At 42.0% G+C, this 130,868-nt stretch overlaps 2 protein-coding genes and 2 long non-coding RNA genes across 8 annotated transcripts; 2 read left to right on the top strand and 2 right to left on the bottom strand.

The window, feature by feature from the left end:
- The first annotated feature begins 1,461 nt into the window (after positions 1 to 1,461).
- LOC149321759 (uncharacterized) lies at positions 1,462 to 9,126 on the top strand. Its single transcript, XR_016278617.1, has 3 exons — positions 1,462 to 1,530; positions 7,157 to 7,298; positions 9,019 to 9,126. It is a non-coding gene; the product is annotated as an uncharacterized LOC149321759 (long non-coding RNA).
- Positions 9,127 to 36,129: 27,003 nt separating this feature from the next.
- On the bottom strand, positions 36,130 to 53,077 carry LOC149321758 (uncharacterized). Of its 2 annotated transcripts, XR_016278612.1 has the most exons (6): positions 52,870 to 53,077; positions 52,416 to 52,524; positions 51,341 to 51,445; positions 47,425 to 47,537; positions 40,768 to 40,824; positions 36,130 to 36,222 (listed from the first exon to the last, which is right to left on the bottom strand). It is a non-coding gene; the product is annotated as an uncharacterized LOC149321758 (long non-coding RNA). The 2 variants fall into 2 exon arrangements; XR_016278606.1 differs by lacking the exon at positions 52,416 to 52,524.
- Positions 53,078 to 60,934: 7,857 nt separating this feature from the next.
- Positions 60,935 to 89,445, bottom strand: FAM114A2 (family with sequence similarity 114 member A2). 2 transcript variants are annotated; one of them, XM_089528068.1, is made up of 14 exons: positions 89,184 to 89,445; positions 81,717 to 81,925; positions 76,426 to 76,525; positions 74,387 to 74,482; positions 72,627 to 72,736; positions 71,233 to 71,367; positions 70,874 to 71,032; positions 70,278 to 70,401; positions 68,079 to 68,158; positions 66,455 to 66,583; positions 66,115 to 66,254; positions 63,944 to 64,016; positions 62,507 to 62,560; positions 60,935 to 61,898 (listed from the first exon to the last, which is right to left on the bottom strand). In XM_089528068.1, the coding sequence occupies exons 2-14, from the start codon at positions 81,909 to 81,911 to the stop codon at positions 61,797 to 61,799; spliced, it is 1,497 nt and encodes a 498-aa protein (XP_089384194.1). In that variant the 5' UTR covers positions 81,912 to 81,925; positions 89,184 to 89,445; the 3' UTR covers positions 60,935 to 61,796. The 2 variants fall into 2 exon arrangements, with proteins under 2 accessions (XP_089384194.1, XP_089384185.1); XM_089528059.1 differs by lacking the exons at positions 74,387 to 74,482; positions 89,184 to 89,445.
- On the top strand, positions 89,361 to 125,784 carry MFAP3 (microfibril associated protein 3). 3 transcript variants are annotated; one of them, XM_089528092.1, is made up of 6 exons: positions 89,361 to 89,449; positions 95,678 to 96,090; positions 100,364 to 101,016; positions 101,450 to 101,521; positions 102,040 to 102,106; positions 125,357 to 125,784. In XM_089528092.1, exons 2-5 carry the CDS (start codon positions 95,808 to 95,810, stop codon positions 102,073 to 102,075), a joined length of 1,044 nt encoding a protein of 347 aa, XP_089384218.1. In that variant the 5' UTR covers positions 89,361 to 89,449; positions 95,678 to 95,807; the 3' UTR covers positions 102,076 to 102,106; positions 125,357 to 125,784. The 3 variants fall into 3 exon arrangements, with proteins under 3 accessions (XP_089384218.1, XP_089384208.1, XP_089384227.1); XM_089528082.1 differs by lacking the exon at positions 125,357 to 125,784 and having other exon boundaries at positions 101,450 to 106,585; XM_089528101.1 differs by lacking the exon at positions 125,357 to 125,784 and having other exon boundaries at positions 100,364 to 106,585.
- The last annotated feature ends 5,084 nt before the right edge of the window (positions 125,785 to 130,868 follow it).

Here is a 130,868-nt window from a genome sequence, read left to right as displayed (position 1 = left end):
TTGTAATTATTATTGTGTGCCTTCAAGTTGCTTCCGACTTATGGCGACCCAAAGGCGAACCTGTCATGAGGTTTTCTGGACAAGTTTTGTTCGGAGGGGGGAGGTTTGCCCTTGCCATCCTGAGGCTGAGAGAGTGTGACTTGCCCAAGGCCACCCAGTGGGTTTCTAGGGCTGAGCAGGAAGCCTGGTCTCCAGAATCCAGCACTCAAACCACTCCCCCAAGTAATGGTTAATGAGAATTTGTATCAGTATTATTATTATTATTATTATAGTTGGTCTTTTCATGCCGACTACTTGCTCCCAGGGGGGTGGCCAGGCGTCCTCCTTTTTCAGGACCTGTCCTCCACTCCCACCTCCTGCCAAGGAGGAATTCCCAAACATGTGGGTCAGGACTAAGAAGCACGGACTTGCATTTATATTCAGCACTGTTTTGAGCTTTCCTTGGGTCATGTCCTCCAACACGTTTCTGGCGTGTCCTCTTGTCCTCCTTTTGTGGTGAGGACACCCTGGTCACCCTGAGGGGCCGGCTTGATCCTCGTTTCTTACCAAAATCCCCACAGGCTCGGTGCTAGTTTCACCCCTCGCGCCCAGTTTACGCGGATACTTGGGTTCCCAGGTTACTAGGCAGCTACCTGTGGGGCTGCTTTGGGTTTTCAGAGCCTTCCTCCCTCCCTCTTTCTCTCTCTCTCTCTCTCTCTCTCTCTCTCTCTCTCTCTTCCTCCTTTTTCTTAAGCCTGTCCCTTGGCTCAGTTTCCCTTCAGAGGCTGGAAAGCAGGAAGAAAAGCCGGGTTTCCCTTGCCCGCTTCTGGAGTTTGCCAGTACTCTGGCGTTCTTTCCCGCCTTTTGTGTCCCTGCTGCTGGGAGACTCCCGACCGAGGCCCTAGTCCTAACCCTAAAAGGAGGGCGACGGAGAGCCCGCCAAGGAGAAAGAAACGAAGGGAGTTCTCCAAAAAATGAAAAGCTGGAAGCACTTTCCTAGAAATGGAAGCCCACGCTTCTCAGCCCTGTGCCATTATGGCACTCCTCCTCTGGGTCAGAAATGGAGGACGCCTGGTCCCCCTGACTAAGCCAAGTCGGGGAGGACATGCCAGGGGAAAGGGAGAACAGCGGTCCCTTTGCTCGCGCGGAGCCCAGGAGGCGGCCCTGTCTCGCCTCCCTTGCCAGCCCCCACTGCTGCTGGACAAGTGGCCCTCGACTGGGCCGGGCTTTTCCTGAGAGAGAGAGAGAGAGAGGCTGTGGAGACTGTCCCTGGGAAACACACCCAAAGCCAGCCCCTCCGCATCCGCAGTTACATAAAAGCCGGGAGCCTCGCCATTGGCCGCCGCCTCGGGTCCGCCTCTGTTGCGAAACCCATGTTTCGTAACTGCCCAGCGAGCGAGGCTGCCCTACGGAACCACAGGGGAGGGCTTGTGTCCACACTGGGGGCGTCATTCGCTCTGGTGCCACAACAAAAGACAGCCCCCAGAATTCCATAGCACGGAGCCATGGCAGCCAAAGCGGGATCCCCTATATTTGGGGGAAATACTCAGAGTAACTGTTTTCAAACGCATTTGATATTTTGGGGAAATATTTAGAGTAACGTTTTTCAAATGTATTTTATTTGATATTTTGGGGAAATATTCAGAGTAACTTTTTTTTCAAATGTATTTATTTGATATTTTTTGGACATAGTACAGAATCTGCCGGATGGGCAGCCCTTGCCCGTCCATCCTCATGGTAGTAGTAATGGTGCTGAGGGCAACACTGCTAACGTGTGAGTTGGGGACAAAGCCATTCTTGCAGCTGGTCAGGGGTTCTAAGGCATCACATAAGCCACATTTGAGCAAACTTGGTGGTGCTCTTGTGCCTTTGTGGAAGCCGCATATCCCTAATGTCCTGGATGACCCAGCATTGGCCCCACTTTATAACCCTCCAGTTTTCCCCATGTGAAAAAGTCCAGTTGGTGGAGGTCACAGGCTGAGGTGATAGTGTGAAATGCCCTCTTCCACACCAGCCTCACCATCTGGAATCTGCCCGAGAGGTAGAAACGGAGCCACTGGAACACAGTGTCCCCAATACCTAACTCCTTCAAGTGACCCAGGATACCGTGGTCTATGGTATCGAAGGCCGCTGAGATGCCCAAGAGCACAAACAGAGTCGCATGTCCCCTGTCGATGCCCAGATGGAGATCATCGACCAAGGCGACCATGGCAGTCTCAGCTCCATATCCCACCCTGAAGCTGGTTTGAAATGGGTCTAGATAATAGGCTTCATCCAAGACAACCTGGAGTTGGAAGGCAACTGCCCTCTCGATCACTTTGCCCAAGAATGGTAACAGGAAGAACAGTCAATAGTTATTCCTTACCAGGGGGTCTAGGGAGGGGTTTTTCAGAAGTGGCTTAAGCACTGCTTGTTTCAACTCTGAAGGAAATCCCCCCCCCCCCGAATGATGCATTAATTATGAGTTGCAGTAATATTTTCACTGCATCCCCACCCTGAACAGTCAACCAGGATGGGCAAGGATCGAGAGGGCACATTGTCTTTCTCACACTTCCAAGAAGCTTGTCCATCGGTATTTACAAACTCAAAATGATCCAGTTTAACACTGTGAACACTGGACACCTCTCTTACAATTTCTGTTGTAATGCCCACATCTAGATCAACTCTAATCTGAGAGATTTTATCTGCAAAAAAGTCGTTAGAAGCATCACAACAGGCTTTGGTTGGTTCCAATTAAAGGGTTCAGGATGGGAGGCAATTGAGTTAGCTCTTTAACCACCCTGAACAGCTCTGCTGGACGGGACTCTGCAGATGCAATATGTGCAGCATATAAAGAGTTCTTTGCTGCATCTATTGCCACTCCATAGGAATCTAAAAAGTTCCTATGACGTGTCTTGTCAGGCAAAAGTCCATGTTTCTGCCAGCGGTGCTCTAGTATTGAATTTCATTTTGTTAGCTTTGACCCAGCTTTCTAGTCTATTCAGGTCATTTTGAATTTTGATCCTGTCCTCTGTGGTGTTAGCTACTCCTCCTAATTTGGTGTCATCTGCAAATTTGATGTGTATGTCCCCAATTATGTCGTCCAGGTCATTGATAAAGATGTTGAATAGCACTGGGCCCAGGAGAGAGCCCTGTGGGACCCCACTGGTCACTTCTCTCCAGGATGAAAAGGAGCCATTCTTGAGCATCCTTTAGGTTCGGCCAGTCAACCAATTACAAATCCATGTAAAAGTTGCCTTGTCTAGCCCACATTTCACTAGCTTGTTTGCAAGAATGTCATGGGGAACCCTGTCAAAGGCCTTACTGAAATCAAGATATGTTATATCCACAGCATTCCCTTCATTTACCAAGCTGGTAATTTTATTTAAAAAAAGAGATTAGATTTGTCTGGCATGACTTGTTTCTCTGAAACCCGTGTTGACTTTTTGTGATTATGGCATTGCCTTCTAGATGTTCACAGACTTTCTGTTTAATGATCTGCTGCAGAATCTTTCCTGGAATTGATGTCAGACTAACTGGACGATAATTGTTGGGATCCTCTTTTTTTCCCTTTTGGATAATGGGGACAATGTTTGCCCTCCTCCAGTCTGCTGGGACTTCTCCTGTTCTCCAGGAGTTCTCAAAGATTATTGCCAATGGTTCCGATATTACATTTTCCAGTCCTTTTTATACCCTTGGATGTAGTTTATCTGGTTCTGGAGACTTATATTCATTTAGATTAACAATCTCCTTACTGTTTTAGGTGTGTAGAAGAGGAAGGGCTCCTGTACCTTTAAGAAGAGGGAATTGGAACAAGTGACTAACCAGCAGAGTATGGAATTCCCTTTTCCACAAAATTACTAAAGGTTAGGGAGCACCGGGGTGTAGTGGTTTGAGCACTGGACTGAACTCTGGGGATCACAGTTCAATTCCCTGCTCAGCCATGGAAACACACTGGGTGACCATGGGCAAGTCACACACTCAGCCCCAGAAAGCCCTATGATAGGTTTGCTTTAGGATTGCCCTCAGTCCCAGAGGTGTCACTGGGGAGGGGTGTGAGTACAGACCACACCTGGTCACCGAGTGACACCCCAGGGTGCATACACCTGATGGGACTGGTGTGGCTACTGGTCAAGCAAGAAAGGTCAAAGTCTCCCATTCTTGTTCACCCAGCAGCCACACCAGACCTGGAATGGGCCTTCTGGTGGCTACAGTGCCTCCCCCTTCAGCAGCAGCAGCAGCTCCTGCTGGAAGGCAGTGCCTTCTGTTTAGAGTTTGGGGTGTTTGCTGGGTGAGCAGCTGCACCAGACCCTAAACAGGCCATCCAGAGCCCAGAGAGGTCACAGCAAGTGGCCGGCTGGGAGAGGGGGCAGGCCACTCCTACCCCTTCCAGTCCTTTCTGGGACCAGGTTACACTAACCTCAGGGATGCCACTGTCAGTCCAGAACAATTTTTAAGGCACACAACAAATACAGCCCTGCCCTTTTTCTGCATGTGGCCATCCTGTCTTTTAATGCAGAGGGACACATAAGTCCCTCTCCTCATCCGTTATCTCTCACACATACAAAAACACAGTGTTAACACATTCCCTGGTTTCTGGAATAGTAGCAAGAGCAGCAGTTAACCAGTTTTGCCAAGATTTTTTTTTTTTAAAAAAATGTGATTTTATTTTTAAGTAATAAATATAACACAGTAAACCAGGTGAAAGCAAACAGGTTCTAAACTCTTGCAAGCAGCAAATCCAATGACCCACATCAGAATCTGAAAGAAAGGCCTAGAACAGACAGGCCAAATGAAGTGGCTTCTGGCCGCTTTGGAGGCATGCCAGTTAGACGACACATGCCTCCAAAGTGTCCAGAAGCTGCACTGAGGCCACTCTCCAGTCCCTTGGACTGGAGCAAAAAGGGGCTGGGATAATCCACTTCTGGAAGTGCCAGTCAACCCTAGCAAGCACAGCCTGCATTGGGAGTGAGGTTCAGACCCGCTTCTGGCTGGACATAAGCCACTCTTTCCTGCTCATCTACTCCAGCCCAAAGTCTCCACATCTGCCCTCTCAGAACAGCTGTTCCCAACCTGTGGGCCACGAACCCTTTGGGGGTCAAATGACCCTTTCACTGGGGTTGCCTGGTTGGGCTCACTGCTCCTCCTCCTCCTCCTCCTTCAGGGTGTCAAGGCCTCCTCTGGCCTGCTCCTGCCACCACCTCAGTCGTGCAAGGCTGAAGCCCTGCATGACGGCCTCCCAGCCAATCAAGGAGGCTGCCGACCGGAAGAAGGCTTCTAGCCACAAGGAGGTCGCGGCCAGAGAAAAGTTGAGGACCACTGTCTTTGAAGGTTTTGTTTATATCCACCAGGACAGATTACTTTCACTGACTTTGAGCTTTATCACACCAGACTGCTGTCTTGCCATAATGGTGCCAGTTTAAGAATGGAAGCACCATTTCTTATCATGCTTTACTCAACAGTAGTCTTTGGCAATCCATGATCACACAGTCCAGTGATGGTGAACCTATGGCACGAGTGCCAGAGGTGGCACTCAGAGCCCTCTCTGTGGGCACATGTGCCATCACCCCAGCACAGAGTTTGCCAGAGTTTGTTATTAGAAAGCCAGAGGGACATGGCACTTTGCAATAAATAAGTGGGTTTTGGGTTACAGTTTGGGCACTCGGCCTCTAAAAGGTTCACCATCACTGGCATAGTCTGTTTTCTACACTGCCAAAATGCTGCTTTCTGGGAAAAAGAGGGGTACAAGTGATCACGGCTGCCAAACATCTCGCATAGCGGCTGCTTTGTGAATGTGCATACAGCAGCCGACTTAGGAAAGGTGTTGGCAGCCAGAATCGCTGCTCCGACCTCTTCTGAAGTGCAAGGCAGCTCTGTGCACTTTTGCTACACAGCAGCCCTGTGCTTTGGAAATAAGAGCGGGGACAAGATATTGCAGCTACAAACAACCCCCCCCCCCCCAAGGCCAGCTGCTGTGTGACTGTGCAAACAGTAGTCTGCCTGGGGAAGGTGTTGGTGACTGCAATTACTGCAAAGAAGAGAAGGAGAGGAGCATCATATGACTGCTTGAGAAGCAGAACTGCAGTGGAAGGGACCCATCACATTAAGGCAGTAATGGAATAGCAGCAAGACTGAGAGCCTATTGATGGGTTTTGCTCATTGATGAAAAAGTGCACTACACTAACAAATGGAATGCAAGGCAGCAGCATTGTTTAATAAGTACCAGACAAAGACACTTTTATCCTGTTAAAATTCTGCTTTTGTAGCTTTGTGTGATAACATCTTTTGTCAATCTCCACAAGCAGTTTCTCTTCTGTTCCTTTCCAGAGAGATGAGGGAAGTGAGGGAAGAACATGAAAAAGTGACTTTTTGGATTATCTCTCCCAGAGATTCTGGGACTTGCAGTCCAAAAGTAACTATCCAATGCTTGGAGCAAGGGAAAGCAAGAAAGAGAGTTTACCTTCCCCATTTTTTCCTCTTCCTTCTTCCACCATTTAGAACATTCTAAAGAGTCTGAGCATGAAGAAACCATACTTTAGTCATCGGCTCCCATAAAGAGACAGTCGCTGACTATTACTTCAACCAGTCATTAAAATTGTTTGCCTATGTAAGATATGACCAGGCTGGATGCCAGGTCGTGGCCAGCTTTCATACTATATAATAGATGATGGTGAAATTGGACAGGAAGAGATTAGAGTTGGCAGCTGGCCACAGCATCAGGGGGTAAGTCTCCAAAAAGCTTCATCTGCACATCCATCATCAGTATGTATGTTATCCATAGAACATGAAGAACCAGCACAGCTGCTGCTGATTTCAAAAAAATCAGTTTAAAAATGAAAATCTTCCCCATCCCCCTTGAACATACAATCTACAGTTGGCCCTTCTTATACATTGATTTTTTTTATGCAAATGTTAAAAAAAAGTATAAATTTCAAATATCAAACCTTGATTTTCCATTTTTATAAGGGACACCATTTTGTTATGTCATTATATTTAGGGGGACTTGAGCATCCGTGGATTTTGTTATTCATGGGGGATCTTGGAACCAAACCCCAGTGTATAACAAGGGTCCACTGTACTTCCCCTACCTGAGCAGTGTGTCTTCAGGCAGATGAATTGTTTATTTACCTAGAATACGAGAATATGGAGGAGCTTCTCTTTTAGCCTTTAAAAGTTACACACTTTTTTTTCCATTCAGGAAGGAATTATCAGGTGTGATTTCAAAAAGTACAATTGGAAGAGTTGGTTGGCTTGGCAACAGACATTCAGACGCCATGTATTTATGCAGATCAGAGGAACAGAAGCATAAAGGGACTACTATACATGTCCAGAGAAGGAAGGTAAATACTATGCAGGAAACCCATCGATCGTAGTTCCTAGTTTATGGAAGTATCTTGTCGGTTGATTTTACTTCTTTTCTTAAGTATTATTTATTAATAAGGCCTTTCTTATTGTACTAAATTGTAGGACCCCCTCCACAGGAAGATTAGATTACCACTTTCTTTTCTGTGCTTCATATGAATGGCAGAGATGTTTTTGTTCTAACAAGCTTTTAATGCAATTGCCATGTTGCTTTCTAATTGTAATTTTATTCTGTTTAATTTTAATAATTATAGTTAATTATTTATAAATATAAATTATGATGATGATACTGAGAATTTTGTCTCACTGCTCCTGAGGTCTTATAATTTTAAATCTTGCCATGATATGATCTGTTTGATTGCTGTTGCTGTTACCTGCATTCAAATTAATCTCATTCTATGGCAACCCTGCAGATGAGACATCTCCAAGACACCCTGTCTTCCACTGCTCTGCCCAACTCCTGCAAACTCATGCTTGTGATCTCTTTAATGGGACCCATCCATCTGGCATGCGGCCTTCCTCTATTCCTACTTCCTTCCACTTTTCCTAGCATTATTGAGATATCCAAAGTACGACAGCCTAAGTTTTGTCATCTTGGTTTACAAGGAGATCTTTAGGACCCATTTATTTTTCTTTTTGGCTATCCATGGAATCCTCAGCATTCTTCTCCAGCATCACATCTCAAATGCATTGATTTTCTTCCTATCTTCTTTCTTAACTATTCAGCTCTCACATCCATACATGGTAATGGGGAATATAGTGTCTTGTATGATTTTAATTTTTGTGCTCAGTTGTATATCTTTGCATTTTAGAATCTTTTCTAGTTCTTTCATAGCTGACCTTCCCATTCTTAATCTTCTTCTGATTTCCTGACTGAAGTCCCCATTCCTATCAATGTTTGATCCCAGATATCAGAATTCTTTTACTATTTCTGTTTCCTCATTGTTTACGTTGAATTTGTGTTGGTACTGCATAGTCATTATTTTTGTTTTCTTTATGTTCAACATTAAGCCTTCCTTTGCACTTTCTTCTTTGATCTTCCTTAGTAGATGTTCAAGGTCTGTGAGGTTTTCTGCTAGTATTATGGTGTATCTATGGCCTGGGACAGACCGCCCAAAAAGGGCGGCCTGCCGGTGGCCTACTTTCCTCCGGAGAGAAGCCGCAGCCGCCAAACCCAGGAAAAGCGGGTTCTTTTTCTGTCGCAGGGTGGACATAACGAGTGCACTAATGGTGCACTGATTATGTAAGCGATGCACAGTGACATGCAGATGCCGTGTGACACTTATGTCACAATGGCAGTGCCTGTGTACATGGGGCGCCACCATTGTAACGCCACCAAGCACATTAGGCTTAGGGACCCTTAAAATCAGTGCCAGTACACTGCTTGTTGGCAGTATGTACCACGCCTTAGATTGGTGATATTCCTTCATCCTATTGTATCACCTTAAATCTTTATTCAGAGGAGAATTCATAACTGTATTACCACTGAACTGTATGGATCCATTATATGACTTCTGAGGTATTTTCTGACCCTGTGGGAATTACAATATATGTTAGGGGATTAAAATGCCCCATATCCTCAGTGGTGTTTGGGTATAACGGCCAAATGCATGAAGCCAAAAAAATACATATTCACGTGAGGTAGAACATTTGTTTTGAGTAACTGATGCACTTCCTTTTCTGCCTCTCTCCAAAAAGAACCAGCATGATTTCTGCATCCTAAAAATACTACCACTGTTATTTCCAACGGAAAAAGGAGAATTTGTGAATCCCCAAAATTAAGAAATGGAGATAAACCCTGAACGAATACAGGTATATTTGCATGAAGGCCTATGATTAATGATCTTGTTAGGTAATTTTCTGCTCCACTAACAAAATAGTGTCTTCTGGGGAACTGTTTCCCAAGCAAGAGCTATTATTTGTGCATGTCACTAAACAGGAAGCCAGAGCCTCGCACGTGGATGCAACAGTGGTCCTTGAAAAGAAATTTCTCACACATGCAGAACTGTCTGCTGGTTATTGTTTGGTTTTTTTATTATTATTATTTCATCCACTGATTACTAAAGAAGTAACTGCAGGCGGAGTGTGTATGTAATGACTTATTCTGCTGAAATTTAATTCCCAATTGTCAAGAGGCTTATACATCACAAGTTTGATAAAGTCTGTCTACTTCAATGCCCTGAACACATGCTCTGCCTTTCTATTTGCTTACCAAATTAAGTTATAAAGACTGTTTTCTGTGAAAACATTTTCAAATGTTTCTCCATTGTTTTTTTGTTTCCTTCCTTTTGGGGTACCAGGCATTTCCAGAGCAGCAGTTTCTTGTGGCTCTTCAGTGAATTCTTTGTGGATATCTGCACCAGATCCTTCTATTTCTGCCACTCATGACATATGTGTCTTTGCCTGGTCCTTTCTGGAAAGGATCAAGTGAATCTTCACTTGTTGCCCTCCCATCTTTGAGCAGGGAAGGCACTGATTCACATCTGAGAACTCATCTAGTCTGCATTATGTTTCAACTACAAATTAGCATGGTGCTTTTTTTGTCCCAGTGTATTACACTCCATGAGATATTTTTTTAGGTGACCCCAAGTGTTTTTAAATAATACTCAGATGGTTGCAACTCAGGGACATTGTTTAAAATTTTTGAGGCAACAGTGTCATAAAATAGCCAGCATGTAGGTGTAATTTGGGGTGTATGATGCAACAAAATGTAACTCTGGGGTGCCCTCTGTAGAATGGACCAAGAAAATAAGCAACATATTGTCTTTGTCAATAAGATGTGTCTGCACAGAGAATATATAAGCACGCTCAGCTTTCCTTAGTATTTTGCCTATTATTTGGTGTTTGGAAACATTATTTTTTTTTAATTGTGCTCCCAGAAACCCTCAGCCAGGATGGGCATGCAGAGTAGAGGAGTGTGAAAAAGAATAAAAAAGAAAAAATATCAGATGCTGCCAACATTTTAAAACAGAATGCTACAAATAAAGTAGAATCCTAGTCCACTTGGCTGAGTGGTAAGACAGTCCAGTAATAATAATAATTATTATTATTATTATTATTATTATTATTAACCTTTATTTATAAAGCGCTGTAAATTTACACAGTGCTGTACATACAATCTTTTTAATTGGACGGTTCCCTGCCCTCAGGTTTACAATCTAAAAAGACACGACACAAAAGGAGAAGGGAGTGGTGGAGGGGAAGGGGCCTGTCTAATAAGATAATACATATAAAATACATAGCAATACAGGAAATGATTTAATAAAACAGACAACAAAAGAACATCAAATAGCAAGTGACAATTATGCAATGCCTGGGAATGCTTCTCTGAATATTATAATAATATTATATAATATATATATATATATATATATATATATATGATAAGATAATGAATCTTGTATGTATCAGTCTCCTTGTATTAAGAAAGCAGTGAAGATTTATAGTCATGTTGCAGTATGTGGATATTTTCAAATATACCATCACAGCAAAATAGGACAAAGTATTCTCCTGCAGAAGCAGGACATGAATTCCTGCAATGTTCATTCACTTCCAGATGGTTATCTAAACTGTGCTTCCACAAGATCAGACTTCAGTTGCTCTGTTCTTCCACACACAAAAGGCCATTTCAGGCATGATGAGAGAGTGTGGTTTCCTGCTACCTAAACCAGCCTGGCCTGGACTCAACTGCACCCTCTTTTCTGTTTCTGCACCCAAACAGAGAAGATTAGAAGCATTGTTGTTTAGACTATGATTTAAGAAGCAGCCAAAACTGGAAGCCACAGTTGTACTCACTAATTTAAACAAATTACAGATTGAATCTCCTTTTCCATAATGTTTGAGACCAAGAGTGTTTTGGATTTTTTTGGATTTTGGAATACCTGTACAGTACATACTTAATGGAATATCTTGGTGTTGAAACTCAAATCTAAAAACAAAATCCATTTCTTGTAGACCTTATACACATAGCCTGAAGGTAATTTTATACAATATTTATAACAACTGTGTGCATCTGTGTACACTGAACCACCAGAGAGCAAAGGTGTCACTATCTCAGCCACCTATGAAAAATGTTTTGGTTTTTGGAATACAGTCAGCCCTCCTTATCCATGGATTTTTTATCCATAGATTAAAGTATCCACGGTTTGAAAATATTTTTTAAAAGTATGAATTCCAAATAGCCAACCTTGATTTTCCATTTTATATAAGGGCCACCATTTTGCTATGCTATTATATTTAATGGGACTTGAGCATCCATGGATTTTGTTATTATGGGAGATCCAGGAACCTGTTAGCCATATACAACCCACCATGATGCAATTAAGTAATTATAGACTTAATTGTTTTATGGAAAGGGGGGAGTTAGTATACCCTACATCTCCTTGCTAGATATGCTAACACCCCCCTCTGTGTCTAAAATTATTTTTAAATCTAAAATTATCTAACTGCATCACTGTGGGTCATATATGGCTAATAGGCTTGCATTCATAACCTAGATAATACAACTATAAATGCAAAATAGGTTTGCTAATCACTCTGATCTCCCCCAGGCTTTTTGAATATCCTCTTGCATTAGAGATGAAGACAGTCCCATCTCACTAAGAAAAGTAAGGTCAGATTTCCTACCTTCTCCCTGCCATGTCCCCAGCCACCTTTCCTGTCTGGATATCTTGTGGATTGCCCCAAATCCAATCACTGTTTTGTCAATCCAGAGTTAAAACCATCTGTCAAAATTGCCCCTTTTGTCAGTTCCATGGGAAAGTAATCAAAGGCCTGTTACAGACTGCCAAAATAAAGCTGCTTCGGGTCTCTTTGGAGGTATGCTATTTAAATGATACATGGGCCCTAAGAGTCCGGAGGTGGCACCAAAGCCACACTCTATTCCTAAGCACTGGAGTGCAGCTTTGGTGCAGCTTCTGGATTCTTAGGATGCATGCATCATTTAAATAGCATACTTCCAAAGAGACCTGAAGCAGCTTTATTTTGGCAGTCTGTAACAGGCCAAAGAGTATGTTACATTGCATCTCTTGAGGATGCAAAACAGGATATAAATATCCACCACATACATGACCACTTTGTGCATACAACTACCACTTACTGGGCTCTGTCCAACTGCCCAGAGTTCCCCTTCTTTCTGTATTACCCTGAGATGCTGTGTGAAACACACCCCACTTTCTCCCAGTCCTTCTTCAAGACTGGTAAATATCACCCTCTTTAAAGCCCAATTCTCTGCTATCCAGTATTCCATACATCTCTTTCAGTTAGCCTTGTTTAGTTCTTAAAGCTGAATTACTATTGTTTGTTTGCATATCTCTAAATAAAACCTTATTCACTTAATCACAACTCTCTGTACAATTAGCACTGATATATACAGGTGAAAAGATTCCCTAAGTTACCCACCTCTTGCAGATAAAGAAAGCACTATGTTTTTACTTGAAAGAACACTTCTCTAGGAATCTCTAGGTCCTCCAGTGCAACTCTGTGGTCAGCATCTGCCAGAAACTGACCACAGAAGTGTGTTGAAGAAGCTAAGGTTGCCTCGCAGAGTGTTCTCTCTAGGAATCTCTAGGTCCTTCAGTGCAATTTTTGGTTAAAGTTGACCATAGAGTTGCACTGGAGGACCTAGGTATTCCTAGAGAGAACATATTAATAAAATCCATATCTACAAAAGTCAAAGCCACAAATGTGAAGCGATAAATGTAGTGATATGTTGCCCCACTCTTGCTGTACTGTGTATGCTGGACCTAGTTTTCTATACTGAGATGGATTGTGGTAATCTTGGCATGAAAGAACTCTCTGTTTTTCTGTTGTCATGGTCTTGACCACCTCCCTCTATAAGAACCCCATGCAGCTTAATCTCATTGCACTTTCATTTAAATACTCAAGTAACATACAAAACATTGATAACAGAAACATTTGAAATATTGTTCTGAGTGCACAACAAAAAACCCACCTTATAAAAAGTACAGTTTTCCTCCTTGTTCCATATTTTTCAAAGAGAAGGGGGATGAGCAGGGATGCATTCAGCTATTTTCATGGAGCTCATCTGCAAGAACTTTGTCTGCAGGGACCTCCTAAGGATCCCTGGAGCTTCCTTCAGGTGCCTATTTCAGATGTTCAGCTACAGAAAAATAGCTAAACATGTCTCTGTTGTTCCCCCACTCTCCAACAACATGGAAGTGGCTGTGTTGGAGAGGTTGTGCCAGGCTGCTTACAGGGTGGGGTTGGGGGTAACATTGGGAGTCGCAACTTGGAGTCTACAGCAAAGACTCCTATCATATTTGGAGAGAGAAATCCCAAAGGTACAAACTGGATTCAGGAAAGGAAGATGTAGTAGGAGTCATATTACAAACATATGTTAGATAATGGAGCGTAGCAGGGAATTTCAAAAGAAAATCTGCATGTGCTTCATTGACTGCAGCAAAGCCTTTGATTGCATAGATCATAAAAAGTTATGGAATGCTCTCAAAGAAATGAGAGTGCCACTACATCTGACTGTCCTGATACCTAGCCTGTATTCAGTGCAGGAGGCTGCCATCAGAAATGAATATGGAGAAACAGAATGTTTCCCACTTGGGAGGCCTGGTACAGATCGCCCAAAAAGGGTGGTCTGCCATTGCCCTAGTTTGCTCCGCAAGGAAGCCACAGCGGACAAACCTCACAGCTTCCTCGTGGAGCAAAAAGAACCCCAAAAAGCAGGTTCTTTTTGCGGAGCCGTAATGACGCCACAGTGCACCAATGGCGCACTCACAAAATTATTATGGTGCTGCGATATGCAGACACTAGACGTCCGTCGCTTCAAAATGGCAGCACCCATCTGTACAGGGTGCCACCATTTTGACGTACGGAAGACATATTAGGGTTGCGGGGTGTCTGTAAACAATGCCCCGAGGCAACCCTAGTACATCATCAAGACGTGCCACGAGGCCTGTCTGTACCGGGCCTAAGATATGCAGATGACACAATACTACTAGCAGAAACCAACAAAGAACTGGAGCAATTACTGAAGAAGTTTAAGGAAGAAAGTGCTAAGGTAGAGCCCTGGTGATGCAGTGGTTACATTATTGTTATTATTATTATTATTATTATTATTATTATTATTATTTATAGCCCACCTCTCCCCAGAGGATCAGGGTGGGTTACAATCAAGAATAAAACATAGTAAAATAATAACACAGTCCCTAACCCACAATTAAAATACAACAGCATAAAAATCAGTTATTAAAATTGCAATAAAAATTACAATAAAATTTAATCCCCATTACAATGAGATGATTTAAGGGAGAGTCAAGGAGGCACAGCTGTGGGACTGTGGAGAGGGCCCATGTATTAGTCTGGGAATGCCCGCCAGAAGAGATCTGTCTTGATGGCTTTTTTAAAGGCCTCAAGAGATGTTATACCTGTACTGCAGCCACTCACTCACAAACCAAAGGGTTGTGAGTTCTGTACCAGCCAGGGGCTCCAGGTTGACTCAGCCTGGCATCCTTTCAAGGTCGCTAAAATGAGTAGCCAGCTTGTTGGGGGCAATTAGCTTACACATTGTAAACCAACTAGGGAGAGCTTAACTGCACTGATAAATGGTATAGAAATGTACTTGCTATTGCTACTTGCTAAGATAGGCCTCATGCTAAACATTAAGATAACAAAAATAATGACCACAGAAGATCTACAAGAATTCAACCTAGATAAGGAGGAAATTGAAATAGTCCAGAAGTTTGCATACCTTAGATCAAATACTGACCAGAACAAAGACTGCAGTTAAGAAGTCAGAAGAAGATTAGAATTAAGAAGGACAGCTATGAAAGAACTGGACAAGATCCTAAAGTGTAAAGGTATTACTCTGAACACTAAAATGAAGATCATTCAAGCCATTGTGTTCCACATCACCATATATGGATGTGAGAGTTGGACAGTGAAGAAAGCCAACAGAAAGAAAATAAACTCATTTGAGATGTGGTGCAGGAGAAGAGTGCTGAGGTTACTGTGGACAGCCAAAAAGACAAACAAATGGGTTCTAGAACAGATCAAGCACAAACTTCCCTTGGAAGCCTGGATGACTAAACTGAGGTTGTCGTACTTTGGCCCCATCGTGATAAGGTATTAATTATTAGAAAAGACAAGGCAGTCAAAAGAGAGTAAGACAGACATGAGCCTGCAGGACCTGAGCAGAGCTGTAGAGTACAGGAGAATCTTGGAGATGTCTTATCCACAGGGTCACGATAAGTCAAAGTCAACTCAAGGACAGATAACAACAAACTTCTTTTTTGAAAAAAATATTCATGTATGTGAGCTAGAACAAGATAACCCCTTTTCTGACTGTTGGTCATTAACAAATATATAAATCTTACTGCATTCTGGGAAGGAAACAATATAGCAGTGAGCAAAAGGCAAAGCTGAGTCATGAGTAAAAGTTTCCAAACCAAAAAAAGGTTACAAAACATGCTTGCTGTTTTTTCCTCTGCTGTTATTTAAGTTGCTTGAGCTGTTTATAAAACACAGTTGTTTTGTGAATAGATACATGAATTGTGACATTTTCAGCATAACAGTGGTATGTTAACACAGTATGTGGGATCTTTTCCCCATGCACAAAGAAGGCGGGAAACAAATCTTACACTTGCTGAATTTTTCTGGCAAGAATTTTTTCAGAGGGGTGGTTTGTGATTGTCTTCTTCTGAGGCTGAGCAAGGATGGCTACCCAATGTCACTCAGTAAGTGTTGAATGTCTGAGTGGTGATCAGGGCTGGCTCTAGGTATATTCTAGCCTAGGTGAGAAATATTTTGACACCCCCTGTTGCCCCTTCACAATTATTTTCACCCCTTGATTTCTGCTGTTTCGTTTGTTAAAGCTAAACATGACATAACACTTAGGTTCAAATCTCTTGTCATAGTATTGAGAATTAGTCAAAAAGCCAATTAGTTTTTTTACAGGTTAAAGACTTTTTTATTGCTATGACATCTGGAATGGAGTTTCAATTAAAAAAAACACAGAAACACAGGAAAATAGTATTTGAATGCAAAACCATAAAAAACAATATATCAACAGGTGGTTGTTATTTCTTATTTCTGATTACGTAATGATAAAAGACATAGGATACAGGGCGGCTGTTTGCCCCCTATCCCCTAAGATAATGATGATAATAATAATAATTATTATTATTATTATTTGTATCCTGCCTCTCCCTGTATTGGATCAAGGCAGGTAACAACAAACAAGAGAACAATAAAAATGCTGCACAACAACCCTCAAGTAAAAACATAGCAAAACATCCTAAAACTCCCTCCCACCCTAAAATAGAGTTAAAACAGCAATTCCCAATAAAATGCTCCCAATAAAATCAATAAAATCAATTGCGATCACATATAATGTAATAATAAATAGAATACTCGCCTAAACAACTAAAACTTCCTCTTTACTTAGTTTAAAACTTGTCATAAGAATGCAACACAGTATTAAACGTACTAAGCAAACATTCAAAATCAAATCAGTTTGTTTGTTGTAAACAGTAAACTCAAGACAACTGGTGACTGGCGTTCCGTGTTGTGGCACCAAGGGTAAGGCAGGTGGGCAGTGGGAGGAGAGGGTGCTGTTGACCTTGAGGTTACATTCAAGGCACATGCGGAATGCGGATGATGTACCATGTGACTGTACCACTGACACGGGGGGGGGGGGGGGCGCACATTTATGTTTTGGCCATTGTACAAAGAAACCGTCAAACCGTAGCTTGCTTTTACATCATTTGCTGTAATGAGTTTTCACTTTAATATTGTTTAATTACACAAAGAAATCAACAAAAAAAAAAGCCACCAAGCTGCTCCTAAATTTTGCTGTCCTAGGCGGCTGCCTAGTTTGCCTATATGGATGAGCCGGCCCTGGTGGTGATTCAAACCCTGATCCTAGTCCAACATTCAGACCACTACACCAGACTGGATCTCATTTCACAGCAAAATACAAATTCTAGAATTCCATAGGATAGTTGCTCTTGTTGTATTATATTTATATCCTGATTTCCTCCTAAAAATTGGGACTCAATGTGGCTCGCAGTTTAAAAGAACAACTATATGTAGTCCCTATGATTAATCCATTTTACTCAGTAACATCTCAGGAATCAAAATTCATAGAACTCATAGAACTCTAATAGAAAATTAACAAATGAAACCCAAGAAAAATTGTAAATTGAATGGTCTGTGTTAGGCAAAAAAACCCAAACACATGTAGAGATATGACATGAGTCATACCCAGCTTCGATTGTAGCAATGCAATATAATCTTGGGATTGCATTGAATTGGAAGTAGAGGACAAGTCAGGAGAGTGATGCAGCTGTAAAACAAAACATTACTTTGGAGTGTATTAACAGAATCATATTTCTCAAATGAGAAGAGATAATAGGCCAAAATGCTGTTAGTTTTTGTAACTACACAAAGGTATGTGGTGGTGGCCAGAGTAAAATGGCCTCTGGCTCATTGGATTGAAGGCAAAGAAAGACATTTCTAACATGGTGGTTTGCTCCCCCAGAGCAATGGCTTTCTCTATCCTCCTCCCATCCCTCACTACTATTCACCCTTACAAAAAAAATGCAGTATGCTGGTGTAACAAACTGTCATAGCATAAAACACAAATGGAACAGTCCCAATTTATTTCACATTAATTATTTCATTAATTTCACATTAATTATTTCACTCATCTGGGGTACTGAACTTATTTGGATGTATTTTTTAAAAAAAAAATTCAAAACTATCTGCTCCAGTGGTACAGACATTATATAGTTGCTGTTGCTATTTTAAAAAGAGCATGATGCATTCCTTTTATGCTCAATGAGTCATTACTGTCTCCCTGTTACTTTTCATCTCTAAAGAATCATCATAGAGATAACCAAGTGCAGCTGCCTCTTTTCATATCTGTGTTTTTTCTTTCTTTCATCCAACTCAGTGAAAGAGTGATGTTTCTCTGCAAGACAGATGTAAGCAAAGATCATCTCTATACATGTCAGTCTGCTTCTGTTTGCGCTGACATTTGGACTGTTGCTGTTGTGTGACTTCAAGACATTTCTGACTTATGGCAACCCTGAGATGAATTTGACATGGGCTTTTCTTGGTGGAATTTGTTTGGGGGAACCTTTCTGAGGCTTGATGTATGACTTGTCCAAAGTCAACCAGCAGATTTCCATGGAGAAACAGGGATTCAAACCCTGGTCTTCCAGTGTCTTAGTCCAACAGTCAAATCACTACACTATGGTGCCTCTCCTGACATTTGGATGGGGCCCATTTATTGATTATAGACCTTGTTACAGTAAAAGGTGGTAGAGGAGGACTTTGGGTGCCTGCCACTAGCAGTGTCATCGTCTCCTTTATTTTGGGGGGGTGGGGGAGAGGAATTACAGCTCAAAAGAAGGCCTGCAAGAAGATGGTGACATTGGAGATCTTTTCACCTATGTGTACCAGTACTAACTGCAAAGAGCACTACAGTTTCAGTGACTAGAAGGGTTCTATTTAGAAATGTGCAAGGGTGTATGCAAACATACAAAAGCAACTGCAACTTTAAGAACCATACAAGGCTATCAAAAAAAAGGATGTAAAAGGTAAAAGAGAGGAACTGGGAATTAAAGAGGGCAATAATTACCTGTCCTGAATATAGGTGCATGGAAAATGGGAAGTTACTCAAACAGCATCTAAGGGTTACATAGAGAGACCCCTGGTCTCTAAACATAGAATCTGTGAACTAAGAGGCTATGGTTGGGGTGGATATTTATATCCCATTTCATGCTCTTGAGGTGGCTTGGTGTTACCAAAAAGTGTAACTTTTCCTTGAAAGTGACAAGAGGGATCTGGAATGGCTTATTACTTCAGCTCTGGAGTGACAAAACATTGATTAGATTGAAAATAATCCCTGGTGGTTGGGCAGGAAAAGAAAATGGAAACACATCAGGAGTTGAGGTTAAGGGTATGATCTCTGATTGCTTTGCAGTGGGACTTCCCTTAACTCCATCACATGAGGAAGTGCAAAGAGGTGAGGGGGAACTGAGTGCTCAACAAACCCATTTAACATTTATTTTAGTACTATCTAGGTCTGTGCATATCCTCAGGTCAGCATGACTCCTTACACGTTTAGCTTCCTAGTTTCCACAGATCATTGTGACCTCTCAAAACATGCCAGTGCTAGATATTAATTATGAAAACCCATATCCAGCAAGTGAAGTGCAGGGTATGCTAACAACCTGAACCAATGTACAAAATTCTGTCTCAGATTGGTTCAACAAGAAACTGGTGATCTTTATTAAAAGATGTTTAGACCTGAATGATACTCATTACCAAGTCAAACCAGTTTTCACTTTGCCTGCAGCAGCACACACACATACATGTGACACACACAGAGAGAGAGAGAGAGAGAGAGAGAGAGAGAATATAGAAAGTAGATATATACTTTTAGAATATATTTGCTTAGATTAAGCCACACTACAAAAAATACATAATTATTGTGGGGTTGTCTCAGACCAACATTTAACCACCAGATTCCTGGACTTGAAAAAAATGATAATATCCCAGGATCTCCAGGTGAGGTCATTAGAAAGGAACTAATAGTCAGAATATTGCATTTTGATACTGGACTAATAAAGAAAGTTCCCAGTAGAAAAATTAACCAGTCAGAGGCAGGATAAAGGACAAACCTCTTTCTCCCTTCCCTGTTAAGGTTGATATAATCTAGGTTTTTTTGCAAGAAGAAAGAATGGAGGCAACAGTTTAGAGTTAGTAAGGAATCCTTATAGAGAAACAAACAGGGAGACCTGAGTCTCAAGCTCTTCCATAAACCATAGAAATATTTGGGGGAGGGGGAGCAGGGTTGTGAAGTGTGCTTTTCTCTGGAAAGTCAGCAGTGGCAGTTGATTTTGGTCATCTGTTCCAGAGTTTTGCAGATATGTCTGACGTATGCTCAACATATGTCTTTGAAGATCACCTCATATTTTATGAAACTCTACAAACTTCCAGTTGTCATACCTTGAAATAAACCAAAGCACTGTCTCCCCTCTTGAATTCTTAGTATATGGAGAGGTCTGCATACATTTAGGCTGTTTTAATGTGGTGAAGTCACAGTTTGGTTTAGGTGTGTATTGTGCACTCATTAGTTAATTGGTGAGGCTATGGTAATGCAGCTAAGTTTAATATATATATGTATACACATACATACATACATACATACATATTTACAAGTGCCAGTTGTAAAGAAATCACACCTTTTTTGTCAATGGCACCAAGTAAGGAAAACTGCACACCTTTTACAAGACGCAAATATTATTAAAAGATATAATATACTTTGGAAAATAAACCATCTCAAGTTATGTTGGCCATTAGGGCTGCAATCTTGTATACGTTTGCCATTATAGTCCACGAAGGGAGGATGAGAGGGCTGTGAGTCACACCAGGTGACAACTTAAGTGCGGGTGACACCACTGCTCCTCAAACATTTGCCTTTTGGCAGGAATGGGCTGCGGTATTTGCTTGTGTCCCTTTAGAATGCAGAAGAGATACTGTGAGTGGGGTAAGGCTCAATAGGAAGAGAAAGAAGAAGCTCCAAGGTTGTTGTTTTAATTTTTTTTAACTTTATTTTTAAAAAAAACATTTTATTCTTAAATTAAACCTTTAAAAATATCATATCTTACCAAATTTTTACATTACCAACATGAAACAATGTATATATAAATACATTTAGGCTACAATGATATTGTAATTTAAAGGTAGAATTTTAATTTTGCTCATTGTCTTATGTCACAACTATTGCCATTACATTCAGTGATATACGGGAATTACAATTTATGAGTAAAGTTAGCACAAAAAAGCATTACTAAGGATTCTGTATGGAGTGGTATAGGAGAAGGTCAGTGGGGTGGGATGACATGATGAGTTATTGCACTATGTCCTTACACAGGTATGTGTAACACTGTTTGTATAAATATTAAAATAATTCAATTAAAAAAGTGTTTAAAAAACCAAAAGTTACCACACCATTTGATGCCAACTCTAGTGATGCCACTGGTACATGAAATTTACTTCTGAGTAGACTTGCACTGTCGGTAAAGAAAATGGGTAGCAGAATTCTCAACACCAATTTTACTAGCATCTGCGTTTCTAATCTTTTTTTTTTAACCTTTAGCAAAGGAGTTGCTAAAAGCCTCCTTGCAGTGAGTCATTATAACAATTTCTAATCTCTGTGTACATGATACAAGAATGGATGAATAAGGAGCAGATGTTAGATAACAACCCAGGCCAGACTGACCTGGTTGGCGGTGAAGTATATATGGAAACATTTTCTCTTCCCTGGTAGTTTTGTCTTGCCTTCACTTGTCTTGGAACCTTATTTCTCCTTCTCACAATCCCTCAGTACCATCATCTCTCTTCACAGCTTTATTTCCTTTCAGAATATATCTCTGTCAATTTCCTTCTCAATTCCTTAAAAAACAATATGACCATGTGGTAGATAGCTCAGTGAAAATGTCACCCCAGTGTTTGGCTGCTATAAAAACAGAAATGACAAATTCCATATTCGGCATAACTGGAAAATGAAATTAAAATAAAACTGCCAGTGCCATACTGCCTTTGTATAAACCCATAGTGTGAATACTGTGTGCAGTTCTGCTGAGCACATCTTTAAGGAAAAATAAGGGTCAGCTGCCAAAGGTGCAAAAAAAAAAAAAGCAATCAAAGTGGTCAAAGGACTGAACCAGCTCCTTTGTGGAGAAAGACTACAACGTATTCTCTAACAGTTCACAGATGAAAACTTGGACATGAGTGGCCAAACAAATAACACCAGAGTGTGGTCAAGATGGTAAAAGTTATTAGTCAGGATGGAAGAAGAAAAAAACTAGAAGAGACTGCAGCAGTTTGCTTTTGCCAGAACCCACTAGGATGGACAAGTTTCAGCTTCTCCTCCCAGCTGAGTTAATTGAATTCAAACTACTTTTACACTTTGGACTTAGTTTGCAACAACTGAAGTAAGCCAAGGGAAAAGGGGGAAAGTGGGAGGAGGAGAAAGAAACTTGGACATTTTGAAAGCAGTTGAAAAAGTAGGATAATTGAAGATTAGTTAGGACTCTTCAGACCGAATTGAAACAGTTGAAAGGCATGTCACAATGCTTGGTTTGGTTTTCCTTAGGAAAAAGGTAAGTAAGAGGAGATATATGCATACATAGGAAATTAGGCCTTGTACAGAGAAAGTAGGGAGAAGTTTAGGATCCAAAAGTCCAGAGTCATCCACAGAAGCTGAAAGGTGGTAAATATAGTATAGATAAAAGGAAGTAATTATTCATACAGCACATAGTTAAATTATGGATGCAATGGCTAGTAGTCAAGATGGCTATATATCCCATATCAGAGAAAATAAGCCTTGAAATATCAATTGCTCTGGAACGAGTTGGAAGGTAGCATGCGGGCTTCCCATAAGCAACTGTTTGGTCAATGTGTGAACAGAATGTTTAGTAAATAGGCTTTGAACTGGTTAAACACATCTGTTCTTATGTTCTTACATATAATATATGTTATACTTTATTTATTTATTTATTTATTTAAAAAAACATTCTCCCCTCCCCCTCAAAGCAGTGGGCAACATCATATTGAAAATTATGGTGGGAATGAGGCTACACAGCAAGAGAGTAGAGCCCAGGTATACTGAGATAATAACCCAAAGCTGAAGTCCTTGAAAAGGGCAAGTGACCAGATCCCAGATGTGAATTTATTAGCAGGAAGGGACTAGCCTGAAAACCTCTCCATGGGAAGACAGAGAGTTCTCTTAAATGGCATGACAATCTTTACTGATCCTGTACAATAAACAGATTATAGGATAAACAATCTTGATGGCAATTTTCTTAATGGAAGTTATGGAGAAGGAATGCCATGATGTGCCTCTAACAAAGGAAGCCAAGACAAAGAAAAGAGGCAAAAGGTTTGGCTGCTTGGCCTCTCTACCCATTTGCCATAAGCTGATGTGTGTTTTATTCACTTAATTTATGATTTCTTATTACTTTCATATTTAGTTGCTAAGGGTGAGATAGTTTATCTGCTGGAACTCCCCCTTGTATTAGTAGGGCTGAAAATACCTTATGAGAAAGCAAAAACAGGCTTTTGAGCCTTTTTGAATCATGTCCCTTCTGAAATGCCATCTCTGAAGCTGCATCTGCACTGCAGGAGTAATCCAGTTTGACACCACTGTAACTGCCATGGCTGAGTCCTATGGAATTCTGGAAACTCTAGTTTTGTGAGACATTTAGCCTTATCTGTCAGAGAGCTCTGGTGCCTTAACAAAGTACAATTCCCAGAATTCCATAGCATTGGGCCATGACAACTGAAGTGGTGTCAAACTGAATTACTTCTGCAGTGTGGCTGCAACCAAAGCCTGAACAGCAGTCTAGGGTTAATTCTAATGGTGTTTATCCCAGGCATGTCTACTCTAAGGTGGGCCCCAATGAATTCAATGGGGTTTATTCCCAGATGAATTACTACACAAGGTTTCCATGCAAGCTTGATTGTATTATTTCTGAAGGTATTTAATATCAGAGACAGAGAAAGTTTGGTGATGCAGCATTTCTTCCTTTTTACATGCTGCTGACAGAACAAACTCTTTAAGTATCTCTTCAAACGAATCCAGACTGAACTCATATTCCTGTGGGATCTTTTGTTCAAAGCCAATACTGTGTGTTATAACACTGTTATATAAATATGGGTGGTTGGCATGTAAACAAGATTTCTCTTAAGTAATAGTGCAGGTTCTGGTGTGAGTCTTTCCCCACCCCCACCCCCAATTCTACCATTCAGTGCCTTACATAACATCCATATCATGTGGTTTGTTATCCCGATTCTTTTCTCCAAACCTGCATGCGACTTACCTTGCTCAGGAGTGGTAGTGGTGGTGGATGCAACATGTTTGACTGTTGCATGATCTTGTTAACAAATCAAGCAAGAGGCCATCTTGAGATCTGGGGAGAAATAAACTCTGTTTCCAAAAGAGATGCATTTTTATTTATTTATTTTATTTTATTTAATCTTACATACCTGGGTGGGCACAGTGCAACACTCTGGAGGTTCAACTTCAAGCCCCATCAGCCCTAGCTGAGGAATTCTTAGATTCACAGCCCAGTAACATTTTGCCTGCTCTTGCTATATACTGGCAATGGCCTAAGGCCAGATTCCCACACAGTTTCACCACAAAGCAGCACTTGCTACAGACCTTGATGTGGATAGGTGGGAGGAGGTTTTCACTGCTCCACCTCAGGCTGCAAAATGTCTTGGCCAACAGACTAAAGATATGCAGGAAACCCATCATAATTGCCATATATTTATTAATCAAGCATAAAAAACCAAGCATATAAGTCAACACAAAGCAGGACCACTAAACATATATACATACTTTAGGGACACATACAAACATTTCATCAGTAAGAGAACTTTACAGAAATGGCTCTAGATAACAAATGCTATACATAAGTCAATACTAACAAAAAGGACATATAAATGTTTTGTTGGTTTAAAAAAACAACATGGCAGAAGCCATGACAGTTGCATATAATTTAAACAAGCTCATTTAAAGTACCTATAACTGTCATGACCTATGGCAAATTATTAATGTGGATTAATATGAAGTTGTTTATGACAGACTGCTGGGTCCTTATCTGACCTTCCCTTCTTGAAGAAGGAAATCTGAAAGGGGAATGTCTGCTTATTGTTGTTGTGTGCCTTCAATTTGCTTCTAAGATGAACCTTCACAGGATTTTCAGGGCTGAGAGTGTGTGACTCATCCAAGGTCACCCAGTGGGTTTCCATGGCCAAGCAGCAACTCAAATCCTGGTCTCTACAGTCATAGCCCAGTGCTCAAACCACTACACCATGCTGGCTCTGTTTACATTTCCTTTAACGCAAAGAGAAGATTTCTTATAATGAGCACACAGAACTAGCTGTGTTACCCATAAAACAAAATCCATAGAAGTATGACACCTTTACTAGGGGTGTGTGTGTGTGTGTGTATAATGTACAGAGGTGTATAAGGGTTTCAGACAGCCAGATCTCTTCATCAGGCAATGGGCTGTGAAAGACAAGAGGATGGAGAAAGAGGAAAAACAAAACCTGGAAGCCAGGTTGATCTGAAAGTCCCTGTTTAGCTCTGGATGTTATCAGACAAGGGAACTTGGAAGTATAATCCAATGGCAATCCGAACGCAATCATGGGGTTTAAGGTTATTATGTGATAGACTACCACACGCAATTTCGGGCAATGGGAAGTCAGTCCAAATGCAATCATGGGGTTTCACATTATTGCGTGAGGTGATCACACGCAATTTCAGGCAATGGCAAGCTATTTTCGGACAATGGGAAGTCAGTTCGAATGCAATTCAAATTCACGTAAATTCGCTGAACTAGCGAATTCATGTGAATGTGTTCTGGCCCCACTTTCTTTTCATTCAAAATTAAGAGAAATTCCTCCTGTGTGATAAACTCCTCTGTCTTTAGTAGTTTCCCTTGTGACACCTCCATTGATGTCCTGCATTGACACTGAAGCCAGGGAAGCCATTGTGTTTGCTGAGAAAAAAAAAACCTAAGGAAAATTTGGACATCTCACATTATGAACATAGCTATAAACTCCATCCCCCCAACCTTTCCAAAGTGCACAGGCCCCTTGGTAGGGGGGAAACAAAATGTTCTCCAAGTCTGGAGATGTTTACAAGTCTGGAGATAGGTATTGCTGAAGATTTTTAAAATAAATAAATAAATGCCAAATTGGGTAGCTTTACCTAGTGGTTGGAGGGTCTCTCTCTCTCTCTCTCTCTCTCTCTCTCTCTCTCTCCTGACTTTATTGGATTTTTCAGATACACAGGAAGTTCTAATGATGTCAAAGGGTGTAAAATTCCCTCTCCAGATCTCTCTGCCCAATGCAGGAGGGTTGAAGAACAAGGGCAACAGAAGGGGTATTTGGTGGTGGGGTTGTATGAACACCCAGATCCCCATCTGTTTCTAGCCCTCACGTCAGCAAGCTGCCTTAGACATTTACTAGAGCAAATGTCAGCAGACATTTACGAAAGAATGTCTGAACACTGAATTTTTTGGTGTCACTTGAAAGTGGGGATGCTTGTTCTCTACTCTCTGTTGCTCTCTGTTGCCAGTGAAGCTGTGCAGTAGATGGAATGCAGAAATGGCTTTCTTCACACCTTAGATAAGGAGAGATTAGTTTTCAACTTAAGAGTAGAGGAAGTGGAAAGAAAAGCATGAGAGAAAAAGAGGGAGGGGCAGCTAATGACTTCCATGTCCATAATATGGTGAATCTATTCTGGGCTCTATTCAACCCTTTGAAGGAGCTATGCAAGGTGTTGAGAGAGTCAGCATGGTGAAATGGTTTGAACATTGGGCTATGACTCTGGAGACCAGGGTTCAGTTTCCCAGTCAGCCATGGAAACCCACTGGGTGACCTTGGGCAAGTCACACATTCACAGCCCCAGAAAACCCCATGATCAGGTTGCCTTAGGGTTTCCATAAGTCAGAAAAAACTTGAAGGCACATAACCACAATACCATTCAAGGTTCTGAACCTTATCCCCTGGTAGTCTTGGCACCCTGGATAGTTCCTTTGATATCTGGAAGAACTCCCAGGGTGGATTCACCGCACCTCTGACATGGAAGCGACAAGCCACCACTTGTGTTTGTGTTTGTTCATTCACCTTTTATAACAATCCATAAAGTTGGGTGAGAGATTTAACAACATGATACCCAGGTAGGAACAGTTGTAGATATCATTTCAAAAGGGACTCAAAAGTATTTTAGCGTCTTGGTATTTTACCATTAAACATTTCCGTTGTGGGTGCTTATTAGGTGACATTCTGCCAGTACATTGTTATATTTGCATGTCATGGCTGATTATAAAAAGTTGGATATTATATAAAGTTCAAGTAGATTCTAACCCCTCCCCCCATCTTCCATTGAAAAGGGAAGATTTGGCTGAATTTTCTTATAACATAGAGCAGTTTCTTATAACATAGTGATTGGGAAAGTGAGTTATGCATGTGGCATTCTTGCATGAACTCTGACAAGGCAAGAAAAACAGGAATTGGAAACAGAATTTGTACATTCAGGAAAATACCTGACAACATATAAAATGTGGTGATGAGCCAACATAGCATAATAGTTTGCATGCTGGGCTAGGACCGTGGAAGACCGGGGTTCAAATCCCCACTTGGCTATGGAAACCCACTGGATGACCATGGGCAAGTCACACTCTCTCACCTTAAGAGGAAGGCAATAGCAAACCTGCTCTGAATAAATCTTGTCAAGAAAACCCTATGAGAAGGTTGCCATAGCTCAGAGTCAACTGGAAGCCACATAATATAAAACAATAATGAAATCTGACAGAGCATGAATTAGAGAAATGGCTGGTTGTTTTTTTAAAGATGATCTAGGGGGCGGAGCGGAGATAAGTAAATTTCCTAAGGTGCATTCAAATGAGGCTTTTTTCTAGTAAGTGTTTTGCTTCGTTCATGGAATTTTAAGGGAAGGTTCAAATGATGTTGTCTTCCATTAGTGACCCTCCCCTGTCTTTCTTCTCCCTTTTTTCTTACCTGAAACAAAATGGTTGAGGAAGGTCCAAACCAAATAGTGTCACACTGCCTTTTGTACTAGAAGCAAGGGATGTAGGTACCGGGAAGGGAGGACTTTGTGCCAAATGAATTTTTCCTAGTCCCCAAATTTATAGCACTGCAGTAACACAAAACTTCATTTGAACATTTAGAAATAGAATTAAGGTATACAAATAAAAGGGCAGGTGGAGTTACCAAAGGAAATGAAACACAAAAAATAAAAGAGTTTGAGGTGTGAACAATTTTTGGTGTATCATCTTCTGCAATGCTATAAATTTAGAAATCTTACATGTGGTAGATGACTTCATCCTCCCCTTGTAGCTACACCCCAGTAGAATTTGTACCTGCCAACAGTCCAAATTACTGGATGTTCCAAGATAGCTGTACTTACCTGTCTCTGTGTCCACAATACAATGTGCTCTGTCCCACACTGGACCTGCATTCAACCACAGACAGCTGTCAAACCAAAATGAACTACATGGCTTGAGTGAGGTGAGACAGCTAGAGAAAAACAATACTCACATTTCAGTCCTAAATGTATGCCCTTACCCATTCACCCAACAATCCTATGTGGGTTGAGTACAGTGTGCCCTCCATATTTGCAGGGGCTAGGAGGTGCAGGACCCCCATGAAAGTGTGAAAACTGCAAATAAAAAAAACACTGTACAGTGGGCCCTTCCTTTAGGCCGGGACTTCCGCATATGCTTGAGTCCAATTCAAAAGAATGGGGATTGCGCGCCATGGGCGCATGTGCCATTTCCCCTTCCGAGGCACCCTGAGCGTTCTCCCAGCATGGCTTTCAGCGTATGCTGAAAGCCGCATAAGTCACACCCGCGTATAATGCGGGCACACTGTATTTTTAAACCTGAGTGAACACCTCTCTAGGAAACTCTTGGTCCTCCAAAGCAACTCTGTAGTCCACATCCACTGGAAGCTGACCATATACTGGAGAACCTACAAATGCCTAGAGAATTACAGCGCACCCTTGCTTATGCGGGGGATCCTTTCCGACTTCTCTGAGTAAGGCAAATAGCGTGTATGCTCAAGCCCCATTGAAAATAATGGGGCTCATGCATGACACGCACGTGCCATTGCAACCCCGTTGGCACAGCTTTCAGCGTAAACTGGAAGTTATGTAAAAGATGCCCGCATATGATGTGGGTGCACTGTATTTTGTCTTGGAATCTCTAGGTTCTCCATTGTGGCTTTATGTTCAACCTCCAGCATAGTCACACTGGATGACTCAGAAATCTTTAGAGGAGCAAATTAATCTTATCCATAAACGTCAGAGTTGCAGATATGCAGTGTTGACTGTTTTTATCACTCCTATTTTATTCATCTGGAATTACTAAAGCAAGGAATGGGCTCCATGTATTAACAGGAATTCAAATGCAGGCATCCCCAAATGAGATCCACAATCTGAATGAAAGAACTCTTATCAATAACTTCTTTTATTTCCCTCTATCCCACCTGTTGCCTAGCCCTGAGACTCATGGCACCTTGTGTGCATGCATGCTCAGGCTGCCTGTAGACTAATTGCAACCCCATGAATATCAAGGTTTTCTTAGGGATGGAAATATGGCCTACAGCACTTGTTATTTGCTGGCAGCCTTCCATGCAAGTACTGAGCTTGCTTAACTTCCAAGATCAGATGGGATCTGGTGCTTTTAGAGTGTTTAAGCTGTTACAAATATTAAAACAAAGGCAGATAAAAGTTCAAATCACTAAAACCAGCAGCAAAAGTTTAGCTTGGCCTATTGTTGGCTAATCTGAGTTGTTTTCCTGTTTGTCTAGAGTTGTTGTTATTACTTATATCCCCTGTTTCCCCCAACCCTGGAACTCAACATGGCTTGCAATAGTTAGAACTGACACAGATAAAAATGTTTACATTACTAAAAGCACATGAAAGTTAAAATATAAATAAGCTATTGAAAGAACAGAAAGGAATTTGAAAGTGTATCCATTAAAAGGCAACAAATACAGTACATTATTGAAAGCTCTTTTCCTACAAGCCAACAGTTCTCAAAGGCCTGTCAAAACAGAAAAGTCTGTCTACTGCTGAATGAACATCAGGGAGTCCTACCCCTCTCCTCCATTATAGACTACAATGTGCTTCATTTATTTCAGAGAGTTCCTCTCTTTTCCCTCCAGCCTTCCCCCCACATCAATTTGGGATGAGCTCCAAGATGATACATGATGGCTGCAGTCCTCTTAATGCGTTGTACCTACATAATACTCTATTAAGCTGGAATAATGAACTTTTGGGAGCATGCATTTAGCACGGAGCAATGTATGTAAGTGGCAGAGAGATGGAAGAGAAAGCTGTATCAATCATCAGGAAATGCACTTCTGGGTTCCTGTTTTCTGTGCTGTCTTCATCCCCTTCCCCTTATGGCAGCATCCATGGCCATTTTATGCCTCCTGCTACCACACCACCACCAATGCTGCCACTGCCACCTAAACCAGCATAGTCATGCCAACCAATGAGAGCGCAGCCAATGTCTGCTTTGTGATGAATCACACAACTTCAATTTAGCATTAGTTCTCTATTTTTATTCATGAGTTGTTGCTGTTCTGTGCCTTCATGTTGGCTCTGACTTATGACTACTCTCTCAGGAAGATTTATGGGACGGAGAGGGTGTGACTTGCCCAAGGCTATCCAGTGAGTTTCCATGGCTGCACAATGATTCGAACCCTGAGCCCCTAGAGTTCTAGTCCAGCACTCAAACCACTACACCATGCTGGCTCTCTGCATGATTGATTCATCACAATGCTTCTAACTTGCAGATCCAGTATAGGTGTGTTACAAGATTCCCATTTTTTGAAGATGATGATGATGATGATGATGATTTATATAGCGTTGTAGATTTGCACAGCACTGTACATAAAACAATAACTATATAAGAGTAAACCTGCCTATGGCGTACAATCTAAGAAATAATAGGATAATACATATAAAATACATAATCACTATGTTATTATTGTTATTATTATTAATCAATAGCTAAAGATGAATTTAAGAAGGCCGTTCAAACGAGTTCAGCCATATGTTGGGGAAGAGTATGGGGAAGTAGTTATATGTGCATGATGACACATGTACATAGAGGATTTTTATGCTAAGTGGGGATGCAGTATCCTGATTGACCTGGCATCCTTTTCCACAATGAAACATTTTTGGCAATGTAAAAATACATCAGCTCCCTTGCAGTGAACATGGCCACACCATCCAGCTAGGGAGAGAGATGAGGAGGGACTCTTCAGCTCCCTCACAAGTACACTCAATGAGAAGGGAGGAACAGTGTAGTGCTTGGACTCATAAAATAATAGAGTTGGAAGAGGCCACAAGAGTCATCCAGTTCAATCCCCTGCCATGCAGGAATACACAATTGAAGCACTCTTGACAGATGGTCATCCAGTCTCTGTTCAAAAACCTCCAAAGGAGATTCCATCACACCCTGGGGAATTGTGTTCCAATGTTGAACAGCTCGTTCCATCAGGAAGTTTTCCCTAATATTTAGGTGGAATCTCCTTTTCTGTAGCTCGACTGCATATTATCTGCTTCTCTTGACGACTAAACAAACCTGGGTCAAAGCAGGGACATAGCCAAGGGGGGGGTGTTCTTGGGGTCCGGACCCCCCCTTCCATTAGAAAAATGAATATAGTGTGTGCTGCTGCGCCACCACACTCAAGCCCCATTATAATGGTGGCACTTAGTCTGGACCCCCCCCCCCCCCAAATTCCTAAAATCCTAGCTACGTCCCTGGTCAAAGAACATAAATATAGAAACCATAACAGGAGCCAGGGAATTATCTGCCCATGGTATCTCTATTAGGAGTTGTGGGCAACTTTCCACACCATCACCACAAATGCAGGATTATATTTTTCCACATAGAACCAGACACTTGTCTCAGGGCTAAGTAAAGACACCCTGTATTTTCTGTCACCCAGGTGTTCTAATTATTGGTCATTCTAAAAAGCAGAGGGATGTTGGAGCAATTGGACAGAAAGAAATGATAAACACCTAGTCACCCATTGTTTCTCCTTAGATAGTAAGGCACTTACAGCACTAAAAGAAATACACATTACTTAACCAGTGTCAGGAGCTTATCCTGCCTCTTAATGCCTTTGTACTGTGTGCAGTCATGCGTTTACAGAGGGAAATGGTACAAAAACAATGATGAGGTAAGAACATTTAGATAACCTGTATCACATTTCTGCTACCAGTAGGTGGTACTACTGCCTCAATTTTGTATACTAATTGTGTTCCTTAGGCATTATTTGCTGAAATATGGCATTTTGTACAGTTAATCCCACCCAAACACAATTAATTTGATTATTGCTAAGCATGGCCAGGAGAGCACCATTTCTATATTTACACATATCACATTAGTGATAATGTTTACAGTACATGGGTTAGTGATTGAACAGTACTACACAGAAGGACCCAAGTAGGAAACCATAGGGAAAGGTCATAGTGGAGTGATAAAACATCTGGTCTGGATGCAAAAAACCTCAGGATCAGTTTCCAACTGATTCCAGATACAGCTGGGAAAACCCTTTGCCTGAAACGCTAAACAGACACTCTTAGTCAGTCAGTACATCTGAAGAAGTAGACTTAAGTCTACGAAAGCTTATGCTACCAATTTCTTTCTCTCAGTCTCAAAGGTGTTACAAGATCTCTTTGCATATCAGTCGGTGTGCATAACACTGGGCCCAATGAGTATAATATAAAGCATCTTCCTATATTTACTCAAAAATCAATATAATAATAATAATAATAGTTTTTATTTATATCTTCCCGCCTCTCCCAATGGATCAAGGCGAGATCACAACAGAGTTAAAAAACAGTTAGAATATTCCAACATTAGTTACCGCGCAATTAAAACCACAGCTAAAAACATAAAACATCAAATGTAAGACATCAAACATCGTCAGTCAATCGCGGGGTCAGATGCTCTTGTTCCGTTCCAATGGTGTTCATAGGAGGTCAGGAGGGTATGCACGGCAAAAGAGCTCTGTCTTTGCTGCCTTCTTGAAAATTTCCAAAGATGTGACAAGGCGAATCTCCTCTGGGAGTCTGTTCCATAGTCTAGGGGCAGCTATACTGAATGCTCTTTGGGAAATGGAAACTTGTCTGGATGCTGATATCTCCAACAGGTTCTTCCCACTTGTTCTAAGAGTGTGGGGCGGATTATATAGGGAGATGCATTCCCATAAGTAACCCAGGCCCAAGCCATGTAGGGCTTTAAAGGTGATAACCAACACCTTGTACTGTGCCAGGAAGCTAATTGGGAGCCAGTGTAGATCTTTCAAGATAGGTGTTATATGGTCAAGTCTCGAAGAGCTAGTGACCAACCTGGCTGCCGCATTTTTCACTAGTCGAAGCTTCCGAATTTGGTACAAGGGTAGCCCTATGTAGAGCGCATTACAGAAATCAAGACGAGAGATTACCAGAGCATGTACTACAGCTTCAAGGTCCTTTTAGTTGAGGTAGGGTCGCAGTTAGCATATCAACCGAAGTTGATACCAGGCACTTCTGGCCGTCGCATCCACTTGAGATGACAAACGTAGAGACGGATCCAGAAGTACTCCCAAACTGCGAACTTCATCCTTCAGGGGAAGTGTAATCCCGTCTAGGAGTGGTGGACAAATTTCCTTCCCCGAACCTAAGGAGCCTATGGCAAGTACCTCCATTTTCTCTGGATTCAGCCTGAGTTTTTTTTCCCTCATCCAGCCCATTACTGACTCAAGGCAGGGATTCAGAGGGGAGATGCCATTCTTAGTCACTATAACAATATGCCTGAAGCCATGAATTCAGTGAATCTAAAGCACAATCCAGAGAGTCAACATGGTGTAGTGGTTTGAACGTTGGACTATGAATCTGAAGACAGTGGCTCAAATTCTCATTTGGCCATGGAAACCCACTGGGTGACCTTGGGCAAGTCACACTCTCTCAGCCTCAGGGGAAGGCAAATCTTGCCAAGAAACCTCAATGATAAGTTCACTTTTCAGTCACCATAAAGTCGGAAATGACTTGAACGCACACAACTATCACATGAGTGAGATTCGTTGTCCAGCAAAGAGGGTCCAAATTAGCAGAAGCAATGTGAGTGGGGTGTAGATAAATGTTTATTTCTGCAGCAAAAATAGATCCTCCTGGAAAGGTCCAAAGTGAGACAACTGAATGGTTCTCAGAGTCCACCTTTGATACCCACATACAACCGGGAAACATTAATATCATAAATCAAATCACATCCTCTCCATCTACTATAGAGCAACACTTTTGGGTTGTCCCAGAGATAGTTATGTTGGTTCTAATATGTTTATCAGAGGCACATTACAGACTGCCCGTTTGGGGCGGCCTGTAACTGGCCCTTTCCCTGCCAGATCAGGTCCTCAGCTGCCACAGTGGCAGCCTCTGAGGCCCCAATCCGCTGCTTTCCAGGCTGTGGGGAAGCGACAAAAGGCCGCTTCCCCGTGGCCTGGAAAGGGGTGTCCTTGGGGCTTCAAGCCCCAAGGACACCCGGCAACGGCAGGGAGGAGGAGAAGGGCCGCTTGGCCCCTTTCTGCGTCGCTGGCGCAGCCATGTAAAGGCTGCACCCAGCGACCCAAAGGTAGAAGGAGCTCTGAAATGGAGCTCCTTCCGGGGCTGCGGAAAGGGCGCCCCAGGCGCCCTTGCACAGCCCCTCTATGTCACTTCCGCACCGCCCCGTTTGGGGGTGACAGGATCATGACGTAATGATGGCAGCGCCCGTGTGTATAGGGTGCCGCCATTTTCTACGCGCTCTGCGCATATTAGGGTTAGGAGCATCAGGAAGTGATGCCCCTTCCTAACCCTAGTATGGGCGGAGCACGTACTTAATGCCTGTCTGTAACTGGCCAAAGTAAATAATATATGAAATTCAGTCAACAGAAATTTTGGATTTCAACAAGAAGACTGTCACTTAAACAAGGAATTTCTTAATTAACACTTGTAAATCAAGAAGGAAGTCCCCCTTCTTATCTGTATGTTAAACACAATACAAACATAGGGTGTGAGGAACAAAGAGTAACCAATTGTCTACTTGAGTCTCCTGCGTCCAAATGATGGAGATTTCAGCACTCACAAGTCCAGCTCGGGAATTTATAAACTAAGAGCATGGGTTTCCATTTTTATTATTTTCATTACATTACACAAGAAAGCACAATCCAACTCCAGTGCCCTGTAGTTCCTTAGCCTAAATACTTTCATATGTACTCATGTGTTATGACTGCCATATAAAAAACAAAGCAGAGCTCTTGTACCTTTAAGTGTAATTTAAAAGAAGAACAATGTGAAATGGTGGTTTGAGCACTGAAGTAAGATTCTGTGAGACAAGGATCCAGATCCTAATTCAGACACTGAACCCCAGTGGGTGACCTTGAGCAAGTCACATTTTCTCAGCCTTAGGTAAAGGCAATAGCAAATCCCGTCTTAACCTGTAAACGAGTTTCCATAAGTCAGAGTCAATCTGAACGCTCATAGCAACAACAGAAGAGAAAGTTTGAACAGGTATTGCTTGTCAAGCCAGCTCCACCCACTTAAATTCCCTCTGCTGCACAGTCATTAAACTTTAATGGTTAAAGACACAGGGGCTTTATCCTCTTTCTCATCTGGCAGCCTTTTCATGTGTTACCCTTGAATTATGTTCTGTGTTTTAGGGGTATTTTCTTTCCTTTGCAAGTGAAGACTGGTGGATGGTTCTGAAGTGGCAGTGAACACGTCTGGATTTTGGTCTGAACTTTAAGGGAGTTCTCTAAAATAGCTCCTTAGATAGTGCCTTAGTGCAAGCTAAAACCCAGAGCAGAATCACCACTCCACTGACATCAGAGTCATCTGCTTCCACCATTTGGTTCTGGCTTAAACCTGGATGGCTCTCAAAGGGGACCAGACACACTGGTATAAGACAATGACTGGTCTGGCCTTCTCAGACATTCAAACTGTCACAGTCAAAATGTGAATTAGGCCCCTCTTCCTTTGATACATGATGTGGAGCTAAATGACTGTCAATGGGAACAAGGAGAGTCTCATAGATGCCACAGGAAGCACAAGGTTTGCTGAACATAAAGCATCAGTGAAAATGACAAGGATGGCATCTGATTGTTTATGAAAAGAAGATGAGCAATGTTGTAATGTAAAAACACTAAAGATGCTTTATTTTGGATAAAGTAAACTCATAGACACTTGATTCTTTCTCTCCAAAATGCCTCTGCTAGTTTTAGGCTGCCTGAAAGTTAATCCTTTTCTTTCTTTTCCTTCTTTTTCTTCTTGTCACTACTGTGACCCTGTGTGATGAGAGAGAGAAAAAGAAAATATGACTTGGAATAGAACTGCATTGTCCCCCTCTCAGCATGAGAATCACAAAACAAAACAAAAATTGTTTCTTTTTCTTTAAGGAGACCATTGCTGCAGTGCAGTTTCTCACTCTGCCTACATTGGTCTTCTCTAAGGTGCTGCCCAGTGACCAAAGTGGTTGAGGATGTGGGGTTTAGCCCAGTACAACTTATTTAAATATGTATATCCCACCTTCTATTTAAAGATTTCAGGGTGAATACAATGAAATCAACTTCTAATTCTCAGGTTATGGAAAGTAATCTATAAGGAAGGCACTGAGACAAATCGTGTGTGTGTGTGTGTATCAAAGCACTCAATAGTAATCAGGCAGAGTGTTCCTATGTTAGACATTGATCCATGTTCTATATCATCTACTGTGTGATCTCCTGGCCCATCCTCCCCAGACCATCTTAAGAGCCAGCTGCTGGATCAGGAGAAGAAAATTCATTCTGCTTCTGATCAGGGCGCAAGTAGGATGACATTTCCATTCTTCTCCCACCAATAAGCAAGGCTTCAACAAGGAATTGCAACAGGGGTCCTGGTTCTGATCGTCACAGCCTCACTCACTAGTGGGAGGGGGGCAGTGAAAACATTATCCTGCACCCTGATTGCTAGCTAAAGAGACTTCCATCATTCCATACAGCTGCTGACTGTTAAGGTAGGTTTGGAAAGGCATGCACAATTGTGGCAATAGTGCCACAATCATGACTATGTAATGTAAGTGAATATGAAACAGTTACAGATCTGTGGAGAGCCAGTGCATTGTAGTGATTTCAGTGATGGATTAGGATAGTGGGAGACGAGGGTTTGAATCCCTGCTCGGCCATGGAAACCCACTGGGTGACCTTGGGCAGATCATATCTCTCAGCCTCAAAGGAAGGCAAAGACAAACCCCCTCTAAACAAATTCTGCCATGAAAGCCCCTTAGAGTTGCCATAAATCAGAAATTTCTTGAAGTCACACAGTAACAGTAACAGCAACAGATCTGTAACTGCAATACGGAAGTCCACCCGTCAGAGTTATCTTGTTCTCTACTTCTGTGAAATTCCTGACTACAGGTGGCAGGTGAAAACAAAGAAAGTGATTTTTAACAGTCGTGTTGCCAAGGTGTTTCTCTAAGTCACGATGACTTCATTCTGAAAGTGAAAGAGCTAGAAAATGTGGACTCTTTGTCAGGCACTGGTCATCAGTGGCAAGGAATTATGGTACCTCTGCTCTGTCATGGACGGATCACTTCCTGGTTGAGGTTCGACTTAAGGCAACTACCGAAATCCCCCCCGGGGGTGGAGGACCAATTTGGATGGTCCACCCTCGAAGGCAGATGGAACCCAAAAGGTTCCAAGAAGCCTTAGAGGGGTTTATGGTTGGATCTGACGGCGATTCTGTTGATGCCCTGACTAACATCTGGGACCATGACCTCTCCAGGGCTATACACAGCATCGCTGCTAAGCGTCCTTTCCGGCCTGCTTCCAATAGGAAATCATGGTATACTGAAGATCTCCGGGAAATGAAGCAGGCCACGTAACGACTAGAACGCAGCTGGCGGAGACACCAGAATTTATCCGACAAGACACTCCATGAAGCTCTTTTGAAGTCCTATGGAGTGGCATTAAGCACAGCAAAGAACTCCTTCTATGCTGCGCGTATTGCGTCTGCGGAGTCACGTCCAGCAGAGCTGTTCAGGGTGGTTAGGGAGCTGACTCAGCTTCCTCCCACTCTGAACCCTATTTTAGAACCAACCAAGGCCTGCTGTGACGATTTCAGCAACTTCTTTGCAGATAAAATCTCTCGGATAAGGGCTGATCTCGATGCTGGCATTTCAACAGAAACTATAGGAGAGGTATCCAGAGCTTCCGTGGACTCTATTAAACTGGATCACTTTGAGTTTGTTCATACCGATGAAATGGACAAGCTTCTTGGAAGCGTTAGGAAGACGACATGCTCTCTCAATCCCTGCCCTTCTTGGCTGACCGTCCAGGGTGGCGATGCTGTAACACTATTGTTACAATGTATTATCAACGCATCATTCAGGGAGGGAAAATTTCCATCAAGTTTAAAACCGTTGCTCAAAAAGCCCCCCCTGGACCCCCTGGTAAGGAACAACTATAGACCGGTCTCATTGTTGCCATTCTTAGGCAAGGTGATTGAGAGGGTGGTCGCCGTCCAACTCCAAGCAGTCTTGGATGAAACCGATTATCTGGACCCATTTCAAACTGGCTTCAGAGTGGGTCATGGAGTGGAGACTGCCATGGTCGCCTTAGTCGATGATCTCCGTCTGGGCATCGACAGGGGAAGTGTGACCCTGTTGGTGCTTTTGGATATCTCAGTGGCTTTCGATACCATTGACCACGGTATCCTTCTGGAACACCTGAGAGAGTTAGGTATCGGGGGCACTGCGCTCCAGCGGTTCCGTTCCTACCTCTCGGGCAGATTCCAGATGGTTCAGCTGGGGAGACACTTGCTCCTCTAAGAGGGAACTGACATCTGGTGTCCCTCAGGGAGCTATTTTGTCCCCCACTCTGTTTAACATCTACATGAAACCGCTGGGAGAGATCATCCGGAGACACGGGGCATCAGTACGCTGATGACACCCAAATATGTTTCTCTGTGCCTTCGACTGATGCAGCGACTAAGGATGGCATCTCTCCTCTGAATGCCTGCCTGGAGTCGGTAATGGGCTGGATGAGGGGAAACAAACTCAGTTTGAATCCAGAGAAAACAGAAGTACGTTCCCCAGGCCCGGGGAAGGAAATTTGTCCACCGGTCCTGAATGGGGTCACACTTCCCCTGAAGGATGAAGTTTGCAGTTTAGGAGTACTTCTGGACTTGTCCCTGCAGTTGACATCTCAAGTAGATGTGACGGTCAGAAGTGCTTGCTATCAACTCCAGTTGACACGCCAACTGTGACCCTGTCTGGGCCAAAGGGACCTTGTAACTGTGATACATGCTCTGGTAACCTCTCGCTTAGATTTCTGTAATGCGCTCTACATGGGGCTACCCTTGTACCAAGTCCGGAAGCTTCAGTTAGTACAAAACATGGCAGCCAGATTGGTCACGGGTGCATCCAGATTTGACCATATAACACCTATCTTGAAAGATCTTCACTGGCTGCCCATTCGCTTCCGAGCGCAATACAAGGTGTTGGTTACTACCTATAAAGCCCTACATGGCTTAGGCCAAAGTTACTTGAGGGACCACATCTCCCCATATGATCCGCCCCGCACTCTCAGAACAACCAGGAAGAACTTATTGGTAATTCCATCTTCCAAATATGTTGCCACACCCCAGATGGCCTTTTCAGTGGTGGCCCCGCGGATGTGGAATGATCTACCTGAGGAGCTCCATCTGACAACCCCCCTAGAAACATTCAAAAAGAGGCTTAAAACTTTTCTTTATTGTCAAGCTTCCCCCCCCCCCCCGAAGAATGAAGCTGCCTACTCTGTTGCCATCGATTCCTTACGCTTACCCCTGAATATGAACGATTGTGTTTAAAATGTTTGTGATTGCACGGTTTTATTATGGGATTTTATCTATTTTATGCAATGTTTTTTATGGTTTTTTAATTGTTTGTACACCGCTTTGATCTGCGGAAAAGCGGTATATAAATAAAAATTTTTATTATTATTATTATTATTATTATTATTATTATTATTATTATTATGTGATGGTGGCCTAGTCTGTAAAGAAGTAGTCAGCTAATAACAGGGCTGGTGGCTTAGAAAATTGTGGAGGGTAAGGCTACCAATTGCTGGGAGCAACAATAGTTATATAGTGGGCCCTTGGTATCTGCTGGGGTTTCGTTCCAGAACCCAACTCACCCCTCCATGGTTACAAAAATTTATCGATGGTCAAGTCTGATTATATACAATGGTGTAGTAGAATAGCATCCCTTATATGAATGATGAACAACTCAACTGTTTGCTTTTGTGGAAGGAAATTGAATATTTTAAAGCCATGATTGGTTGAATCCATGAATGTAGACTCTGTGGATATGGAGCGCAGAGTGTACTCTCTATTATTGAAGGCAGTATGTTTGGGGGGGAGGGGGTTAAGAGTCAGAGAGTGTTCTCACTTGCCAGATGCTGTGGAAACAAGCAGCTTATGTTCTTCACAGGCATCAAAGGAACTCATGTAAAAAGCCACATCCTTCTCCATAAGTTTGAACTTTTATAAGGCTGAATTGACAGCTGATTCCAGCTAAGGGTTATTAATGTGGATGCTAATGGCACTGTCTAAAAGTAAAAAACAAAGGTTCCCTGGCACCCTCTCCTCCCTCACAGGAATGGAATTACAAACTTGTCTTGCTTTTCTGAAGGGCTACTGAAAAGCAAACATTTAGCCAGTGAATCTTCTTTTGGCTTGGAAATAATGTGATGGGGCATGAAAAGGGGAAACCTTTACCTAATAAAGAAACATGAGACTATCCAGTGGGGGGGAGGGTTATTGGCAGCCTTAAACTAGAAGGAGAACAATTTCCCATTAATCACACATATTACCTTTTCAGAATCACTGTCGGAGCTGCTACTGCTGCTGTCATCATCTTGACCATCATGCTGGGGAGCAAAAAATAAGATTAGCGGTGGCACAGAATTAGGGTTGCCATCCCTGAGGACCTCCAAACTGGGATAAATGTAGGACAAGGTTTAAAAATGTAGGACTTCTTCCCCCCCCCCCCCCCCCCCCGGCAAAAACAAAAAGGTCCTACATTTTTAAACCTTGTCCAAGGCCTCGCTGGGGCCTGGGAGACAGCGTCTCCCAAGCCCCAGCCAGGCCTCGGAGGACTCCGCGATCGCGGAGCCGCTGCCCGGGCCTGGCTGGGGCCTGGGAGACAGCGTCTCCCAAGCCCCAGCCAGGCCTCGGAGGACTCCACGATCACGGAGCCGCTGCCCCGGCCTGGCTGGGGCCTGGGAGACAGCGTCTCCCAAGCCCCAGCCAGGCCTCGGAGGACTCCGCGATCGCGGAGCCGCTGCCCGGGCCTGGCTGGGGCCTGGGAGACAGCGTCTCCCAGGCCCCAGCCAGGCCTCGGAGGACTCCGCGATCACGGAGCCGCTGCCCGGGCCTGGCTGGGGCCTGGGAGACAGCGTCTCCCAAGCTCCAGCCAGGCCTCAGAGGACTCCGCGATTGCGGAGCTGCCTCCAGAGCCTTGCTGGGGGGGAATCTCAGGGGCGGGGCCAAACTGTGGCGGGACCATGCGGACCCGCCCCAAACCGGGAAAGTCCCGCCCCCAGGTGGGATATGGCAACCCTACACAGAATACAAGGCCTGCAAGTCAGCCAAAATTGTCTTGGAAAGAGCCATAGTTCCACTGTACACAGGAACAAAAGAAGCTGCCTTATAGCACATCAGGTCATTGGATCATCTAGCCGAGTAATTTCAACTCTGATTGGCAGCAATATTTGTCCAAAGTACCAAGAAGGATTTGGGCCTACTTAGAAGATTCCTGGTGATTTCCCATCCAAGTACTAACCAGGCCCAATCCTATTCACTTTCTGAAATCAAATGATATGTTCAGGGTGGTATATAGTAGAGCCCAAGCTCTACATGTAGACAATTCTAGGATAAATTTTAGGACTGAATTCTCCATATTGGACTGGGAGTCTGTCTGGGTAGAACACTGTCTTCTACCAAGTCAGGTTTCTGGATCAGAACCATCAGTATCAACTATTGCAAGCCTTCCTGAGATCTCTTGGTGTAGGGGGGGGGGGGGGGTTTAAAAATATTTTAATAAATAAATAACAAATATTTCTTTTCAGAATAAGCTTTTACTAGTATCTGTTGTACCTGGCAACTATCAGAAGCAGGAGAGAGGGTATAGGAACAAATTACAGGCATACCAATATCGACATTCTCTGAAGATGCCAGCCACAGATGCTGGCGAAACATCAGAAAGAAACTCTGCTAGAACATGGCCGCATAGCCCAAAAACCCCCACAAAAAACCATACCAATATCATCAGTATCTCAAACAGGAACAGTCCACCTTGCACTTTTGATACACAGAAAATATATCGGAGTGTAATGAAGTGTCTACATTTTCCTGCTACTTTCCTGTTTCTTTCCTTTTTTATGGTCTATGTTTACTTGTAAGCCATTAGGCCATTAAATTGGATACCGGCTCTGAGAAGAAGCATTTTTCCTTGTTATCTTTCTTGGCTTATCACTGCCTAGAGACAGCCAGGGAGATAATGTGATGGGAATGAAGGTGCCCTTGCTTGCATCAGGGCAAGAGACCCTGGTGACAGGAGGATCTCTTTCTCTGGCTGTAGTTTGGAAAGAAGGTTGTCTGATATGCTTTCTAGTTATTTTCTTTTGCTCCCCTCTTTTTCGTTTTCGTTTTTGCTCAGTGTTTAATGTGAGCATGGTATCTGTTAGGTTTCTTTATACAAATGGTTCAGTACTAATAGTATAACAGTATTTGCTATTGTTAACTGGCCCATTTAAAATGCCCTTTGTTTATAGAATCAAAGATTTGAAAGAGACCACAAGGGTCACCTAGTCCAACCCCCCTGCCATGCAGGAATAGACAATCAAAATGCCCCTGACAAATGGCTATCAAGCCTCTGTTTAAAAACCTCCAAAGAAGGGGACTCCACCTCTCTCTGAGGGAGCGTGTTCCACTGTCAAACAGCTCTTACTGTCAGAAATGTATTCCTAATGTTTAGGTGGAATCCTGATATGATCAAATTGAGTTGTTAGCAGGTTTGATTAGTTTTAACCTACAAATCAGTATACAGCTTAGGTCCAGGTTATCTGAAAGACCATATTCTCCCATATGTCCACCCAGGTCCTGAGATCTTCTGGGAGGGGCGTCTTGTCTCTTGCCATCTTCCCTCACAACCATACGTGGTCAGAATGTGGGAAAGTGCCTTCCTGCTGGCTCTTCCCTGGTTCTGGAACTCCCTTCTTTGGTAGACCAGATTGGATCCCTCCCTCTAGATTGGATGTCAGGGCCATGGTTTAGACATGGTCCTGTCAAGCTGAATTGCTGTCCCTCGGCATATGTGCATTAATGTACGATGATGGGGTATGCTATCCTATTGGTGATGCTGGGAAAAGAAAAGAATGTGTATCATTCACAGCCTGGGATAATGAGCAGATGCATGGGGAAGAAGTATAAGATGCAAATTACCAAGCTTGTTCTTGTGGGAAGCTGTAGCTTGATATTGGGATGGGGGGGGGGGGGCAATAGGAGGGGTAAGACTTGGGAAGACTATATGTTTTGAGTTGCTGAGAAAAATGGGATGAAGGCTTTTGTAACAAGTAAATTGTTTGGACTCTAAGTATACTGCCATGTATACTAAAGCACTTCAGTCCTGACAATACTTACGCAATATGATTAACTCTAAAGCTTTTCTGAATCCGCTGAAGGCTTGTGTTCCTGGAATGGAATCAGCCTATACATTATAAATGGGCTTTTACCAGGTTGTTGTATTGTTGTTGCTTTTAAGTGCTTTTTATTTGTAATGCATGTCTTGAAATTGTTTTTAATGTTATTGACAGTTTAATAACATTTTAACAATAAAATTTTGAATGATACCGTGCTTTAATTTGCAAGCTGCTGTGAATCCCAGTTATGGAGAAAAAGCTAAATATAAAGGAAATCATGGTAATGAAACTGTAACATAAAAATATTAGTTTTATATGTCATATATTATAACTATGGTTATCATACTTGTTCCTTGGGTGAACCACTTTGAGCACATTATATTCTGGAAAACGCAGCATAAAAACATATTGGCTAAGACTAGTAGTTCATCCCCATCTAGCTTTCAGCTCTCTATCCATCCACTTGAGTAGAAGGAAGAAGAGAATGTAAGGGATCACCAAAGAAATGCAGCAGATTTGATGACTTGTTTTCTAAAGTGATGCAGAGCTGAAGGCAAAGACTCTCTTGAGATTTTAAATCCCCAGCATTTGTCATTGTTTACATTAAAGTACAGGACTGGCCTTGAAGAAGGAGAACAGTTTAAAGGAGGATAAATTAACTGAAACCAGCCAGCTGGGAGTGAAACAGCACATTTTCTCTACCCCTTCAAAGTCCACAGACTTTGGCTCCCCCCCCCCCCCCGCTTTATGGCCAGCACTGCTACTTTTGCTTTCTACACCTTCCATAAAAGCTGACACACTCTGTGCCACTAATGTGCCATGATGTGGAAACAAGAAGGCAAATTCTAAAGGGCAGCTATCCTGTTGCATTTTTGTTTCAGCTTGGAGGCTCATTCGTAATGAGCCCTACAAAAGGTATTACACACCCATTCTATTCTTTTCCCTACTTTTCCCAAGGGAGTCTTCCTACCTCCCATTACATTACATGCCCAGTCCTGAACTTTTTTTTCCCTTTAGTTATCCAAGCTGGGCCAAGACTGAGTCATACATGGAACAGGGAGGAAAGAGCCAACAAACTCAGTTGTTTACAGAAGGTCTTAAGCACAACACAAATGTTGCATCATGCTTCAAAAGTAATTGTGCTATGTAAAATGGCTTGTGTGTCCTTATGGGGTGTGACACTCAGAATATAAAATGGACTCATAATGAGATAAACATGTTGTTTTTCTCTACTCAAAACTGAGTGCAGGAAAATGGGGGGAGGGGGGAGGCTTTCACTTTTTCTTGTTTTCTCTCTTGCTTCACCAAGACTGTACAAATCTAGAAGTGCATGTTGTTTTAATAAAAATATACCTCTCCTGTGGAATATTTTCAGCATTCCAAAAGGATAACTGTCTACAGTACATATTTTTGGTACTTCTGGATTAAGTACTTTTATCAATCTTTCTGCATGGCTTCTCTTCTATGTTTTATTTCTCCTAATACATCAAGCACATTTCATGCCCCCTAAAGCCCCAGCTAGCTTTATAGAGACAGACAGAGGAAGAAATTATAACTGGGCAATAACCAGCAGTATCCATCAACCAATAGACTGGCATTTGCCAATAGGATGAACTCTTCCTCCCTTCTGAAACTGTGCCATTTTGTGGATATGTGCCTTCATGTCACCTGTTAATTTATGGCCCCATTACCTCATGAATTTTATACTGGTTTCTTAGACAAGGACTACTAGGTGGTTTTGCCAGTTTCTTCCTTTGAAATATAGCCTGCAGCACCTGGTGTTGCAGTCTCCCACCAAAGATCACCTTACTTAGCAACCAAGGCCAGACAGGATCTGGAGCCTTACTCACTCCTAAAAACTGCTTCAGGGAAAAACATTAACCTGAGAAGGAGATAACTAAACATGTATCTGTGTAAATGGAAAACTACTCCCACAAAGCTGGATATAATCTGTGGCACATATTTGTATAATAAATGCATATTTTGTGTTTTTTCCATCTTTTTCCATTTTTTAATTTATCTCTTTGTGGCTGATGAGTGAATGTAGATATTAATATTCACACAGATACAAAAAGAATGGAGGCAAATTGACAGTCTATTGCCAAGTATTCAAAATAGCAATAAGGCACAGTTGACAATCAGGAAGTGGCTATTAACATGTTTGTGTTCTACTGAAACACCAAATGAGGTACTGATTTCAGTTAAGTTATTTCTTTGTAAAATCAACATGTTGTCCACATCCATAGGAGCCATCATAGTGCATTGACATGATTATTGGATGAGGACTCAGAGACCAGGGTTCAAATCCCCTGCACAGCCATGGAAACTCACTGCATCATCTTGGGCAAGTCCCACTCTTTTTCAGCCTCAAACCCCCTTTGAACAGATCTTGCAAAGAAACCCTTTTGATAGGATTGTCTTCGGGCCATCATAGGTCAGAAATCACCTGAAGGCACACAACAAATAAACCGCAGCCATAAATTACAAGATGCAAACATTTATCTCATTATTAAGGGCTCACACCTCCAAATGTGGAATTTGGGGCATCTTGTTCAGTCTGTATAAAAGGAAAAGATTTATAACCCTTAAATAGGGAACATGGCCTTATATTAAGATCACCTGCCAGTCCTATAAGGGACAAGCTTTCCAGATGACAAATATGAGACATCTCTTATAATAAGGTATACCTGGCAACCTCACCATCAGTGAGAATTCACCCTTCACCCCTTGAAGAGGAATAATCACCAAGTGATGCCAGCCAATACGGACCTATCACAGAAGTTCCACATATTGCTTGATTAATGTGCATTTATCCTCTAGAGCCAATCTGTGTATTATTCAGCCAAGATGTACAGGTCACACACAAAAGATATGACTGACCAGTATGCACAGAGTCTCATTCTACACATCCACTTTAGCACTTGGTCCCATATCACTTGGTGGCAATCCACATGGATTGATGAATGAGCAAAAATTCCTTGCCACATTTGTCATATCCTCCACATTCTTCCTACTATGAATGTGAATAATCACTGACATTTATCCACATTTTCTGTTTTATATTTGTTTCAACATACGTGTGGAATACAGAATGCTAGTTTTCCACATTTCAAATATTTATTTGACTTATAAATGTTCTCCTGAAAATTCCATTCAAGATATTGCATAGAATTAGAGGGTGGACTAAAGAAAAAAATCTGTGCGAAAAAAAATAGTCGACAGTGCCCCCAAAACATGCTGGTATGTAAAGATGGTGACTAAGCATTTGCCCTTCTTTCATGGACTCTAGTCATGTCCATTTATCTCAGAAATGAGAATAATGCAGCCCTCCAGATGTTGTTGGATTACATGTGCCAGCAACCATAGTCAGCATAGCCAGTGGTAAGGGATGCTGTGAGTTGCAGTCCAACAACTTCTAGGGGGCTGCACAATTCCCACATATAATTTTACTATGAAACTACAGTACAGAAATGATATTCATCTCAGATTGTAGATGTTAAGTGGATCATAGATTCATAGAGTTGGAAGAGACCACAAGAGCCATCCAGTCCAACCCCCTGTCATGCAGGAACTCACAATCAAAGTACTCCCAACAGAAGGCTGTGCAGCTTCTGTTTAAAAAATGCCAAAGAAGAAGATTCCACCACTCCCTGAAGCAAGGTGTTCCACTCTCAAACAACTCTTACTCTCAGAACGTTCTTCCTAGTGTTGAGCTGGAATCTCTTTTCCTGTAAGGATATTTTATCTCATCCAAAATTTGTTGTTTCAGTGAGTTCCATTGCCTTACCTTGCATACAGTACGCCTCTGATTTTTCACCTTTTCCTTACCTTTTTCTCCTTTTTCTTTTTCTTGTCTTTTTTGTCTCCATCTTTCTTGTCTTTTTCCTTCTCTTTCTCTTTCTCCTTTTCCTTCTCCTTCTCTTTCTCTTCTCTCCCAAACACTAAGAATTACAAAAGAGGCAGTAAAGGGAACTGATTAAAATCAATTAAGTTATAAATGAAGACTGAGAACTTGCATCAACAATATAGCTAGAATGTCATAACTATTAAGCTTATCACACGGTGCTTGGAGAAACGGGAATGAAATGGAATGGGGGGAAAACTTGTATAACCACATGGGAGAATGCCACCGATGCTGCTGGGAGTCCCTAAGCCGTTCCCCAGCCGTTCCTGGCAGCTGATTTTGAAGGACAATGTTAAACCTTTTTTCAAAATCAGCTGCCATAGAATGGCTAGGGAATGGCTAGGGGACTCCCAACTGCATTGGAGGCATTCTCCTGTGCTGTAATACACGTTTTCCCTCCATTCCGTTTCTTTCCATTCCCATTTCTCCACATGCCATGCGATAAGCTCCTATACTATAACTCTCCATATACTTCCCAAATCCCAGGTTAAAAGCCAGTCAGTTATCTGGAACAATGGAGATATGTTCTGCTGGCATGTGGGGTGCTACAGGATGATGCGACCAACTCCCTCCCACCAGCAAATGAAGCTGTTACAAAGAGCTGGGACCAGCTGCATCACTAGGGTTCATGTCACCTGGTTTGTCACACACACTGTCCCCCATTGACTTCCTCTCATACGACACCATACAAAATCCTTAGTAATGTTTTTTGTACTAATGTTACTCATAAATTGTAATTTCCGTATATCACTGAATGTCATGGCAATAGTTGTGACATAAATAACTATCAAAATTAAAATTCTACCTGATGCAGCCCACACACCCTGCAACCTCTAATGATGCCCTGGTTGTGACAGGTCCTGGCAAGGGTCTCTGGCTCTACTTCTCACAGCCTTGCTTACTTACGGAAGGAGACTGGTGACATCATCCTGCAATGCCCCACTTAACAGCAGAACAGACTTCCCCCATTCTGGACAACTGATTGGCTTTTAAAGTGGGTTTTAGTGTCATTTGCCATTGCAACAACAGCACCATAAACACAGATGAGAATATGAAGCATTTACAGTGTCCTAAATCAAACTTACAGCATCATGATTTATAGGATGCCAGCCTAAATTGAAAATGTGTTAACGAAAAGGTGCATCCTAACTGAATTAATTTTTTAAAGAAAGAGATTGACTTAAGTTCAATTACAGAAATAACTTATCTCTGGAATGTAGTTGTTTATTAATTAAATGGGCCACTGTGTCACAGAGCAAACAAATTTTACATTTCCCAACCGGCTCTTTACTCATAACTTAGGCGTTATGTATTTTTGCAAAGCCACTTCTTTCTTTTTCTTAGTTCCTCATGGTTGGGGAATTATAAAATTCAAGTCACAAGACTCTAGTCTTTTACTCAAGAGTAGTTCCAGTGTGTTAAGAGGCTTTCGATGTTAGCAATCTCCGTGACTGATCCTGCCTCCACCCATTCCCACTGGCACAACAAAGTGTCAGAAAAGGAGATTTCACCACAGAAAGATAACTGTCTTGGATTTTGAAACTTCCCAAGACAGAGCTTATCTTCTGAGTATTCAGATCTAAGGAGTTTATCGCATGGGGGGGATAATCAGGATTTACCAGTCAATAATTTCTTGCTGGTTATTACCTGGTTATTGTCGGAAAAAGTTCTCTTTAATTGCAACATCATGTGAAATCGTGTGACTTTCATGGGATAATGACAGTTTAAACCCCCGATTTTCCCCATGTGATAAAGTCCTAAGTAAAAATGTGTCATGTTTTCAGCCACCATGGAAGCATGGGTTGGAATTTTATTTTAAAAAAACCTTCATTCTGGTCAGGCTTTTAATGTAGAAATATAGTACAGTTTAAAACCAGGGGTAGGAATCATGAGTTATTCAAGTTGTTGTTGAACTGCAACTCCCAGCAACCCTAGCCAGCATAGCCAATGTGAAAAATGCTGGAGTTCTGCATTATGTCTGCCCACTGATTTAAAAATAACTTGTTAAATAACTTGTATTCTGCCTAACAAAAGAGCCATGTAACATATTCCCTCCATTTTCTCCATTTCTGCTCCGGAGACAATGAATTCCAGTGAATTCTAACAACCTAATTCACTAAAGCATATTTTAACTTTAGTTTTAATTAGTGAATTTGGGCAAAATTGTGAGAAAAAATGGTGAAGTTATAATCTAATTACTTAATCAACTTGTCAATACCAAGCTGTGTCAGTAGCTAGAGAAACAGCAAGCAATGTATGAGGAGACTGTAGGAGATACAGACCAAAACAACAACAACAACAACAACAACTTTTCCAAGCTCTGATTAAAATGAAAAACTGAACTTCACCACAAGAAGCTTCTTTGGAAGGAACAATAGAGGCAAGGATTGGTTGAGATATAGAGATATAATTAAGAAAAATGCCCAGAATCAATGGGAGCTAAAACCTATACAAGAAAAAGAAAATTTGGATATTAAACATCATTGGTTACTGTTAAAACAATTACAAGATAGGTTCAAAAAAGATCTAAAGGAGGAAGGTGTCACAATCAAACAAAATGAATGGGACAAAATATTAGAAGAAAGTGAAGAAAAACAACCTCTAAACTCTCCACACTGTTCCTAGAAAGAAGATCAGAACAAGCTGCCATAAAACACTTTATGACTTTGTGAGCACAAGAACATAGGAAAAACTCTGGAATCACACAGCTGGCATCTAGCAAGATTAAGAACTTTTCAGTTTACAAAATGCCAAAGCATCTTTGAAAATTACTTGAAAATGGCTTATCGCTGGCATTTAATGCCAGAGAAAATAGCAAAAATAAATAAAAACAACAATCATAATTGCTGGAAATGGGAAACCTCAAAAGGATCTTGGATCCAAGCATGGTGGCATTGCTCAAAAACAAAGGAATTTTGGAAAAATATCCATCTAAACATATGTAAGATCCTAAAAATAAACATCAAATTAACTCCCGACATATACCTGTTAAATATGAGAAACAAAATTTCTAATCATCAAGGAAGAAAGAAATGGAAACAAATGTTATGTATGGTGTCAATAGCAAGGATCGACTTTGCAAAAAGATGGAAACAAAAATAGACACCAAAGATTGATGAATGGCTAAAAGATTTATTAGGTGTCATTGAGCTAGAAAAATTAACACAAACACTAAATGGAAAATCTGTAGACAAAACTGAAAAAGAAAGGGAAGAACTCATCAAATTTTGCAGAAGTAAGAAATAGAAATAGAAATAAATCAACAAATAGTCAATCAAAAGATGTATTACAAATACGAGCTTTCAGCCAAGAATAAGAAAGTATTAAGCACTGAAGAAATCTATTATAATCATCTTAAGAAGCAATTAAGTTTAAACAATTAGTTCACATCAATTCAAAGGAGTGCAGGAAAGTCCGTTAAGAAGACAAACCAGAACACAGAAGAAGAAAAACAAAAGTTATACCTACAAAATACATGTAAGTTTTGATATTTCACAAATGTTTCAATACTTTCTATAGTGTTATATTGCTGAACAGATATTATATCAGAGAAAATATCAAAACTTATTTTATTCTTTTTTCTCTATGAATATTTGTAAAACATAAAGTTACTGTATTGACAGATATGTAACATTAAAACATTCTTTTTTACTGTAACAAAAATAAAGTACCAAAAAAAAAAAAAAAAACCCTGAAGGGTAGGTAAGATTCTGACTGCCTTTCCCAGTCTGGAGCTTTCCAGTTGTGTTTGACTATAACTGCACTAATCCCTAGTGAGCATTTTAACTGGGCCTTTAAAAATACATTTAGGTCAATTTTTGGAAATGCAAAATGACTCACCTTTCAAGATGGAAGACATCCTTCAGTTATGATGGCACTCTTGGGAAGAAATGTTGAATGTCTCAGCCTTTCAGTCCACAGTTCCTAGATCAATGTTGGTTGTACCTGAGTGACAGATATCCGGAGCACATAACATGAAAAGGATATTATCCATTATTTTCTATGTGAAGAGCAAAAAGACAAAAGATTCTTCACTTGAGACTGACCTCGTGCATTTGGATAGAGCTACTTTTAAGGGACTTGCTTTTGCAAGAGGAGATAATCACACTAGCCAGTTTTCAAACCACTGTAAAAGAATCTGGTTTTGCCTGTTGCCATTAGGCCTTGCCTACCCTCAGCACTATAACAAATACAGGCAGAATACACAGCTCTGTGAAAACAAATTACTGTGTACAGAAGTATGAAGTGCAACAAAAGAGATTCTACTAATGTTGGTAACTTATTAAAAGAGATTGAAGGCTTCCAATCCTCTCCCTTGAGGCTGAATACAGCAGAGGTGAGAAGACTGTGGCCCTCCAGATGTCACTGGACTGCAATTCTCAGCAGCCCTAGCAGGTATGGCCAATTATACAGCATACTGGGAATTGTCATCCAATATAACAGGCCCTCCAACATTTCATAGATTGAAACCATGGCACATGTGGCCAAGCAGCATCAGAGTTGGTTAAGAGAGTAAAGGTTATGAATGAGAAAGAACCCATCAGCTAAGAGGGGCTGCAACAGATTCCTTTTGTCTGAGTCTACTGGGAAAGGCAAGAGTCTGCTCCTCTCCTCCCCCCTCCCCCCGCTGAATAATTGACATAAACTGAGGGTGAAGGGGAAAAGTGGAAGGAGGAGAAAGAAAGTGGGACACTTCAAAAACAGCTGAAAATGTAGGACAACAGAGTATTAATCAGGGCTGTCCCTGCCAAATTAAGACAGCAGGAGGGTATGGTTTTTGTCTAGATTCTAGACAATTCCTGCCCCTGTTTGGAATGTTAGAATGAGATTCAGGAGACTCATGCTCTAGTCCCCACTGAGTCATGAAATTCACTCTATGACCTTTGGCCAGTCACTTTTTATCAGCATCACCTACCTCAAAGAACTGTTGAGAAGACAAAATGGAGAGGAGGAGAGTCATGTGCACCCTCTTCCGCTCACTGATTTTGTGTGTGTCTGTGTATGTGTATCAGACAATCAAACCACTGAAGAGGAAATCAAGCACATAACACCAATCCAAATTCACAGATTTGTATGTGCACACTTTTCTCATAAATTAGACAAGCCTTAATATTTGTCCCTCCTATGAAGTTGCCTTTAGTGAAGTCTTAGTCAATCGCTGAAATGGCAACTCTCCCTCCCCTTAAAAGCTGAACAACCTAAATCAAAGCACAATGTCCAGAGTGCAAGTCTCATAAATCATCTGCAATGCAAACAGCACAGAATCCCAGTGCAATATGCCCAATTACGGAACTGTCCTCTACAGCCACAGAATGAGCAGTAGCTTCAGTTCTCTCAAAGGGAAAAGGGATCAGGGAAAGAAACCTCACCTAGTGGGAAAGAAAGACAGGTAGCCTCTCAGTTGTTTCTCTTCACTGGTAGAAATGCAGGTCTTGCTTGCAGTCTTGTCATTTGTGCTTTGTCTCCACCCCTGCTCTGCTCAGGAAGAGAAGAAAAACAGGTTCCATCCAGCCCAGAGTGCTATCAGAGAGTGTGCTTTATCCATGCAATCACTGCTCAGACAAACCTCATTCCTCAGTCCTGACTATCTGTGCAAGAAAGTTCTGGTTCAAAGCAAGAAAGCCAGGCTTGTGCCTCAGGTGAAACAGTCTTCCCTGCCCTCATTCTTACTCCATAGAAGCAAATGAAAATGGGAAAAACTGTTGAAAAGGGAGCCAGGGGAGCATTGGAGAAGTTCTACAGGGAGCATATAGCTCCCCAAAGTGCCCTTGAGGGCCCTATGAAGCTTCCATGGTGCACTTTGTCCAACAAATGCTTCAGGGATGTTCCCTTTCATGAGTTGCCAGGTCATTAACTTTCCATTCCTTAGGCTGAAGCAGATGGGTAGGAAACTGAATTATGCATGTGAAGTTCATATTAGCCCTGAATCTCCCACAAGCGAATCCGAGGCTTCCACAACTGTTTTAAGGCAAATGCCCCTTAGCGTGGGTCATTTGGAATTGGGGTAAAAGCTGTATCTTTTGGAAAAAAACCTGGGTTCGGCGAATATGAACTTGCCCCCGATCGTGATCAGGGTGGGTTCAGGGGAGGGATTTAGGTCAGAGGGAGGGCAGTGGGCAGAACATTCGCTCCCCTTCATCGGGGTGAAGGAGGAGGAAGGAGCCAGAGGAAGGGTGCAAAAAAGGGCAATGGGGTGACAGGATGCAAAGGGCAATCGGGGTGACTGACGGGGGATGCAAAGGGCAGTCAGAAGGAGGGCAGAGGGGGGAACTGGAGAAAGGGTGGCAAGAGTGATGGAGGAGGAAGAGGAGGAGGAAGGAGCCAGGGGGAAGAAGGGGGCCATGGAGGGCAATCTGTAACGGAGCAGGAGGAGGAGAAGGAAGGAGCAGGAGGAAGGGTCAATTCAGGGCAGGTCAGAGGGAGGGCACAAAACAGAACAAGCCTCCCTCTCACACCAGGCAGCTTTCTCTCTCTTTTTTATTTTTTTAAAATTATTTTTGGCAGACTATGCGTATGTTTCTTGCTACAGGTAGAAAGATATATAGATAGAATGTGCCTGCCTGCCTGTTCACTTTCCCTTTCATTTCCTTGCTTCCAGCAGCACTTTGCAGGAGGCTTTTTTTCTTTGTGAATGCTACAATGCGAATGTTATACAATGTGAATGTTACAAACGTTTCTCTTTCCAATTTGGCAAGTTGATACAGAATGCTTTTGCTACTGTCTCTAAGGTATACAGGGGTAGCTGAGGGAAAGCAAATGATGCATGGCATCCTTTTCTGGCATAGCAAGGTGAGGAATTAAATTATTATTATTATTATTATTATTATTATCACATGTGTATGAGGCATTTTGGGGTGGCAAGGAGGGAGGATGCAGATATGGCGTTAGATTGCATTTTGGGTTTGAAAACAGGGCCAAGGGAAGATCCATAACCTGCAGTGACCCAAATACCCACAACACACACACACACAGTTTTTAAATTTGACAAAATATGTGCATACTGGTGCCTGTTTTTTTTTTTTTTAAAGGAGAGGAAGCGGGAAATCACCCATCCGGTTGCTCAATTGCTGTAAGAAACGTCACCCTTGACAACAGCAAAGGAGCCTTTTTTAAAACCAGTTCGGCAAATGAGAACTCTCCCCATAGCTGCATTGCATTCAGGGTTAAATTACCCTGAGGTAAATAGTGGGCACTTGCTTCCAGAGAGATTTGGGGGGAGGACATCCGGATCTACCCAGTTCCATCCAGCGCAAACAGCTCAGTATGAATGGCGCCCTAATCAAATTTGCAGATGATCCCAAATACTAGGGAGGGGAGTAGCTAATACTCCAGAGGGCAGGAACATAATTCAAAATGACCTTAATGGATACTAAACTGAGGCAGAAAAAATGAAATGCACAAACATAGGGAGGGTGATTCCTGTCTTGAAAGTAGTAAACGAAAAAAGGATCTAGGGGTCTTTATGAGTCAACACTGTGATGCAACAGCCAAAAAGTCAATGTAATTCTGGGCTGCATCAACAAAAGTATCGAGTCCAAATGGAGGGAAGTGGTAGTGCCACTCTGTTCTGCTTTGGTCAGACCTAACCTGGAATACTATGTTATTTCTGGGCACCACAGTTTAAGGAAGATATTGACAAGCTGGGACATGTCCAAAGGAGAGCAACCATGATGATCAAAGGTCTAAAAATCAAGCCTTATAAGGAATGACTCAGAAAGATGGGTATGTTTAGCCTGGATAAAATAAGAATGAGAAGTAGCATGATAACTAACTTTAAATATCTGAAGGGATGTCATGTAGGAAGGGGTGAGCTTGTTTTCTGCTGCTCCAGAGATGGGAACTTGAACCAATAGATTCAAATTACAAGAAAATTGATTCTACCAAAAACATTAAGAAGAACTTTTTAAAAACTGTAAGAACTATTAAACAGTGTAATATGGGAACATTGTGGACTCTCCATCACCGGAGGACTGTAAACAAGAAGTTGGATGGGAATCTTCAGGATTGCTTTAGTTGTGAACAACATGGCCCATATGGTCTTTTCCAGCTCTTTGATTCTAAGACTCATTCTTGAGGAGTATTGGGATTTGTATTTAGAATTCTCTGCTGCTAAAAAGCTCTAGTGTCTCACCAAACTACAAACCCCTGGATTCCACTGGATGAAACCATGGCAGTTTAAGTGCTGAGTGCTTTAATTGTGTAGTGTGAAAGAAGCAACCGTCATTTCCTAGATATTGCTACTTGAACATAGTTAAGTACAAGTTAGAAACTGTCTAATTTAATTTGTACAGCATCCGTTTATTTGTATTACTAACTGACTTGATGGAACAATTCATTTTTTGAAATGGATATGCACAGAGCAGAACAAACTTGGCAGAGAGATGCCTGAGTCCCATATGGATCTGAAAGCCTTATTTGATGCTCTATTACTGTGTTTTGATAAGTGGTCCAAAGAAGTCACCTTCAAATTTCATTAAACACAATTATTGGTCTTCATATATATGACACCTATCCCTTTTCAAATTAAAAATATCCCTCCAGAAAGAAGGGCATGCATGAATACAAAAATAATTTGGCCCCCATAGTATCTGATTTTTCACCTCTACTGTCTGGAAACCTGGTCCTTTGGAACAGACTTTTGGAGCATATTGAAATTCCTTCTGGGCCAGGTGCTTGTGGAAATAGTCATGCAGCCAGTGGAAGGATCATATAAATAGTTCCAGAATCTGGGTAAAATCTGCCTAATCTAATCCAGAACCAACATACACACATATCTTGGTGTCCATTCAAGTAGCAGAATACATCTAGCAGCTACAGCAGTTACTAGGGTGATAATTGTGCAGGTTTCCAGATGTTCTTGAACTGCAATCCCTTAGTAGTGCTTATGAGGCTAGGGTTATGGGAATTGCAGTTCAACTACATCCAGAGGGCTGCATGAGTCCTCTACCTGTGCTAGGGTTTGCCTCCAGCAACACCTTACATATAGCCACATACATATTTTGGGGCAAAGCAAACAGGCATGAAGGAGCAGCCTCTGGCTGCTCTGCCCATGATTGTCCGGGGACAGTGGTGACCAGATGGCTCGCTCTCAAAGCGGGTTCCTGCTGCAGTCCCAAATGGGCCGCTGGCAAGGAGCAGATTTTCACTGCTCCTTTTACTGGCGGCTTTGGGCCACCTTAGGTAGCCTTGGACAACTTCTGGCCAAGTTGGAAACATGCGTCATCTGCACACCATGCCCCTGAAGTAGCCAGAAGCCACTCTTTTTGGCCCATCTGTTTTCGACCTTTGTTGGCTCTCTTTCCTTGCTGTCTTTTTGTCAGCAAATGAATTCTATTCTAGTAGGCAGTTGGGAACTGATAGTTTTCGATAATGGGTTTTCTTTCTGGAAAGATAAATGAGACAAGTTATTAACATCAAATTTTCAAGATTACAAAAGAATAAAAATAAGGCTTCAGGAAATTAAGAGAAGCTGAGGCTATTTATTGTTGATGCAATTCAATAATGAAGTAGATTGACCAGAAAGAGGATATGGTCAGGTCAGACAGACACTGTAAGATGAAAATATTGCAAACTAGAGAGGAAAGGAACTGGATTTAATTTTATTGAATGATAAAAAAGTTATGATGGATGGTAATGATTACATAAAGTGGAGTAGAAGTAATGTCAAGATATTATATATGTGTGGTAATGTTAATAAGATAGAAAACAAATTTTAAAAATTATTTTAAAAAGATAATGGGTTTTCTGTTTTAGTGCTGTACTATGTTTAATCTGTGCTTTTAAATTAACGGTTTTAATCCTAGAGACGTTATCTTAATCTTAACTTTTTATAAGTTTTCAGCTATATGTGCTTTTATTTGTATTTTCTTTTTCATTCTGTATCCACCTGATAGGGAAAATGTGAGATATAAATGATGGTTTGATATGGGGAAATCAGGCAACAACACACTTTTAAGCCACACCATCAAATCCATAGCCCAACACAAGTATTTATCCCAATGTAAAACTAACTCCTCTTACTTTTGCCTAGATAGCACCAGTCATATGTCAGTGCTGCACATGAGTGGTTTTTCTTTGGATACATTACTCTAGGTCAGATGAGGACAACTGTGGAAGGTTAGGGGAGCACATTAAGCCTCTCACAGAGTTTACACAACTGTATTGCACCCACTCATGCAACAAAAAAGGTATTTTTTGTCCCCAACACCCTCTAGGGACATGGGAATATTCTTACCATGTTTTGGGGCCTTTCTGGGCCATTTTAGGCTCACGAGAGGCATTTTTAAAATTCTTCCTTCTTCTCCACTAGCAAAGTGAGAGGCCCATCTTTGGAAGTCTCCTCACTGTGATGGCTTGAGCATCCAGTGTTCATGCTCCAGTAGCAGTAAAGGGAGAAAGGGGCATGATGGAGATGGATCGAGAGAGCCCCTTGGGATCCATAGTCTCCTTATTCCTCTAACATGTCCCCCCATGGATGAAACTACATCAGCCCTGGATTTGTGGTATTAGATTCCCCACTAATGATGATGATGATGATGTATAACACCTTTTCAAAAAGGGACGGTTAGAAGATATACAATAAAAAAACAAATGATAAAACACAATACTATTAAATGGTAAAATACTAAAATAACATACTAATATGCTAAAAACAAACAACAAAATCCATCTCAGCCACCTTAGGCCTGCTCATCAACTTAATCTGGTGAATTGAAAAGGATGGTCTTCAACCTGTTAGGAAGGATCGAATTGGGGGAATTTAATTAGCTCAAATTTACGAGAGGCATGTCCTAACAATGCACGCAGCGGATCGTGTCCCTATGTGTATACCAGAGGTCATCTAGTCCAACCCCAAGAAACAGAGACTCAAAGTGTCAATGAGTTGTAATTAAAATATAAACATTTATTAAAGCCACACAACAAAAGGGATCACACACGCACACACATTCAATACTAAGGCAAGGGAGGGGGAGAGTTTTGGAGTAAAGGAGAAAGGATAGAGGCACCGTTTGAATAATTACCTTAGGAGTCTTCTCCAAGCGACGGATGTGAGGGATGGTGGATGGTGAAACACGGCCGCGGGGAACGGGGAGAGCAAGTGGCGACTGTGGTGGCTAGGAGCTGAGTTCCAGCGGGAAAAGCTAACAAGAGGCCTGAGAGACAGTGAGCTTTGGCTTAGCTCGAGTGATTTCAGCGGAGCCCAGGGCTCAAGGTTCGTAAGCTCGGAGCGAGGCGGTCTACAAGCAAGGAATGAGGTTTGGAACTTCAGCTCGACAAGCCCAAGGAGGGCAGGAATCTAGGTCCTATTTATACTGCAAAACATATCCTCAGGCTATGGCTACCTGGTGAACAAAGGTCTTGATGGCTATCTTTTGTCTAAGCTGAAACTTACACAATGGATAGACAAAGAAGAGGTCTGACACTTTTCAGGGGAAGACAGATATCTAGATGGCAGAGTTCTTTAAGACAATCACTCACTCATTAGGAGAGAGGCTACTTCTATTGTCCTCTTCTCTTTGGGCAGCCGGCGAAACTTGTAGGGCAACTCCCAAAACTGCCCGCTGAAAGGTTTGCATTTTACCTTTTTTTCCTATGACCAAGCCTAGCAACCTTGCTGGCTACGTGGTCGGCTCACTTTTAGAGTAATGGCGGCTTGCGATGGGGTCAGTCAGGGTCATGATTTTTGATCGCTTGGCACCCAAAAATTATATAAAACCAAACTCGGTAACAAACCCTTTATGAAACTGGGTCCTCCTCCAATTGGAAGTGCAAAGGAAGTCTGTTCCATAAACACAAGAGATCCTGAAAGGATTGCAGCCTTGACTGAGCAGTATGTGTTGGTGGAACTGCCAACAATCCTTTGTCAGCAGATCTTAAAATTTCTAGATGTTACATACTATGCTAGCCGAGCTGGGGGAGGTTAAAGCACAGGGCCTTAAATACTAGGGCCAAAAGCTTATACTGAGCTTTGGCCCAAACTGGTAGCCAGTGAAGGGATCTACTAGACATGTGAGTATTTGGGGAGATTTAAGACAATCCGAACAGCTTTGTTCTGGATTAAAACCAGAAGGGTAAGAGAGCAATGGGAACCAACGGAACAGGAGAAGCAAAGAAAGTAATGTGGTGAGGAGGGGGCAGGATGGAAAACTTCACATGCACACATATTTCATCCTGGCCAGTATGAGTCCTGCAGGTATTAGAAATCACTGCTTCTTCATCACTTCCATAGGTTTGCTCTGCCTGTTGCAGAACTGCAGAACTCAAACAATGTATAACAGAGAAAATTTTAGAGCCCAGTCATTAGTCCACTAATGACACATTCTGGAGCGAGTGCATCCATCCTACAGACAATGAACAGACAATTTTGTCATTAATGCAAAACTTTTCCTTTATTACATTACAGACTATTTATCATCATTATATAATATAGCACAGATTTTACTCACAAATGTAATATATATTCAAAATATAGATCCTTTGCTTAAAAAAAAGAATCTTTTCAAAAAATCAGACTATACATCAAAGCTGAGGGAAGTATTTTTGACCTGATTTGTTGCCAGATTTCAAGTGTTATTCCAACACTGATTTTCTTAGTAAAAGAGAACTACAATGGCTAGTTGCAACTAGACTAGATCCACTCAGTCAATGGAATTTTCTTATCAAATTCCCAGTGGTTCAATGGCTCTACTCTAGGTGGTGCTAGCAATTGGGTTTAGGCCAAAGTATGGTAGTAAACAGATTTAGCAATTGGAAGACTTAAAAAACAAAGAGCCTGAAGGTTCAAACAGCACTAAAACTGCAACAAATCCATCCTAATCAAGACAGCTTGCAAACTCAATCTGTTTTAAAAATGCAGGAAGTTGCAATTCAGCTCCATCGAGTTCTCTCTTCAACATGTATAATACACATTTCCACCATTACTTTATACCTCTAGTTCATGGAAGGAACCTGAGGAATTCCAGATTAGATGAACTGCTGTAGTGATTTCCCTTTACCACTGGCCAAGGCCTGCTGGAGCTGATGGAAACTGAATATCAACATTTGGAGTGCCTGAGATCCCCCAGTCCTTGGAAATAACTGGAAAGATGCAGGAGCCATAATTACTAGAGCAAGTTGTTGGATTATGTTAAAAATAATTATGGAACTTTTTTTGGGGGGGGGGGGAATTAAGATTACAACTACAAGGCCTGAGGGAAACACCATCCACCCAATGCAGTATGAGATTTTTTAAAAGTGCATCATAACCATTCTTAACAAGGGCAGAATTGTTTTCTGCAAACCATATGAATAATCAACTGTACATTTTGGAATCCAGTTTCTGAACACCTGAAATTGGACTAAAAGGAACAAAATATGTTAATTCTGTATTTATCTATTTTAGCTTTCTACATTTAAAAAAAAACGGAATTAATTATGCAAACAGAAGAAACACCCTTTTGGATACCTTTCGTTTATTGCTTGATAACTAAGACATTGAAAATGCATCAGCCATGTCAGCTACAGGCTTATGTTCTATCCACAAAAGAGCGTCCACTGAATTTCATCATCTTGAAAACAGTACTTTCATTCAAAGAGGTTTAAGAATTCCCAGTTTATCTCCAAGCTTTCACTGATGGACAGTCAAGGTTACAACAACAGCAAGGCCTTTAACTTAGTCTTCAACAAACAAAACAAACTGCAGCATAACTATATGCATATTTACTTGGAAGGAGGTCACATTGTATCTAATGGGGCTTACTCCCAGGTAACCATACACAGCACTGCAACCTTAGCAATCTTCTTCCTTCTCTTGGCTCTCCAGGTCAGTTAAGAATGGACACAATAAGACCACTGCTCTATGCTTACCCTTTGCTGTAATTATTTTTATCCTAGATTAGTTGGTAATTAACTTAATGTAACCTTTCAAAGAGTATATGGTATATCTGCCTGCACAATTACTAACTCCAATAATTCTCCGGTATAATTGACTCTGATTCTATGAGTGTAGCCATACTAATTCTTTCTCTTTATTAAAAAAAAATTCCCATCAAAGATCTTAATACCATACTTTTCCAACAAAGTAGCAGGACAGTAGTAGAAAGAACATGACCCACCCACACTTTATACTTGTTATATTGTCTGTATTTGATACTGTTAAGCAGAAGCTCTGTTATAGATATTCAGCACCTTATTTCTAGTCAGTGGGAATTAGAAATCAAAGCGTTTTTCTTTATTACATGCTCCTTATGTTTTGTGGAACCAGAGAATAATCATTCAAGAAGACTGGGAATGCTGCTCTAGTACAGTCAGATTTGATTTATTGCTGTGTTAACTCTGTCCGAGTCTGTATGTGGGAGATCTGTAAAACTGGCAGGAGGAGCTGGAATGCATCTTGTATATAAGAGGCGCTGTTTGAAGCCTATAAATGAGAACAGAAGATAGTTATGCTGGAGCTTCCCTTTGCATACAGAGTACCTAGTAATCCTAGAAGTTGTCATTTCTTTAGCATTTGGTCACTTGAAACTGATCCTCTGAAGAGACTAATGTGGAATCATATAGCAAGTAAAGGATGAGTCTAGGCCTCAGCAGGAAACCACATACCACAGTCAATGAAATCTGTGCTAACCTAACCATCATCCTTCTGTTTCTGAGCAAGCTGTTTGCTTACTTTCAACTTTTCCCCTGTAATCTTGGATGAAATCTGATTTTTACTTTTAACCTAGGCTAATATTTTATAGGATAATTTAATACAGTCTCAATGTGTAGCTACAAAGATGTTTTTCAACGTTAGATCCTCCATGCTTTATCCAATCAAAACAAGATAGAACACAAACTTTTAGAAATGATATTTCAGACATAGATTTGCCATTATATAATATGATCCACACTTTGTAGCCTCAAAACAAAAGCCACATCAAATCAATACTTCAGCGTGTAATTCCCTCTTCATTCTCATTCATCATCCAGGCACCTCATACAAAGTCACAACTACTAAACAGCTACATTTGTACATATATTACAACTAACCTCCAAAAACACTCCAGTGATTAAAGGGTTAAGGATATCTGCCTTCTCTTCTATCTGTAAAAAGACCAGATATTATTTTAGATTTCATTTAAAAATTGAGCACACACTCAAAAAATCTTAAATGGAATTTGACCTCCAATCCTAAAAGTGATTCAATAACAGACTCATTGGTTTCGAGCAGTTCCAAATCCATCTTATAGCATTTAAATATGGAACTCTGAAGAAGAATTCCATGGCAAAGAGTGTACTTGTACACACTCTGCAATCAGAAACTCAGCTGAGATTTTAAAAGCAATAAAAAACAATAATAGCACATGTAACACCAAGAGAGGGTAAGCATGAGCCATGTCTATTGAAAAGGATAGTAGAAAAAAGGAAAAGGAGGTTCATAATATGCAATCTGTTCGATCTTCCAAAGGAAGAAAGGAAAGGAAAAAAAAAGCCAAGGAAGTACTTCTAGCATAGGAATGCACATCCTTGTAGCTCAGGGCCACCACCAGACCAGACACTCCCCAAATTTTATTTACTGTATTTACTTATTTATTTCTTTTTCCCAATATAGGGACTCAAGATGGCCCCCAAAGCTGAGAGGACCTCCTTCTGCTTTCCATACAGATGACCTAAATAGCTGGGCTGCAGTGGAGAAGTACTGAATTCTAAAATCCCTTGATTTCCTGGGTGGGTGCTGGAGATAATACCCAGGAATTCAGGCTCCACAATTGTGGCCTATATGCCCCTACTGACTTAAGATCCCACCCCTGTTGCTAAGAAGGCTGTACACCCTGCTCTACTGGGTACAGCATAAAAAGCCTAAATGTTCTAAATAGTTCCCATTGATTTTGTTGAATAGCAACTTCAAAAAGAATGACCACTTCAGCTCTTCTTTTTAAAACAGAAAGCCTCAGAAAGGGAAAAGTAAAAATGAGATTTAAATCTAAGATTCTGTTCAGCATCTTTACTAGAATAATCATGCTGGCTATACTCATGGTGAAATAGCAGCAGACATTAAAAGCTACAGGTACAGTGGATGAAAAAGAGAGGGAGGAGATTCCTTGCAGTCATCATCAGAAGCAGAAAGCAGCTGATTTCAAGCAGCCTGTTTCTCCAGTGCCAACCCTCTGGGGACAGGGTGTCCTTGAAGCCTACAGTGCTCTGACAACACTGGCTTGAAAAATCACCTGTCCATTTTGCAAGCCAACTTCTCCAGACTACTTTTAGCCTCAAGGGCTCTAAAACTGGCATTGTAGAAGTAAGTTGTTTGGAAGTGAAGCCTTCTCCCAACAATGAATCTGTCTTTTTTGGCTGCTGCACAACGCAGGTAAAAATTCACTACATTTGTATACCAAGTAGAATTTAAAATGCCACCTTTTCTTATCATGCGTTCCCAGTTGCATTATTCTGCTTTCACACAGTAACCCTTCAGCCTTGACATCTTACCCCTGCAGCTGTTAAACATGTAGCAAAGTCCTTGGAAAGAGATGACAGTTCTTTACACAGAACAATGGTCATTCTAGAAGAGAACAAACAGCATGTAGTAAAAAACAAACAAAAAAGCCCTTACAGGGGTGGAGTTTCCTATTTTTATTTAATGCTTTTCAATAAACAGCCACAAAAAAACTATTATTATCATCACCATATTTTGATTTATGTAACTTGTTTTTGTCAGAAAAAAAATAAAAGTAACTGTCACCTGAAAGCTTATAACTCTGTAAATCAAGGATAGGAATTGTACTTCAGGGCTGGGAAACTGCAGTACTGAAGTGTAGTTTCATAGTAACATCAGATGTGGCAACTGGGCAGTCCTTCAGAGGTTACTGGACAGTAACTCCCAGCATTCCTTACCATTGGCTATGCTGGATAGGGTTGTGGGGTCTTTCAGTGATATTTGGAAAGCTGTATCACCTGGAGACACCAGGCTAGTTGCCCCCTCCCCCAACTCACAGCACTGTAGCTCCTAGACAAATTAAAACTTCAGCAGGCAAGCTGCAGTTTTCTAGGAATTCTAGTCCCTACTGTAACATTTCCAAATTTTTCAGGCAACTACCTGGTACTAACTTGCCATTACGTCCTAGCCTAAAGTAAACAGAGAGTAAATGTACTACTTCAGCTACATGTATTTAGATTTAACTACAGTAGAGAGAATGGGAACCATATAGCTCTCCAGATGGTGTTGGACTAGAGCTTTCAACATTCCTGACCATTGGCTATGCTGGATGGGGCAGCTGAGACTTGCACTCCAACAACATCTGGAGAGTTGCATAATTCCTATTCCTCAAGCGGGATATGGAAAACCAATTTCTGTCACCCACTCACAACACGTTTGACAAATAAAAACCTGATAACAATATGAGTTCACCACCATGACCCACCCAACAAGTAATCTAAAATAGTTTGGTTTGGACTATATGTTAGAAGATCAAAGTGGCCAGGAATCAAACCGCCTTTACTGTGAAGAGAAGAGGAATATCTTTAATGATCTGTATATACTGTGCCTGGGATCACACCTCTATCTGCTTTAAGGCATCAGCCTGGAAGTCATTTTCAGATTTCCCACAATCCGCTATTTTGGGTGGTAAGAGACATAAGTGTGGCATCAACACAACAGACAGCCCTTGTCAAGAACCAAGTGGATCTCCTGGAATCACAAGCAAAGAAGCCCCATTTACCATGGGAATGGGGGATTTAGCCTTACCCATAGGAAATATTAGTAGTCTTATAGTTTTATTGCTATTTTTAATACTGTTGGGGTGTGGGGTTGTGATGTTTTTATCTGTTTTTATCCTTGTTGTACACCACTGTGATCCTTGGAACAGCGGTATAGAAATAAATTATTATTATTATTATTATTATTATTATTATTATTATTAAAAGATGGGCAAATCTCACAAGACACTCCTGTACAATATATATTAACTGATACTAGTGAGAAGCTGAGAAGAAGACTGCTTAGGAAATTTCTGGAAATCAAGAGTTGGAGGAAGAGAAGGAACCAGGAATTTATTAACTTCTTCCCTTCTTTTTCTAGGGAAGGGAAAGCCAGATGGGCCAAAGGGAAAGCCAGCAGCAGTGTCATTGTCCTGTCCCTCTTTGCACTGGTAGCAGCAGCCAGAAATCAAATGCAGTGTGAGATGTATCTCACACAATCAAAGGTGTCTCTTCAAAATCCCACCTATGCAGCATTTGTAGTTGTGCGCACACCAGTACTTTCACATTTTTTCTGTTCAGAAACTCTTCCCATATCAAACCTTACACAGCTGCCACAGAACCTCTGCACACTGCAGAAAGTGCTGGAAGCTTTTTGAAGACATGGATAGGTAACCTTTTTTTCCTGCAGAGGCCCACATTTACTCATATGAAATCTACTGGAGACAGCCTATTGGCAGTGCCTTCACCCCATCCCAATATTTTGTACAGTCTGAACAGACATGGCTGTACTTCACTGAGTGAAAGATGAGAATGACTTATCCATGACTGAGCATCACATATGGTTTGGCCCAGAATGTCTCTTGTTTATTCCAGAATTGTTAAGAGAAATTGTAGGGTTACATAGGACACAATTTACAATTTGAATCATGCACGGTAGAGCAGGCAGGGATCATCAGTCTTACTGTGAAAGGGCTTTGGCTCGGACTACAGCTAGCACTTCTTCTTTCTGACCATGAAGAAACAATGCAGCCGTTTTGTGGAACACTTCAATAGAATAGGCTGTCAATTCTGCCAGGCTTCTTATTGCAAATGTGTGAATATCCTGCAGAGTTTGAAAAAAATGTGAGTGTACAGGCTCAAATTTTTTTACATTAGCTGTATATCCAATTTTATCCCAAGGATTTCATGCACAGATTATAACTGCAAGGACAAAACAATGTGTTGTCATATCTCTGCACAGATTATGTAAGGATATCCACAGTTAGACTGTATTTCCAACATTCTTTTGGTTAATTTTATTACCTCAACTGATTTTTTACCCCCTTGGTTAGCATCCCCGGAGTCCACTTGCTGGTCTCCTTCATCCTGTTTTTCTTCTTTTGCAGTTTGCACTCCAAGGCTTTTAATCAATTCACATGCAGAGTTCCTTGCCTGTTTAAGAGGAAGCAGAGACACCAGTATACCACTGTATGGAGAATTATCTCATTTATATTGCACACAGAAGACATTAAAGTATACTTGGTGTAAACTATCACTGCCTTCTATCTGATAAGGAGAGAGTCAAAGACCTGCTGAATTTCACAATAAAGTTAATATCTTTGTACAAATAACTATCTTCCTCTAGATATTTAAGCCAGAGCTGAAATCCACACCTGAAAGAGGGAACTGTGTCCCCTTGGGATCAGTGGTCATGTTAGGAAATAAAATTATGTGAAGAAAGGGATGGTGTCTTGAGCTCTATTCTTATGATTCCAGCCCTCAGAAATCAAACTCTGCTTATATCTGCATTTTTCAGTTATGGGATCTGTTTCTTGCTTATGCCAGTGGAGTAATAAAACATTTGGAACTACCTTAACCATGTGAGACCTTCAACAAAATATTGCTGCATATAGTGCACCCTGTACAGAGTCCCAGCTACTCCATTCCTGTTTCCCTCACCTGGTTTACTATCCTCCCCCATCCCTCCTAATCAGTGAATGTTCTGTGCCTATTAAGCATGATACTTTGAGGTTTCTCCAACTTCCACACTCATGATTTCCACTCCCACCTCCCAAATACCTTTGGTACTCATGCAAGTCTGGTTGTGTCTCTTATATGAGAGGCTGATGTAATTCATAAGAGAGACAGCCTGAACACTGGAAACAGGAAATTAAATGCTAGGGAATAACATATTTGAATTGATTAGAGGCAAGCTGATGGATTGGGGTTTCAGCGTGAAGCTGTTGTGACTGTGGTGCTATTTGGATCTGAACTTTGTATTAATGATATTTTTAATCAATATTTTATCGTAAGTTTTACATTTTATTGTATGCCACCTTGAGAGTGTACTTGTGACTAATAAATATTTATTTTGAGTGTGCACACACAGACATGCTTTGAATACATGCCTTAGAACAGGACAAGTGATGACACTCAATTAAAAATGTTTAAAAGTATTATTTTTTAACACTAAACATGATAAGCATTGTAAATAAGAGCAGGCTTCCAAGAGGCATTTCCACCCCCCTTTCAGGTTACAGTGCCACTCAGTGGTTCTACAAATTATTGCAAGAGAGCATGGAAACATGGATGATATATTAGGTTCAAACAGAGGAAACCACTTCTACTGGAAGAATGTACTTAATCTATCTACCAGAGATGGCATGCTTTTTAGGTTTTGGTATATAGAACCTATGATGTGATCAACCAGTAAACCAAGAAATGAAATGCAGGACCTACAGGCTATGGCCTATTGAAACAGCATAATGTAACTGATAATGCTGATAATGCTGGGGCGTATAGAGGGTTAAGAGGAGGAAGATTCAAAGTATCTATCTTCCAACTTTCTCTTACTGTCCTCATAACCCTTTGCAAGGAGAGGATGCCATCTCCACTTTGTAACAACACCACAGATAATCCCAACAGTTGAGAAATGTTAAAAACTCACTTGGGTCAGTTTGGTTGGCTTTGTGGAGACATGTAGTTGGGAAGAGAGATCTGTTATTTCTTTTGCGAAGTCTTCCACATCTGAAAGCAATAGGAGACAGACTCTGAATGCTATATCTAGTCATAAAATCCGGGTAGTTAACGGTAGTTTGTGAGATGATGCACCTTGCTGTCCTGCTACAGACATTCTAGAAGGTATAGTACGACCAAGAGACCAAATCAGTCACCAGTAGTGTCTGTCTGTTCACACTATGCCATGTGAGGAAGATGCATCCTGTGAGTAAGCCACTCCTATATGGCCTAACAAACTGAAAAGATAATTCACTAGTAATACAAAAAAAGTCAACACTTTAAAAGATACTTACAGTATTTAAATAGATTTGTATATGCTTCAGCTCTCATGTCTGAAAAGCACTATCATCCTACAGTGGCACTGGCAGCATAGCATACCAAGAAAGCATCTAAAGCTAGAGGCTGCAACATAATGTCAGTTCATATCTTGCCTACAATTCTATGAAGAGTTGATTGTGTCTGTAACTTTTGGCTGATTCCTGCATGACATATTAGTACAGGCAGTTCAAATTAATACACATACTAGTACATGGACAGAATCCAATAAGTTGCTCTAAGCATGCTGAAGGACTTTTCCTGTTGCTGAAACTGCAGCTTCTTTCCTTATAGCACAGCAGAACCCTAACCCATGTCCATGAATAAGGTGTTCAAAAGCTTCACAGTTACAGCAAGGGCAGATGGGAACTGGAATATAAGCAATATCTAGTGGCCACATATTCCTTACCCATCTTATTTTCTAACTTCAACTCTACCTGTTGTTGCTGAGTGCCTTCAAGTTATTTTCAACTTATGGTGGCCCTTAGGCAAACCTATCATGGGGCTTTCTTGGCAGAATTTGTTCCGAGGTGGGGGGTTTTTCTTTGCCCTCCTCTGAAGCTGAAAGAGTGTGACTTGCCCAAGGTCATCCAGTGGGTTTCCATGGCTATACAGTGATCTGAATCCTGGTCTCCAGAAGCACAGTCCAACACTCAAATCCCTATACCATGCTGGCTCTTAATGGCCGGCTCTCTTTACATGAATTTCTTAGAATTTCTAAGAATCTTCCTGATATGATAGGATCAAACTCTCCTGTGGAATTATCCAGAACTTCTCCTGCACAGGTCAATGGGACTCTTCACATTGTCACTGCACAGCACCATTCACTGAAACTAAGGGTCACAGACACCCATGTACTAGAGAATCAGGCAGTGTCCAACTACAGAAGTACAAACAACAAAACCAGACATAACTTATAGGATCCAAAACAATGTACCCTATATACTCAAAAATAAGTCAATCTTGTGTGTAAGTTGAGACCAACTTCTGAAGCCAAAATTATGGGTACTGATATGACCCGTGGATAAGTCAAGGGTCTGACTTCAGGAGGCAGCCCAGCTGGGGACAGGCTGCAGGGTGATTAGTCACCCTTCCCAGCCTCTCCCCAGCTGGGTTTTCCCCCACAGAGGGAGACCAGCTGGGGAGAGGTTGCAGGGTGATCGGTTACCCTTCCCAGCCTCTCCCTAGCTGGGCTGTCCCTTGCAGAGGCAGCTCGGCTGGGGAATGGCTCGGGTCAAGTACTGTACTGACCCATGTATAGGTCAACCCAGGTTTTTTGGATCAATCTTTTGACCTAAATTTCTTGACTTGTGCATGAGTATATGTGGTAGTTGTTAAACTGGATCAGGAACATCTGGTCTCAATGGGTCACTCTGAGCATGAGCCAATCACTCTCACTGAAGTCAATGTACTTTGTAGGGTAGTTCTATATGGGGGGAAAACCCCACAAGTATTCTACCCTCAGCTTCTTGGAAGAAGGGCAGATCACAAATAAATGAGACATATGAATTCTAGTGATTGTTATCCATGCATTTATGGCCTCATCATCTTTCTAACCTGAAAAGAGTTAGAATTCCACAGAATACTCAATTAATCTCCAATGCTGTCCCATATTTCATGCAGATTCCAAAGAATAAACCACTATTAGAGATGGAATAATGGGTGGATGGCCTCATATGTCTCTTACAATCAGTTTTTTGTCCTTCATGTGCAGCTACAGTAACTGCAGTGCAAATCACAGAATAAATTAGTTTGCCATTCAGTTATTTTAAATGTCTGTTTTTACTTTGAAAGCTAGAATTCTCACAGTTACCTCTCTTTTCTTCCTCTTCATCATCACAAAATTCTGCTAAGGAAAATGCTTCTTTGAGCTGTTCCAACTCTGCCTTTAAAGTGTTTAACTCCTCTCCAGACAGCGAGCTTATAACCGACTTTACCTGATTGAAGGAAAGAAAGCCACAGAGAGAATTATAAACCCAGGAGTTTGTATTTGATGTGAAAAGTAAAGGTGGAAGCACTAATGACAGGCTGCCTAACAAAAGCAATCTTCTTTTTTTAAAGATGAACATAGTGTTTGCAGATACTCTCTTTTCTCCATCAGGGAATAAGAACATCAAACTTGTCATACTTCACAATTCCATTGATATTTTTTTAACTGCGATCAATTGCCTAGTGAGTCTGAACAACAAAGACTGAGAAACCTCTTATTTCAGACAGAGTACACTACACAAAGGGGAAAGAAACAGCAGGGGAGGGCAGGAGGCCATTTTCCTTGCTTCTACTGGTTTTCATTTAATTGATGCTTGTGAAGAATCTTTAAAAAAGACTCATTCTTCAGAGTTTATACAGACACCTATTCTTATTACTCAGTAATAAAAAAGCAAAAGGGAAATTGCTAAAGGCCATTACCTTTGATTCACTCTCTCTGGAAAGCATCTCTAAGGCTTCCAAATGAGAAAGACCCTGAAACTCATCAAAGAATAGCCCATAATGGGCTTTCTTCTCTGTAGCCATGGAAACCTCAGTGGATGTCCATTGTTCTTCTTTCTCTTTTGCCTCTCGCAATATCTACAAAGTGGGGGGGAAGGGGGAGAAGAAGCATTAGATCTGATGAAGAAAAAAAAAGATGGTCAAAGGAAAAGGTTTGTGCCTGAAATATTTTGTATCCTGCTACAGAACAACAGTTGGTTTTAGACTAAACAGTTGTAACTGAGCAAATCCAGGAAGAAACCATTCTCAATTGTTGTATGGGATCACAGAACCAGTACCTGAGAAAGTGTAGAATTTCTGTTCATCAGGCCTTTTGTTTTCTTAAATCCAGGGTCACCTTCAGCAATCACATCCATAGTCTTCTTCCCAATGAATTCTAATGCATCCAGACCTCCAGTAATAACTGTCTTCCCCTAGGAAATAGATTTGCCCAATTTTTAAAAAGACAGGGAAATTCAGACTTCATCTTGAAGAAAGCATAAGCATACTACAGAAATGTAAATATAAGATGATAGCTCATCAATCCAAGCATTCAAAGTACAGCACAGACACAGATAGTAAGAAATTAGTAAATATTACAAGAAACTGGATTGTTTTTCATCTGGTAACAAGACCAAGAATGTAATTATATGCGGTAAGATTTAAACAATCTGCTGCTAAGAATTAGTTATTTGCTATATTGCTTTTACACACAAAGATCCAAGTCAGTCTAATGGTTTCTAATAAGTATGGGATAAGTAAAAAATATTTTTCCCAAACAACAGAGAAACAAAAAATCAGCCATACTGGCAAAGATGAGTTCTCTAGCTCAGACATTTATCTCAGTTGGGGAAAAGCTCCCAAAATGCAAATGTGAGTTACTTTGATGGTTTGCACATACAGTAACTGTAGGAAATATGTTGCTAATGTTTACAAGAATTTTTAACACTTATTTAATCCAAGCTTGAATTTGATTTATTGTACTCCAATTTTATTTTTCTTATTTGTGATTTGTTTTTAACTTTGATGTATTGTTATGTACTTTTTAAACTTTTTTTTAATGTTTAATTTTATAGTTGGAAGGGAGGGTTGGGTCAGGGTTTTGTGGGGCTTGTTGTTTTTATTGTTGTATATTGTATTTTCTTTGTTGTTACCCGCCTCGATCCTCAATCGGAGGAGGCGGGATATAAATAAATACTTATTATTATTATTATTATTATTATTCCTGCTATTTATATTTCATTTAAATGATTTCTGTGCTAAATATTGTTCACGGGATTGGATGAACTTCATGGAGGGTATTACACCCCAAAATGGCCTAAATATGTTCCACGACTACTGAACTGAATGTGGGTATATATCACTAACAATCAGAATGCATATTTTTGCTCTCCCTAGGCCATTTTGTTAGGCATTTAGGGGCAAAAAAAAATTCCAATAACTTTTTCAGTGGCGTGTACTGTGGGTGTCCAGTATAGTCCTCTAACCTCCAACCAATGTCCTCACTCCTGTTCTAGAGATACCACTTAGGAGAACCAACAGATAAGTTATTAATGGTTATAAATAGTATACAATACTTATTTACAGGACTATTTAATGAAGCATCACTGAAAAGCTTTAGAATAAAAGAGCAGACTGTGTAGCAATCAAAATAAGATAAATCAGTAGTAATATAATTAGTGGTCATACTCACTGTGCTCTGAACTGCAGCAGAGATGGTAGAAAGCATTCCAAGTGCACCACTAACAGGCATCAGACCGTCAGTCTCTCCTTTATTACTGCTTTCTTCAGAATGCTGGCTTTCTGAAAGGGAGAAAACAGAATGTGCATTATGAACTACAGTCCTCCAACCAAACTCTCTGTAGTATAAACACAAATTGGATAACTACAGTATACTTTTGCATGGTCCCACTCCATGATTTCCTATTTCAAACATGCCCAAAGGCCATTTAGGTACACAGCAAATAGCAAGCACACATAACTGATAGTGGAATTCTTTAGATTTCAGACAATGTACATTATTTGAAGCATATACAATAAGTTGGCAGAGGTGCACATGCTCATAGGGATTGGGTTCAATCACCATTTGTGGATTAGGACTAACACCAATGATCCCAATACAAGGAGACTGTCCTGGTCCTAAACCAATGTCTGGCATCAGTAATGGACTAGATGGGTGGAAACAAATTGAAACTTAATCCAGACAAAACAGAAGTGCTCCTGGATCAGTCGGAAGGCATATGAGGGAACAGGGATTCAGTCTGTGTTAGATGGGAGGTACACTCTCCTGGAAGACACAGGTTTGTAATTTGGGTGTGCTCCTGGATTCAGTTTTGAACCCAGTGGCTCAGGTTTCTGCAATGGCCAGGAGTGCTTTTGCACATTTAAAGCTTGTGCACCAACTGCATCCATTCCTTGAGATGCCGGATCTGGCCACACTGGTACATGCTTTAGTTACATCCCATTTGGACTACAGTAACATGATCTACGTGGGGTTGCCTTTGGGAAGTGTTCAGAAACTTCAACTGGTCCAAACAGCTTCTACTTAGGGCAAGTAAAGAGTCCCCACAATGCCCCTGTGGCTCTGAGATCATCAGAAGAGGCCCAGCTCTCAATTTCACCACCACTGCAAACACCTCCCTGTTGTCCTTCAGTTAGCAGGCTAAAAGCTTTTTATTCAAATAGGCTTTTAAAACATAAAGTTTTTAAAGAATGGCCACTGCTCTAATTGCACTGTTCTTATGCACTTTTATCTTTTCTAATTGCATTTTATTATTTTAATGTGTGGTGTGTTTTAATACTATAATAGTTTAATTCTATTTTAATGTTCTCTTTTTGTATGTTCTTTTAAATTGTGAGCCACTTTGAGTCCCAATTTTCAGGGGGAAAACAGGATATAAATTACTACTACTACTATTGCATATGGCAGAGGCATCAGGCAAGCAGAGGGCTTCCCACAATGCAGCAAAATACTGCAGGCCAGCTTGTGAGTATCCCACAATGGCTAAATGTACTGTTGATATTACCATAGCTCTGAGTTAAACACAGTACCAAATAGAGTTCAGCACCCATGCTCTTGTTCACCTCAAGGCCACTGTGGGAGAAGGGATGGTAAAATGCAGAGTAGATACACCACCACACTCCAAAGCTTTGATCCACTAATCATCTCTGAAACACTCGTGGAGTTTGTTGACAAACTATGTGAATAGTATGGCTAGTACTTTTCATTCCTCTGGGAGGGCTGTGTGTACAATTTTTAGATACAAGGTGAAGGGGATAGCAGCCATACTTATAAAAAAGTCACACTCTGCAGGGACAAGAATGACAGTATTTTCTGAAAATGTACAACCAATTCTCTCACACAAATAGTAAAAGCACTGACTTACTACTGCCCTTTACAACAATACAGGTAAAAAACTTTAAACTTTTTTATTATTTCTAATAAAAACTTACCTTCCACAGCATCTTTGGCTTCAGATTGTAATTCAGTAGAGCTTGGGATCCCAAGAGAGGTCTCTGCTTTTTCAATGACATTTGAGATTCCATAACCTGAAGAGCACACAGGATATTACTTTAACCCAGGGGTCGGCAACCTCCGGCCCGCGGGCCGGATGCGGCCCGCGGAGGGCTTTTGGCCAGCCCCTGCACAGTCCTGCCGCTGATTGCCGCCCCGCTTCCTCGCTGCTCCGGGCGCAATTTTTTTTCAAAATGGTGGCCGAAGTCTTGCGTGACCTTTACCGTCGCAGGGCACGATGGGAAAGGTCACACAAGACTTCGCAGCCATTTTGAAAAACAAAATGGCGGCGGGCCTCTAGGAGGCCCGGTGCAGCCCCTGGAGCCCTCCAACAGGGCTCCGGCGGCCGCATCAGGCCTCCTGCCCTTTCCCTCCCTTCCCATGGCTGCGACAGCCGCGGGGAGGGAAGGAAGGGGCGGGGGTCCTTCCCACCCTACCCGCGGCTGCCCTTCCCGTGGGGGAAGAGGAGGAGGAAGAGAAGGAGGAGGGAGGAAGAAGGAGCAGGAGGGAGGAAGGAAGGAAAGAAGGAAGGAGGAGGAGGAGGAGGAGGAGGAGGAGGAGGAGGAGGAAGGAAGGAAGGAAGGAAGGAAGAGGGAGGAGGAAGGAGGAGGAGGAGGGGGGAGGAAGGAAGGAGCAGGAGGAGGATGGAGGAAGGAAGGAGGAGGAAGGAGGAAGAGGAGGAGGAGGAAGGAGGAGGAGGAGGAGGGAGGAAGGAAGGAAAGAAGGAGCAGGAGGAGGAGAAGGAAGAAGAAGACTCTTTCAGAAGGTGAGACAGTGTGACTTTCCAAAGTGCATTTCTCTGTATTTTCGGTGCTTTTAATGCTAAAAGGTCTGCTTTAACAATGATGGTGGTGGTGGCGATGATGATGATGATGATGATGAGATCAGTCAGTTTCTGAGACAAGCACTCACTCTTCATGAAGGTGAGACAGTGTGACTTTCCAAAGTGCATTTCTGTGTATTTTCGGTGCTTTTAATGCTAAAAGGTCTGCTTTAATAATGATAGTGGTTTCAGCTGAAGGGAATGGTCTGGGATGGGTGTCCAAGCCCTTCCCTTTGGCCTCCCCCCCTTTGGCCGAATGGGCCCCTTGGAGCCCATTCGGCCGAAGGAAGGGGCCGAGGAGGAGGGCAGGCACATGCCTCCTCCTCCCCACAGGGCTTCGGCAGACCTGAGGTGTTGTTCAGAGGACACCTCAGGCCTGGCAAAGCCTCAAGGAAAGGAGCAGGGGCCACGCGCCTGTTGCTTCTGCCCCTCACAGGCCCTTACTGGTCCCCAGCTGTCTCTGAGAGGCAGCTGGGGGCCAAGGAAGGGCAGGAGGAGCAGGTGCGCGCCTGTCACCCCCTCTCCCAATCCCCCCCCCCCACTTCTAGCTGTCTGTCAGACAGCTGGAGGTCAGGAAAGGGAGCAGAGAAAGCCCCGCCCCCGGAGGGTGGAAGCTCCGCCCCCGGCATGCACCTCCACCCCAGGAGGGTAGCGGCCCCGCCCCCGGAGGGTGGAAGCTCCCCCCCGGCTTCAGCCCCCCAGTTGTCTGAGGGACAGCAACCCGGCTCCCGGCTCAAAAAGGTTGCCTACCCCTGCTTTAATCCTATGTTTGTTTTTTTAAAACAAGTACTTCACCAAGCAAGCATATGCCAAGTCAGTAAGACAGAACTGCTCAAGGCAGAATGCTGCATTTGAAAAAGAACAAATAAATCTACAGTGCATTGCCTGGTTTAGGTATTAATGTAAAGTGTAATTGTTATATGTGTCTTTCCCTCCATACCATAAGAGAAGGCATATATTTTTTAAAAGCATTTAAACTCTCTATGGGTCACTTGTCCTATATTTTTATTTTTATATAGTTTTGATATTTTTTCTTTATTTTCCATAAAGTACTTAGCCATTGTTAACTTCTAAAATCAAACAAATAAAAAATGGAATCTGGAGCAGATCTGGATTGCAAAATCTATTACAGATTAGAGTTTTAGCCAGCCTTACCAACAGTAGCCACTGTAACTGAAGCAGTTGAGAGCAATGATTTCCCCCAGCTCCCCAAGTATTCCCATCCTGTACGTGATCCATCAGAGAAACTGGAGCCCTGGAAGAGAAAAAAAAAGGACATGACTCATCTATCAAATTTCAATACCTTTGTTTATGAATGATCAATCCAAGAAAAGTCAAACAAACAAAAAACTCTAATAATATATTTCTACTCTTAGAAGTGGTTTAAGCTATGTATTTTAATACCTTTTAATGTTAGGTGTTATTGTTGCTGCTTTGGGTGCTTCATATGCAAAAAATGGGCATAAATGCAAACAATAAAATAATAACTTCTTCCATACCAAGCTTCACAAACATAAAATATTATTATATTTCTAAGACAACAAAAACAGTAATATAAAAATGTAGCACACAGCTCTCAAATTTATAATTACAGTACTGGGTTACAAAGTAATTCAATATTCTAACTAATCTTTTTGGGTTCAAATTTTCTCTTCCATTCTTGTAAGTCAATTTAATTAAAAATGCCATGTACCAAACATGTTCTATTTGCAAAGGAGATTTCCAATACAAACTAGTGCACTTTTTTATAATTGTTAGTAGAATCATAGAGCTGGAAGAGACCGCACGGGCCATCCAGTCCAACCCCCTGCCATGCAGGAAATCCAAATCAAAGCATCCCCAATATATGGCCATCTAGCCTCTGCTTAAAGACCTCCAAGGAGGGAGACTCCACTACACTCCGAGGGAGTTTGTTCCACTGTCAAACAGCCCTTACTGTCAGGAAGTTCTTCCTAATGTTGAGGTGGAATCTCTTTTCTTGTAGCTTGCATCCATTGTTCCGGGTCCTGTTCTCTGGAGCAGCAGAAAACAAGCATGCTCCCTCCTCAACATGACATCCCTTCAAATATTTAAACAGGGCTATCATATCACCTCGTAACCTTCTCTTCTCCAGGCTAAACATCCCCAGCTCCGTAAGTCATTCCTCATAGGGCATGGTTTCCTGACCTTTCACCATTTTAGTCGCCCTCCTCTGGACACGCTCCAGTTTCTCAATGTCCTTTCTGAATTGTGGTCCCCGGAACTGAACACAATATTCCAGGTGGGGCCTGACCAAAGCAGAATATAGTGGCACTATTACTTCTCTTGATCTAGACACTATACTTTTATTGATACAGCCTAAAATTGCATTGGCCTTTTTAGCTGACGCATCGCACTCTTGACTCATGTTCAACTTGTGGTCTACTTGGACTCCTAGATCCCTTTCACACGTAGTTTCATTCAGCCAGGTGTCCCCCATCCTATATCTGTGCATTTCATTTTTCTGCCCTAAGTGCAGTACCTTACATTTCTCTGTGTTGAATTTCATTTTGTTAGCTTTGGCCTAGCTTTCTAGTCTATTCAGATCATTTTGAATGTTGATCCTGTCCTCTGGAGTATTAGCTATTCCTCCTAATTTGGAGTCATCTGCAAATTTGATAAGTATGCTCCCAATTCTGTTATCCAGGTCATTGATAAAGATGTTGAATAACACTAGCCCCAGGACAGAGCCCTGTGGGACCCCACTGGTCACTTCTCTCCAGAATGAAAAGTAGCCATTGCTGAGCACCCTTTGGGTTTGGCCGGTCAACCAATTACAGATCCATTTAACAGTTACTTTGTCTAGCCCACATTTTACAAGCTTGTTTGCAAGAATGTCATGGGAAACCTTGTCAAAGGCCTTACTGAAATCAAGATATACTATATCCACAACATTCCCTTCATTTACCAAGCTGGTAATTTTATCAAAGAAAGAGATCAGATTAGTCTGGCATGACTTGTTTCTCTGAAACCCATGTTGACTTTTTGTGATTATGGCATTGCATTCTAGATGTTCACAGACTCGCTGTTTAATGATCTGCTCCAGAATCTTTCCTGGTATTGATGTCAGACTAACTGGACGATAATTGTTGGGATCCTCTTTTTTCCCCTTTTTGAAGATGGGGACAACGTTTGCCCTCCTCCAGTCTGCTGGATTTCTCCTGTTTTCCAGGAATTTTCAAATATGATTGCCAATGGCTCCGATATTACATTTGCCAGTTCCTTTAGTACCCTTGGATGTAGTTCATCTGGTCCTGGAGACATAAATTCATTTAGATTAACAAGGTATTCCTCTACTATCTCTTTACTTATTCTGTGCTGAAATTCTCCTATTCTGTCCTCTGCTCCATTATCTTCTGGTTGAGCACCCTTTTCCTTTTCTGAGAAGACTGAGGAAAAGAAGGTGTTGAGTAATTCTGCCTTTTCTCTGTCCCGTTAGCATTTTGCCATCTTCTCCATGCAGTGGGCCTCCCATTTCCTTCTTCTTCCTTTTGCTGCGGACATATCCAAAAAATCCCTTTTTATTCTTTTTAACCTCTCTAGCAAGCCTGAGTTCATTCTGCGCTTTAGCTTTTCTGACTTTACCCCTACACATGCCTGCTATTTCTTTGAATTCCTTTTTTGTGATTTCCCCCTTTTTCCATTTCTTATACATGTTCCGTTTCAAACTTAGCTCGGTTGAAAGTTCCTTAGTCATCCATCCTGGTTTCTTGAGACACCTCCCATTTTTCTTTCTCACTGGAACTGTTTGAAATTGTGCCTTCAGTATCTCTCTTTTGAGAGACTCCCATTCGTCCTGAACTCCCTTCTCTTTTAGTATTTCTGACCACAGGATCACCCTCAATACTTCTCTAAGTTTACTGAAATCCACTCTCCTAAAGTCTAGAATGAGTGTTTGACTATGCCTGGCTTCTCCTTTCCATTGTATAACAAACTCCAGGAGAACATGGTCACTTCCACCTAATGATCCCACCACTTGCACCCCATCAACCAAGTCATCCTTGTTGGTTAGGATCAGATCCAAAATAGCTGAGCCCCTTGTTGCCTCTTCCACCTTTTGGACCATGAAATAGTCTTCCAGGCAAGTGAGGAATTTGCTAGACCTTGTGGATTTGGCTGAGTTTGACTTCCAGCAAATATCAGGGTAGTTGAAGTCACCCATCACTACTACATCTCTCTTTTCTGACTGTGTGGTCATCTGTTCTAGAAAGATATCATCCAATTCCTCAGTCTGACTTGGGGGTCTGTAGTAGACTCCCACCGTAACATCCTTGTTGTTTCCCTCCCCTTTAATTTTTATCCAGATGCTCTCCACCTGGCTTTTACGATTGATGTCTTGGATCTCTTCACTGGTGTAAATATCTCTGACATATAGTGCTATTCTTCCTCCTTTCCTGACAAAGCAAACCGAAAGCCAAGCTGAAGTCAGGATACTGGGAGTCCGAGTGGTCAAAGCAGTCCGAGGTCAAAGCAGCCAGAAGATAACAAGGGTCTGGTCTGAGGTCAAAGCAACAAGGAAGCAAGATACAAGATACTAGCAGCAATCACGCCAAGGGATCATGCATTAAACTCTGGCAAACAGTGAAGGTCTCTCAACAGTTTAAATAAGGGAAACTCTCGCCCGTGCCACCTGAGGCTGGTTGGCTAATTGCCTCTCTGCGATCCTCTTGGATCTGCGCCTGCAAGCACTCTCAGCCCTTCTCTCTTGGAACGTAGGCACCTCCAGGCAAGCTTCCTCCCCAGAGTCACCACTAGGCTGTTGCACCATAAGAGGCCCCTCTCTAGCACTAGGACCTGGTTGGGCCTCCTCCTCTGGGGCTGGGAGAGCACAGCTGGGACCTGGCAGAGCAGGATTGCCACCTGGTATAGACTCAATCAGCTCTTGCTCTGGAGGAGGCTCATCCTCCTCCTCATCCTCCGAGAGCTGATCTTGGCTGGCCATGACATCTTGCGTTTTTTTTCTTGTTTCCTCTATGTCTGTTTGACTATTTTCTCCAGCCCTTTTGCATTCCTTAATATTGTCTCCCTTCCCCACGGAACTCAGTTTAAAGCCTTCCTGATCAAGTTCTTGAGACTGTTGGCAAAAACATTTCTTCCAACTGGCGTGAGAGGCAACCCATCCGTTGCAAGAAGTCCCTCCTCATGGAACCGCAGCCCATGATCGAAGAATCCAAATCGTTCTCGGAGGCACCATCTGCGAAGCCAGTTGTTCACATCCACTATTTTCCTCTCCCTTCCTGGACCGTGCCCTTCAACTGGCAGAAGAGACGAGATGACAACCTGTACATCCATTCCTTTCAGCTTCCTACCAAGCGCCTCGTAATCCCTTTTGATGTTCTGCAGGCTGTGTCTTGCAGTATCATTGGTTCCCACGTGGACCAAAAGGAAGGGGCACTGGTCAGTAGGCTTGACCAGTCTTGTACTCAGTACTAAATCACCATTCACAGCAGTATTCCTTAAATAGTCCAGAGAAATAAGATTTTTTAAGAATAAAATGTGATGTTAAAACTCATCATTTGGTCCAGTTATTCCTGTAATCAGATATAAGAAAGCTTTAAAAGTGCAGAAATGGTCAGCTCAATCACATCTGCAAAACAAAGGATCCTAAGGAAATATGTGAGGAGAAATTCAAGTCATAAGGCCAGAACAGACCAGCAACTTCATGGCATTTACACATGCCATGCCCGGCAGTCGCGTCGGCCATTCCATGCTGGATGGCTTCCAGGTGACTTGGGGGCATGGTATTTAGAAGCAAAGGGGCAGCTTTTTTCTGCCCCAAATAGGAGCGGAAATTGGCTGGATTAGGGCCACAGTGTGTGGTCACCATGGCCCCAATCCTGCCTTAAATGGGGTGGCTCCCATCGGGGCTATCTATTTTGCCCCATACTTAAGCCCAGATACATGCTATTGGAAAACATTCAAACTAAAGGCAGCTTCCAGTACTAGACATCATCCACTGGAAGAAGCAGGAATTCAGAAGAAGTAGATGATCTCCCCTTCCTTTGCATGGCCAAAATCTGCTCTGGAGGGCTAGGAACTCTTATCGATCTAAAAGACAAGCAGCATACTTGGATATGGGTTTAGGTGAGAGCCAGCGTGGCGTAGTGCTTTGAGTGTTAGGACTACAACTCTGGAGATCAGGGTTCAATTCCCAGCTTTGCCATGAAACCCACTGGATGACCTTAGGCAAGTCACATGCTCTCAGTCTCAGGGGAAGGCAATGGCAAACCACCTCTGAACAAATCTTGCCATAAGTCAGAAACAACCTGAAGGCACAGACCACACCATTGGTTTAGTTACATGAAACACAGCTGTGTTTACTTCTTACAGTTCCACAATAGTGTGCAACAGATGACCAAATTTAGTGGGATGCCTTTTGCTCTCAAGTCTACACTAAAATTTAGTAATAGCAGGTCTGGCCCCAATACCTTTTCTTTGTAGCCCAGGGGCTCCTGTGAAATACCATGCTCAGAGGTTTTGGCTTCAGGTCTTTTCCGTGTCACAGCCACTGGCTCAGATTCCACTCCATCAGGCCCTGCAGTTTCAGCTTCCTCTGCCTTCTGATCATTTTCAACAGGTTCACATGCATCTTCTTTCAAGGATCCAGTATCCTTTTGGGACATGTCCAGAGCATATCCTAAATATTCAAAGAGTTCTTGTTATAATTTATACAAAGCTTAAGGTGCCATAAAATATTCATCTTGTTTTATCTCAAATTTAGACCACAAAAAGTGTGTTTTTCTCCTGAAAAGAACTGAATCAGAACATTTTCCAGTGCAATATACATATGTATATATAGAGGGGGAGGGAATGAGAGAGACGTATGCAGTTTAATATGTTTGGATTCAAACATTTTTCATGGATGTCTGAGATAGTGACAGCTTTGCTTTCTGATGGTTCAATGTACACAAACTTTGTTTCCTGCACAAAATTATTAAAAATATTGTATAAAATTGCCTTCAGGCTATGTGTATAAGGTACATATGAAAAATAAATGAATTTTGTGTTTAGACTTGGGTGCCATCTCCAAGATATCTCATTATGTACTTATATGAAAATACAAGCATTCCAAAATAAAAATAAAAAATCTAGAATCCAAACCATCTCTGATCCCAAGCATTTTGGATAACAGAAACTCAACCTTTAGTGCTATATAACCAGCAGGGGAACAGATCTTGGGGTGAAACACATGGACAGAATAAAGTGACCCTTGTATTACTTTCCCATGCAAGCAAAGTGATCCTCACAATTGTACCACAAAGACTTATCACATAAGGAATGAGAAATGATAGCCATCTAAGCTGGGTTCAAGAAGAGGCATTAATATTGAAAACATACATTGGGTAACAGAACACACCAACGGATTTCAGAAGAAAATCAGCCTGTGTTTTATAGATTATAGCAAAGCCTTCAACTGAGAAATTATTACTTGATCAAAAACACAAAGATGCTGAGTGCCACAACATCGGCTTTTCCTCATGTGCAATCTACACTCTGAACAAGAAGCCACTATCAGGACACAGTATGGAGAAACAAAATGGCTTCCCACTGGCAAGGGGGCGAGTATGTGCTTTATAAGATAAACACACACAACATGGGAGACATAGGAGATTCTATGCCCTTCAGATGTTATGGACTACTCAATCAACATTGTCTTGAGAAAATCTGTTCTGCATTATGGATGGCATTCAAACATTCTATTGCCTCTCACATCCCGCAACAATTCTGGAGCCCAAAAAAGTGTTTTCCCCTGCAGCTCAGCTGATAAGCCCACAGTCTTAGGGCATGTGACACTACTGTCAGTGACTGTGCGCACTGGTTAATTAGACTGCATTTTGAACTATTACTGATTCCCAGCTTGGCCATGAATTTGACGTACAGAATATGTGCTAGGGTTGCGGGGCATCTGTAAGCGACGCACCGAGGCAACCCTAGCACGTATTCCTTACATGCTAAACGGCCCATCTGTACTGGGCCATAATTATATAAGAAAATTTGCAGAATAAAATCAACACCTCATGGGTTTTGCTCAGGGGTAGGCAAACCTTTTTGAGCCGGGGGCCGGGTTGGTGTCCCTCAGGCGACTGGGGGGCCGAAGCCGGGGGTGGAGCTTCAACCCTCCGGGGCGGGGCCACGTGCGGGGGGTGGAGCTTCCACGTGCGGGGCCAGGCCTCCCCACCTTTGCTGGCCCCTGACGGGGCCCCAGCCCCCGTCAGAGACCGGCAAAAAAGCTGGTGGGGGCCACCAGCGCTGGAGGGCCCCCTGGAGGGCCCCAGCGACAGCACCGGGCCTCCCAGAGGCCCCCTGCCGTCCCTCGGAGCCCTCCTGGAGGGCCCCAGGGATGGCAAAGGGCCCCCCAGAGGCCCCCTGCCGCCCTCGGAGCCCTCCTGGAGGGCCCCAGGGACGGCAGCGGGCCCCCCAGAGGCCCCCTGCCACCCTCAGAGCCCTCCTGGAGGGCCCCAGGGCCGGCAGTGGGCCCCTCAGAGGCCCCCTGCTGCCCTCGGAGCCCAGCTGGAGGGCCCCAGAGACGGTAGCGGGCCTCTCAAAGGCCCGCCGCCGCGGCCGCCGCCCATCGCGGCTTTTCGCCGCTCTGGGCGCCGCCATTTTGGGCAGCAAAATGGCGGCGAAGTCTCGCGCGACCTCCCCCAAGGTCGCGCGAGATTTCACCGCCATTTTGGGTGAAAAAATGGCGGTGCCCATAGCCCCAGAGGCCGCTCTGGGCGCCGCCATTTTTTCACCTAAAATGGCCACGAAGTCTCGCGCGACCTCAAGGGAGGTCGCGCGAGACTTCGCCGCCATTTTGCCGCCCAAAATGGCGGCGCCCAGAGCAGCAAAACGCTGCGATGGGCGGCCGCCGCGGTGGCGGCAACATGAGGCAGGGGCCGGCCGCCAGGCCTCCGCGGGCCGCATCTGGCCCGCGGGCCGGAGGTTGCCGACCCCTGGTTTTGCTTATTAAATGAAAATCAAGTAAACATGATAAAGAAGACCTACGTTGATTCCAAACTGAAAACTTTCCATTTTTTCTGAAATATTCAAATCTCAGATCACTAACATAGAAGTTTTAACAGAATATAGTTGGGACAAGCCCTTCTCTTTTGTGAAGTCGAAGGCTTTCATGGCCGGCATCCATAGTTTTTGGTGGGTTTTTCAGGCCACATAGCCCGAAAAACCCACAAAAAACCTTCTCTTTTGTCTTTTATTGTCTTTCCCTCATGTGTCCTTCACTCTTTTTATATTATTTTATTACTAGATTCTGTTATTACAAGTATTCATTCTGCTCTCAATCTTACATTATTATTCTGGCCAGCTATCTTGAAGTATATAAAGAAAAGAAGGCTACAACTATTTTAAATAAAGAACTACTAAACGGATTTACTATCAGTGTATGGCTGTTGGAGAACTGAGGCCCTGTGCAGCTTTGATCCTTTCTCTTCCAGCCAGTGGGTGAGCAATGACATCTCTGCAAGGAAGGATCACATGAAGATGACCTGATGCAACCCATGGCATCCATGATTAGCAAAGGGGAATGAATAATGGAGGTATTACCATTGCCTCGTCAGCATCAGAACCAAAGAGGAGGACAATACACTGGAAGGCAATGTTATTAGGGCCAGGCAGCTGTTGTGAGTAAGATGAAAATCCATTGTTTTGGCAACTAAACAAAATATCATATTCAAATTTCACTACAAGAATGAAATGACTCCTAGTTTTAATTCAGAAAAGGCAGTAAATACCTGAGAAAATTTTGCTTTCTCACAGAATGCATGTCAGTCTTTAGAAATGAAATCCCTTTCCATCCCCCATTTCCAAGCTCCATATATTCTTCTTCTTTAGGACACACAAAGATATTTTAAAAGACCACCTAATAATTACAGTTTTGTTATGTTGAATATCACCATCTGCTTACTTAAATTATTTTATTTATTATTTATTTATTTAATAGCACCTTTTGCTCTAAACATAGGAAATATCCTACAACAGATTATAATAATAATAAATAATAATAAGCTTTATTTGTATACCGCTTTTCCGTGGACGATCAAAGCGGTTTCCAATATCAGATTAACAATACATAACACATCATGACTCTGCTTCTCTCCCCTCAAGATGGTGGTCGGGAGGAGGGCTCTTCTTCTTGGCAGGCAGAGGCCTGTTGTTTCTTGCCTGCTTCTCTTCCCTCAAGATTATTGTTCTTCTGTTAAAATGATCCAGGATGACAAATTAAGAAGGGATCCTTTCAAGAACCCCTCATTTTGTTTTGTTTTTGACTTTCATTCCACCAGTCCCACCTGATATGACACAGTGCAACTACTATAGTTTCCAGACACTGGTCCTTCTTCAACATAATACATGCAATCTCTGTGTTCCAAATGACCTTTCAGTCTTGCCATTATGAAATGGCACCCATATGTTGGCCGATGGCCTTACACATCAAGATAACCTGATGCAACGCATGGCATCCATGATTACGATGCCTTACAGAAAAAGCTGCAGTTAGATACCCTCTGTCCTGTCTGAATGAAAGTCCTGAGAAGAGCCTGTCTTCCTCCAGTGACCAGCTATCACTGTGACAACCACCAGAAAGAGAGGGAACAGCAGGGCTTTTAAATCCACCAAAATGTCTTTTGGTCAGAACTTTGTAACCAAGAATCTAAGTGTCTGTGTCTATTATTATTATTATTATTATTATTATTATTATTATGAGCTCTGCCCTCCCAGTTTTCATTTTTATGTTGTACATTTTTTATAAAAATCCTGCAAAGAGGACTATTTCATTTCTAATATTTATATACCATTTTGGGAGGCTTTCTGGGTGAAAAGCAGGATAATAATGCTTTAAATAAATGAATAAAACAATGGAAACACACAGCTGTGTGTACATATACAGTATGTGTCTTCAAGCCACCTGTCAGTGTATGGTGACCCCATGAATTTCCTATGGTTTTCTTTGGTAAGGAATTCTCACATGTGGTTTTTGCCAATTCCTTCCTTTGAAATACAGCCTACAGCACCCAGTACCTGCTAGCCACCTACCATCCAAGTACTAACCAGGGCTGACCCTGTTTGGCTTCCAAGATCAGACTGGATCATGAGCAGGGGGAGATCACTAGTGAAAAGTATGTTAATACAAGAATGTTAAGGAGGTTTATAATTACAGCTGAATATTATTTATTTATTAATTTATGAATATTCATTACCTAATTTGATCAGAAAATTTCAAAGGTGTACATTACAATAATAAATACAATAAACATAAAATTCAAAGTATTATTTACATTATCCATGTAAAATAGATGGCAGGCTGGTCTAAACAGATGGCTTATAAAGTACATCTAGAACTAAAAACACACTGGTAGTTGAAGCATGCTGAATATCTACCTAGTGAAGAGTATTCACAATGTAGCCATGCTTCAGCATGCTGTAGTTGTTTGCGTATTGGACTACGACTCTGGAGACCAGGGTTTGATTCCTGCTCAGCCATGAAACCCACTTGATGACCTTGGGCAAGTCACACTCTCTCAGCCTCAGGGGATGGTAATGACAAACCTCCCCTGAACAAATCTTCTTAAGAAAAGCCCGTGATAGGGTCACCTTAGGGTGGCTAAAAGCCAGAAATAACTTGAAGGCACATTGCACACACAATTGTTTTGCTCATAACAATTGCAAAGCAGAGCTCAGGGAGATGTGGCACCTTCAGGATGACCTCATCAATGGCCTTAAAGATTGAGTGGGACTAAATGAGAGAAAGCAGCAGCATCTCAAGTAGATCAGAACATACAAAAATGCTAATTTAGTTTACCAAAGTCATGTATGGGAAGGAAGATATACAATGATCTTGATTCCTATCAGGCTAAGATGGATTATGGCTGACAGAGACACAAGCCTTTGCTTTTCCTTTAATAGCGAACGTTGTCCACTTTTTACAGAACATGGCCAGGGAGCAGGAAGAAAGGACCTTGCTCCATGTAACCACCACCTCCATTTCTTTCCAAGATGCTCAATGCACTGGAGTTGGGCCAGCCTGGCAGGCGCCTAGGCAGGGCACTAGGGGAAAACCCAAAGGGAGTGGCTTCTCCCCCTAAGGAGGAAAACCTGGCACATATCCCTTGGCACGCATTTTGATTTTAGAGGAGGCTGATGGCAAAGAAACAAATATCGTATAACAAAGCAGTGCAGCAAACATATACTTAGAGTAGCAAAAGCAATCCAGAAATAAGTAAGAGGCCAGGAATGGGAAGGGCAGCCATGAAAGAACTAGGCAAGATCCTAAAATGTACAGATGTGTTATGGCAGCAGAATTCAAAGGCATAACTGTGTTAGTCTGGCAAAATCAGTGTGCAAAGGGATCTCTGAGACTAACTGAAAGACAGAAGGTGGAAGCATGAGCTTTTGTATATTTCTGTCTACTTCCTCAAGTCTACAAGGAAACTAAAATGAGTATCATCCAAGCTATGCCATTCCCAGTCACCCTGTGCGGCTGTGACACCTGGACAGTGAAGAAAACTGATAGGAAGAAAACCAATTTGTTCTCAGTTGTGGTGCTGGAGAAGAGCAGTGGGCCAAGAGACAGACAAATGGGCCCTAGAGCAGATCAAGCCTGACATCTCCCTGGAAGCCAAGAGGATAAGGCTGAGGCTGTCACACTTCGGTCACGTCACAAAAAGGAAAGACTCACTGAAGAACGGCTATGGAAGAAGTGGACAAGATCCCAAAGTGTCAAGATACACAACTGAGCACTAGAGTTAGAACTGTGCAAGCCATCCTATTCCCCATCGACAGATAGGGATGTGAGAGCGGGGCAATGAGCCGGGAAGAGAAGGACATGGACTCACCTGAGATGGGGCTGGAGAAGGCGCTGAGGATGTTGTGGGCAGCCAGAAACAAGAAAGAAATGGGTCCTAGAACAGATCGAAAACGAACTCTCCCTGGAAGCCAAAGCGACTGGATTAAGGCTGTCATACTTTGGGCACATTGTAAGAAGACATGAAGCATGCCTTCCTTTAGACTGTGAAGCTGAGGGCAGGGACCTGTCTAATTTTCCCCAGCAGACAATGAAGGGCCACCAGTGAAGCAGACACTAAGCCTCCTTGGGGATCCTCCCACCCTGAGGCCTTGCCATTCAGCAGCAGAACAGCACACAGGTTAACAGGGAAGCCGCTCCTGACAACCAGGGCCACACAGTGCATGTGTGTATGTCTCTATAGACACACACCCCTCTCTCTTCCACGCCAGCCTTCTCTGAAGATGCTCTAGAAGAAGGCCAGAGAAACCCCCATCTCTCTCTCTCTCCTTCACAATCTGCCAGCTGCTCCCAAAGCTTTTGTGGCAGAAGAGCAGGCAGCCAGGAAGGCAAGGCGGAGGGGGCTGGAGAGGGAGGGCTCCGCAGGGAGCCAGTCCCACAGAGCAGAGCACGGGGAACAGGCAGGGAGTCCCAAGCACACTGCAGGGATACGCTTCAGATGCCTGGGAATCCTGGGAACTGTAGTAGTTTATTGTGGCACCAGCGCTCTCTCTCTCTCTCTCTCTGGAGAGAAGGCCAAATGACTGGCAAAGTTTCGGTGATTAAAAAGATGGTCTGTGTGAATTTACAGCGCTTTATAAATAAAGGTTAATAATCATAATAGTAATAATAACTGGTCTGTCTCCGCAGGGCGTCTTGCGCCTGGGAGATGCAGCCTCGCCCAGGGCCAGGGCTGGACTGGAAGGCGGTGCGGAGCAGCTGCACCAGGAGCAAAGGCGCCAGATCCCGTCCGATCCGGCCTTGGATGGGAGGCCGCCAAGTCAGAGGAAGGAAGGGCCAGAGCCGCCTCCGAGGAGGATTCCTTGCCGACGAAGGTGATGCGGCTCAGCCTCAGGGTCCAGAAGCACCGGCCAGAAAGAGGGAGCCATCTTACCTGCGAAGGGGTCCCGCAGAAAGCCTCTTCCTCACCGCCACGACATAGCGCTCCTCCAAGCCATAGAGATCGCGGGAAAGAGCGGCACCGGGCCGGAAGGAGGACGCTCCAGGGCGGAAGTGACGACCCCTCCCCTTCTCGCTCTCTTCCTTGTTTTGGGCCTGCGCAGAAGAGAAACCGAAGCGCTAAAGGTTGGGTGCGCCGAGAGAGTAAGCAGCAGGGTTGGTTGTCTCTCTTGCCGAAGGCTCCGCAAGAAGGACGGCGAGGTAAGAATGCTGGCGCTAGAGCGCGGGCGCGAGGCTCCTTGGCGGAGGCTGGTCAGAAGGGAAGGGGCGCAGAGCGACGGTTTAGAAAGCGGCCGTGAGTCGTGACGTCACGCTGGTGACGTCGCAGCCTGAGAAGTGGCTCTGGCTTCGCTGCTGTGGATGGCGTGATTCCGCCTTTCCCCGAGGGAAGCAAGGCGGAATACAGAACAAATGTAGCAATACAATAATAAAGACTAAGAAGTCAATCAATCCATAATCTATCATGTCTAATGTAGGAGTATTTGGTCCTGTCCAGAGGAGCCCTGGGCGCAGGGGTCGAAGGCCAGTGCTGCAGCCGCTCCCTGACAAAGCGCAGGCGCTGAGCTCGGTGGTCCGCTCAGCCTGGCACCTTCAGAGGAGGCGGGAAGCAGAGCTGACGCTATTTGATTGTAAGGCTGCCTCAAACACCAAGCACTCCTGGCGGGAGGTCGTGAGGGCACTGGCGAATGAGGGCCCATTCAGCAGCGTGCCAGCGCCCTCAGGCCCCTCCCCACCAAAAGAAAAGAAGGGGGGGGGCTCCACAGTGCCCCAGGGGCAGCCCCAGGCCTACCATGGCCTCGGTCCTGGCATGGCCTAGGCACGCGTGTTTAAAACCCTCCTCAGAGAACCGTGTGGACAAAGCAGACTCGACTGGACAGACCCCAGTTGCTAGGCTTATGTAGGACATGTCTACACAGAACGCTCCCTCGGTTCAAAAAGGGGTTCTGAAGCTTGGTGTGTGTGAGTGCCTGCCTTCAAGGTGACATACAGCAGCCCCATGGACTTTACAGGGCTTTCTTAGGCAAGGGATAGTCAGAGGGGGTCTGATGTTGCCTTTCCCTGAAATACCGGCCGCAGCACCCCTTCTTTTCTGATGGCCTCCCATCCAAGTCCCAACCAGGGCTGCTAAGCTTCCAAAATGAAACAGCATCTGGGGCCCTCAGGGTACTCAGGCCTTTCAAAAGCATGGTACAGGACCTTCTTAAAATGAACAAATCACAAACAAACTGCCCAGTGATTCATATGGAACTTTTATTGCTAGAGAAACAGGAACGGAAGGCGCAGCCCATGCTGCCCTAAGCGTGTCTGAGGCACACAGTGTCAGGCTGCATGGACACTCGATTGGTTGGGTGTTCATGGGGAAATTTGGAACAGGAAATTGTGGGCAACGCTTCTCAACTGTTACAATAGTCGTGTGTATAAAACATAATTCAACAATTTCACCAATCAGCCAATAAACAAAATAATGACATAAATGAGACCAGACTCTCACCCAAAGTGTGTCTGGGTTTTGTTTCTCCACTATCTGTTTATGCAATAATAAGGTAGGCTTTTTAAATCTGTTGATATTCCTGCAGAAACTTGATCATGTCTTTCCTTCTGTTCTGCTAGCTCTGATGATGTTGCGCTGCATAAAATTGAGAGAATATTAACTTTTAACATTACAAACCAAAACGTGGCATGTGATTTCCTGTTGGATACATATGCTCAGGATTGTGTGTTTCTGCGGGGCTAGTCTTTACATTGTTCAATGAATATAATAAGTTGAACCTTTGTGAATGTTCACTCATAATAGTGACTGTATGACATCCATGGTTTTGTGTAAAATGGCCAGGATCTTCTTGGTGTACTATCATGGCATAAGAAATGTTGCTATCAAGTGGTTGCGGTTTCTCAGAGATTGTGTCGGCATGGTCCCTAGTGCAGCCAGTCGTTCTGCAAATGTACACACAACTCTCTTGCACACTTTTGACATGGTAGGTGGGGTTAATCAACTGTGGGGCAATGGGTGGACTGAAGACCATGACACTTGTGTCACACTTGTTTACGCACTATGGAATCAGAGCACCTACACTGGCATGTATTAATGCTACATCCCTAAAAGTGTGTAGGATCATGGCCTGTCTTGCTTGTGTCTTGCCAGCTACAGCTGTTTTATATAATAAAAACAAAAACAGAGCAGTGAAAGATCTCTGCTTAGGAATGATGGTTCTGCAATAGAGAAGATATGATAAACAGCTTAGTCAATAAAGACTGAAGGGTGTGATGACAAAGTCCAGTGGCATGCCACAGCAATTATTGTGCTGTGTGTAAACTCTGTACAAGATACTAGGGAGCATGTGCCATGATGTGGCTTATCATCCAAAGTTTTAGAAGAACAATAGATCTGAATATTTTCCAGTTGTAAATGGCAGGCTTGGTTTTAGGGTCAATCCATAATGAAACCAGTAGCATTGCTGGCTCCTTGGATTCCCTTCCAGGGATTGTAGAATTGGGCTGTAAAAGAGCATAATTATGAGGGCTTTTAGTTCATCATTTCTGGTGATTAATTATCTAGCACAGTGCTCTGCTTTTTGAATATTAAAATGAGTAAGTACAATTTAAGTGTTTCTAAATAGGCCAGTTGATTGTGTGTTTCTAGACAGGACGATTTATTAAGCAAATATAAGAGGGCTAAATTACTGAAGTTTGTTGATTTCAATAGTTTTGTGTTAGGCTGTATTAGATTCTAGATGCTGACTCTTGTTTTATGACATTCATTTGCTCCCTAACCCTAGTACCGCCGCCGTCACGCCACATTTTGCCTGTCTGTAATGGGCCGAAAATAGACATCTGGCTGGTTGTATCTGCAAGCTGGGGTCTGATGACCTTTGAAATCTATTCACATGTTAACATTTTAACATTGTTTTTTCCCCTTAAGATAACTCCTTTGAAATGTTTCCTCAACAATGCATTATTCTTACTACCCCACAACATCATATTTCTTTAGTTGCCCTGGCATATCTTTGAATTGGTTTTAAAAAATTGTGAGTACAGCACCTACAGTGAGAGCCAGCATGGCATAGTGGTTTGATTACGACTCTGTTGGATTATGACTCTGGAGTTCAGTTCCCTGCTCAGCCATAAAACCCACTGGTTGACCTTGAGCAAGTCACATGCTCTCAGCATGGAAAGGCAATGGCAAACCTCCTCTGAACAAATCATGCCAAGAAAAGCTATGATAGAGTTGTCATAGGTTAGAAATGACTGGAAGACACGCAACAACAACAAAAATCTGGAGACCAATTCATAGGTTTGTTCACATGTGGCATAGAAGGGGAAAGAATAATGAAAGTGATTTGAGCAACTGCTTTTCTTAGCTACTGAGTTCCTGTGAGCTCAGATTCAAAGTGCCTGTTAGTAGAACTCTCCTTATAAGGCACTGCCATTTTTGGCTAGTTCTGCAGCCTCCTGCAACTAGCAGAACAGGATGGAGAACTCTCTGTAACTATTCAGTGGCATAGTGATGGTAGTCAACATCAGTATGCAAAAGGATCTTGTAGGGTTTTTAAGATGAACAGCGGCTGCATCCACATTGCAGAAATAATCCAGTTTGACACCACTTTAACTATGTTGGCTCATTGCTATGGAATCTTGGAATTTGGAGTTTGTTTTGGCACCAGAGCTCTCTGACATTCATAGAATCATAGAATCGTAGAGTTGGAAGAGACCACTAGGGCCATCCAGTCCAACCCCCTGCCATGCAGGAAATCCAAATCAAAGCATCCCTGACAGATGGCCATCCAGCCTCTGTTTAAAGACCTCCAAGGAAGGAGACTCTTATCACCCTCCGAGGGAGTGCATTCCACTGTCGAACAGCCCTTACTGTCAGGAAGTTACTCCTAATGTTCAGGTGGAATCTCTTTTCCTGTAGTTTGCATCCATTGTTCCGGGTCCTGTTCTCTGGAGCAGCAGAAAACAAGCTTGCTCCCTCCTCACTATGACATCCCTTCAAGTATTTAAACAGCACTATCATATCACCTCAACCTTCTTTTCTCCAGGCTAAACATCCCCAGCTCCCTAAGTCGTTCCTCATAGGGCATGGTTTCCAGACCCTTCACCATTTTTGTCGCCCTCCTTTGGACACGCTCCAGTTTCTCAATGTCTTTTCTGAATTGTGGCGCCCAGAACTGGACACAATATTCTCGGTGGGGCCTGACCAAAGCAGAATACAGTGGCACTATTACTTCTCTTGATCTAGACACTATACTTTTATTGATGCAGCCTAAAATCGCATTGGCCTTTTTAGCTGCCGCATCACACTGTTGACTCATGTTCAACTTGTGGTCTACTTGGACTCCTAGATCCCTTTCACGCGTAGTTTCATTCAGCCAGGTGTCACCCATCCTATATCTGTGCATTTTATTTTTCCGCCCTAAGTGTAATACCTTACATTGGAGGCTAACTGTCCTACAGAACTACAATTCCCAGAATTCCATACCATTGAGCCATGGCAATTAAAGTGGTGTCAAACTGGATTGTTTCTGCAGTGCAGATGCTGCCTAGGTGAAACACATTCATACAGGTTGAGTCTCCCGTATTGAATTTTGGAATATCTGTATTTGCACATGCATACATAATGAGGTATCTTGGGATGTTAGCACACGTAGGTCCTATATGGTTCCATCCCAAAAATGATTAAAGTGGTGGCATCCCAGAAAAGCAAGCCCATTTGCTATTGGTTATCACACACAGAGCACAACAAGGGGTTAAAAGCACATTAAAGTGGGCCCAATGTGGGTTTGGCTACCAAAAAGAGATAAACAAATCCCATTGACAGTGTAGAAATACCTTTTCTGAGCATGTTCACAACTGTCATTTCCACAAGTGCTCCAGGGAGGGGAGGGGATATGGGAGGGGGAATCCCCCTTGCCACAGAAGCTCCAAAAGGTGTATTGCTTTGCAAACTACAAAACCACACACACACACACACACACACACACACAGGGTCCATAAGCCTGCCTGATTCCAGGCTCTCCTTTTCCAGGGCATGTCCTCCATTGCTTCCTCCTGTTGAGGATGAATTCCAAAATGCCCTCTCTCTGCCTTCTCCCAGCAGTAGCTCTTCCCTTAATTAGTGAAGGAAGCAGCCGGGGAGCCCAAAGAGGGGAGTGTGTGTGTGTGTATCCCTTTACGAGATGAGAGGATTCTCCCTCTTTGGCACAGGAAGGCAAATGAAGGGAAAGGAAGTCATTTGAGGCTTACTTTCCACATGGCTGGCATGACATGAAGGGAGTCAATGCGCAGGCAAAATGGGCATGTAAATCTAGTAGTTTTGCAAATTTACTTATTTCCTGATTGATCTCACATTCACCCTAGATTCTCTTCTGATTGCATGCAGCATCATGTGAAAAGCAGCTGCGAATTTGTCCCTAAACCCTGGATGACCCTGCATTGGCCCCACTTCAAAGATCCATTTTTGACACATGCAATAACGTCCTTGGAGATGGTATTCAAGTCTAAAGACAAAATTCATTTGCATTTCATATACACTTTATACGCATAGCCTAAAGATAACTTTATACATTATTTGTAATATTGTACATGAAACAAAGTTTGTGTACATTGGACTATCAGAAAGGTATTAGTATCTCAGGCACCCGTGAAAAAAGTTTTGGTTTTTGGAGTAATTTGGATTCAGGATAGCAGAGGCTCAATCTTTAGCATAAACTTTCATAGACTGGACCTACTGGCATCTGATGAAGTAGACCCAGTATTCGAAAGCATATGCTACAAACTCCTGTCTCTTAGGCCCTATACAGACAGACCAAAATAAAGCTGCTTCAGGTCACTTTGGAGGGATGGTGTTTTAATGATGCATGTGTCCTAAGAGTCTGGAAGCTGCACCAAAGCTGCACTCAAGTCCTTAGGACTTGAGCGTGGCTTTGGTGTGGCTTCTGGACTCTTAGGACACATGTATCATTTAAACAGCATATCTCCAAAATGACTCGAAGCAGCTTTATTTTGGCCTGTCTGTATCAGGCCATAGTTATACTTAAAAATGCTACAAGACCCCTTTGTCCTCTGTAACAGTGTGAAAAGTGTCATTGGGGATTGGAGAAGAAAGGTTCCAGTAGGACCTTCTGTTGGATTTCAATCCCATTTGCAGAAGAGCCATTGGGATGCGATGCTAGTGGGTTCCACCAGCTTGAGAAAAGAAGCAGAAAAGAAACATGAGGTGACCACAGTCTCATTGCTAATGCATAGACTGGCTTGTGAATATTCACTTGTGAGTATGCTAGGAGCTGTTTCTCTAATTCATTTCAGATCCAGATGGCTGACATGTCACATAATTTCAGTGAGGAGGCCCTTGAGTATATAACTCAAGAGTATTGAATATTGTAATTTAAAAATAATAAATTTTAATAATGTTTATCTTTTTTATTTCAGTCGGATTTTCCATTGATTTGTTTTAAATCATCAGTCAAGATCTTTCATGGTGACCCGCAAAACACAGACTGTTCTGTCAACTTACCTCAGCTGTACAATTCAGTGAGAGAAGACTGCATTATAAGCTTCCATGAAGCTCAGTTGCTGCCTGTTGACTCTCTTTCTTAATACTAGTGTTTTTGCACTAGAAAATGTGGCCCCCAACCTGACAGTTGCATCTGGGTCAAGGTCCCTGACTCTCAACACATCACTGCTGCCCATCTTACAAGTCTTGACAAGATCAGCAGAACCTCAGGATATGATAGTAAAGGAGGGTAACTGGGCTTTCCTTGAATGTAAGCTGAACATTAGCCAACATGACACTGTCTTTTGGTATAATTCAAAATGGCATCTGCTGGAACCTGATGGAGGAGGTAAGTGACACCCATTAGACTAATACTGTAGCAAACCTAGTGAATTGTGTAGTGATCACTTCTATGTCACATTCTCTTGAAAGCATGAACAGGAATCCAGTGTCCCTGGGTATGTCACCCTATTGCTTAAATGTATCCATGTTAAAATGTAATGCAAATCTATTTCAAATTATAATACTGGATTTTGTCTTCAACAAGAACATTGTAGAAATCCTGTATTCCATTGGTTAGAGCACAGGTGGGCAGCTCCTGGGGTATTTGAAGTTATACCCCCCCCCAATACTTTTTAATTTTTTTGCCTCCAAATTGCCCCCCCCCCAAAAAAAAATACACTGTTGGGGAAATTATACCACATAGTTGGCCCTCTTGGGACCCTTTTCCCAACAACTCAACTTCCTGATCCCTTCCTGTTAGGTCCAAAACACACTGCAGAAATAATCCAGTTTGAGACCACCTTAAACACATGGCTCAGTGATAGGGAATCCTGGGAATTAGAGTTTATTGTGGCACCAGAGCTCTCAGATAGAGAACACTAAATGTCTCACAAAACTACAGTTCCCATGATTCCCTAAGCACTACGCCAGGGCAGTTAAAGTGGTCTAAAAGTGGATTATTCCTGCAGTGTGCTTTGGACCTAAGATAACTGCTAGGCAGTAGTAGATTTGCCCCCTCCCCACAAAATATCTAGGGGGAAATTAAGGTCAACTAATATGATGATGATGACGATGACGATGATGGAGGAACTGGGGGGCATACATGGCAAATGGGCCATACCTTCTTCTCCATGCCTAGGATAGACAAAGAAGCATAGGCCAAATAGACTATTATGTACAGCAAGTGGGGGTGGGCAAGCTGGTTTTCCACCTTGGGCTCCACCACTCCCCAAAAATGAATTTGGAAGTGCATATCCAGTGATAAGTCCAGTAGACAGGTCTGTGGAGGATCCTGTGCTTTTTTCTTTCTTTCCTTTTTTTTTTTTTTAAGGAATATTGCCTTTGGGGGGATAAAAAAATTGGCAGAAGCTACAAAAGAGGAGAGAAGGCACACATGACCTGAGTGGCCACCTGTTGCCCAACCTTAACATACAGAAATGGCCTTTTAGTATTCTTATATGCTCCTCTTACAGCAGACTGTTTTCATTCACTGCTATTTTAATTCACATGATAATTGCTTGACTTTTCTCAGGGAGCATGGTTCACCTCAGCAACCCAAACTGATCTTCAGACATAGTATAAGAAAATAAACTAGTTACTGCTGGTAAGAACATCTGAGTAAATACAATCCTAGAAAGTTTTAATTGGCATTAGGCGAACAAGCAAAGTGCAAAAAGTGTGGAGAGAAACAGGGGGGATCCATTGGCTTCTCTGCCACCCCCTTCAGTCTAACTGAAATTTGTGCCTTTCTTTTTCTGGGTTGAAAAGCACATTTCAGAACTTCTGTGAATGTCTTTCCCAGCCATTTAAGACTGAGAGAGGTAACCATTATAGCAACATGCGTTTTGTATCTTGCTATTGTCAAGAATAGACCATTTTTAAATTTCTTGGGAAAGACAGCCATTATATCACTTCACACTGTTCAGTCAGGTTTGCAGGACAGAAAGCTTTACAGCCACGGTGTTCTTTCTCCAGAGAATAATGTAGTGGTAACCCTGATCAAAGCGGGAGACCTGTTCTAGTTATTTTTGCTCTTTAAAATTTAGGTTTCTGTCACATGGACAGAACTCATGGGGAAAGCAGAAGCAAAGAAAGAAAGAAAAACCCTTTCCAGCTGAAATCTGAGTTCCTGGCATTATCTACTGTATCTCTTAAGGAATACAGACATAATGTTCTTCTGGCTATTCACTGAATACTGTATTATGTATACAGATTTATTATACACCAACAGTCAGCCCTCCATATTCACAGATTCTGTATTCACAGATTCAATCAAGCACATTTCAAAAATATTCACACAATTTTTTTTAAAAAAAATAAGCCTTGATTTTGCCATTTTAAATAAGGGGCACCATTTCACTGTGCCATTATGTTTAATGGGGCCTGAGCATCCACGGATTTTGGTGTCCACAGGGAGTTCTGGAACCAACCCCAGCAGATATGAAGAGCCTACTGTACTATTATCTCCAAGTATCCTCCTTTTGTATATTCCTTCAAAAAAATTTTAATATACACATTTATATGTTATTCTGTTGTTGTGTACAAAATATTTATTTATAAATATATTCAGAAACGGCCAATATTTTCAGAAGGATAAACAGCAAAAATATAAATAGTATCATTCCAGTGGGAGGGGGGAATACATAGTAATTTTCGGCCAACTTCTTCATGTGATTTACTTTTGTTCCAGTGTATCAAAAAGAGCAAATGTAAATACTGGTGCAAATGTTTGTCTATGTACTTCTAATATAGGGGTCGGCAACCTCCGGCCCGCGGGCCAGATGCGGCCCGCGGAGGCCGTTGGATCGGCCCCCGCTGCAGTCGCGGCTTTTTGCCGCTCTGGATGCCGCCATTTTTTCATCCAAAATGGCAGGGAAGTCTCGCGCGACCTTCTCTGAGGTTGCACGAGACTTCGCCGCCATTTTGGGTGAAAAAATGGCGGTGCCCAGAGGCGAAGTCTCGCACAACCACAGAAAAGGTCGCGCGAGACTTCGGCCTCCAGGAGGCCCGCTGCAGCCGCCGGAGCCCTCAAATAGGGCTCCGACGGCGGCAGCGGGCCTCTGGGAGGCCCGGTGCCGTCGCTGGCACCGGTGGGTGGGCTGCCAGAACCAAGGAGCCTCACTGTAGCGAGGTCTCCTTGGCCCTGGCCGGCTCTCTCTGCCGGCGGGAGGGCTGCCAGAGCCAAGAAACCTCGCTGCAGCGAGGTCTCCTTGGCCCTGGCCGGCTCTCTCCAGGCAGGGAAGGAAGGGGTGGGGGAGGAGGAGGAAGGAAGGAGGAAGAGGAGGAGGAGGGAGGAAGGAAGGAGGAAGAGGAGGAGGGAGGGAGGAAGAGAAGCAGGGAGGAAGAAGAGGAGGAGGAGGGAGAAAGAAGAGGAGGAAGGAGGAAAAGAAGGAGGAAGAAAGGGGAGGGAGGAAGGAGGAGGAGTGCATTTCTGTGTATTTTCAGTGCATTTAATGCTAAAAGGTCTGCTGTAACAATGATAGTGGTGGTGGTGGTCGTGGTGGTGGTGATGATGATGAGTAAGCTTGAGAGCCATGCAACTACTGTTTCTGAAGCTGAGAAAGTGTCACCTTCCAAAGTGTGTTTTGTGTGCTTTTAATGCTAACAAGTCTCCCTTGCTTTGACAATGATAGTGTGGTGATGGTGATGATGATGAGTGAGCTTGAGAGCCATGCAACTACTGTTTCTGAAGCTGAGAAAGTGTCACCTTCCAAAGTGTGTTTTGTGTGCTTTTAATGCTAACGAGTCTCCCTTGCTTTGACAATGATAGTGTGGTGATGGTGATGATGATGAGTGAGCTTGAGAGGCAGGCAACTACTGTTTCTGAAGCCGAGAGAGTGTCATCTTCCAAAGTGTGAAATGCACAAATGTGCTGTTGTGTGTGTTTTGGAATGCAGGTTGGGGGTGTTTGTCCAGAAAGGGCACACGCCTCCTCCTCCTTGCGGGGCTTCGGTGGAGGCTCTGCCCCTGGAGGGTGGAAGCTCCACCCCCAGCATGCAGCCCCGCCCCCGGAGGGTGGAAGCGCCACCCCTCGGCTTCAGCCCCCCCGACTTGTCTGAGGGACAGCAACCCGGCCCCTGGCTCCAAAAGGTTGCCTACCCCTGTTCTAATAGGTCCAGTTATATGATAATAACATTTCATGTTTGTGTGTTTTTAATTGTATTTTGTATTTTCATGTGGAAGGCCATTGAGAAGAGGTGGGAAAGAAATTTTTCATCATCATCATCATCCTTCTGTTTATCAGTACTGTACAGTTAAAGAATTTATATCCTGCTTCCCAGGACAATAGCCTCTGCAGAGTGGCTCATAATAAACATACGAAATAAGTTAATTGAAGATAGCACCATTAAACCAGTCTGGTCCAGATCAGCAATGAATACAGAAAAATATAAGTTTTAAAACTCCAAACTAGCATCATGAATTAAATTAAAATGAAAAGGTTTCCAAAGCCCATTTAAAAACAGGCTTTAAAGAGAGGACCAAACACAGATCCTTTGGATGGGAGTTGCACAAAGAGACTGTCACAGAGAAATCTTTCCGTCTTGCCTTCATGAGTTACAGTAAAGTCAGCATAAATTGCAACTGTTACATTGAAATCTCTTTTGTATTTGTGTCTTTAGGTGGAAGATGGTTGACCTCTGACAGTGCCCTTAATATCACTAGTGTAACTTTTGGTGACAGGGGACGTTACACATGTGTTGCCACTAATGGAAATGGCACGTCTTATTACTCTCTCACCCTCAGAGTGGTCTCTACCTCTGGGGACATGGGCATTTACTACATGATTGTCTGCCTGGTTGCCTTTACTATTATTATGATCTTAAATATAACACGTTTGTGCATGATGAGCAGTCACCTCCGCAAGACAGAGAAGGCCATCAATGAGTTCTTCAGAACAGAAGGTGCTGAGAAATTGCAGAAGGCTTTTGAAATAGCCAAACGGATTCCTATCATTACTTCTGCCAAAACACTAGAGCTGGCCAAAGTAACACAATTTAAGACAATGGAATTTGCTCGGTATATTGAAGAGCTTGCTCGAAGTATCCCTCTTCCACCACTGATCCTTAACTGTAGGGCCTTCATGGAAGAGATCTTTGAAGCAGTGCACATCGATGACCCTGATGAAGTGGGAGAGGGAGTAAAACAGACCCAGGCCCTTGATGCCCAAGAGAGACTCTATCCCTTAAACCCAGAAATCAAGCGGAGCAATTCACCAGCAGGGGATTCGGATGATGGTTCTGTGAATGACCATGGCAAAGAAATAGCCGTTGAGGTATCTGTCCACCTTCAGTCAGAAGTCCAGAGCATTGACACCGTTTCCCGTGACAGCATCCCTTCCATACCTTCTGAAGATGATGCATCCACTGAATCTAAATAAAGCACCAGGAATAAAGGCTGCGTCAGATTTTGTTCCAGCTGAGGGACATGGAAAAGCAAAAATGCAACTGTAGTCACAAATGCACAAAACTCTGTTTTTAACTCCTCAAGGGACTATAAGATGCCCAAACAGCAAACATGGATTTTTTTCTTTGTATATATCAGAGTTCACTATCCATTTTGAAAAAACTTAGATGAAGCTCTTTTAGCAGGGATTAGATTATACATATTATTAGAAGTATTTTACAGAAGTGAAACCCTCTTCCAGTTGGTGATACTTAAAAACAAAAAGAGTACACTGACTTGAACTGTTTTTGTCACATCTACAGGGAAGCCGTGATGAATTCATGATGTTTGCTGGCATTTGCAAGGCCAAAGAAGATTTCAGCGTATCTGAACTTGTAAGATGTATGATAAATTATAATAAAGGCTATAGCAAGCGTATGGGATTAATAATTTTAAAACTATGTCAGTAAGAGAGAAAATAACAAGAGCTGTCAGTTTTCCATAGAATGTAGACTAATGCAATCCTTGAACTGGAAAATGGAGAATTGCAGCCACAAGCTGGTTATTTAAACATGCTGCCAAGTAGTTCAACAGAGGGCCTTTTTTTCATTTTTCAAGTAAACCTCAACCTACCAGCATTATAAGTATTCTATTTCCTCTAGATTTACAGTGCTGAAATGCCAGAATGCTCTGTGGCCATCAGCACTGTTGTGACAAAGACAACGGCAGCTTAAATGAGAGTTCTGATCTCAAGGTGTCTATAGCAAACTCATGCACTGAAAAGAAAGAAATATCCTTTTCCCAGACAGTGTGTTTGTAAACAATATTAAAGAGAGAGGCAGGTGTATAGAGCCAACATCACTAGTCATTATCACAAAAGACTTCCTAATATGTGTTTGTGTTTAATGAAAAGGAGCTGATGAAGTTTTATCTTGGAGAATGGCTTTGATGCAAGAGATGTACAATGGGAAAAGCAAATTGTAAGTACTGGCTACGCACAAACATCTACCATGTAACATCTTTTTTGGCCTTTAAGTCTGGTGTGGGCTGCAAAGAGCAGATTACTAGACTGAATGATGCTCAATTGTCTCATTGTGGGCAGCTGGAATACAACAGATTGTACCTCACATGTGGGGGTTTATACTTAAATGCTATCCCATGTTTTAAAATAGAAAAAAAAACCAGATTCAGCAGGAAAATTCTATCCTGGTCCATTGTTGGCTAATCTGGGTTGTTGTTTGCCTAGATTTGTCAGTGCTGGTTTTTTAACTGATTCATAGCCTACATTTCTCCCAGTTATGGGGCTCAAGGCTGTTGACAAAAATGAAAACCTATACAAAAGTATACAAAAATTAAAATACAATTATACTGTCTATTTTTTAAAGTCTTTATTAAACAATTTAAAAATCCATCCATTAAGAAGTAGCAAACCTAAATACCCTAAAGGCACATGATCCTGTCTGATGTTGACAGCTAAGCAGGATGAGGCCTGGTTAGTACTTGTACAGGAGATCAGGTGCTATAGGCTAAATTCAAAAGGAAGCAATGGCAGACCACCTCTGAATAAGCTCAAGAATAGGATTGCCATATGTTGGAGGTGAAGGCACATAACAAAAGCATGGACAGTAGAGCACATTATTAAAAGCTTCCCCCCCCCCCCAGCAGGCAGTTCCCAAAATCCGGTCAAAACAACGTGCCAGTACAGACAGGCCAAAATAAAGCTGCTTCAGGTCACTTTGGAGGTATGCTGTTTAAATGATGTATGTGTCTTTAGAGGCCAGAAGCTGCACCTAAAGACTGGAACACAGCTTTGGTGTGGCTTCTGGCTTCTTAAGATGCATGTGTCATTTAAACAGCATACGTCCAAAGTGACCCAAAGCAGCTTTATTTTGGCCTGTCTGTATGGGCCCAAAGACACTTTATTTGCCACCAGGAGAATACAAAGGATAGAGCCAGTCTAGCCCCTCAGTAGGGAATTCTACATCTTTTTAACATAAGTGATTCTTCCAAAATTAGATTCTCCCACTTTGCATGCTGAAATGGTATAGTCTGTTGTACCACTGCATTCTGCTCCATATAGACTAAACACTATTCAGCATGTTATTGGCATATGACAGCATGCAAGTCTGTCACCATACAGCTGCATTTGTCAATGTAGTGGTACAGTAACTGTCTCCAGTGGTGCTAATTGGGCCAGTTTATGTCAAGTAGAATTGGTAAATGGGCTGGCTCAGGTGCTGTGCAGACAGCCCCTAAGGGGTGGCCTCCAGCCGCCCCTTTTACAGCCAGATCAGGGCCACGGCAATTGCATGCTGTGGCCCCAATCTGGCCTTTGTAGGTTGCTCCTTTTTGCGCTTTGCAAAGGGCGTGATAGCTGCAGCACCGCAGCTTTACAGTGCTGCATCATGCGGACGCAGCACCAGAGGAGTGCCATTGCACTGGGTTGAGTGGTGCGCAATGTCATGCTGCCCTTGGCGCAGAATCTGAGCATGCATCATGTGGATGCTACACATCCCGACTACCCCCAAGACGCCCTTTAAGGTTGGTCTGCACAGGGCCTCAGTAAAAGATTACAAAATTCACTCTTGATTTCATTCTTAAGAAGGATGTCGCTGTCTGTATGTAGCCCACGACTGCCGTACTTTCATATGGGCAAAGGTTAGAGCAATGTAAAACCAATTTTATGACATGAATGTATCTACTTGATGTTACTCCCAAGACTCCTAGTAAGTCAAAGTAGACTCCTGCTTTTACTGTTTGGTGCTGCTCTATTGTACATGTTCAAAGTGTATCACTTTATTTGCATTTTATGTTCAGTTTAGATTAAATATATATAAGGTTTTTCTGTACTCTGCAAATTACTTTTTTCAGATTACTAAAACAAAGCCATAACTTCAACAGGTTGTCAGCAAGAGCACCACTTAATTTCCCACAATTCTTCCTATGCCATTTTATTTATGAAGTCTCATACGAGCTCCAGTCACTGAAGGAGAATAAGCACAGTTTTCAAGCAGGTTAATGTTATATTTATAGTAGTAGAAGTGGATGACAAATAGCAACCATAATGATACCTCGGAGATTGGAGGCTTTGGCAGTGACATCCTGCTGTGTAACAGATAATTTGAGTAAGTAATATGCAGCTGATAGTAGCTTGCATGAAGAAATTTATGTATCTCTATTTTACATAAAATAGAGATGGTATTAAAAATAGTGATAACATGGCGGAGAGAGCTACTTCCATAAGACTATGTGCTGCATATTTCTCAGAAACTAGGATTGCTACCTTCTAACCCTGAGATATTGCATTCTGCTTTAACTACTACAGGCAGTAAAACATACAGAAACGGTAACTTATGGCTAATTCTCCTAAACGCTATTACTGCTTGTTGTGATTCCCACTTGGAGCATATGGCCTACTGCTGTACCAGTTCAAGATATGCATGACCAAGGTCATGCATAATGTCTTAATAGCACAGATTTTTTTCCAAACAGGCACTTTCTATGCAGTTTTCTTCCTACAGTGCACCTCGTATCTCTGCCGTTAAGAAAGAAACTGTATGTTAGAAAAATAGAAACTGCATACCTCTTGAGTATCCCTTATCCAGGATTCCAAAATTTGAAATATTCCAAATTCAAAAATTGTCCACATGCATGGCTGAGATAGTGACACTTTTGCTTTCTGATGGTCCAGTGTTCTCAAATTTAGTTTCATGCTCAAAATTATTAAAAATATTATGTATAAACTTACTTTGAGATTGTGCATATAAGGTGTGTACAAAACAAAAATGAATTTCATGTTTAGACTTGAGGCCATGTCCAAGATACTGCAAAAATCTTTTAAAAAATCTAAAAAAAAAATCCAAAACAATTCTGGCTCCAAGCATTTTTTTATAAGGGAGATTCACTTGTGTTAACTAATCTAGTAGCACTGAATGAGAGAAAGTTATTTTGGTGATCCTAGCAGCTAAATATACTTACATTTTTAAAAAAATCATGGATCAGCAGCGCAAGCAGGATAATTTCAGGGATCTCATTCCTGTAATGGATTCTGCATCTGTTAGATGAAGAAAACTGCAACAGAGTATTAGTATGACTGCATTGTGGGGGATGCTACCATGCTGATTTTGCACAGTAAATATTTATCAGTAGCTTCATTGAGTTAATTATTTCAATATTTAATCATACACTTTGCAGTCTTGTACTGAGATAAAATGACACCTAATATTTTCTGAGAATATAGATTCTTCTAATGTTAGAAACAGAGAGTTTGAATGTTTTGAATTATATGAATTTATGTCCTCAGTTATAATATACAGTAGCAAATTCTTCAGGGCAGTTAACTTTTTAATGCTTGGCATAGCAATAGTGACAGCTCTGATTGCTGAGTTGGTCTATAGGCCAAAGCACATTAGATTATCATTAAGTGTCCTTATGGACCTTGAAGGTTGTGTGTCTACAAAATGCGGTATTATGTGGTTAATACTGAGACTTAACTAGTAAGCATAGGTTTCTTTTATGGTGCTACCAACCCAGCAGACTTAAGATACCACTGAATGACATTTCCATAGAAAAGCCACTGAATGGCTATCAGATAATCAGATGACATTGCAACCAGGCATGACATTTGAGCCGGACAATTAAACACCTTCTGTTTTTGTTCTCGTGTATGTAAAATGTATATTCAGGTATGTCTTTCTAAAATACACTGGTAATATATTGAAGAGACTTTCGGACAGAAATTAATCCAGGAAATAAATGCAGGCATCTTCTGGAGTCTGGTAACAATCCCCAATTCCAGTGGACCATGTGTGTTTGCTCCTAGGATAAGTTCTGTTATGTTTTTTAATGTCATCTAGATTCTTTTGTAAATAATATGCATTTGTGGCATGCATTAGATATTAAATGCTGTCTTGTGTACAGTCATTGCAACAAAAGCTGATATTGAAACACACAGTATCTATTCAAGGTGTAGGTTAAAAATAAATTAACAAAAGTGAAAGCATGGTTAAAATGTTGTGCAGCCTGAATAGTTTTCTGCTAGTGTAAAATCTTGTAACACTATTAATTTGCTGTACTTCAAAAAGATTGGTGATGTTTGCAGTTATCCGATGCAGTTAAGTAAAAGATGATGTGAGATTACTTAAATCAACATTGCTATTTCTGTAACGGATAAAAGGACATAATTCCATCCATTGAGGTGCCCTCTCACCCACAAGAGATGGGCACCTGTTGTCTTTTTAAATTAATGTTGCCAGTCAATCACAACTTTTTGAGCTAGTTTCTGTAGCCTCTGACTTCCCTAGATATCCGTAAAAATCTGCTTTAACTGAACTACTGTTTAAAACGTCAAATAACGCTGGTGTTTGTAATGTTAGTTTTCTGTAATAGTGTAGGCTTTCATACTTTCATACAAAAATAAGGTGCTGTGCTTTTTTTCAGAATAAAATACATTATCATAAGCCTTGACTGTGTTTTCAGTTTTACATTTCTTCCTGTCAGAAAATGGCAGACAAATGAGCTATCCAATAACTAAACAATTGCCGTTAACCATTGCCAGCAGACCTTTCCTGGGATCAGAGAAAGTGTGGTACTTGAGTGTCAGCCCATATAATATTTTTATGTGCATTTAAGGCTCTGTGGCCATCTGTAACAATTCATCTCAGATCCAGAAACAATTTGCTGTAGAATCAGTAAGATTGTGTTCCAGCACAAATTGCCCATTGCCATTTGTCTTGATTTGCTGAGCATATGTAAGTCCCTTTCTTCTTTTTCATGAAACTCTGTCCTGTGACAGAAAATGATGGATTTCAAAAAAGTAAATAGAGAATGGACTCTCAGAAAGCCTATACATCTGCAGAAGAAAGGACAGGGGAACAAGAGAACAATTCATTGACTTCTGGATAGGCTGCAGATGTTTGGCCAATTGAAATAAGTTTCACAAAGAATTCCTTGAAGGGAAAGTGAGACAACATGTCTAACTGAGATCAATTGGTGTTCATAATATGATATTTAGTCTATTAGATATATGGAACTCTCATTTCATTGGTTGTTGAGAAGAGGAAACAGGAAGAAATAGTGCCCATGGCCTTGTTCTTGGCATACCCTATTATCTGCAGATAGGTGGAGAACATTTATGCGCAAACACTTGATTTCTTCCCCCTGTTTATAATATAATTGCACTTCAAATTATGCAGCAGTGTCCTGGAACAAACTAGCAAAGGAAATTAAATATAAATACCCAGCTGTAAAAATCATAGTTACAACATTTCTTTAGAAACTATTTCAGTATAGCAATTAATGTAGATTCATCTTTGTTATACCAAATAAACAATTGATCGAGTGTGTACAGCCAGCCTTCCTTATCCACAGACTTTTTATCCATGGATTCAGGCATCCACAGCTTGAAAATATTTTCTAAAAATATAAATTCTAAGACTCAAACCTTGATTTTGCCATATTATATAAGTGACACTATTTTACTTTGCCATTGTATTTAATGGGATTTGAGCATCCATGGATTTTGGTATCCATGGGGGATCCTGAAACCAAATCTCAGTGTATACCAAAGGCCCACTGTAGTTTTTTCTGACCACCCAAATATACAATCCTAACCACACTGTACTAATTTAAATCAGTCCTCTGTATTAACAGCAAAACGTTATTTCAGAAACTGGACGTTAACAGTAAAACAACTACCATCATCCACTAACACAAGCATAAAATAATGCCCTGCCCTATACTTTCACAACTTTACCTTGATTTATTTACAAATTAAAACATCACCTTCACCCCACCTTATGTGTCCATCCCTATTTACACTTTTGCTTTTGTCTATATCTTTCTTTTCTCATTAAATTGCCCTGAGAAAATCCTCCTTTGCATTCTGTGATTTCCTCAACCAGGCAATTATCTTTTCTTGAACCAATAATATTCTTTGATCCACCATTATGATTCCCATCACTTAACCAACCCCACGTATACACATACACCTTACTAGATACAGACTCTAATATATCACTTAAAATAAATGAACATTTTTTACACTACAACAACTAAGATAACATCAAAGCATATCCCATGGCAATACCAGATTCTTACAAGATCTCTTAATTTTTTTTCTATTAATCAATTCAAGTTGATCGACTTGAACTCAAGTCACTTCAGTGACACACTGATTTGACTCACAACTTGTGCATTTTTAGCAAATGACTTACTGGCCTTCAGTAACATAATGCATTCATCTAGAAATGTTATGGAACAGAAAACGGTGCTCCTCCTTTGAACAACACTTCCATCTCACTGCTTTTCGTGTACAGATCACGTGACAGAAGTGGTACTTTATGTTTGCCCTACAGGAAGCCCCTGCTTATCTGACAGGTCAGAGACTTGAGACCCTGTCAGAACATGAGACTGGTTGAAAAGTAGGACCCAGGGTTTTTTGTTTTGTTTTTTAAGGCTTGAAAATGCATTTTGGCATTTGCATGCTAAAAAAAAAAGACTGGATTTCATGACTGCAAAAAAAAAAAAAAAACCCTTCAGTTACTATTATAAAATGCTTCCTGGGCCATAACAACCTCTTCCCCAGCTTCCTAATAAGGAGTATGTTAGGAAAGTTCATGGCATCATTCACTTAGAGCTGCAGGCAAGACTCCCTCCCCCAGATCACAGGGCACAGGGAAAGACCAAACGTGTGTTAGGTATGGGCTTGTGATGGAAGGATCCTTCTAAAGCTTTTTATTAGGAGCAACAGAAAAACCTCACCCCCAGAGCACAGGGCTCACACCATATGCATTTGCTATTCCCCTCCAAGATATATGGCTTGCACTCTTGTAGGTGAATCTTGCCTGCTACTTGAAGTGCCATGATGCCATGGACTTTGCTCCTGGTGGCAGGGTTGACAGTCACGATACAAACACAGCTCTCTGCACTGACATGTTGATCCCCTCAGCAGCCATAGTTCTCAGAAAATAAACCCATCCCTCTGAGTGCATGTGCAACCAATGCCAACCCATTTTGTACAATAAAGGTAAAGGTTTCCCCTTTGACATAATTGTCAAGTCCAGCTGCAGGGGGCAGCGCTCATCTCTGTACTAAGCAGAGGGAGGCAGCATTGACAGAGACAACTCCATGGTCATCTGGCCAGCATGACTAAATGCTGAGGCACACTGAACTCTGTTACCTTCCCACCAAAGTGGTACCTATTTATCTATATGCACTTTTACATGTTTTTGAAGTGCAAGGTTGGCATCTTAACCGCTGAGCCACTGCATCCCATCTCATATAGTACAAGTGCAGTCACCCTTCCACTTTTGCAGGACTCCTGCAAAAGTGGAAAAACCGTGAATCTGTTAGCCTTCTCCAACGTGAATGATCAAGAGTCCTCTCATCAAGAGCACTACCCATAGCTCTCTGCAACTTTGAAACACATAGGCCCGATATAAATGGGCACCCTAGGACGGACTCAGTCCGTGCTAGAGTTAGAAAGGGGCATCTCTTCCAGACGCCCCTAACCCTAGCACAGACTGAGTCCGTAACAAATGGCGGCGGCTGTTCCACACAGCCGCCGCCATCTTCACGTAACAGACGCTCTGCATCCGCACGTCGCGCCCTGAAAATGACGCTGCGAGTGCGTGACTAACATCTCATGGTGTCTCTTCCAGGGAGCAAGAAGGAGCGCGATTTTCACGCTCCTTCTTGGCAGCGTCCGGGAACCACGCTGTTTGGCTGCTGCGGTTCCCGGACTCTGCAACTGGCAGCAGCACGAGACGGCCCCTTCTGGGCCGTCTATAATGCGCCATAGCCTCCCTCACATTTCCAAAGTGCTTTGGCTTTCAATCGGATGGAGCTCTGGTGGCGCAGCGGTTAAATGCCTGTACTGCAGCCATTCACTCGAAACCACAAGGTTGCGAGTTCAAGACCAACAAAAGGGCTCAAGCTCGACTCAGGCTTGCATCCTTCCGAGGTCGCTAAAATGAGTACCCTGACTGTTGGGGGCAAATTAGCTTACTTGCTAATTAGCTTACTTGCTGTTCACCGCTATGATCTTTGGAATAGTGGTATATAAATAAAACAAATTATTATTATTAATTATTAGCAGCCATGGCTGCAAAGGTTCTCTCCTCTTCCGCCTCCCTCCCGGCCAGACAAAAGCACCACTGTATCTTTCCCACTTTGACAAACTTTGCATTCTTCTCATTTCCAAAGTATTTCCACTCTGTTAGGTAGCTTTGTATTTGTAATGTGACCTGCAAGCATATCTTCCAGGTGGGTGAGATAGGCTAGGGCAGTGCTAGTGGCACTCAGAGCCCTCTCTGTGGGCACACATGCTGTTGCCCTAGCACAGAGTTTGTCAGAGTTTCTTACTAGAAAGCCAGAGAGACGTGGCACTTCACAATAAATAAGTGGGGTCTGGGTTGCAGTTTGGGCACTCGGTCTGTAAAAGGTTCACCATCACTGGGCTAGGGCCTGTGGAACTTGTCTTCCTCCAGATGTTGGACATAGGCTGCATCTGCACAGAAATAGTGCAGTTTGATCCTACTTTAACTGCCATGGCTCAGTGCTATGGAATCCTGGGATTTGCAGTTTTGTGAGATATTCAGCCTTCTCTGTCAGAGATCTCTGGCACTACAACAAAGTACAAATCCCAGAATTCAATAGCATTGAGCCATGGCAGTTAAAAATATCAAGCTGCATTATTTCTGCAGTGCAGATGCAGGCTGAGGCTCCTATCATCCCTGACCATTCAGTGGCCATGCTAGCTGGGGCTATATTATGAATTGGCAATATTTTTGCCCACAAGAGTCTCATATAGCGAAAGACAGTAACTGCATCCAAGTGCAAATTAGTAGACCCTTTATCTTGTCCTCCCCTCACATCTCCACTGTGATACAAAGGACTTAATCCTCTCAGCATACCATGCTTTTGCCCCCTGCCCCGTTGGGCAGTCATTGAGATGTACCATTTCCATAGGTAGATCTGTGTTGGAACAACTCACTATGATCTTCCTCATTAAAATAGTGTTGCTGCTAACCACACAACAAACAGCTGTGTGGAGGTCTTTGGGGAGTGTTACAATTTTAAATAGGGGAGATAGTGCTCTGGGATGAGTATTTTCACATGCCATCTTCCCCAACAAAATGACAATAGTTCTTGCAGGGTGTAGGGGGATAAGTGTTGGGATGGCAATTGAGGTGGCCTCATGCATGCCACCGGTTGGTCAAAACAGCATCTCTAGCCTATATAGACCTGTACAAAATTCAGTACAGACCAAATTAATTGTAGAGACTTTAGAAAGAACCTGACTAATGTTTTTCTCACTGTTACAAAGCCGCTGAGTTTGGATTGACTTGTGATTTGACTACATGCCAAAGCAATCACACAACTGCCACAGAACAATGTGTTGAAAACCTCTGTTTATTCTGAGTGAAGCTGAGAAAAAGGAATGCATTGCCTTGAAAATGTATGTTCAATTTTGCATCATATTGTCAAGCACAAAATGTTGCTGGCCTTATTTCACACTAGATTACATTTCTGAATTACTATTTGGAAATCATGAAAATGTGCTCATCTGCAAAATTTGAATCACAAAAAGGCACATATTTCTAAGTATTTTTACTTATATTGCTCTCTCATGCCCCTGCATTTCCTGATGAAGGTATTTTTTTAATTAAAGAGTGAATTGTTCATTTACAATGGGGACCATGACATTTCAGAGGCTTTATGCTTTGGTAAAGATGTTATGACAGGATGAATAGTTTTGCCGTCTCTTTCAGATTCAAGTCATTGTGGAACCAATTAGTCTTCAGAAAACATAAGGCGTTTTTTTTTTCTCTGCTGAAAAATAGAAAGCTGATAGATAGGTCCTTGGTTCATACAGAGCAATAACTGAGAGCAATTCAAATTCAGATTGATTCTAAAGCAAAATGTTTTCATACAGACAATTAAATTAGTCAATATAAAATGTACACGTCTCTCCATCTGCCTGCAAGCTCCTGATTGTATGTATTCAAAGATACTTCTTATTTTAACTAAATCTCAAAGAGAAAAGGATGCTTTAGTTTTGGCTTTCCTGCATGGAGACTAGATGATGCTTGGGCTCCTTTTGAAACTGTTGTTCTAAGAGCTTTTAAATTCTAATAGAAGAGATTTGTGAAACAGAAATTTAGTGGCAAAATTACAAAAAGAATTCTGGAAGGCAGCTTCAAGGAAATATAAACAAATTCAAACTCATTACAAATAGGGGAGAAGGAGGCTCCCTTGTTTATGTGTTATTTTAAACTTCTTTTCTAATTTTCGTGCAGGTTGGATCAAGACTCAGTTGGTGGCAATTAGTTGTCACTGATTTCGCCTTAGGGTTGCCATAAGTCGGAAATGACAACAACTAAAATAAATTAAGCTAATCTGGATCTAATTAATTGTATTATGAAGTGTGATGAAACATTACACCTGGCTAGAGAATCAGAAATGTTAGAAAACACATGCTTCTCTGGCAAGCATGATAATTTTTTTCCAAATTGCAGTTCCATGCATGTAGCACTAGAGGCAGCTGTTGCTTTGAACATGGATGAAATAAAAGGCAGGGAGACAAGAGTAGAAAAATCTCAGTGCTTTGAAACCCTGTGTTTGGGTGTGTAGATAGTCAGAGCTTTCTTGCTGTGTGGCTTTAAGTCATTTCTGATTTATGGGGACTCTAAACTGAATGTATCATGGGATTTTCAGCCACCATATCTTTAAGAAGTTCTAGTTTGGAGTCACCTAACCTATTTTTAATTGTAGTTTTTAAACTGAGTGGCTATACCTAGGAGAGCCAATATGGTGTAGTGATTTGAGTGAAGACCAAGGTTCAAATCCCCACTCAGATATGGAAACCCACCTCGGGATGACCTCGGGCAAGTCACACACTCTCAGCCTCAGAGGAAGGCAAAGGGAAGGCAAATCCTCTCAGAACAAATCTTGCCAAGAAAACCTTGTGATAGGGACTGATATTAATATTCAGATATGTTATGGGCATCAGATCCTGTCTGATCTTGGAAGCTAAGCAGGGCCAACCCTGGTTAGGACATGGGTGGGAAACTACCAGTGAACACCAGATGGTGTAAGCTGTGTTTCAGAGGAGGGAATTGGCAAAACAACCTGAGTATTCCCTGTCAAAAATTTCTATGGACATGTGACTTGAAGGCACACATGCACACACAGAGAGGTTCATATAGGGAGATACAGTCTTTTACAGGGGTAGGCAACCTGCGGCCCGCGGGCCGGATGCGGCCCTTCGAGGCCTTGGGACTGGCCCCAGCCTGGACCTGCCGCTGATCGCCGCCGGGACCTTTGGCCTCTTGTGCGCAGGGGCAAGGGGGGCAATTGTCTATAGACACCTCAGAAACATGCATTTATATTAACATTTTTTTAAAAATCAGGAAATGTTTTTGCGTGTCTTCCACTTTTTTAAAAAAAGTGTCCACCATTTGAAAATGTTGTCCTACATTTGTCCCAGTTTATTTATTTATTTAAATTTTTAAGAAATTATTTAATTATTTATTTTTTGGCTTCGGCCCCCCCAGTTGTCTGAGGGACAGCAACCCGGCCCCCAGCTCAAAAAGGTTGCCTATCCCTGGTCTTTTAGATAATCTGGATGGAAATCATATGGCGATTTATATGTCACAACCAGGTTTTTGAATTGTTCCTGGGGGGGAAAATCACTCACCAGGGAAGCTGTTTCAGCAAGGGCTTTATATTTTCCCTGTAACTAACTGAAGCACTCTGGCCACTGTGTTTTGGACCACCTGAAATTTTCCATCAGTTTTCAACAGCAGCTGCACATAGAACAGTTTACAATAATTCAGGTAAGATGTAGTTAAGGTAAGTATCAATGAAGCCAGATCTGACCTCTCCAGGAACAGGGGGAGCTGGCACAATAATTTTATCTGTACATTCTTGGCCACCACGGAAATCTGGGCACCCAGGTTCAGGGTTGAGTACAGGAGTACACTCAAGCTATGAACCAGAGACTTCAAGGGAAGTGTAATCCCATCCATCACAGGCTGAATTCCTATTTCCAAATCTGCCTTACGACTGACCAGGAGCACCTCTGTCTTTTCTGGATAAAATTTTGATGTGTTTTTCCTCATCCAGTCTATTTATAACTACTGACAATAGTATAGGCCTGAGTGCTACATAATGGGGTGAGCTCCTGTCAGTAGTTCCAGCTTCTGCCAATCTAGCAGTTCGCAAGCATGCGAATGCAAATAGATAAATAGGTAACTCTTCAGTGGGAAAGTAACTGTTTAGTGCAGTCATGCTGGCTACATGACCACCAGAGCAGTCATTATTATTATTATTATTATTAACCTTTATTTATGAAGCGCTGTAAATTTGGACAACTCTGGCTCATTGGCTTAGTAATGATGACCACCACCCCCTACAGTAGGCTACAACTAAACATTCATGTCAAGGGACTATCTTTACCTTTACCTTTTGACAACAGCTTCCTTGGAATTAGATGGAAAAGTGATATAGATTTATATGCCCTCCGCATACTGGTGACACCAAACCCCAAAACTCTTGATAAACTCTCCTAGTAGTTTCATCTATACATTGAACAGCATGGGGGACAAAACAAAACCTTGAGGGACTCCACAGGCCAATGACCATGGTAGCAAGGAATCCTCAGGCACCATCTTCTGAATTTTCTTCTCCAAGTATCAGAACCATTTTAAAACAGTGCCCACAGATCCAATCCCAGCAATACAACCCTGAGGAATTCCAGTCAACGATATGAAAGACTCTTGATATGTCCAACAGAATCAACAAAGGCACAATTCCCTGCATAGATCATCCATCAAGACTACCACAAATGTCTCTGTCCCCTACCCAGGCCAGAACCAAGCTGAAATGGAGCTACATAATCCATTTCATCCAGGAGCTAGGAGGCCATTTGCCCAAGAAAGGGATATTGGAGACTCATCAATATTTTTAAATAAACTTTATTGATCAAAATACCATACAATTAATGACATATGCTATTATTTACAATTTCTTCTTCTACCTCAATAAAGCATATGCTCATCAGTAATTATCTAGAATGATGAGGTTCAGCGTTTCTTTCCCCCCAATTAATGGCTTTACCACAGCCTCTTTTAGGCAGAATAGAACGCTGCATGCTGCCATGAGGCATGCAGTACTCCCCTTACCCACTTGTCCAGTTCCCTTCCTGCTTCTGGTAGAACCCCTATGTTATATCCTTGTTTGGGGAATATTCAACAGGTAAAGCTTGGCTCTGAGAACCACTGTGGTGTAGTGGTTTGAGTGTTGGACTATGACCCTGGAGACCAGAATTCAAATCCTTGCTCAGTCATGGAGACCCACTGGGTAACCTTGGGCAAGTCACACACTCTCAGCCTCAGAGTAAGGGAAAGGCAAGTCCTTGAATAGGTTCACCTTAAGGTAGCCATTAGTTAGAAATGACTTGAAGGCAGACTGCAACAAAGCTTGACTTACGTACAATGGCAAAATATCCATTTTGGACTGAAACTGAAACCAGTTCTAGCAATGGGTGAGTAGTTTCAATTATGGAGTGGTGTAGGTTTTTGGAAAATGAGCATTTTTAGGATAGTAGCTTGGGCTTATGAAACACTGCTCAGGAGAAAATTACTTGGAATAGGTTCATTTCTTTTCTTTTTTCTGGCAAGGTTCCTGGCCTAGAGCAAACAGCATGGCATGCACAAATTCAGAAGTGAATGCCTTTTCTGACAGGAGATTATTTCTGCATGTCAAGCAGCTGTTAAAAACGCAGGAGCCTTGCCAGGAAAAGGATGGCAACCCTACTGGACCTCCTTTGTTGGCTGAGATTCCAGCAATTGAGTAGAGCAGGAAGTGACTGGCTCATGACTTTTAAAACCAAAGCCAGAGGTTTACATTTTCATCATCTGTACCCATAAGAATTGGTCTTTTGAAAAAATCCAACAGGAGCAACCAATTTCATCCTGCCATCATCCTGACTGTGAACCATTTTTGTAGTAGTCTTAATTTTCTGGAGGCAACATCACAACAGTTCAAGGGTCAAGATATACTGTCTTTTAATCCACTGATTGAAATGTAGTATATGCAAACTTAATAGCTACTGCCAGTGCAAGCTAGAGGAGCCATGATTTATTGCCAGTCAGTGATATACCTCACAGCAAAGAGAAGTTGCTTTTGTCTTTTCTTTTTTAAATTTACAACCATCTTGGCTGGGTCATTCACTGAGTTGCAGTACATATAGCTCTGCTTATTCCGGTCACAACTGGGGGATTGGCATTAGGTATTTTTTTTCAAACAGCAAGCTGTTTCAATGAAAGAAGAAAGAAACAGTTAAGGCTAGAAGTGGCTCTTTAGGAGGACAGACCCAAAAGCACAACTGAGAAACATCATTTGCCATCTACAGCTGCCAGCTAAAAATGCTGTGATGTATCATCAGCAATCTATAGCACATCCTGGACAATTATATTTCTTTCAGACAGGCCTTGAGTGGCAGACCTTCTGTTGCTTAGAAACAGACTTTTAATCTAAAATGGCTACTAGCCTACAACAGTGGATTGAGTAATAGAGACTAGTCCAGGAACAAAGCTTTCCCAGTTTAAGGCATATCCACATTACAAAATTCTAGTACTCTGATACCATTTTAATCATCATGGCTCTGTATCTGGAATCCTGATATTTGGTTTTGTGAGATATCTAGAATTCCCTGCCAGGGATATCTGATGCTTTAGTTCAGGGGAGCACACTAATGAAGTCTGAGTCTTGCACCCAATTTCAAATCCCAGGATTTTGTAGCTATGGCTATTACAATGTCAAGATGTCAAACTGCTGTAATTGTACAGTGTGGATTCATGGAGACTCAGCCCTCACATATGCACATACACCATTGTTCATATATCTTGATGATATCTTCATGTTTTATGCCATTTTCTTATTAATTCTAAGGGTCTTTTCCCCTAAAAAAAAAAAAAAAGTAATAGAAAGTCATGAAAGGAAGAGTCCTAATTTTACCAAGGTGGCCTAGTTGCATTCTGCAGGGGAGGATATAAAGAGAGGGAGGCCAGATCTTCCTTACCAATTGCTGGTTTTTCTCCCAAATATCTTCACACTGTTTTTAGGGCTCTTTGAGGCCAACCAGTCAGAGGACTGGCAGCCAAGATGGGTCTGTTCTCCCTGGGCAGATTTTAGTGACTTGAAGTTAGAGACTGAAGCTGGACTTTGCTTACCTACTCACTATTATGCACTGTATTTTGGAAACTGTCTTCAACTTGTTTTATTTTTGCATTCTTTATTTTTTGCACTTTGACACAACTTTGGCAGCGTGGCATGCATCTGCATCCAGTTTTTGTGAAGACAAGGTCTGTGTGCCCATCATCCCCACATTTTGGAGGCCCGTTAAAGGAAATTTAGGTGCAGGCTCCCAGGCTCAAACACAGCTCAGGGCTGTTGGCAGAGAAACCACACAATGGCATATGTCCAGTAGTCCAGACTATAGATTATGGGCAGGTTTTTCAATAGCATACTTTCCAGCCGGCTCAACCTCGCTGTGACAGTGTGATTTTATCCCCTGTCCCACTTTTTCAGCTATCTTTAAAATATCCTGATTTCTCTCTCATCCTCTCGCTTTGCCCCTTTATCCTCCACTGACTTCCGTTGCTGCAAACTGAGTTCAAAGTAGAAAAGGATGGAGAGCAGTGGCGTCCCTAGGGTTAGTGTCAACCGGTGTGAGAACTGCCACATGTGATGATCCCCCTGTGGTCTAAGCAGCCAAACAGAAGGCCTGCCTTGGCTCTTAATCCCAGCAGATGCTTAGCTTCTCGCTGAGTCTCCTGTTCTATGTTCATACCCCTTTCTGAATTGAAGATGACCCCTGGAGATCCTCAACTCATGCTGCCACCACCCAGTGAAAGCGTATTGGACTTCCCTTAACATACACTGGGACTTGTTAAGGACTTCTAGTCTTCTTGCTAATCTTTTCAAGCATCAACCGAGCTGGGACACGTGTAAAGGAGTGTCGAAGCAGCAGATACTTTTAAGGAAGTATTTATTATACTTAAACAAAACAGAACCAAAAGATAGACATCATGCAAGATCCTTAAGGCATTGCAAGTACAATATGTGTAATTCTAAAAGTATTCTTTTCATGCAAGCAACCAGAAAAATAACAAAAAAGGCCTAAACGTTCTAATCTGACACATTCTCACCTAACTGATATATTGATGTAATGTGCCAGCCTTGATGGATTTGAAATATAGTCACAGGTCTTAGCTTAGTATAAACCATCTGCCTGAATTATGCCTTCTTGCTATAGGCACAACACTACAGTTTTCCTAACCTGTAAGACTAACTCGAGGGAGAGATTCCCACCTCGAATTCTCACTGTAGAAACCACTAACTGCTGAAGACTCTCGCTCTAACTGCCACTCTCCCACTGTCACTTGGTTTCAGAGGCTTTTTCTCTTAGAAGCTTCCGGAAGAAACTCTCGCTCCTGCTCACTGATTGGCCAAGTGAGCCTTCCGTCAGCTGTGATGCCATTACTCATTTGCATTTGCCTCCCTCCCAGCTTACTCTTATTACCTGGCAGAAGTCTTCCAATGACTGGAGGTCCAGTCATTACATTGCGATATAAACAACTAGCAAAATTAAAATTATACCTTCATATTACATTTTCATGCACACAACCTAAATATATTTATATATACATAGTGAAGATTTGTTAAAATGTGATGTTTTTAAAGAAAATTTTAAAAGAATACTTTTTTAAAAAAACTCAATTTTTTTAAAAAATTAATTTTTTAAAAAATTGAAATTTAATTTTAAAAAATGCAGGGGCCTCTCTTTTCTCCTTCCACTGAGCTTCACCCCACTCCCACCATCTCTTTAAACATTTTAAAGGGAAGCAGGCGGATGCCACAGCCCATTTCTACCCAAAGGTAAGTGTTTGAGGAGCAGTAGTGTCACCCTCCCTTTAGGATGTCACCTGGTGCAATCTGCACCCCCGCAATCATTATCTTCCCAGAAGGGTCAAGGCAAGCCAAAGCGAACTGTTGCAACCTTTCCTATGGAATTTGTACTCAGATACCTCAGCAGAGGGAGAATATAGGAAGGGCTGGAGTCTTGGCCATCTCAGTAGGCTCAGGCAAAAGTAAACTGCTGCAGCCTCTTCTAACCTGTGTGATCATACTCATAAATAATTTTTGCCATCTTGATCACACTTTGGCGTCACAAGCCACATGTCTCCAGGTTTTCCTCTGTGAAATGTGGAAGGATATGCAATAGCTGGATCCTTTGTCCCATGATGGATCAAGTCTATACAAAGTGTAAATAATAATGAACTTGTCCCATGCATCTTCCCCTGCTCATTTATCACTAGGTCTCAAAGTAATGAACAGCACAGCTACTGTAACACATTACTGTCTGAAACACTAATGAGTAACTATGGGTTAATTTTCAAACACTGTAATGAACAGTGAACTCAATTCCTTTTTTAAAAAAGTAACTTTTCCAGGCTCTGTTTATAACATTAGGCAATACCACTAGGAGCTCATTCACTGGCTCAAGCCTCCAACATAATATATGCTACCACTTGCCATCAACTCTGTTCTCTCCCCCTAGAGCAAATAAATCAGTTACTATGCAACAGAATACATGGGGGAAACCTGACATTAACTAAACAATTTATGTAAGAGGCAATAGTTGCAATTTCTTCCATATGGTTTCTTGGTGTATTTAGCCTAAGATTCAGCTTTACAAAGAATCTTTTGCTTTACACTCAGCTGGCGCATTTACTCTGTGAGAATAAATGTAGCAATTATTCCATGCCCATTTATGCCCAAAATAAATGGGCAGTTTGTTTTTCCCATTTTTGCCAGCCATTTATTTAGGCTATGATTTACAAATCTGGCTATTTTGGTCTATCAGAGTTCTCTTTTGCTGGTGTGAAACAAAACAAAAAACTTCACAGAAGGGCTACAGCACAGAAACTCATGTGTGCGTGTGCATGTGTACACACACGGATTAGTCTAGCATGACATTTTTTGAGAAAGCCATGCTGGCTCAAAACTGTTTGATAATCTATTCTAGAACCTTTCCCAGCATTAATATCAAGTTGAGTATAAGTAGAGGCCTGGTTCTTCTCTTCCACACACATCTTTTTTTTTTGGGGGGGGGGATATTTGTCCTCCCCCAGTCTGCAGGGACACCCCCCTGTTCTCCAAGAATTCTCAAAGATTATAGACACAGACTTTGAGATTACTTCTGGAAGTTGATATAGTTAATCTGGCCCTGGAGACTTGAACTGATTTAAAGAAGCTAGGTATTCCTGTACCACCTCTTTACCTATTTTGAGCTGCAGCTTTCTCGCTGCATCATTTATTCTGTTTCTGCCAGCTTGAGCATTGTTTGCCTTTTGGGAAAAGACAAAAAAAGAGTAAGTATTGAACAGTTCTGCTTTTTCTTTGTCATCCGTTAGCATTTCTTCATCCATCTCTTCTACACAGTACACCTACATCCTCTAAGCATAGCCCCTCCCCAACAGTCTTTTTATTATTGCTAACCTCTTTTTCAAGCATAAGATAATTCTCACCTTTAGCCTTCCTTGACCTTCTCTCTAGATATATTGACTACTCATTTGTGCTCTTCCTTGGTGATTTACTTCTTCTTCAATTTCATGCATTCTATGCATGCCCCCTTTTCAATCTCACCGCATTCAAAAGCTCCTTATACATCTAACTGGTTTCTTTAGATCACCTCAACCTTTCTTTCTCGTTGGTGTTATTGCAGTTATCCCTTCAGTGTCTCACTTGTAAGAACTTATTACTCTTGATTATTTGTGAGCATGGAATGACACCCAATGTTTTCTTAAGCTTATCAAAAACAGCTTTCTTAAAGTCTAGAATGCACATCTGATTACATCTGGCTTCTTCCTTCCTCTATATAATTATTCCCAAGAGGATATATGTGATCATTTCCACCCAAGGTTTCCACTGCTTCTATATCATTGATTGATTCTTCATTTATTATTCCTTACTATTGGTGACGTTGACTGCAGTTTATGAGAACTGTACAACAGATCCCTTACTCTAGAACAATAAAATAATATAGATTTGTGGTGCTTAGCTTGTTTATCCTGGTAAGGACTCTGTGTGTGTGTGTGCATGTGTGTACATGCAAAGTAGTTAGATATTAGCTAGATATGATTAGGGAGCAATGCTACCAGACAGTAGAGAACACACTAAAGTTTTATCAGTGGAGCTCTGTTAGGGATAGGAAAACTTTCCAAGGGTGCTAATTAAGCTAGGCTAAGCAGAAATAGAAGAGACAAAAACTAAGATGGTCTCACTTTTGTAGAAGTGAGATAATAAAGGTGGGCAAAGAGAAGAAAAGGCCCTAAGATCTACATCTCAGAAAAATTAGGATATGGAGATAAACCATGAGGACACTTTCAGTCACTGAAATACTATTTAACCCTATCACTGCTGTTCTTTTTAAGACACATGTAACATTAAATGCTAGACCTTTTTGCATTTCCAGCATTTTCTAGCAGCTGTATATAAAACAGAAATCTCAGGCAGAATATAGGAAAAGGGGACCATAGGTGAATAGTAAAATTACATTACTGGTTTTTACATAAACTATTGAGAGGAAGGGCTGTGAATGGTGATTCTTTTGAGAGGTAGGAGGCAGGAAGGACTCCAACTAGGAAAATTCCTATTCCTGGAAATTTATCACAAAAATAATCTGGCATAGGTATTCAGTACAAAAATTAAAAATATACCTGGTTATTCCTTGTTTAGTTTTTATTAGCTGCTTATACACACACACACACACAAAGCTCCCTGCCCAGATTAGATTGCAGCCTGGTCCAGAGGGACATGGCTTTCTGTGCCAGTTTGACTGTCTGTCCACAAATTAACACATTCATAGTAATATGTTCATTTTTTCTGCAGTTCCATCCAAGTTTTCAAAACCCCTTTAAAAAGCAGAGAACCAGCAAAGAAATTATATAAACTAAACTGAGTTTAATTTGACTAGAGAAGGCTTTGTATTCAATTTACGTCTGATTATATCAAGCTACATTTGGCATCCTGGCTTTGACAAGAAAACCACAAAGTGGCAAGGCAATGTAATTTAATAACAAACTTGCCAGTTGAGCAACATTTAATGATGTCTAGGACTTTTATACCTCCGGGTTTGGATCACCCTTTCAGGGCCCATCTTTTCCTTGAGAAGGCCTTAAAAAGACAGGCTTCTTGTTTTATAGCCAAGTATCCCTCTCTCAGAAGGCATCTCCTCCAAGCTAGTTCTCTGTGTTGATCGGCTTACACAGAGGTGTAGGTCCCTGGTATGAAGGTGAAACTAGGTTCTTTAGAGGCTGCATGCTCTGAGGGGTCAGGCTCTGGAGGTCCTAAGTCTGTAGTCCCTAAATTAAGAAGCCCTCATTCCATTGACTTGTGCTTCTGCCCAGTCCTTTTCATGGTAAGGGACTGGGTTTGTTTTCCTGCTCCTCTATTTCTGGTAAACCTGACAGCTAGACAGAAATACTGCAAAACCCACTCACAACATACACCCTCCTCCTATGTAATTTGCTGACACTACTGGCAGATCTTTGAAAAATAACTTTTTGGATTACAGATCCCAGAATTCACCATCCTGTCATTTGGAATTAAACATATAGCTTCAAGTTCTGTATGTAGAGAGATCTTGTAGCACCTTTGAGACTAACTGAAAGAAAGATGTTGGCAGTATGAGCTTTCATAGACTGAAGTCTGCAAAAGCTCATGCTGCTAAACTTCTTCCTTTCAGTTAGTCTAAAAGGTGCTACAAGATCTCTCTATGTACTGATTCTACAGACTAACACAGCTATATCTTTGAATTCTAGTTCTGTGTCCTTGCACTTTTTTCCTTTCCTATTCTTTTTCCTCCCCCCTCCCCTCCCCATGATATCTATGGACATGTCCCTCTCTTGTGCTTATTTTGCGATCGCGGGAAGTACTTTCACACAAAATCGTGCTTATCGGGACATTGTTCCATCCAAAAAGTGCAATTCAACATGATTGTGCAAAAGGGTTTCTCACTAAATCATACTGATCCCATGAATGTCTTGTGAATGTCCAGTGAATTAAGTGGAATTGTCCCCTCATTTCCCCTAATTTTGTATTATCAGAAGATCCTGGTACAATTCCACTTCACTGATGGGGCATTCATGGGATCAGTGCAATATAGTGAGAAAGCCTTTCACGCAATCACTTTCAGTCATGCTTTCTGGATGGGATAAAGACACCTGTCCCGGTGTAATAAAGTCCTATGTAAAAAGGAGCTTCTCACAACTGCTTTGGGAATCCTAGTGAGGATACTAATCTGTTTCCCAGCTAGTTGAGAAACTGATGGGAAACATCACAGAATTACAGATGTTATATAAACAAAAATACATAGTTAAAGCACTCTCAGGAGATGGCCATTCAAGTTCTGTTTAAAGACCCCCAACAAGAGGAGAGCTCACCACCCTCTGAGGCTCTCTGTTCCACTGTCAAACAGGTCTTACCAACAAGAAGTTTCTCCTAATGTTGAGGTGGAATCTCTTTTCCTGTAGCTTGATTCCATTGGTTTATGTTCTAGTCATAACATAAGATATCTTCTATATGACATCCTTTCAGATATTTATAGAATGGCTATCATATCACTTCCTAATCTTCTTTTTTCCAAGCTAAACATACCAGCACCCTAAGCTGTTCCTCATAGGGTTTGGTTTCTAGAGCTTTCACAACTTGGTTGTCCTCCTCTGGACATGTTCCAGCTTGTCACTATCCTTCTTTGATTATAGTGCCCAGAACTGTATTCCATCTGAATCATTGGGACCACACTGTTACTCATGCCCTTAGGTGAGATCCAAGACTGATGTCTTACTGAGGGACCTGCTTCTGCCAGTCAAATTGGGAACAGAGGGGCAACTCTCCCCTACAGTCCCCAAAGGGCACTCAGTGAAATCCTCCTTACCTTCTTGGGAAGGAGAAATGGGGGGATAGGATGAAAGTCATATCACACTAACAGACAATGACTACTACAGCATTGAATTTAGGCTAATGTTAAGGTGAGTTGACCTGTAAAAAAAGAAAACAATCTAACAAGATGTTTGACACCTATGTTGTAAATTGTGAATGTTTCCATAAGGCAAGGAATCAGCTTTGGTCTTTTAGATGTTTTGCACCACAATTCCCAGATTCCTCTGCAGCATGTCCAATGTTTACAGATTCTGAGAACTGACACCCAAAGCATATGGTGAACCAAAGGTTGGGAACCTCTACCATAAGGATGGAAAGCTTACTTCTGGTTACTACACATTCCCACAGGTCCCTCCTGTTTCTTATTGCCATTGATTTTATATCTGATGCTTTCATTATGTGCATTATGAACACTGTTTTGCCACTGAATGTTTGGATTAAAGTTTTTATATGTTTGTTCTGCTAACTGTTACTGTTTTATACCTGTTGCTCCACTGTTACATCTTTGTTTAGCCTTTCTGTGGCATCTGTGAGAAGTGTTATCAGGAGCTGATTCACACTACACACATATAGAGCTACATTCCACTTTAGCAACATCCTATGGAATCCTGGGATTGGCAGTTTCAGGAGGGGCATTTAAAATTCTCAGCCACAGAATTCTAGTATCTCACTAAACTACAAACCCAGAATCCCACTGGATGTTGCCATGACATTTGAAGTGGAATATAGCATAAATAAATAAATATAAATAGCACCATATTTATGTAGTGTGAATAGGCCCCAAGACGAGGGGATAAAATAAGGATGGGAAGAAGGCAGTAGGGTGAGGAAGGCAGGACAAGCCATGTAAGGGTAGAGGTCAACAGACTGTTAAAACCTGCCCCCTGGTCTGACCACTTCCAGTCTTTCCAGTAGCTGTAGTGAGTGTTGTCATGTGTGGGGAAAATCAATATGCTATGGCTTATCTGAGGGAAGGATAGGCACCACTATTTTGAACTAAAGGCAGACTAGGGGGGCCAATTGACACCCACATTTGGATCCAGTATCCCAAGAGCACATCCCTGCAAATGTCTTCATCATAAGAATTTCCCCCAATTACACTTGATCAGTGGAGTTCACTGATGTGATCAACATCACCTCCTCCACCAGTGTTCTCTTAGGTTACTATCATCTCATTATAACATGCTAAATCTGGGCTTCTCTTTCCTTTTTTACAGCATACCTCCTTGAAGAGACAAGCTCCCGTATGGATGATTCACCAGCTCATTGAATCACTGGGGAACTTCAATAGCTCATTGCCCCCCCCCCCTTGCTGCTTTTGCTGTGTGTGATATCCCTTTATGTGCCACAGAGAGGTTTTGTCGGTGCGCTACTCCTCATTAATTTGATCACAGGGCATAGATGCAAGATGTGATTCAACTGACTAAAATGATCTGAAGAACTGTTCTGGTTGGCTCTCCCTTTTGTAATCTTCAGTTCATGCCTTTGAATTCATTAGCTGTGGAGATGTACAGCTTTTCCTTTTCTCTCACTTTCACACACACACATTGGCAAAGACTGATAGACAAATATATCTGCCTGGAAACAAATTGCCTTGCTCTTCAGTCTCCAAAGGTGCTATTGATAAAGAACTGGTTTTTGTTGTTGTTGTTGTTTTGTTGTCATTTAAATACATTCTGGCACCCACAGGCTCTGTACCATCCTAACTACAACAAGCTTAGATAGCTAATCTGGGTGTAGTTGATCTCATCAAGAAATAAAGGTGGAATAGCCATGTCTCATAGCAAGGATCAACAACTTTGGGGGCAGGGAGGAACACAAAATGGGGGCCACATTTTATTGTCCTACTGCCTGCCAAATTGTGCATCTCCACAAAAAGCGGGGGGGGGGGGGATAGTATAACCTGTGAATCTCAAGTTTAAACTAAAACTGCATTTCTAGGAGTGTGTTTTAACATTAAAACTAGGATTGAGCTCTTCAGACATGTCATTTCAAAGATACAAAGTATTCTATGGTGGCACAATGCCATTCTCAGCAAGGGGGCAAAAAAGCATCACTTGTGTCCGAAAGACCATATGTGGTCAAAACCGGCCATACGGAGGGAGAAGAATTATCCACACCAATTTCCCAGTGTTTCAGAGTCCTAATACTGGAAGAAGCCTTGTCTTGTACAACCCCTTGATGAAAATGATGGCCAGGAGAGTTCCAGACAAATGCACCTCCATGTAAACACTGTATACAACAGGCACAAAGCTGAGAACATTTAAATATTACTGCTTCTGTGCATATTGCACTCATTGTAATTTAATTTATTTCATTTATTATTCATAATTCTAGATGGCTTTTCAAAATAACAGTTTCCTAAAGAGGCTTACAAAACAGAGCAAAAATTAAAACACGCCATCTTATTTTTTAAAAACAACAGTAACTTACCAACACTTACAATATTCCGGTACATATCACACTCATTGTAATTTAATTTATAGATTAGATAAATATATAATTTATAAGATAAATAGTCAAGCCATCCAGTTAAACATAAACAGATAACACTTCCAAATGAAAAAAACTGGAAAGTTCCTTTAGTTTAAAGAAACAAATTGTTTAAAGTGCTTGTGTTAAAATGACCAGAGAGGAGGCCCACCATATATATTGGGAGGGATTTTCAAAAATGAAGGGCAACATCAGCAGCATCCACAACATCCCCTTTATCTCCAGTGTCCCAGCCAATGGACAGGCAGCCAAAAAGCACAACCTACACAGACAAATGAGGTATATAAGCAAGCTTGATCTTCAAAAGGACAGAATTAAGGATGCTGAATAGGGTTATCCTCCCCCTGAAGTTGCAGAGATGTAGCCTGGGTGTAATCCTGGATCCAGTCCTGCACCTGTGCATTCAGGTTTCAGCAGTGGCAGGACTGTATTTGCTTGCACAGTTAAGGCTTATGTTGTACCCATTCTTAGAGACATCGGTTTTGGCCACAGTGACCCATGCCTTGGTTATGTTCTATTTGGATTACTGTAACACACTCTATGTGAAGCTGTCACCCAGTGTGGTAACTCATGGTGACAACCCCCACATTGACCTCGTCCCATACCACACCATACAGAATCCTTGGTAATGGACATCATCGTAATTCCTGTATATTACTGAATGTAATGGTAATAGTTGTGACATAAATAACTAGCAAAATTAAAATTATACCTTTAAATTACAATATCATACACACAGCCTAAGTGTATATACATGTACATAGACATACAGCAGTCCTTCCACATTCACTGGGGTTAGGGGTAAAAGAATCCCATGAATGTGGGAAAATGGCAAACAAAAAAACCACTATTCTTTTTACCTAAGAGAACACCCCTCTAAGAATCTCCAAGTCCTCCAGTGCAACTCTGTGGACAACATCTGCCAGAATTTGATCATAGAATCATGTTGGAGGACCTACAAATGCCTAGAGAAGTGTTTCCTCTAGGAATCTCCAAGTCCTCCTGTGAAACTCTATGGTAAACTTCCCACAGAATTTCTCTGAATGACCTAATGACTCTGAGTGAACTTATTAATCAAATCCGCAAATAATCGAATCTGCAAAAGTCAAAGCTGCAAATGTGGAGGGATGACTGTAGTATCATGTGGTAAAATTTGGGAAAATGTGATGTTTTTAAAGTATTTTTTAAATGAAATTAATTTTTTCATTCTCCTCCCATTGAGCATCACTCCATTCACACCATCTCTTAAAAGGGCACAGACGAATGCCATAGCCTGTTTCTGCCCAAAGGCAGATGTTTGAGGAGCAGTGGTGTCACCTGGTGTGGCCCACACCTCCTCTGCACCCCCTAGTGATGCCACTGATATAAAGGCTTTAAAAGGTATTTAGAAACTTCAGCTGGTGGAAAGAGCTGCAGCCAGATTATTAATGCACAACTCCTTCATTGCAACAGTTCCACTGGCTGTTTCCAGGCATAATTCAAACTGTTATGGCTCAGGTTTAGATTATTTGAAGAACTACCTTCTCCCATATGAACTTTCCTAAGTTTTGAGGTCTTTGCATGGCTCCTTTTCCATGTTCCAGGATCCTCACAGATACAGTACATTTGACAGGAACACAGGAGAGGGCATTCTCGGTAGCTGCTCCCATGCTCTGGAACTCCTTTCCTAGAGAAGTTGGACTGATGCCATTCCTTAGCCTTTCATAGGCAGGTGAAGACCTTTTTGTTGCAGCAGGTCTTTGCTGATCACTTAGCAAAGGGAAGTCCTTTAGGAGTATGCTGTACTGTTTATTTGTCATGTTCTTTTTATTTATTTATTTTCTGTTAACTGCCTTTAATTCTGTTATTGAGCCAGCATGGTGTAATGGTTTGAGTGTTGGACTACAGTTCTGGAGACCAGGGTTCAATTCCCAGCTGGGCCATAAAATCCACTGAGTGACATTGAGAAAGTCACATCCTCTCAGCCTCAGGGGAAGACAATGGCAAACCTCCTCTGAAAAAATCCTGCCAAGAAAACCCTATGATAGGTTCACCTTTTTGTTGTTGTTAACTGTCTTCGCATTGATCATGACACATAGCAATCCTGCTGATGCAACATCTCCAGGCCCCTCCTGTCCTCTACTGCTCTGCCCAGCTCCTACACACTCATATTCGTGGTCTATGTAATAAAGTCCATCCATCTAGCATGTGACCCTCCTTGTCTTTTCCAATGAGTCATACTTTCTTGTGATGTGTCCAAGGTATGACAGTCTAAGTCTTGTCATCTTGGCTTCTAGAGATATTTCTGGCTTGATCTGCTCTAGAACCCATTTGTTTGTCTTTTTGGCTGTCCATGGAATCCTCAGCACTATCCTCCAGCACCACATCTCAAATGAGTTGATTTTCCTCCTATCTTCTTTCTTGACTGTCCAGCTGTCACATCCATGCATGGTAATAGGGAATATAATGGCTTGTATGATTCTAACTTTTGTGCTGAGGTGTTATGTCTTTGCATTTTAGGATCTTTTCTAGTTCTTTCATAGCTGCTCTCCCCATTCTAAATCTTCTGATTTCTTGGCTGCAGTCCCTGTTCCGATCAATGTTTGATCCAAGATATGAGAACTCTTTTACTATTTCTATTTCCTCATTGTCTAGTATGAATGTGTGTGTACTCTGTGGTCATTATTTTTGTTTTCTTTATGTTCAACAATAAGCCTGCCTTTGCACTTTCTTCTTTGATCTTCCTTAATAGTTGTTCCAGGTCTGTGAGGTTTTCTGCTAGTATTATGGTGTCAAGCATATCTCAGATTGTTGATATTTCTTCCTCCTTTTCACTCCTCCCTCGTCTATGTCCAAGCCTGTTTTCCTTGCAATATGTTCTACATATAAGTTGAATAAGTAGGGTGATAGGATGCCAGTTGGGAACCATTTCTCCATGTTCTGCTCCGACAGTAGTCTCTTGTTCAGAGTATACATTCCTCATTAGGACCTTCAGATGTGTTGGCACTCCCATATCTTTAAGGGCATTCCATAGTCTTTCATGATCTATGAACCTAAGGTTCACCTTAGAGTCACCATATGCTAGAAATGACTTGAAGGCACACAGCAACAACAACAATCACAATTCTAATGTTAGTTTAATTATATTTTTAACTATTCTATGATATGAATTTTAAAGCCGTGTCTGCTTTAACCTTTGTAAACTGCCATGAGCTGGACAGCCCTCCCCTGCTGCAGGAGCCTGTGACTGTTAGCAGGGGGTGGGGCTGTTCCAGCTCTACTCTCCCCATTGGCCAGCCAGCCTCAAGAGGAGGCGCGTCTCCTCTTTGGTCCCTCACGCGGGCCGAGGGCAGGAAAGAGCTTTGTCGGCAAGCTATTTCTCTTCCTTTTCTTTTTCTTCCCCTGTTTTTTCTTCTCTTCTTCTTCTTTTTCTTCCTCTTTCCCCTCCTCCTCCTCCTCCTCTTTGTTTTCTTCCCCTCCTTCTCTTCTTTCTCCTCCCCGTACTCTTCTTCTTTTTCTTCCCCTTTTTTCTTTTCTTCCCTCTTCCCCTCTTCCTCTTCTTTTTATATTTTTCCCTATTCTTCTTCTTTCTCCTCCTTTTCTTCTTTCTCCTTCCCGTTCCTTTTTCTCCTCCTCCTCCCTTCCTCCTCAGCTGCTGCTGCTGTTGTTGTTGTTGTTGTTGTTGTTGTGTGCCCAACTCCTTTCTGACTTATGGCAACCCTGCCTCTAGCCCCCCTTCTCTAGCCCCACTTTCTCTAATCCCCTTATTTAACCCCCTTCTATTTAACCCTCTATCTATTTACTCCCCCTTTCTCTAAGCCCCCCTCCTCTTCTTCTCAGGGATCCAGGGCTTCTCAGGGCTTTGCCTCCATGCAAAAAAAAAAAAAAAGACTGACCCACAAATCCCCCTTACAGCAAGTTGAGATATACCTGGGGGGAAAAGAGGAGGTGAGGGTGGGGTGGGGGGGTTGCAGGGGGCAAGGAGAAGGAGGAAGGGGGGGGATTGCTAAGAAGGCTTGGAACATGTAGTTTGCTGACTCAAGGGGCTGCCTGTCTATCTCGGCTCAAATGCTAAGGATGCCTGGACTTGTGCTGTTGTGTGTGTTTTGGAATTGTGTGTGTGTGGGGGGTGGCCAGAAAGTGAAGTACATTTCTGCCATCTGTCTAGGAATAATGCCAAAATGTCCTCCATTTTGAGCACGCCTAAGAAACATGTGTTTATATCAATACTTTTTTAAATCATTAAATTTTTCCGTG

Source organism: Sceloporus occidentalis, unplaced genomic scaffold (genome assembly GCF_023333645.1).
Source record: "Sceloporus occidentalis isolate IW3139 unplaced genomic scaffold, rSceOcc1.0.p SCAF_1, whole genome shotgun sequence".
NCBI classification, from domain to species: domain Eukaryota; kingdom Metazoa; phylum Chordata; class Lepidosauria; order Squamata; family Phrynosomatidae; genus Sceloporus; species Sceloporus occidentalis.
The sequence above is the reverse complement of the archived record's forward strand: the minus strand, read 5'-3'. Positions and strand labels throughout refer to the sequence as shown.

What these genes read in the sequence shown, in the direction of transcription:
- FAM114A2 (XM_089528068.1), bottom strand. Translation starts at nt 81,911, where the DNA reads ATGTCCCAAAAGGATACTGGATCCTTGAAAGAAGATGCATGTGAACCT. An exon ending in TGAAGAGGAAGAAAAGAGAG is followed by an intron (nt 68,159 to 70,277) that starts GTAACTGTGAGA and finishes TATTGCTTTCAG; the next exon opens with ATGTGGAAGACTTCGCAAAA. An exon ending in GGGGTAAAAAATCAGTTGAG is followed by an intron (nt 66,255 to 66,454) that starts GTAATAAAATTA and finishes CAAACTCTGCAG; the next exon opens with GATATTCACACATTTGCAAT.
- MFAP3 (XM_089528082.1), top strand. Translation starts at nt 95,808, where the DNA reads ATGAAGCTCAGTTGCTGCCTGTTGACTCTCTTTCTTAATACTAGTGTT. An exon ending in GCTGGAACCTGATGGAGGAG is followed by an intron (nt 96,091 to 100,363) that starts GTAAGTGACACC and finishes TTGTGTCTTTAG; the next exon opens with GTGGAAGATGGTTGACCTCT. An exon ending in GCAAAGAAATAGCCGTTGAG is followed by an intron (nt 101,017 to 101,449) that starts GTATCTGTCCAC and finishes TCACATCTACAG; the next exon opens with GGAAGCCGTGATGAATTCAT.